Source organism: Nyctereutes procyonoides, unplaced genomic scaffold (genome assembly GCF_905146905.1).
Source record: "Nyctereutes procyonoides isolate TBG_1078 unplaced genomic scaffold, NYPRO_anot_genome, whole genome shotgun sequence".
Classification (NCBI taxonomy): Eukaryota; Metazoa; Chordata; class Mammalia; order Carnivora; family Canidae; genus Nyctereutes; species Nyctereutes procyonoides.
The window spans coordinates 39,491,112-39,621,789 of NW_026575126.1; the positions used below are offsets into that span (position 1 = coordinate 39,491,112).

General features: G+C 57.4%; 12 protein-coding genes and 2 long non-coding RNA genes across 47 annotated transcripts; 8 read left to right on the plus strand and 6 right to left on the minus strand.

Moving 5' to 3' along the window:
- The first annotated feature begins 6,881 nt into the window (after positions 1–6,881).
- FLYWCH2 (FLYWCH family member 2) lies at positions 6,882–17,016 on the plus strand. 3 transcript variants are annotated; one of them, XM_055340438.1, is made up of 3 exons: positions 6,882–7,086; positions 13,824–14,276; positions 15,775–17,016. In XM_055340438.1, exons 2-3 carry the CDS (start codon positions 13,955–13,957, stop codon positions 15,870–15,872), a joined length of 420 nt encoding a protein of 139 aa, XP_055196413.1. In that variant the 5' UTR covers positions 6,882–7,086; positions 13,824–13,954; the 3' UTR covers positions 15,873–17,016. The 3 variants fall into 3 exon arrangements, with proteins under 3 accessions (XP_055196413.1, XP_055196415.1, XP_055196414.1); XM_055340440.1 differs by lacking the exon at positions 6,882–7,086 and adding an exon at positions 12,728–13,020; XM_055340439.1 differs by lacking the exon at positions 6,882–7,086 and adding an exon at positions 13,463–13,589.
- Positions 17,017–24,770: 7,754 nt separating this feature from the next.
- Positions 24,771–51,959, plus strand: FLYWCH1 (FLYWCH-type zinc finger 1). Of its 12 annotated transcripts, XM_055340541.1 has the most exons (15): positions 24,771–24,979; positions 26,821–26,938; positions 34,217–34,332; positions 35,831–36,005; positions 37,223–37,324; positions 38,360–38,503; positions 38,630–38,806; positions 39,062–39,526; positions 40,556–41,005; positions 41,114–41,377; positions 44,303–44,566; positions 45,426–45,698; positions 47,290–47,362; positions 49,214–49,348; positions 49,476–51,959. In XM_055340541.1, the coding sequence occupies exons 6-14, from the start codon at positions 38,473–38,475 to the stop codon at positions 49,338–49,340; spliced, it is 2,124 nt and encodes a 707-aa protein (XP_055196516.1). In that variant the 5' UTR covers positions 24,771–24,979; positions 26,821–26,938; positions 34,217–34,332; positions 35,831–36,005; positions 37,223–37,324; positions 38,360–38,472; the 3' UTR covers positions 49,341–49,348; positions 49,476–51,959. The 12 variants fall into 12 exon arrangements, with proteins under 12 accessions (XP_055196516.1, XP_055196504.1, XP_055196508.1 ...); XM_055340529.1 differs by having other exon boundaries at positions 38,360–38,806; XM_055340533.1 differs by having other exon boundaries at positions 38,360–38,806; positions 39,065–39,526.
- Positions 51,960–56,373: 4,414 nt separating this feature from the next.
- KREMEN2 (kringle containing transmembrane protein 2) lies at positions 56,374–60,712 on the plus strand. The gene is made up of 9 exons (XM_055340465.1): positions 56,374–57,331; positions 57,561–57,735; positions 58,475–58,566; positions 58,666–58,790; positions 58,995–59,148; positions 59,227–59,559; positions 59,639–59,761; positions 59,844–59,928; positions 60,136–60,712. The coding sequence occupies exons 1-9, from the start codon at positions 57,238–57,240 to the stop codon at positions 60,344–60,346; spliced, it is 1,392 nt and encodes a 463-aa protein (XP_055196440.1). The 5' UTR covers positions 56,374–57,237; the 3' UTR covers positions 60,347–60,712.
- LOC129519688 (uncharacterized) lies at positions 58,561–59,414 on the minus strand. The gene is made up of 3 exons (XR_008666431.1): positions 59,363–59,414; positions 58,978–59,140; positions 58,561–58,624 (listed from the first exon to the last, which is right to left on the minus strand). It is a non-coding gene; the product is annotated as an uncharacterized LOC129519688 (long non-coding RNA).
- Positions 60,713–61,893: 1,181 nt separating the features above from the next.
- On the plus strand, positions 61,894–65,084 carry PAQR4 (progestin and adipoQ receptor family member 4). The gene is made up of 3 exons (XM_055340480.1): positions 61,894–62,147; positions 63,449–63,670; positions 63,811–65,084. Exons 1-3 carry the CDS (start codon positions 61,982–61,984, stop codon positions 64,242–64,244), a joined length of 822 nt encoding a protein of 273 aa, XP_055196455.1. The 5' UTR covers positions 61,894–61,981; the 3' UTR covers positions 64,245–65,084.
- A 14-nt stretch (positions 65,085–65,098) lies between these two features.
- PKMYT1 (protein kinase, membrane associated tyrosine/threonine 1) lies at positions 65,099–77,392 on the minus strand. Of its 13 annotated transcripts, none has more exons than XM_055340468.1 (11): positions 74,990–75,157; positions 74,570–74,676; positions 72,895–72,936; positions 69,964–70,028; positions 68,814–69,318; positions 67,513–68,006; positions 66,805–66,911; positions 66,503–66,672; positions 66,260–66,417; positions 65,428–65,526; positions 65,099–65,344 (listed from the first exon to the last, which is right to left on the minus strand). In XM_055340468.1, exons 5-11 carry the CDS (start codon positions 69,162–69,164, stop codon positions 65,233–65,235), a joined length of 1,491 nt encoding a protein of 496 aa, XP_055196443.1. In that variant the 5' UTR covers positions 69,165–69,318; positions 69,964–70,028; positions 72,895–72,936; positions 74,570–74,676; positions 74,990–75,157; the 3' UTR covers positions 65,099–65,232. The 13 variants fall into 13 exon arrangements, with proteins under 13 accessions (XP_055196443.1, XP_055196445.1, XP_055196449.1 ...); XM_055340470.1 differs by lacking the exon at positions 69,964–70,028 and adding an exon at positions 73,615–73,769 and having other exon boundaries at positions 68,814–69,321; XM_055340474.1 differs by lacking the exons at positions 74,570–74,676; positions 74,990–75,157 and adding an exon at positions 77,027–77,392.
- A 2,701-nt stretch (positions 77,393–80,093) lies between these two features.
- Positions 80,094–91,984, plus strand: GREP1 (glycine rich extracellular protein 1). 3 transcript variants are annotated; one of them, XM_055341382.1, is made up of 36 exons: positions 80,094–80,362; positions 80,567–80,599; positions 81,159–81,188; positions 81,302–81,331; positions 81,907–81,942; positions 82,258–82,290; positions 82,388–82,447; positions 82,720–82,752; positions 82,856–82,909; positions 83,445–83,477; positions 83,564–83,596; positions 83,680–83,721; positions 84,575–84,607; positions 84,698–84,757; positions 85,502–85,531; positions 85,606–85,638; positions 85,717–85,752; positions 85,963–85,992; positions 86,075–86,107; positions 86,717–86,752; positions 87,177–87,206; positions 87,299–87,328; positions 88,292–88,345; positions 88,480–88,512; positions 88,602–88,637; positions 88,734–88,766; positions 88,873–88,908; positions 89,176–89,307; positions 89,577–89,621; positions 89,922–89,963; positions 90,059–90,091; positions 90,584–90,613; positions 90,700–90,997; positions 91,255–91,299; positions 91,398–91,448; positions 91,667–91,984. In XM_055341382.1, exons 1-36 carry the CDS (start codon positions 80,110–80,112, stop codon positions 91,890–91,892), a joined length of 2,115 nt encoding a protein of 704 aa, XP_055197357.1. In that variant the 5' UTR covers positions 80,094–80,109; the 3' UTR covers positions 91,893–91,984. The 3 variants fall into 3 exon arrangements, with proteins under 3 accessions (XP_055197357.1, XP_055197356.1, XP_055197358.1); XM_055341381.1 differs by lacking the exons at positions 80,094–80,362; positions 80,567–80,599; positions 81,159–81,188; positions 81,302–81,331; positions 87,299–87,328 and having other exon boundaries at positions 81,349–81,942; XM_055341383.1 differs by lacking the exons at positions 80,094–80,362; positions 80,567–80,599; positions 81,159–81,188; ... (5 more) ...; positions 91,398–91,448; positions 91,667–91,984 and having other exon boundaries at positions 81,349–81,942; positions 89,922–89,951; positions 90,059–90,569.
- A 9,099-nt stretch (positions 91,985–101,083) lies between these two features.
- CLDN9 (claudin 9) lies at positions 101,084–101,737 on the plus strand. Its single transcript, XM_055341172.1, has one exon. The coding sequence runs from the start codon at positions 101,084–101,086 to the stop codon at positions 101,735–101,737; it is 654 nt and encodes a 217-aa protein (XP_055197147.1).
- A 1,147-nt stretch (positions 101,738–102,884) lies between these two features.
- On the minus strand, positions 102,885–105,405 carry CLDN6 (claudin 6). Its single transcript, XM_055340995.1, has 2 exons — positions 105,340–105,405; positions 102,885–103,684 (listed from the first exon to the last, which is right to left on the minus strand). Exon 2 carries the CDS (start codon positions 103,659–103,661, stop codon positions 102,996–102,998), a length of 666 nt encoding a protein of 221 aa, XP_055196970.1. The 5' UTR covers positions 103,662–103,684; positions 105,340–105,405; the 3' UTR covers positions 102,885–102,995.
- A 692-nt stretch (positions 105,406–106,097) lies between these two features.
- On the plus strand, positions 106,098–108,061 carry TNFRSF12A (TNF receptor superfamily member 12A). The gene is made up of 4 exons (XM_055340586.1): positions 106,098–106,243; positions 106,941–107,045; positions 107,260–107,394; positions 107,476–108,061. Exons 1-4 carry the CDS (start codon positions 106,150–106,152, stop codon positions 107,529–107,531), a joined length of 390 nt encoding a protein of 129 aa, XP_055196561.1. The 5' UTR covers positions 106,098–106,149; the 3' UTR covers positions 107,532–108,061.
- A 241-nt stretch (positions 108,062–108,302) lies between these two features.
- Positions 108,303–110,682, minus strand: HCFC1R1 (host cell factor C1 regulator 1). 2 transcript variants are annotated; one of them, XM_055340584.1, is made up of 5 exons: positions 109,867–110,682; positions 109,524–109,632; positions 109,168–109,224; positions 108,922–109,050; positions 108,303–108,684 (listed from the first exon to the last, which is right to left on the minus strand). In XM_055340584.1, exons 1-5 carry the CDS (start codon positions 110,111–110,113, stop codon positions 108,549–108,551), a joined length of 678 nt encoding a protein of 225 aa, XP_055196559.1. In that variant the 5' UTR covers positions 110,114–110,682; the 3' UTR covers positions 108,303–108,548. The 2 variants fall into 2 exon arrangements, with proteins under 2 accessions (XP_055196559.1, XP_055196560.1); XM_055340585.1 differs by lacking the exon at positions 109,168–109,224 and having other exon boundaries at positions 109,867–110,680.
- THOC6 (THO complex subunit 6) lies at positions 109,929–112,732 on the plus strand. Of its 2 annotated transcripts, XM_055340583.1 has the most exons (13): positions 109,929–110,067; positions 110,632–110,747; positions 110,856–110,920; positions 111,011–111,114; positions 111,197–111,234; positions 111,325–111,373; positions 111,483–111,554; positions 111,648–111,750; positions 111,838–111,887; positions 111,981–112,043; positions 112,141–112,251; positions 112,328–112,462; positions 112,552–112,732. In XM_055340583.1, exons 1-13 carry the CDS (start codon positions 110,029–110,031, stop codon positions 112,630–112,632), a joined length of 1,026 nt encoding a protein of 341 aa, XP_055196558.1. In that variant the 5' UTR covers positions 109,929–110,028; the 3' UTR covers positions 112,633–112,732. The 2 variants fall into 2 exon arrangements, with proteins under 2 accessions (XP_055196558.1, XP_055196557.1); XM_055340582.1 differs by having other exon boundaries at positions 111,483–111,750.
- Positions 112,733–112,758: 26 nt separating this feature from the next.
- Positions 112,759–119,959, minus strand: BICDL2 (BICD family like cargo adaptor 2). Of its 3 annotated transcripts, XM_055340579.1 has the most exons (10): positions 119,869–119,959; positions 118,451–118,746; positions 115,861–116,076; positions 115,612–115,728; positions 115,389–115,535; positions 114,366–114,557; positions 114,116–114,265; positions 113,602–113,732; positions 113,340–113,460; positions 112,759–113,222 (listed from the first exon to the last, which is right to left on the minus strand). In XM_055340579.1, exons 2-10 carry the CDS (start codon positions 118,730–118,732, stop codon positions 113,061–113,063), a joined length of 1,518 nt encoding a protein of 505 aa, XP_055196554.1. In that variant the 5' UTR covers positions 118,733–118,746; positions 119,869–119,959; the 3' UTR covers positions 112,759–113,060. The 3 variants fall into 3 exon arrangements, with proteins under 3 accessions (XP_055196554.1, XP_055196556.1, XP_055196555.1); XM_055340581.1 differs by lacking the exon at positions 115,861–116,076; XM_055340580.1 differs by lacking the exons at positions 118,451–118,746; positions 119,869–119,959 and adding an exon at positions 116,298–118,349.
- Positions 119,960–120,211: 252 nt separating this feature from the next.
- On the minus strand, positions 120,212–127,954 carry LOC129520039 (uncharacterized). 3 transcript variants are annotated; one of them, XR_008666467.1, is made up of 4 exons: positions 127,744–127,954; positions 121,401–121,481; positions 121,049–121,175; positions 120,212–120,460 (listed from the first exon to the last, which is right to left on the minus strand). It is a non-coding gene; the product is annotated as an uncharacterized LOC129520039 (long non-coding RNA). The 3 variants fall into 3 exon arrangements; XR_008666468.1 differs by having other exon boundaries at positions 121,366–121,481; XR_008666469.1 differs by having other exon boundaries at positions 121,348–121,481.
- Between the last annotated feature and the right edge of the window lie 2,724 nt (positions 127,955–130,678).

Genomic DNA, 130,678 nt, shown 5'->3' on the forward strand with positions numbered 1-130,678 from the left:
CACCCAGGCGTCCCAGTGTACACTCGTTTAAAAAAGATTTTTATTTATTTGAGAGAGAGACAGAGACAGAGACAGAGATGGTGAAAGAGAGCACGAGCAGGGAGGAGAGGAAGCAAGGAGCCCAGGGTGAGGCTGGATCCCAGGAGCCCGAGATCATGACCTGAGCAGAAGGCACACACTCAACTGGCTGAGCCCCCCAGGCAGCCGGTACACCTTTTTACACACAAGGGACATCAAACTATAAATATACATATTTCATATATATATTTCGGGATACATCTATGATAACATGGGGAAAAGTGGTACGTGGGGGGCTCAGTCTGTGAAACCTCTGCCTTCAGCTCCTGGGATCTGCCTCCATATGGGCTCCTGCCCAGCGGGGTCTTGCTTCTCCCTCTGCTTCTGCTGCTTGCCCCTGCTTGTGAGCACTCTTTCATAAATAAATATTTGAATAAATAAATAATAAATAAATAAATAAATAAATAAAATCTTTAAAAAAATAAAGTGTGGATAAGAAATATCTTCCTACCAGAAAGTAGAACTTTTCATTTTTTATTTTTTTATTTTTATTTTTTTTAAGATTTTATCTATTTATGAGAGACTCAGAGGCAGAAACACAGGCAGAGGGAGAAACTGGCTCCATGCAGGGAGTCCGACGTGGGACTCCATCCCGGGTCTCCAGGATCATGCCCTGGGCCGAAGGCAGGCGCCAAACCGCTGAGCCACCCAGGGATCCCCAAAGTAGAACTTTTTAAACTTTTTATTTATTTTATTTTAAAAAATATTTTATTTATTTATTCATGAGAAACACAGAGAGAGGCAGAGACACAGGCAGAGGGAGAAGCAGGCTCCATGCAGGGAGCCCGATGTGGGACTCCAGGATCAGGCCCTAAGCCAAAGGCAGGCACTCAACCACTGAGCCACCCAGGCATCCCTAAACTTTATTTTTAAATAATTTTAGGCTTACAGGAAAGTTCCAAAAAAAGACTTCACATATATCCTTTACCTAGTTTTTCCTAATATTACCAATATAGGTAATATAGTCTAACATAGTCAATATAATTAACCATAGGAATGAACATTGATATAATCTCCTTAACTAAACTTTTTTCAGATGTTATTTATTTGTTCTTGTTTTTCTTTTAAAGATTTTATTTATTTATTCATGAGAGACATAGAGAGAGAGGCAGAGACACAGACAGAGGGAGTAGCAGGCTCCCTGAGGGGAGCCCAATGTGGGACTCGGTCTCAGGACCCTGGGATCATGCCCTGAGTTGAAGGCAGATGCTCAATCACTGAGCCACCCAGGCATTACAGATGTTATTTATTCAAAGAGAGGATGTATGTGAGCAGGGGAGGGGCAGAGGGAGAGGGAGAGGTAGTCTCCCGGCTGAGCAGGGATTCCCAACACGGGGCTCGATGCCAGGACCCCAAGATCATGACCTGAGCTGAAGTCAGCTGCTTAATTAACTGAGTGACCCAGGTTCTCCCCCTTTAACTAAACTTCTAAACTCTCAAAAAGTAGTCAAATTAAAAAATAAAAAATAATAAACTTCTAAACTCTCAAACTTACTGAAATTTGGCCAGATTTTCCACTAATGTCCTTCTCTGGACCAGGATCTAACCCATCTTCCCAAGGCATTTATTTGTCCTGTCTCTTTAGCCTCCACTAATGAATGACAACAACTATATGTTTACACATATTAGCAATTTAAATCATATGTGTATTAAATCGCATGACCCAAATTTTCATCAGCCCTACTTTATTTGAAAAATATGAACCGGGAAATTAAATGATGGGTGGCATCACCTGTTGGCTTGCACACCAATAATAGCTTGGCTTAAATTTCAAACTATTAAAAAAAAAAAGACTCAAACTATATTTATCTCCAGATTGAAACGGAATACTTTAGGAATGAGAACCATCTCATGTGGATATGTATGCCTGAGCCTAAGGCACATTTGTAATTTGATTCAGGCAGCACACCGGCTGGAGTACACGTCCCTTCTTGGCCTATGTAAAGACGATGACTTTTTCAACACAAGTAAGTGACATCTGATTGAAAACTGTACACACAGTGGAGCCAGTACCCCATGAATCCGATGAGGTCAGGATCAATACAATCCGTACAAAAGAGATCAGTGATCTTTGCAAGTATTGTTTAAACAATCATTGATTTTAGGGGGGTGGGGGTGAATGGGTGACGGGCACGGAGGGGGACACTTGACGGGATGAGCACTGGGTGTTATTCTGTATGTTGGTAAATTGAACACCAATAAAAATTAATTTATAAAAAAAAAATCATTGATTTTAGTGTCAAACAGGGAATGAAAATAAGCAGAAAATCCATGTCTAAAATCAAGGAACAAAAGATATTTTAGTTTCACTGTTGAGTATTTAAAATGTAATTATGGGGCAGCCCCAGTGGCGCAGTGGTTTAGTGCCGCCTGCAGCCCAGGGCGTGATCCTGGAGACCCTGGATCGAGTCCCACGTCGGGCTCTCTGCATGGAGCCTGCTTCTCCCTCTGCCTGTGACTTTGTCTCTCTGTCTCTGTCTCTCTCTGTGTCTCTACGAATAAATAAAATCTTTAAAAAAAAATAAATAAAATGTAATTATGTAAAATAAATGTGAAGTTCGGGATCCCTGGGTGGCGCAGCGGTTTGGCGCCTGCCTTTGGCCCAGGGCGCGATCCTGGAGATCCGGGATCGAATCCCAGGTCCGGCTCCCGGTGCATGGGTGCATGGAGCCTGCTTCTCCCTCTGCCTGCGTCTCTGCCTCTCTCTCTCTCTCTCTGTGTGTGACTATCATAAATAAATAAAAAAAAATTAAGAAAATAAAAATAAAAAATAAATAAATGTGAAGTTCTTGGCTGGCTCGGTCTATAGGGCATGCAACTCTTGATCTCGGGGTTCTGGGTTCGAGCCCCACATTGGGGATGCAGATAACTTAAAAATAAAGTCTTTTTAAAAATCTTTAAAGGGACACCTGGGTGGCTCAGCAGTTGAGCATCTGCTTCAGCTCAGGTCGTGATCCCAGGTCTGGGATCGAGTCATGAGTTGGGCTTCCTGTGAGGAACCTGTCTGTGTCTCTGCCTCTCTGTGTCTCTCATGAATAAATCTTTAAAAGATCTTAAAATATAAAATTATGGATATAGAAAATATTTTTTAGCTAGATAAATCTAGTTTTGTTTCTCTAGGTTTATTTCTTGACTCGGCCTATCATAAGCTCTCTTACCATGATCAGCTTAATTCAAAGTCTCTTAGACTCCATCTGCTCACACATAAAATGGGCTGATAATAGCAAACTCATAGGATACTCACAGGATTAAAATGAGATGTATTTACATAAAGCATATTAGAGGGGATCCCTGGGTGGCGCAGCGGTTTGGCGCCTGCCTTTGGCCCAGGGCGCAATCCTGGAGATCCGGGATCGAATCCCACGTCGGGCTCCCGATGCATGGAGCCTGCTTCTCCCTCTGCCTGTGTCTCTGCCTCTCTCTCTCTCTCTCTCTCTCTCTCTCTGTGACTATCATAAATAAAAAATAAAGATCTTATTGAATTCTCATGACATCTCTTCTAAGGAAAAAGGAATTCTAATTTCTTTTAAAGAAATTAAGGCTCATAAAGATTAGTTGTTTGCCCAAGGCCCTGTGACTACTAAGTGTTGTGTTTGGCTTCCCAAGCCCATCTTATTTACCCTACATCCTGTTGTTTGTTTTTTTATTAAAATATAATTAACACACAATGTTATATTAGTTTAGGTGTCTACCATACTGGTTCAACGATTCCATCCATTAATGCTCACCTTGGTATCTGTGCTCCATGTCACCAAGCAACGTTCTTATATATATATTTTTTTAAGATTTTATTTATTTATTCATGAGAGACACAGAGAGAGAGGTAGGCAGATACATGGGCAGAGGGAGAAGCAGGCTCCATGCAGCGAGGCTGATGTGGGACGTGATCCCGGGTCTCTAGGATCACGGCCTGGGCTGAAGGCAGGCGCTCAACCGCTGAGCCACTCAGGGATCCCCGCAATGTTCTTATATTATCAACTACATTCCCTATACTGTACTTCTCATCCTCAACATTTATAACCGCGTTTGTACCTCTGAATCTTTTTTTTTTTAAGATTATGTATCTATGAAAGAGAGAGAAAGAGAAAACAAGTGAACAAGTGGTGGGAAGGGGCAGAGGGAGGAGTGGGAGAGAAGCAGACTCCCCCTGAGCAGAAGACCTGATGTGGGGCTAGATGATTCTAGAACTTGGAGATCATGACCTGAGCTGGCAGATGCTTAACCAACTGAGCCACCCGGGACCCCTAAATCTCCTTTATTTCTTTCACCTGTTGTCCCATCCACGTCCCCAGTACAAACCATTTTTGAGGGAGCAATTTTAATGAAGCTGCCACTTTGATTGTTCGTTCCTTCTGTTTGAGATTTAACCTCAAAATGTTGAAAATAGAGCTACCTCACGACCCAGCAATTGCATAACTAGGTACTTACAGCAAAGATACAGATGTAGTGATCCAAAGTGGTACCTTCATCCCAATATTTATAGCAGCAATGTCCACAATAGCCAAACTATGGAAAGAGCCCTGGTGTCCATCAACAGATGGATAAAGAAGATGTGGTTTATATATAAACAGTGTGATACTACTCAGCCATGAAAAAGGAAATCTTGCCATTTGCAATGATGTAGATGGAGCCAGAGGATATTATGCTGAGCGAAATAGGTCAGAGAAAGATAAATACCATGATTTCACTCATATGTGGAATTTAAGAAACAAAACAGGATCATAGGGGAAGAGAGGGAAAAAGAGAAAATGAAATCAGAGGAGACAAACCATAAGAGACTCTTAATTCTGCTGGAGAAGAGAGGGGTGGGGGGTTGGGGTAACTGGGTGATGGGCATTAAGGAGAGGGTACATGATAGGATGAGCCCTGGGTGTTATATGCAACTGATGAATCACTGAACTCTACCTCTGAAACTAATAACTAATTTATTGAATCTAAATTTTAAAATGGAGATTTAAATCACATGCCATACAATTCACCATTTTAGAGTGTACAATTCAGTGTTTTTTTTTTTTTTCCTAAGTAATCTCTACCCCCAACCCGTGGCTTGAACTCACCACCCAGAGGTGGAGTCACAGCTTCCTCTACTTAGCCAACCAGGTGCCCCCAATTCAGTAGTTTACCATCACTTAATTCCAGAACATTTTTATCACACCAGAACGAACATCCGCACCCATGAATAGTCCAAGTTTCCCTTCAAACCTCTCCCAGCCCGGGGGGAACCACCAGTCTCTCTGTCTAGATGGGTTTCGGCACTGTGGGCATTTTACGGCAAGGGAATCAGGCAGGATTTGTCCTTGGGCTGAAAGACCCTGCAGGGGGAGCACAGACAACATCTGTTTATCCATCCGTCACTTGATGAACACTCGAGGCACTTCACATTTGAAGTAAATAATTCAAAAAGCCATGTGGCTACATCCGACACCTCGAGGTGGGCCAAGGAGCGACTGCGATGAAACAACTAGGTCCGACGCCTAAACAGGAGGTCTTCTAATTATTCAGAAAGGGGGTGGGGGTGACCACCCGCCAAACGGAACAGCCCCGCGCCCTGCGCCCCCGACCTCTGTGGCCCGGGCGAGAGGCCGGAACCACCTGCTGCGCGCCCACGCCCCGTCCCATTTCCCCACCGCGCGCACCACCTGTAACACCCCACAACTCATTGTTCGTACCCACCGCTTCTCGCCCGCTCCCCCCGACAGAAGCCCCAGCACACCCGAGCAGGGGTCCTCGGGCACTGGGGTCCCTGAGACGTCCCCGCGGATTTGGGCTGGTGGGGAACAGAGAGGGGGCGGGCAGAGAGACGCCGGGAGTCGGAGGACCCGCTGGGCCCACGGGACCCGCACCTGCACCTGCACCTGCCCGGAGCCCGGGGAGGGGGTAGGGTGGGGGGCACTTCCAGCAGCAGCTTTAGGGAGACGGGAGCGAGGCGCAGGGGCGGGGGGGCGGGGCAGCGTGGAGGTTTCTGGAAAGGAGCAGCGTCTTCACTCTGCAAAGGCCGAGGACGCGCGGCCGGAAGACCGGGGGCTCCGGCCTGGCGAAGGGGAGCGGGCGGCTCGAGGGGTCCCCGCGGGGCTGGGGAGGGTCGCGGTGAGAGGAGGCCCGGGGCGCCGTGCGGAGTGGAGGCGGGGGCGTCCCTGCGCCTGGGGCCGGGGGGGAGGCTCGCGGGCGGCAGCCGGGCTGATGCCGGGGCGCCTCCGGCCGCCCCCCGCCCAGTGTCGGGGCCCGAAGCGCCCAAGCCCGCAGGTCCCCGCTGTGTCGGGGTCCCCACTGCACCGGGTGGTCGGAGAGCGATCGTGCAGCGGCGTGGGCTGTGGGGGGGGGGCGAAGCGCAAGGGGGACACCGGTGGGCGAGGGAGGAGGGACGGATGGGCGGAGGGGAAGGGACCAGCGGCAGAGGGAAGGGGGGCCTGTGGGCGAGAGAGGAGGGGCGGATGGGCGGGAGGAGGGGCCGTGGACGAGGGCGGGGCGGGCGCTGAGGATGCTGAGGGGTCAAGGATGCTGGGTTGAGCCGAGCCAGTGGTTTCAATGAGCAGAGAGAACGGCGCTGGCAGGCGCGATCGAGGCCTTTAACCGACAGCCCTGGTTCCTCAGCCGCCAGTGGGCGTCACGTCCCAGGCAGGTCCCGCGGTCCCCTTTAAGCCCACCCGCCCGCTCCGGGAGAGCCCCGCCCAAACTCTATTCCGGGCCGTGGGGTCGCCGCCGTCCCGCCCCCCGCGCCGCCGCCCAATCCCGGGCTGGTCCCGCCCCCTCGGCGAGCCGTGGCCCCGACCCCGCACGCGGATTGGTCAGGCCGCCAGCTCGGCTCCGCGGGGCGAAGACCCGGAGCAGCGAAATTCGCCCAAGGAATGCCCCCGCCCGGCCCTGCTGCGCATGCTCGCTCCGTGACCCCAGCTTGAGGTGACCGCCCCGACCGAGGCGGGGGCCCCAGGCAAGAGGCTGCAGGACCTGCCGCGGCCCGGTGTCCGGAGAGGAAGGGCTCCGCTGCCGCCGACGCCCGGCCCGTGCCCGGTGAGGACGGGCCCCAGGGAGCCGGGGAGGGCCGCGGTCCCACGCCGTGGTCCGGCCCTCCCGGGGGTCCCAAGGGCTGCTGATGCTGGGAGGGGGGTCACCAGCTCGGCGTCCGGGCGCTCAGGCCTCCTCTTTCCTCCTGGCTCCTCCCCCCATCCCATTGGATCCTGGCCTGAATCCTGACGCCCCCCCCCCCCCGTCGAGGGTCCCCGCGTCGGTGCCCTCTCCTTGACCACACCCAGAACTGCCCCCTCCCTGCGCCCTCGTCAGCCTCGTCCCACTGTGCAGTTGGAGTTGTGAGATCTTGCGGGGAGACACCCCGGAGGCTTGCTGGCGACCTGGTGGTACTAACTGGAGAGGAGGGGAGCCGGGACGGGGGGCCGTCGGGGTGCCCCACACACAGATGTGATGGCCGATTACAGTGTATGAGGAGGAGCCCCGGTTCCCAGGAGCCCGCGATTAGGGGCAGGAGGTGTCACCGGGCAACATTCCCACGTGGGCAGGCTCTTCCCTGCCTACTACAGGGTAGCAATCCTTGACCTTTTTCGGATCACTGCTGCCTTGAGAAATCTCCGTGTAAGGATGTGCACCTGCACGCCTGAGGGGGCCTGTCATCCCACCGGACAGCCCAGTGACAGTGGTCCATGAACCGCGAGGGACAGTGATTATCCGGCACAGCTGCTGGTACCACCAGGACTTTTGAGAACAGCTTACCCTCACCTACCTGCTATGAAGGACCTCTGTCAGATTCACCACTATTCCCATTACACAGGTGGGACCAGCCCGGAGAGGGTAAGGGACATGTCCTAGTGGCTGAGGACACAGGTGCTTGGTGGCCCTTTTCTCCCATACATGCGGAGGTAATTTTCTTGAGCCCTCATCAGTGTCCAGGCAAGGGTCCTATCTTTCAGAGCTTCAGGAACAAGGGATCGGACCTTGAATTAGTCACTCACTGCCGTAACAAATTACCACAAATTTGGTGGCTTTACACAACACAGCTTTGTAACAGTCGTATAGCTCTGGAGGTCAGAAGTCCGGCGTGGGTCTCCCTGGGTTCAAACAAGGTGCAGGCCGAGCTGTGTCCCTTCCTGGAGCCTCCAGGAGAAACAATCTGTTTCTTTGTCTTTTCCAGCTCACAGCCCAGGCAGCACCAGCGCCGTCACATCTCTCTGACCCTGCTTTCCCCTCCTCTCTTCTGCCTCCCTCTTGTAGTTTTTAGGACTCTTGTGATCAGACCCACCTGGATAATCCAGGCTACTCTCCTACCTCAGTAACTTCCATGCTATCTGCAGACTTTGGCCTGGAGGTTCCAGGGATCAGGACCATTAGGCCATGATTCTGCTTCCCAGAGCGTCTGAGACTCTCCTGCCAGTTCCTAACATTGTATGATTTGGGGTTTACACTGAGCCATCTTTACACCTCTGGGTCTGCTTCGGGCCGACCGATGTCCTGTCGGTGAGTTAGGATGAGTGGGCGACTGGAGGCGATATAAAATCACCAGATTGCAGAGTTAGAGGGAGGCTGTCAAGTGAGGGAAGTGAACTATTGAGCCCTTTGCTCTTTTTAATTCATTTCTGCTTCACTGTTAAAAATTCTATTCATTCAGGGTGCCTGAGTGGCTCAGTGGGTTAGGTGTCAGACTCTCGATCTTAGTTCAGATCTTGATCTCAGGGTGGTGAGCTTTGTGTTCTATTTTTATTTTGTTATTAAAAAATAAAATGAGGGATCCCTGGGTGGCGCAGGGGTTTAGCGCCTGCCTTTGGCCCAGGGCGCGATCCTGGAGACCCGGGATTGAATCCCATATCGGGCTCCCGGTGTATGGAGCCTGCTTCTCCCTCTGCCTGTGTCTCTGCCTCTCTCTTTCTCTCTGTGTGACTATCATAAATAAATAAAAAAAAAAAGAGAGAGAGAGAGACAGAGACATAGGCAGAGGGAGAAGCAGGCTCCATACACCGGGAGCCCGACGTGGGATTCGATCCCGGGTCTCCAGGATCGCGCCCTGGGCCAAAGGCAGGCGCTAAACCCCTGCGCCACCCAGGGATCCCCTATATATTAGGCTTAAAATAGCTGCCTCTCAAGTCTTCCCCCCACACCTAGAAAATAAACTGCTAAAAGGTTAAGGATGACTCCAGAATAGAGGCTGATCCAACCTGAACGACATGACAACTCCTGTTCATGGAGAGCTTGATAAACAATTCATTTTTTTAAAGATTTAATTTATTAATTAGAGACATTGAGAGTGCGAGTGAGGGGAGGAGAAGATCGAGAGGGACAGGCTGACTTCCCGTTGAGCCTGGAGCCCGGCTCCATGCATGGTCCCAGGACTCTCCTGGAGTCATGACCTGAGCCAAAGGCAGACACTTAACCTGCTGAGCCCCACCCAGCCACCCCTGACAAACAGTTCAACCTCTGAAGTAGAAGTTACAGACCTCTGAAGTGACAGGCGCATTGCATCACCCGTGTCTCCCAAAGTATCAGAATCAGATGGATGGAAGTACTGGCAACAAAATGTAGATTCTCAGGCCCCGCTCCAGACCCTATGAGTGGAGGTGGGGGTGGAGTTGTCCAGGACTGTGTATTTGTCACAAGAACACTGGCGATTCTTGGATGTATTGAAGTTGGGGGGCCACTGGTTGTAGACTTCATTTCCCTTTTTCTTCATATATAACAGTTTTAGGGAGCTCATTCACATACTGTGCACCTCACCCACAATGTGTTCATAAAGTTGCACAACCATCGCCATGGTCAGTTTTAGAGCCCTGCCATCACCCTAGAAGCCATCCCCATTAGCAGCCACTCCTCATTCTCCCGCTCCCTGTCCCTCCCACCCCTAGGCCGCCACACAGCTACCGTCTCCAAGGATAGATTTTTCTGCTCTACAGATTGTCTAGTGTCTAAGGCCAATTTTATTATGTGGTCTTTCATAACTGGCTTCTTTCGTGTAGCATAATCTCTTAATGGTTCATCCAAGTTGTAGCATAATTTTTTTTAAAGCTTTTATTTATTTGATCATGAGAGACACACAGAGAGAGGCAGAGACACAGGCAGAGGGAGAAACAGGCTCCATGCAAGGAGCTTGATGCAGGACTCAATCTCAGATCCCGGGATCAGGACCTGAGCCGAAGGCAGACACTCAACCACTGAGCCACCCAGGCACCCCAGCATAATTTTTTTTTAATTGCAAAACAATATTCGATTGTATGGATATGTGATCTTTATCCATTCATCCGTTGATGGGTATTTGGATGGGTTCCACTTTTTGATGACCGTGAATGTTGTGAACATTCATGTACACATTTTTTTCAGATTTTATTTATTTCAGAGAGAGACTGAGAGTGCGGGGGGGTGGGGAGAGGCAGAGGAGAGGGAGAGAGAATCCTAAGCAGACTTGCGCTGAGCACGGAGCCCAATGTGGGGCTCGATCTCACACCCTGAGATCATGACCCCAGCTGAAACCAGACGCTTAACTGACTGCCCCCCAGGCACCCCTCAGCTACGAGTGGTTATCTAGACATTTGTTTCCAGTTCTCTCGGGCATGTACTTGGAGGGGAATTGCTGGGTCATATGATAACTCTGAGTTTTACCTTTGAGGAGCCACCAGACTGCCACCATGGCTGCACTGTGGACATCCCCACCCGCAGTGGAAGAGGCTTCGAGTTTTTCCTCATCCAAACCAACACTTGTTCTGTTTCTTGGTGTGTTCCTTTTATTATATCCACCCTGATGGTGTGAAGTAGTATCTCATGGTGGTTTTGTTGTGTTTCTCTTAGGACTCATGATGTTGAGCATCGCATATGCTCACTGGCCATCTGCATATCTTCTTTGGAGAAAGGCTTATTCAGAGCCTTTGCCTGTTTTTAAATTGCGTTGTTGGTCTTTTTGTTACTGAGTTGTAAGAGTTCTTTATAAATTCCAGATATAATTCCCTCATCAGAGATATGATTTGCAAAAACTCTTTCCCATTCTGCTGGCTGTCTTTTAAACTTTCTGGATGGTGTCCTCTGATGCACAAAAGTTTTATTTTATTTTATTTTTCTTTTTTTTTTTTTTTAAATTTTTATTTATTTATGATAGTCACACACAGAGAGAGAGCGAGAGAGGCAGAGACACAGGCAGAGGGAGAAGCAGGCTCCATGCACCGGGAGCCCGACGTGGGATTCGATCCCAGGTCTCCAGGATCGCGCCCTGGGCCAAAGGCAGGCGCCAAACCACTGCGCCACCCAGGGATCCCTATTTTATTTTATTTTTCACAAAAGTTTTAAATTTTGATGGTGTCCCCTCTATTTTTCTTTGGTTGCCTGTACTTATCGTGCCTTATTGAAGAACGCTCTCCTTGGTTTAAGGTCATGAAGAGTTCTTGGGTTTTTTTTTTTGTTTTGTTTTGTTTTTGTTTTAAGATTTTATTTATTCATGAGAGACACACAGAGAGAGGCAGAGACAGAGGCAGAGGGAGAAGCAGGCTCCTCGCAGGGAACCCGAAGTGGGACTCGACCCCTGGACCCAGTATCACACCCTGAGCCAAAGGCAGACGCTCAACCGCTAAGCCACCTAGGTGTCCCCTTAAAGAGCATTTTATTTTATTTTTTCCCCTTATTACTTTTATTCTAAATGATTACTTCTATTTTATTATTCATATTCCAATAATTCTTTCTTCTTTTTTATTTTTTTAAAGATTTTATTTATTTATTTATAGACACAGAGAGAGGCAGAGGGAGAAGCAGGCTCCATGCAGGGAGCCTGATGTGGGACTCGATCCCCAGTCTCCAGGATCGCACCCCAGGCTGCAGGCGGCGCCAAACCCCTGCGCCACCGGGACTGCCCTCTTTCTTCTTATTATTATTTCATTCTTAATTTTTCTCATTAAATTTTATTTTATATATATATTATACAAATTCATTTTTCCTCTTTTCATTTGTTTTCTAAGTGGTATTTATTTTGTGACCTATATCTAAAGAGCATTTTAAAATTAACTTTTATATAAGGTGTGAGGAAGAGGATCACTCTGGGATTTCAGCCCCAGACCAGGGAGACTCTGTGAGCAGGAAAGGGGGGCCGGCTAAGAGGGACGTGGGCTGAAGCCAGTCCACTGGTGGTGGGGCTCCCACCCTAACCTTTGTCTGCCCAGAGCGGCTCTACCAGGGGATGCTTCGGCAATGTCCTTTCTAAAGCTGGTCCGTATGTTCCTCCAGGGCTACTGTGTCACCCTGTGGGACAGGATGGGCAGGGCAGGGAAGGACTGCACTGGGGGAGCAGAGGTTGGCTTGTCCCAGGGTTTGACTGGGGGGACCAGGGGCAGGAGGGTTACGGAGACACCGATCCCGGGGTGCCTTGTTATTAGGCAGATTTCCTTGAGGGCTCAACCCTGGAGGTGAGGGCTCCATATCTGTCACAGTCCAGGAGGTCTCTGCTTTTATGTCTAATAGCCAAGAGACTGGGGAGGAGGACTTGCAGGGGACAAGGCATCCCAAACCCTCCTTGGCGTTGCACCTGACTCCTCTCATGGATGGGGTCTTGGAAAACTTTGGAGATCTGGGCATGGCCTCTTCAAGCCGTATGTATTGGGAGGGATCCCAGGAAACAGAACTGAAAACGGGGTTGGATAAATAGGGCCGGGGCGGGGGGGCAGGTGGGTGTCTGTGACCCCTGCCATTGCCTGGGTCCTGAGATGCATAGGGGAGACGTCTGCTAAGGATGAGGTCATGTTTCTGGGCTAACACTGTATGCTGAGAAAGACCCTGCCATCCGCCCACCACACAATCACCCCCAACAGGCAAAAAGGCCACTCTACGCTGCACTGCTGGTAGCCTCTGTGATTAGTCCTTTCTTCTCAGGCCAGAAGCCAGGGAGCCCTGAGTGACTGTGGAGTCTCTGGACACCTCTGCGGCCCTGTCCCCTCCCAGCTGAGGCAGCGCTAGCACCGGCTCACACACAAGGTCACTACCCTCCCGGGACCCCGGCACCTCCCGAGTGCTGGGTGGTCCAGGGCCTCTGGCCCGGGATGGGGGACAGGTCTCGTTGTGAGGCCAGAGAGTGCCGCCTCCTGGAGCCACGCTTCTCCTTCGTGGTGTGCAGCGTGCCAGCAGGCGCCCGGCTCAGTGTCCCTGTGACACTGTCAGGACAAAGGCCACCGGGCCTTCTGGGGGGGTCCGTGGCTGAGCTAATGTCTGGTGCTCTTGTCTGGTGCTTGGTGCCCGGGAAGGTCAGCTACTGTCATCCTGGACAAGGCATACCAGGTACCGTGCGGGGACGGGCTCTGGATCCCCCTTGGCCAGCTGCCCATCTCTGCACTTCACAGTGTTGGCTGTCCTGGTGTGCCTCGGTGTCCTCATCCGTAAATTGGGTCACCAGGAATGATCGGCTTTCGTAACACGGGGCCAGGTTAAATGGGAAAACCCGTGAAGACACATCCCACCATGCACAGCTCCAGCACCCCCAGGCCTCTCTTTGTAGAAGCTCAGGGTTCCCCCTGCCTCCGTCCTGCAACCCCTGGAGAGCCCTGCAGGTGACACAGCTTACAGACAGGAAGGTGCAGGGTGGGCAGGGAGGTGACGGAGCCAGGGCTGCGGGAGGTGGGGGCAGCCCCACAGAAGCCCCGATCCCCCGGGGTGCTCCTGCTCTGTGCTGTCAGCCCCGGGCCCTAAGGCAGCCACATCTGCCTCGACCTCCACCCACATCCATTTTCCTGAGCACCAGGCCCGAAGGTGCCTCCACTAATGGCTTTTGCTTCCCTCCTTAGGACAGAGCTCCTGGACTGCCAGGTTCCCCACCAGGGAGGAGGAGGAGGAGGAGGAAGAAGAAGAGGAGGAAGAAGAGAAATCCCTCTGCTGGGGCCTGAGCGTGGCCTGTGGGACAGGCCATCGTCCCAGAATGCCCCTGCCAGAGCCCAGCGAGCAGGAGGGTGAGAGTGTGAAGGCTGGCCAGGAGCCGTCCCCTGAGCCAGGCACAGATGTTGTCCCCGCAGCCCCCAGGAAGCCAAGGAAGTTCTCCAAACTGGTCCTGCTGACAGCCTCTAAAGACAGTGCCAAGGTGGCAGGAGCTAAGCGCAAAGGAGTGCACTGCATCATGTCCCTGGGGGTACCCGGCCCCGCCACCCTCGCCAAAGCCCTCCTCAAGATCCATCCTGAGGCTCAGAGGGCCATTGAGGTGCCACCCCAGGAGCCTGAGCAGAAACGCAGTAAGCTGGACCAAGGTGAGGCCCTGGTCGAAGCGAGCACAGTGTGAGCAAGACCCTCCTTGGGCCCGAAGCCCCCTGACCCCCGGGGATTTCAGAGACTGGGCCAGCTCTGGATTGTGTGCATGCGCTGTGCACACACCACCACAGTGTATGCCTCCACGCACATGTATCTGGGTGTGGATTTGCCTGGGAGGGCACCTTCGTGTGTCCCTCCGGGTATATTCGTGTGGGCCCTTGCGTGTGTGTCTAAGGCCCCTGGCAGGCCCCCACCCCGACTCAGCTTGGTGTAGGTGACACTGCACTACATTCTTGGAACGTGGAATCCTGAGGGCTGCCCAGGGGAAGGGGTACCCGGTGTCTGGGAGGAGATGGAGCTGGGCTTCTTCCCAACTGGAAGTGTGTGTGGTGTGCGGTGCCCTGAGGCATGGAGACAAGGAAAGCCACAAGGATTGGCCTCCACTTGTAGCCTATGAACAGGTGGCCCCCTTGGAGCCATCAGGGCACTGGGCCTGTCAGCCAGTCCTGGGAAAGGTGGGGGGCCCTCGTTTTCCTCCAGTTAGCTGGGCCGTGCCCTGATGGAAATGCAGAGGAATGCTCTGAAGTCCTAGGGGAGGGAACTCCGCTGCTTCCCCTGGAGCTGAGACACTGCAGCACTGAGATGGGGGCGTCTCCAGGCACAGGCCTGGAGTTTCAGGGGACCCAAGGGAACCCTCAGCATCCCTCAACTGCTGGACAGGAGCTGCACTTAAGGAGTTGGGGCGCCCTATCACCCAGAGCCCGGAAGCCCCTCTGCAGCATGTCCAGCTCACCCTTGAGTGTCCCAGCCAGTCCTCCCCCGAGTGCGTCCTCATGTCTACCTCCTGCCACCCACCAGTCCAAAGGTCGAGGGTGCCATCCCCATGACCTGTGAAGAGGGATGACCTCTAAGCCCACCGGCTGGGCACTGCAGAGGGTGGAGCGGAAGTATCCGGTCAGAGCCTGTTCTTCTCACCGAGCTGGACTGGACGGGCCATCTCCTGGTCCCTTCCACCCGGTCTGAGACCTCCGCGCACTTCTCAGATCTGCCTGGGCCCCGGCACCATGTAGGCCCCACCCCACGGCCCCTTGGTGAGAATGAAAACAAAGCCACCCTTCCTCTGATAGAGGGCTGGAGGGCAGAGCAAGGGGATTCAGCCCCACAGACTCCCCTAAGCAGTGCTCTTGCACAGTGAACAACACCCTCAACCCGCTGCCCCATGTGTACCTCTATACCTGGCCCATAGACTCTCCCACCTCTTCTCTCCTCCCAGGCCAGGTGCTGGGGAGAGCAGTGCTTAGCCCAGGTTTGGCCCAGAGTTCCCTGGGAATGACTGTCGCAGCCTCTGTGTCCTGGGCTGGTGGCCTTGAGGGGCATGTTGTGTAGTCAGCCACCGGCACCCCGGAGCAGCCCCTGGCTGGGCTGGGAGCCTCAGGCCCCGGGTGCCCCCCTCCCTTTTCCTTTAACGCCAGCCTGACCCACTGCCTTCTCTTCCAGACAGAAAAGAAGAAGGAAGCTTGGCAGGGCAGCCCGCCCCCAGTGCCCCAGCGGAGGGGGAGCCCGCTGCAGATGCTGTCAGGCCCGCACTCCTGTAGCTCCTGTAGCTCTTGCCCGCGTGTCTGCCCTTACGCCCCGTGAACTTGCCTGTGACTGCTCGACCCAGAGACCCAGCCGCCAACTGACTTTCATTCTCAAACACTGTATAATTTTTTCCAAATCCAGCACAAATTACTTTTATAAATAGAAAAAAAAACTACTGAAAAACCTCAAAAAGAATAAAAGAAGCCGTATGCTAGGTCCCATGATGGACAGGTTTTAAAACCTTCCATGGTTCCGGGTCCTTTGAGACCCAGCTGCAACCCCTCCAGCCCTCACTGGGCCCACTCCCGGGGCTGCCGGGCCGGGCCGTCTCTCAGACCCCTGGCCCTCGGCCTGGAGACCACTGCTGGCCCCAGAGACCAGTGGGGTCTCTGAGCTTTCTCCTTCCTGCTGCTCTTGGCCTCAAAGTGGGGCTGAGGCCCCAGCCCCTGGGAAGCCTATCCCACCCCACCCTGGCCGTCCCTCCAGGGCCTATTTCCCAGCAGGCCTCAGTCTGTCCTGCTGGACCATCAGGAGGCTTGTCTCCTCTAGGCAGCTCACCAGTTGGCAGCTTCCCCCCACCCTGCATAGGGGCCCATGTTTGCGGCTGCCCAGGGTTCTGCTGGGGAAGGGGTGGGCCTGCAGTACGGCAGGGGGACCCCGACAGTAGTATATGATGCCCCTTTCATGTTCCTTCTGGGTGTTTTGGGGGCTGAGATTCCTGGGCACCTGAGCCCCTCCCCAGGCACCTTGGGTGCTGCCCCTGCTGGAGGAGGACGCAGACCAAGCACAGTTACCCCCCTGCAAGCGGAAGTCAGGGTTCCCTGGAGGCCTCCGACAGGAAAGGCTTCGGCCTCCAGTTGCTTCACCTTGCCTGGTCCTCATTTTGTGAAAACTGCCATTGGGCAAAGGAAACAAATGGATTATTTCTAAAAAGTTGAGACTAGAGACCTTATGTTTTTGAACATCATTTTCCCAAGTTTAACCTGTACCTAGGGACCCCTCCTAGGAAAAGTGAGTTCCTCACACCCCTCCCGGCCCAGTCCACCTCACTGTTTTCCTCCAGCCTGGTTGTTTATAACATTTATGTTCTGTAACCATCATTTGAGATGTTCCTTTGTCTTAATTCTATATTTAAATAGATTCCTGCTCCTCACCACATTTCTCCTTTCCTGCCGCTCTGTGTCATCCATCGTCATCTGCGTGGTGGGCCAGATTGGTCAGATGACAGGAAGGCACAAGGAGTTGGTGGCGGGGTGCCCCCTCCCCCGAACAGAGGGAAAAAGGGGTGTGAGGAGGACAGAGGGCAGGCATGGTGCGACTTGGCATGGCGGGGCCTGGCCAGTGGCTGTGGTGGCCAGGTCTCAGGGCCTGTGGGCCTGCAGGCCACAGGGAGGATTCCAGGCTCACCACGGGGAGGGGGAGGCCAGGGAAGGATTTATGCAGAGGACGCACGCGGTCAGCGTTGTTTTACAAAGCCCACAGGGACCATGAAAGCATCCAAAGTGTGCACTGAAAGGTGCTGAGGAGGCCACCACTGCCTCCAGGGAGAGGAGACAGAGGGACGGTGAGGGGCGCTGACAAGACCTGAGACTTGCTCAGTAACAGGTTATCCATCTGGGAGGGACAGTGCCACCCTACAGGAGGAAAAACGGTGAGTTCCTGTGAAGAGTGTTTCCCTCCTGGATGAGAGCAGAAAATCCTCAGAGGTCACAGACCAATGCCAGCGCTGGGTCTTCGCACTCTGGGCAAGGGTGGGCAGGGGCCTTCTTTACAGAATGAAGGGAGGTCTTTGTCAAGAGTCACAGGCGCCTGGCTCAGTCACAGGCTCAGTAGGTTGAACATGGGACTCTTGATTTCAGCTCAGACTGTGACCTCAGGCCAGTGAGATCCAGCCCCATGATGGGCTCCACGCTGAGCCTGGAGCTTGCTTGGGATTCTCTCTCTCCCTCTGCCCCTCCCTGTCCCCCCCAAGAAGTGTAAACAGGATGACTAGACTCTTCCTTCAAAAACATAACTTACTGGTCTTCAAGCTAAAAAAAAAATGTTCATGGTCATTGAAATAAATACATACGGGTAACAAGACAATATTACAAATATCTGCAGTTATTCTATCATCTAGAGATAAAGCTGTAACATTTTTCATATTCAGAAAGTTGGGAGGATACAGCTCATTTTCTCTTAATACATTACGAACGTCTTTCCGACCCCGTAAGGACTGCAGCGTGCCACTCGGCGAGCGATCCCGCCTCCAGGCCTGACCCCCCCCCCCGCCCCGCACCCCGCGTTTCCAGCTGGTCAACAATCACGCAAGTACCCCTGGGTTTTCCTAGGACAAAGCCCTAGGAGGGGGACTGCTGCCTACGGGGAGGACCAGCAACCCCATGCTCCCCACGGCCCTGAGGACCTGTTCTCAGGGTCTGTGCCACCTGCACCGGCGCTGTCACCGAGGAGATGGTGATCTTAAGAGCGACAGTCCCCGCTGCCTCCGACCCTGCGACCTCCAGGGGCTCCCACCGCCCACACGCGGGCCGAGGCGGCCAGTGGCCGGCAGGGGGCGCGCGCGGCTCGGCGGTCCCGGCCACCGCGCGGGGTCCAGTGAGACACCCCCCCTCGCGTGTCCCTCCGGAACCACCTGCTGCGCGCCCACGCCCCGTCCCATTTCCCCACCGCGCGCACCACCTGTAACACCCCACAACTCATTGTTCGTACCCACCGCTTCTCGCCCGCTCCCCCCGACAGAAGCCCCAGCACACCCGAGCAGGGGTCCTCGGGCACTGGGGGTCCCTGAGACGTCCCCGCGGATTTGGGCTGGTGGGGAACAGAGAGGGGGCGGGCAGAGAGACGCCGGGAGTCGGAGGACCCGCTGGGCCCACGGGACCCGCACCTGCACCTGCACCTGCCCGGAGCCCGGGGAGGGGGTAGGGTGGGGGGCACTTCCAGCAGCAGCTTTAGGGAGACGGGAGCGAGGCGCAGGGGCGGGGGGGCGGGGCAGCGTGGAGGTTTCTGGAAAGGAGCAGCGTCTTCACTCTGCAAAGGCCGAGGACGCGCGGCCGGAAGACCGGGGGCTCCGGCCTGGCGAAGGGGAGCGGGCGGCTCGAGGGGTCCCCGCGGGGCTGGGGAGGGTCGCGGTGAGAGGAGGCCCGGGGCGCCGTGCGGAGTGGAGGCGGGGGCGTCCCTGCGCCTGGGGCCGGGGGGGAGGCTCGCGGGCGGCAGCCGGGCTGATGCCGGGGCGCCTCCGGCCGCCCCCCGCCCAGTGTCGGGGCCCGAAGCGCCCAAGCCCGCAGGTCCCCGCTGTGTCGGGGTCCCCACTGCACCGGGTGGTCGGAGAGCGATCGTGCAGCGGCGTGGGCTGTGGGGGGGGGGCGAAGTGCAAGGGGGACACCGACCGGTGGGCGAGGGAAGAGGGGCCGGTGCGGGAGGGAGGAGGGGCCGATAGGTGGGGGCGAGGGACTGATGGGCGGAGAGGGGAGGGGCCAGGTCTCAAAGGACCCTGAAATCACCACCCAAGCCAAAAACAAGAGTGAGTCCCTAACCACTGGGCTACCCAGGGGTGTGTCTCTCATGAATACATAAACTCTTTAAAAAAATTTTTCACACTTACTGAAAAGTTGCAAGAAGTATATAAGTATTCCTATATGCTCTTCACCCGGATTTCCCAAATGTTAGGAATGAAGCCAGCCGTGCAGCAGTATTTATAATAGCAGGATTTAGAAATGCAATGTCCACCAAGAAAACAACCAAATTGTGTAGCTAATCATATGTAAAATAAGCCTGTAACATAGGGGATGTTTACAATATAGAGTTCAGTGAAAAGGCAGAGACAAAAAAAGAAAAGGCAGAGACACACGCAAATAATTGCTATGCATTGTTTTCTCAACAATGTAAATTTTTTTTTAAGATTTTATTTATTTATTCATGAGAGACACAGAGAGAGAAGCAGAGATACAGGCAGAGGGAGAAACAGGTTCTCTGCAGGGAGCTCAACATGGGACTTGATCCCAGGACCCCCGGGTCACGACCTGAGCCCAAGGCAGGCGCCTAACCCCTAAGCCACCCAGGTGTCCCACAATGATGTACAATTTAAAACAGATTTGTTGTCAAAAGGATTGAAAAGAGGGGTGCCTGGGTGGTGGTTAAATCTTGGACTCTTTTTTTTTAAATATTTTATTTATTTATTCATGAGACACACACACACAGAGGCAGAGACACAGGCAGAGGGAGAAGCAGGCTCCCTGTGGGGAGCCCAATGTGGGACTCGATCCCAGGAACCCAGGATCACAATGAGCAAAAGGCAGATGCTCAACCACTGAGCCACCCAGGTGCCTTAAACTTTGAATTCTTGATTTCTACTCAGGTCATGATCTCAGGATCCTGAGATCCAGCCCCAAGTCGGGTCCCGGACTCAGCACAGTCCTGTCCCTCTGCCCCTCCCCACACTTTCTAAATGAATGAATGAATGAATAAATGAATGAATGAATAAATAAATAAATAAATAAAATACTTTTAAAAATTAATTGTAAAGAAGATGACACATGAGAATAGAAGGGACCCAGAACAGCCAAAATCATACTAAAAAAGAAGAAAGTTGGAGAACTCACACTTTGATGTCAAAACTGACTACAAAGGAGCAGGAATGATGGTGTGGCACTGGTGTAAGGAGAGCCATAGATCAATGAAATAAAATGGATAGTCCAGAAATAAACCCTGGTGTTTATGGTCCACTGATTCTCATCGAGGGTGCCAAAACCACTAAACTGGGGAAACAATAGTGGTGGCAGGACCACTAGGATTTCCACATGCAAAAGAATCAAGTTGGAGCCCTATCTCACCCCATATACAAAAAATAACTAAACGTGGGCCTATAACTCAAATATAAGAGTTAAAGGACAACAATCTTAAAATACATACAGGTAAATCATTGTGAACTTGGATTAGGTAGGAATTTCTTAGATGTGACACGAAAAGCCCAAGCAACAACAACAACAACAAAAATGAGTTCCATTCTTTTTGCTGTTCAGTTTGGGTGCTGGGGGATTCAAAATGCAATGCTTTCAGAATGTGCTGGCTAAATCGCAGAGGTGGAAAGTGCAGCCTGGGGAATACAGTGATACTGTAATAACGTTGTGTGGTGACAGGTCTGACCACGCCTATTGTGGTGCGCGTTGTCTAGTATATAGAATTGTCAAGTCACTCCGTTGTATACCTGACATTGATATAACACTGTTCGTCAACTAGACCTCACTAAGAAAAGCAAAATGTAGAACAAGCAATTAACAGTAAATATGCAAAAGGTATATGAGGCAAAACCACACAAAAAAGAAATACACAGATAAATTGGACACCGTCAAAATTAGGAACCTTTATGCTTCAAAGGATGCCATCTCAACTGTGGGCAGTGAAGTGTAGACAACCCACAAAACACGAGAAAGTTAGCAAATCATATATCTGATAGGGAACTTATATGTCTACAATGTATAAACAACTCCTTTTTATGTAAAGATTTTATTGAGCAGCCCGGATGGCTCAGCGGTTTGACACCACCTTCAGCTCAGGGCGTGATCCTGGGGTCCCAGGATTGAGTCCCACGTTGGGCTCCCTGCATGGAGCCTGCTTCTCCCTCTGCCTGTGTTTCTCCCTCTTTGTGTCTCTCATGAATAAATAAATAAAATCTTTTTAAAAAATATTTTAATGATTCGAGAGAGAAAGCGCAAGAGAAGGTACTGGTGTGGGGGAGGGGCAGAGGGAGAAGTCGACTCCCCGTTGAGCAGGGAGCCTGACGTGGGACTCCATCCAGGACCCTGGGTTCGTGACCTGAGCCAAAGGCAGATGCTTAACCAACTGACCCACCCACGTGCTACTATATAAAATGACACTTACGCTCAAAATCAAATGACAACCCAATTTTAAAATTGACAAAGAATCAGGGCACCTGGGTGCTTAAGCATCAGACTCTTGATTTCATCTAAGGTCATGATCTCAGGGCCATGAGATTGAGCCCCCTGATGGGTTCCACACTCAGCCAAGAATCTGCTTGAAATTCTTTCTCTACCTCTCTCTTTGCCCCTCTCCCTTCTTGAGCACGCACACTCTCTCTCTAAAAATAAATAGAATCTAAAAAAATAAAATAAATTGGCAAAGGATCTGAATAGACATTTCTCCAAAGAAGATATACAAATGACAAAGAAGCACATGAGAAAAGGGTCAACATCTTAATATCAGAAAAAAATGCAAATCAAAACCACAATGAGATACCATTTCATATCTACCAGCTTGGCTACACTCAGATGATAACAAGTGTTGACAAGATGTGGAGAAATTGAAACCCTCATATGCTGCTGGTGGAAATGCGAAATGGTGAACACCCTGTAGAAAACGGTCTAGCGGGCAGCCCTGGTGGCGCAGCCATTTAGCGCCGCCTGCAGCCCCGGGCGTGATCCTGGGGGCCCTGGATCAAGTCCCATGTCAGGCTCTCTGTATGATGCCTGCTTCTCCCTCTGCCTGTGTCTCTGCCTCTGTCTGTGTGTGTCTCTATGAATAAATAAATAAAATCTTAAAAAAAAAAAAGAAAACGGTCTAGCAATTCCTCAAATGGTTAAACATAGGGTTACCATATGACCCAGCAATTCTACTCCTAAGTGCACATCCCAAAGAATTGAAAACACAGGGGCACCTGGGTGACTCGGTCGGTTGGGCATCTGCCTTCGGCTCAGGTCATGATCCTAGCATCATGGGGCTGAGCCCTACATTGGGCTCCCTGTTCACGGGGAGCGTGCTTCTCCCTCTCCCTGCTCTTGCACGCTCTCTTTCTCTCTCTCAAATAAATAAATAAAATATCTAAGAAAAAAGAATTGAAAACATGTACACACAGAAATCTGGACATAAGTGCTCATAGCAGCATGAGTCATAGTAGCCCAAAACTGGAAACAACCCAAATGCCCAACGACAGATTAATGGGCACACAAACCATAGTCTATATAAGTCTATATATACCATGCAATGTTATTTGCCATAAAAAAAAAATGATGTCTTGCTACAGGCTGCAGCATGGATGAACTTTGAAAACATGAGGCTAGGTGAAATAAGCCAGACATAAAACACCACATATTGTATGACTCCATTTATATGAATGTCTAAAATAGGCACATCTATACAGAGAGCAGATGAACCATTGCCTAGGATTGGGGGATGAGGGATTTCACAGCAATGGCCACAGTTTCTTTCTGGAGTAAAGAAAATGCTCTAAAACGGATTGTGGTGATGTTTGCGCACCTTTATGAAAATACTAAAAAACACTGAATTGTACACTTTGTTTTTTTAAAATTTTTTAATTTTATTTACGATAGTCATACAGAGAGAGAGAGAGGCAGAGACACAGGCAGAGGGAGAAGCAGGCTCCATGCACCGGGAGCCCGACGTGGGATTCGATCTGGGGTCTCCAGGATCGCGCCCTGGGCCAAAGGCAGGCGCCAAACCGCTGCGCCACCCAGGGATCCCCCTGAATTGTACACTTTGAACCGGTGAATTACATAGTCCGTGAATTATATCTCAATGAAGCTGTTCTCAAAAGTGAATAATAAACCCTTTATGAGTTAACATAATAACATATTTTTATGAGAAATCGCTATATTTTTCAAAACAAAGAAATTAGGTGAGAAGAGCAGGAACTGTTTTACATTTTTGCAAATCTTAATGGAAGCCTACAGAAATACTAGAGGTTCTCATGGGTGCTTTGGCCATCAGCCTGTTACAACAGCATGTCACATCGCCTTTGCAATATTCCATAGGGACCTCCAGGAACCCCAGACTACACTTTGAGAACCATTCTTCTACTGTAAAATTCACACTCGCCCCTTCTTTGGGGACTCCTGGGTGGCTCAGTGGTTGAGCCTCTGATTTCAGCTCAGGGTGAGATCCTGGGGTCCCGGGATCGAGTCCCACATCAGCCTCCCTGCATGGAGCCTGCTTCTCCCTCTGCCTGTGTCTCTGCCTCTCTGTGTGTCTCTCATGAATAAATAAATAAATAAATATTTTTTGAAGAGTATCCTTGGGATTATGTAAATACCATTTCCTTACTAAGCTTTCACCCTCCAGTTTTAGTGGCCATCGATGATTTTTGCCCACATAGGCTATTAAGCAGGATGGTTGACAAATGCTGATTTTCTGCATCATCCCTTCTGCGCTTCTTAGTTGGCCTTCTTTGGTGAGAAACAGCTTTCCCTTCTCCCCACTTTTTTTTTAAGAAAAAGAGAGTACTTAAACGGGGTGGGGGTGCAGGAAGGGCAGAGGGAGAGGGAGAATCTCAGGAAGACTCTAACCCCAGCAAAGACCCCCATTAGGGGCTGAATCCCAGCACCCCAAAGTCATGACCTCATCCAAAACCAAGAATCAAATACCTAACCCACTGAGCCACCCAGGCGCTCCTGCTTATTTAGATCAGTATCAGCTGGTGGGTTCTTATTTTACTCGAAGTTATAATCCGCTATGATTATTCCCTGTGTTTTGAACCTCAAATTGGCCCGGCTCTGGGGTGGGGTCATCTGAAGGTTTTAAGAAGGTGTATAGGAAATGTCCTCCTGCTGGCTAAGGAACACGCCGGGTCTCAAGCGCTATTTCAACACGCGTCCCGCCCCGCGGGCACCGAGCCGAGCCCCGGGCGAGGCCTGCTGGGCGGGGGCGGCCTCAGTTAAGCCCCCGACTCACTAGTCTCGGGGGCCCGCCCCCGCCCGCCGCCGCCCAATCCCGCGCTCGCCCCGCCCCCTTCGCCCGCCCCTGCCCTCTCCCTCCCACGCCGATTGGCCAGGCCGCCTGCTCGACGCCGCTCCCGGAAGAGCCGGAGAAACGGAGTTCGCCCGAGGAACGGGGGCCGCCCCGCGGTCCTGCTGCGCATGCTCGCTGCGAGCCGCTCCGGCGTTCCGAGAGGCGGGCTCCGCAGCTGGGTGGCGCGCTCCCGGCCGGCCGGAGGGCAGTGGGGGCGGGGAGCGGGCGCTAGGCTTGCGGCGGCCGCAGGGGCCTGGCCGCGAGGTGCACACTGTGGCCGCGGCGGCCGAGGCCCGAGGACCCGCCGCGGCTCGGTCTCCGGAGAGGGAGGGCTCCGCTGCCGCCGCCGCCCGGCCGGTGCCCGGTGAGCACGGGCCCCAGCGGGCGGGGGGGTCCCGGGTCCCACGGCGTGGCCGCGGCCCCGAGAACTGCTGAGGCCGGAGGGGGGTGTCACCCGGGTCAGCGTCCCGGCGCTCCGGCCGCCTCCTCGTCCTCCACCGCAGGCGCGCTTCCTTCGCCGCAACCCGGCAACCCCCGCAGCGGGAGCCCCAGGGTCGCCGCCCCCTCCCCGCCCCCTCCCGGCCCGCTCCCCGCCGCCCCCGCCCCCGGCGCCGCCCCGCGCCGCGCCCACCCAGCTCCGTCCCATCCGTGCGGTTCTGTAGGTCCCAGTGACCTTGCACTTTGGCCTATTAGACCCGTCCTCCCGCTTCTGGTTACGCAGATCGCCTGTTGTGACTTTCAAACTTTTTTGCCTCAACCTACACTAACAATATGCCCTACGTGCATAACTTGTGCCTGCATGTGTAGATCCTGAAAGATAAGTTCCCAGGGAGACATGACCCCAGCCTCTCACGATGCAGCCGGATCCGCTCTACCTTTGTTCTAATCCCATTCTGTTCTTTGCTTCCCAAATGACTCTTGCTAACGACGAAATTGATTTCAGGACCTATTGGTTCTGACCACACTTTGAAACCCTTGCTTTTAACAAGCATCACACTTTCTCTGCCTTTGGGGGATACTGAGTTCCAATAATCAGATAATCACGGGTGTCCTCCAATTCCAAAGAAAAGGTATATTATTAAGATTTTAACGTTTCTGCTTCTCAGGGCCAGAATCACTTTGAGGACTTGATTTGAATTTTCTAATTTGATGCCATCGGGTTTATCTTGCTCTTCTTCCAAAAGCTAGTCGGACTTGGAGAAGAGAAGAGTGTGTGAGGTTGGGGCTGGATTGTGGAGTGTTGATAATGGAGAAGGAGACGATTTTTGCTGGAGAGAGAAATAATTAAAGTTCAGCTTTAGAAAGATTAAGCGGTGTCCACTGCGAAGGGAGAATTGGCTGGGCTGGATGGATGCTGGATGGGAAGACCTTTGAATGGGTGGGGATCGAAGCCCTGAAGTGATGTTCAGTGAGAATGCAATGGAAGGTGGTATGACCAGGTGTACAGAGAACGAGATTTGAGGACACACGAGGCCTGGTAAGGAAGGAGTAAAAATATAGCGAAGATTCTGGGGCGCTGGCTGGCCCACTGGGTAAAGCATGTGACTCTTGATGCCCAGATTGTGAGTTCCAGCCCCACGTTGGGCATAGAGATTACTTGAGAAAAAAAAAAAAAAGTTAAGTTTCTGATCTGGTGATTGAAAGATTTGGGACTAGGAGGACCTGGAGCTAGAATCTTCCTTCTTGTGCTGTGTGCATCTCTCAGGAGCGGTAGTTCCCAGGGGACGTATAGCAATGTCGATCGTTGGGCTGAGGCGTGCTACTGGGATGCAGCAGGCAGAGGCCAGGGATATGCTGAACATCCTTCATTGTCCAGGAGAGCCCCCCGCCCCCAATAAAGAAGTAGCCAGCGCAAAAGGCCAATGGTGCTGGGGTTAAGAAGCCCTGCTTTAGAACAGAGATTCATGATGGCTGGTGGGAGAGTGGGTCACACCCTCAGCACCTCCCAGGAGTGCTACCTGTGTGCACACACAGAGAGCATGCATAGTTCATAGGAGAGCTTATGAGTCAGTCAATGCACACCTCTGACCCCTCATAGTTCATTAGTGTGTGGGGGAGGGGGGCAGCAATTGGGGTCAGCCAGGAGCTTCTTCAAACATCAGGACCCCTGGGTCGGACAAAGAACTCTGTTCTTGTGTGATGATTTACAGTTTACAGAAGCATTTCCCGTACAGTGTCTCATTTGCCACTTTTCCTGTTTCACAGGTAAAATCAATCCAGAGAATCGATGGAATTTGCCCCAGGTGTGGCACCCAGCAAGCCAGCAGTGAGGACCTGGGTACTGGCAGATGGGGATGGTGGTTCTCCCTCTCTGTTTGTGAAGGTAATTCTGTTGATCCACCATCAGCTGCTGACTGAGGCTCGGCCTTTCAGGGTCCTTGCTGTTTAGGGCTTGCCTGAGAGGCACCTAGCAGTTTGTATTACTGTGTGTCTCTTGGGTGTTAGGTTTACAGTGACCCCTTTGTGACCACCAGCATGACAGCAATATCAGAGCAGGCAGCTTGAGAATTGCACTCAAATTCCTTTGTGCCTCAATTCTGGGGGAGGGGAGAGAAGATAAGAGAGTGACAAAGCATAAACTGTGAGGTTTTCAAACTCTCCATTTACATCTGCCCGATTTAAAAACACTCCAGTCAATAAATCTTTAGTGAGTAAAAATTGAATATTAACAAAACAAATGCAAGGACCCAAGTGTTGACCTCAAAGCAATGACCATCCAAAGTAAAAAATGCATTTAAATTTACCTAGGATAAATAGATATATGTATAACAAATGAAAGTTTCATAGCATAATACCCATTTTTACTGCATGCAATGCAGATTGGTATTTCATGTGTAATTTTAAAAATTTCTGAAAAAAAAATAAAAAATTCTGACGGGAACCAGAGATTATAGGACCAATGACGCAAGCAATTAGAAAAGTATAACCTTAGATGAAAACAATGGAAATAAAGGTGTTTCATACAGATGTAAAATGAACGCATATGGAAGCTTTCACTTAACTCACTAACCAAAGAACCACAAAGATCAAACAAGAGAAGCCAAAGAAGATTCTAGAAGACTATAGATATTGAAATAAATGTGCACAGGGAGGCAAAACTGGCTTCTTCTGAAGTGGGAAGAATTATTTACATGTACTTACTTACATGGAGAGAGAGTTTATTGCCTACAGACTAGAATAATTTTGCATCATTCTCAGTCATCTGCACTGTGCAGAGTTGAACAAATAGCTCGAAGGCTAGAACCCTGTAACCTGGAAGGATGTGTTCTAGACAATGCATCATTTTCATTGAGGCATAAAGTTTCTTTACAGTCTCATAACCTCAATGAAAGCTACCGCTAAAAAAAGAAAGAAAGAAAGAAAGAAAGAAAGAAAGAAAGAAAGAAAGAAAGAAAGAAAGAAAGAAAGAAAGCTACCGCTGATCATAAACTAAGACTGGTCTCATTAGATTCGGCCTGGTTGTTTACATAGGTACGGGCATGTTAATTCACCATAAAGGCCTTCTTGAGTTTGCTTTGCTGGAAGCCTTCATAAGGAATCTCAGATGGGATTTTTAGAAGTCTGGTATTTGCTCTTCCAAGGTACGGAAGCCATGCTCGAAAAGGTCTCTCCACCAGATTTCACGTATACCACTTACGAATGTGAGCAAATTCTTGTCTGTATTCTTGAGGTCCCCGGAATAAGCCTGAAGTATGTGACACTTGTTAAATTGTCACAGAATCATTTCAGAAAAGATGAAATCATTGCTCTCCTACTGATATCAAATAAACAGATGTTAATGATTTTATTTAACACAATAATGAGGGAGCATATACAATGTGGCAGATTAAATGAGACAATGTATATAAAGTACTTAGTGTGGGGCCGGGCATACAGGCAAAAAACCCTTCAAATCCTTCTTGGGCTCGTCACAATAGCAGCAAACTACCTATTTCTCTAGGGCTTCTATTCAAGTGTTTCTCAAAGCACAGTCCATGGTGCCAGAGCCTCATGGGGTACTTGTTAAAAATCCAGATTCTTGAATCCCTCTCCAGATCCGCTGTCAGAATTTTAATTTTTTTTTTTTTTATGATAGTCACAGAGAGAGAGAGAGAGAGAGAGAGACACAGGCAGAGGGAGAAGCAGGCTCCATGCACCGGGAGCCCGACGTGGGATTCGATCTGGGGTCTCCAGGATCGCACCCTGGGCCAAAGGCAGGCGCCAAACCGCTGCGCCACCCAGGGATCCCTGCTGTCAGAATTTTAGATGGAAATCCAAGCATTTGCATTCTTATCAAGGGCCCAGGGGAATTCTTATGAAGACCAGAATTACACACACAACTAATTATTATTTTTTTTAAGATTTATTTATTTATTCATGATAGAGAGAGAGAGAGAGAGGGAGAGGCAGAGACACAGGCAGAGGGAGAAGCAGGCTCCATGCCAGGAGCCCGACGTGGGACTCGATCCCGGAACTCCAGGATCGCGCCCTAGGCCAAAGGCAGGTGCTAAACCGCTGAGCCACCCAGGGATCCCCACACACAACTAATTATAATAAAGCTTGCATGGAAACTTTACCTAACCTAATTATATGGATTCACCCTTTCTATTCTCTTTCATTTTTTAAAATTCTGTCTGATTTTTATTTTTTTTTAAGATTTTATTTATTTATTCATGAGAGACAGAGAGAGGCAGAGACACAGGCAGAGGGAGAAGCTGACTCCTTGCAGGGAGCCCTATGCGGGACTCGATCCTGGTACCGGGTATCATGTCCTGAGCTGAAGGCAGACATTCAACCTTTGAGCCACCCACGTGTCCCTCCGTCTTATTTTTTAAACACTGATTTTAAGTAGGGCATTTTAGACCGGATGCTTCTTTATGGAGTATAGGAGAAGCTGTCCTGGGCACTGTCGGTTGTTGAGCAGCATCCTTGGCCCCTACCCAAGTAGCATGCCCTGCCTCCTAGGTGTAACAACCAAAAATGTCTCTGGACATCGCCAAATGTTGCCTGGGAACCAAATCACCCCGACTGACAACCACCAATCTTAACCCACTTCATTGATACCTGTGGTCAGAATCCTCAATTTGAAAAGAACATTTTAACTTATTTTAAGAGGTTAGGCTCTGAAGGCAGACACCGGAATCTTCAACGCTGACTCCGTCTTTCTTGGCCTGCTCTTGGTCACAGGAACCTAAGATTAAGCCATAGTTCTCCTCTATGATGTGAAAGAACAGTGGACTCTAATGGACAAGGTGATTTGGAAGATAAAATGGGTTAGTGCATGCAAAGCCCTTTGGGTCGTGCCAGGCACATTGCTGTATTTGGTAAATATCAAATATTGTAATCACAGTCCTTTAGACTCTAGAAGGACGTGTCAGTCAGGATCCAGCTGGGAAAACAGAAACTACTGTTAAGATCTCACCTGGGAATTTCCTTGCAGTCCCTGGTGCTGGAGGAGCTGAGAGGCCAAACAGGAACTGGTGAGTGACCCAGAGTAGTAGTGGCTGGATGCCACACCCACAGCCGGTGGAGCTTCCAGGGCAGCAGGTGGGGGGGACCCTGCAAAGTTGGAGCCCACAGCAGTGGTGGAGCCATGCCAAGCAGATAGTTTTAGGAACGGCATCCTGGCATCCTCGCTCCACCCTCCAGGGTCCCACTGCGCTGCCCATTGGCCAGATCAGCTGGAAGTCACTATGAGAAACCATAAAATAGCTGGTTTGTAGGGACGCATCAGTGCAGCTGATGACTTACTCTGAAGGCCTGACTGCAGCTCTGAGCACCAGCTTCCTCTGCAACTGGCCTTCTTACCTCGAGCCTAAGCTGCCCAGGGCACAGTGAGGCACCCCTTCAGCTCTGCACCAGCTGGGCCTGGGTTTGAGTCTGGCTTGCACTGGCTGTGCCATCCTGGGCCACTCACTTAAGGCCTCAGATGTTGAGTAGGGATGAAGGTGACACTTGGCAAGGAGGTTGTTGGGTTACTGGACTGGAGATGTGGGCTGATGCTGGAGGAATTTTGTTCTTGGGTGAGGTTCCAGGTCCCAGGACTGATGCTGAGGCTCGGACAGGAGAGCATTCCCCTGTCCCTCTCTCTCCCTCACCCTGCCACTCAGGAGGTCTCCGTCACTTACTTTCTCTGTCAACTCCCATTGTGTCTATAAGTTTGAAACCTGGGTTTTCAAGAAATTTTTGAGTTAATTTTAGACTTTTAAAAAATGGCAGAGATAGTGCGAAGAATTCCCATCACCCGGTCTCCCCGATTGTCAGCATCTCACGTGATGCTGCATGGCCATCGAAGCCAGGAAATCAACACGGGTGCAGTTGCATTCACCCAAATTGTTGACCTGACTCTGGTGTCTTCAGCTTGTCTCCAGTGTCCTTTTTCTGTCCCACATCCCACGTGGCATTTAGCTGTTGTGTCTCCTCAGTCCCCCGTGTCCCCCCCCCCGCCCCCAAACTGGCCCAGTCTGTGACAGGTCCTCAGCCTGCCCTTGGCCTCAATGACCTCAGCAGTTTTGAAGTGTCCTGGTTACTTGTTTTGTACCCATCCCACCACATGGCTTGTCTGACGAAAGTGGGGGTGTGCGCTTGGGGCAGGATCATCATGGACAGTGTGGTGGCCTTCTAGATGCATCGTATCAAGGACATCAAGGACATCAAGGACGTCATGGTGTCGATGTGTCTTATGACTAGTAGGTGGTCGACCTTGGTCCTAGTGGCGTGTCCGCATGATTTCCCCACCGTCGAGTTACTGCCTTTCCCCTGCTAGTTAGTAAGTATCTTGGAGGGAAGGTCTGAGGCTATGCAGGTCCCACAACGGGGAGTTTTAATATCCTCGATTTTTGTTCATTTCTCTGTTCTGTTGCTTATATTACCCTTTAATTTCTCATGGGACGTGTCACAGGAGAGTTACAGAATTAAAGGAATAATGACCAAGCGAGGAGAGCAGCTTGTCTTTCCAGCTTGTCTCCCGATTCTCCACGTACAGGGAAGGGAGTTCATGCACATTGTCCACAATTTTAAGAACAAAAGATGGGGAGCCCGGTGGCGCAGTGGTTTAGCGCCGCCTTCAGTCCAGGGCGTGATCCTGGAGACCCTGGATCCAGTCCCACGTCAGGCTCCCTGCATGGAGCCTGCTTCTCCCTCTGCCTGTGTCTCTGCCTCTCTGTGTCTCTCATGAATAAAGAAATAAAATCTTAAAAAAAAAAAAAAAAAAAAGAAAACGTAAGGAGCAAAAAAAAAAAGCAGGCGGGAACTGGAGGCCTTGACCAGAGCCTGGGGTGGGGGGCAGAGGGCGGTCTGAGCCCGACTGGGGTTTGTGTCTTGGGAAAACCTTAGCTTCGAAAAGATAGCATTTGTAGACCTTGTTAATCGCGTCTGCCTTCTAACTGGTAAGTCCTGTAAATGCAAGCATTTTTGGAAACCTTTAGTTATTTCTGCCGCGTGGGAGAGCTCCCGAATTCTTGATTCGGAAGCGTCTGTGTCGGGCAGGTCATTTTCCCCCACGATCAGCGTGAGGAGCGACATCGCCACCTCGTGTCCTCCTGGAGCGCTGCTTCTTTTTTTTTTTTTCTTTTTTTTTTTTTAAGATTTTATTTATTTATTAGAGAGAGAGAGAGGCAGAGACACAGAGGGAGAAGCAGGCTCCATGCAGGGAGCCCGACGTGGGACTTGATCCCGGGTCTCCAGGATCAGGCCCTGGGCTGAAGGCGGCGCTAAACCGCTGAGCCACCTGGGCTGCCCTGGAGCGCTGCTTCTGCGGTCGTCGGGCGCGCCCGCTCTGGGCCTGCGTCACCTGGGGGTGCGATCCCTCCCGGGCGCCCCCGTCTGCTCGGTGAAGTGGGGGTGAAGTAGCAGACACCGCGGTGAGCGCAGGGTGCGCCGCAGAAAACACGAAGTACGCGGACGGCTCTAACCCAAGAGTGGAAAGAGCTGTGCCTCTGAGCGGCAGGATCAGGGGCAAGTTGCTAGTAATAGGTTAACATTTAAAATATATTTTTAGGGGGATCCCTGGGTGGCGCAGCGGTTTGGCGCCTGCCTTTGGCCCAGGGCGCGATCCTGGAGACCCGGGATCGAATCCCACGTCGGGCTCCCGGTGCATGGAGCCTGCTTCTCCCTCTGCCTAACTCTGCCTCTCTCTCTCTATCTGTGTGACTGTCATAAATAAAGACATGTGCATTAAAAAAAATAATAAATACTTTATTTATTTATGATAGTCACAGAGAGAGAGAGAGAGAGAGGCAGAGACATAGGCAGAGGGAGAAGCAGGCTCCATGCACCGGGAGCCCGACGTGGGATTCGATCCCGGGTCTCCAGGATCGCGCCCTGGGCCAAAGGCAGGCGCCAAACCGCTGCGCCACCCAGGGATCCCCTAAATAAACTATTTAAAAAATAAAATATATTTTTATAGGGACGCCTGGGGGTCTCAGTGGTTAAGCGTCTGCCTTCGCTTCAGGGCGTGACCCCGGGTCTGGGGAAGAGTCCCACATCAGGCTCCCTGGAGGGAGCCTGCTTCTCCCTCTGCCTCTCTCTCTCTCTCTCTCTCATGAATAAATATTTTAAAAATATTTTTATGTAGTTTTTACAATATAATAACAACTTACACAATATCCTCATATGTAATCATGCCACTCCTATGATGCGGAAGCCAAGGGCAGTAGCAAAAGGCTTGCTTGCAGTGTAGAAAACTGGTTTTTGGTGGAGGGTGCAATTCTTGATCTCAGGGTTGTAAGTTTGAGCCCCACACTGGGTGTAGAGATTACTTTATTTATTTTTTAAGATTTTATTCATGAGAGACAAAGAAAGAGAGGCAGAGACATAGGCAGAGGGAGAAGCAGGCTCCCTGCAAGGAGCCTGATGTGGGACTCGACCCCAGGATCATGCCCGGAGACTGGAGATGAAGGCAGACGCTCAACTGCTGAGCCACCCAGGCATCCCAGAGATTACTTTAAAAGCATTTAAAATCTTAAAACAAACAAAACAAAACAAAACTATTTTTCATCCAAGTGACCCTGCGGACCTGAGTCCCCATGAGGATTTTTTTCCCTAAGTTATATTGAGATATGATTTACATACCATCCAACTCCCCTATCAAGTGTAGACTTCAGTGCTTCCAGTGTATTCACAGTCCTACAACTACGACCATTACCACAAACAGTTTTACATTTTCATTACCCCAAAAGAAGCCCCACACCCCTTAGCATCAACACTTCCTAATCTTCCTTTCCCCAGTCCTATGCAACCTCTCATCTACTTTCCATCTCCATGGGTTTGCATGTTTTGAACATGTCATATAAATGGAGTCATATAGTATGGTATCTTTTGTGTCTGGCTTTTTTTTTTTTTTTTTAATTCATTTGAGAAAGAAAGAAAGAGCAGAAGCAGGGGAGGAGCAGAGAGAGAGGGAGAAGCAGACTTCCTGCTGAGCCAGGAGCCCAAAATGGGGCTGGATCCCAGGTCCCAGGGATTAGCTGAGCAGAAGGCAAACACTTAACCATCTGAGCCACTCAGGCACTCCTGTGCCGGGCTTCTTTCGCTGAGCATGATGTTCTCAAGGTTCATCCACATTGTAGCACATGCCAGAACTTGATTTCTTGCTATGGCTGAATAATATTCCGTTGCACAGGTAGACCACGCACAGGCCAGAGCAGATGGTTCAGAGGGGTGATGTATGGACTGATGATTGTGGCTGAAGAAGAGAGTGGTGTCCGCAGAGCTGGCGGGCAGCCCCGGACAGCCAGGGTAAGAAGGAAGGGGTATGGGCTGTTCTTGTAAAGTCAAACTGTTGAGGGAAGGAGGGGCTTTTGTTAGGTGTTTGAGGACACAGGAGACTGAAGAAACTTGGTGGTCCCAATGCAAAGAACTACAGGAGGCAGAGAGGTTTGGTGACCAGAGACAGCAGGATACAGATGGTGGTGAAAGGGCCCCAAGGCGGGGGTGGAGGCTGTGTCAAGGGATCTGGGTGGAGATCCTTTTATTTCCAAATCAGGATAAAATATGTATGCGCTTCATCCAGATAGTGAAGAGTGGTAACAGCTTATGAAGAGATCCACCCTCAAGGAGTAAACTGTGAAACAGATAAAATTGTTACAGTCTGAATCATGGAGATGTAACTTTAGTTTGAAATCTGCCTTTTTTGAAGAACCTCATTCACCCATGGTGTTTGGTAAATGGAACATTACTACATGTAGTTTGTTACAGGTGTGTGTGTGTGTGTGTGTGTGTTAAAATACATATCGCAGAAATTTACAACTTGAATCATTCTAAGTGCACAGCTCGCTGGCATGAGGTACGCCACACGGGTGTGCCACCATCACCACCATCCTCTGCCAGAACCTCATCATCATCCCAAACTGAAACTCCACACCCACTGAACAGCTCCCGCCCCACCCCCACCCTGCAACCACCACCTGACTCTGCCTCTGTGAATTTAACAAGCGTAGTGACATCACATAAGTGGAATCATAGAGCATTTATTTTTGTGTGTGTGTGTGTGTTTGTGACTGGCTTATTTTACATTTTGCATTACACTTTTTAAATACATAATTCTCATTGCTATCCTTTGTGCTTACTATTTTTATTCTCACTGAATTATCAGCCCTTTAAACATGATCAACTGAGGGATTTAACATTTGTGTAGCATGGCACATGAAGTTCATGTGAAGGCACTTTTGTGTGTGTTTCACAGTCTTTAGTATTCCATCCATCAAAAAGCCAAAACCCACCAAGTTCAGCCAAGAATATCAGTTACTGCTGCGTAATAAATGACCCTGGTATCACTGGCTTAAAATAACAGTCTGTCACTGATCAGTGTTCTCGAAGATGGGTAGGCCATTCCTCTGGCCACCACGCAGGATCGGCGCCGGCCGGCTTGGTTTCTTCTGGCCCCTTCATGCAGCTACCCTCAGCTGGGGGGCCTGCAGGACTGGACGGTGCAGGATGATTTTCCTCGGTGCCTGGCAGTGCCTCCGTCCCTACGTATGGCCTCTCCCACAGCTTCCTAGCTGGGCAGTCTCAGGGCCGGGTGCCTGAGGGGGAGGACTCCCAAACCCCCACAGCCTGCTTCTGCCACACTCAGCAAGTCACCCGGAGTGACCCATCTGGGCTGGAGCCAGTCCAGATTCAAGACCACATTGCAAAGGGGCCTGCGTACTTTATGGGAGGATTTGTGGTCACGGGACAATCTGCATCCCAGGGCCCTTTATTTTATTTTTTTTTAATTTTTATTTATTTATGACAGTCACAGAGAGAGAGAGAGAGAGAGAGGCAGAGACACAGGCAGAGGGAGAAGCAGGCTCCATGCACCGGGAGCCCGACGTGGGATTCGATCCCGGGTCTCCAGGATCGCGCCCCGGGCCAAAGACAGGCGCCAAACCACTGCGCCACCCAGGGATCCCCCCAGGGCCCTTTAATAGGTGAGAATGGTAACGGTCAGTCCAATCCACGTTCTAGGTCACCGCTGGACACACGCTTTTTTGCAGGTGGGGGTTGGCCATAGCTCGTTTGTCGCGCTGGAACTCCTTCCATTCTTTGAGGTGCGTGGATCCTAGAAGCCTTTTAAGCACGGCTTGTAGTTGAGACTCCACGGTCTCCTGACTCGAGGTACCCATGATTCAGGCCCGGTTCCCTGGGAGTGTGGGGGCTCTTGGTCCCGCCAACGCCCTCCGCGCCGAGGAGGCCGAAGCCGATGGCGTGTCTGAGTCCCCGCAGCGTCCCCCACCCCCCGGCGCCCCGCGGGGTGGGCCCAGGCCTGGAGGAGTGCGCGCTGTGTGGACAGCAGCGCCTCGGCCTCGCTCCGGCCGGCCCGACGTGTCCGAGGCCTCCTGCGGGAGGGAGGCAGGTCCCCGCCCGGCCGGAGGCCGCGGGGACCCCAGAGGGCGTCTGCAGGACTGGACAGTGCGGGGGACCTGGAAGTGGGGCCCCGGGCGCGCGAGCAAGGGGCGGGCTCCCGGCGGAGCGACGAGCGCCGCGGCCAATCCGCGGGGGCGGGCCGGGCCGGGGGCGGGGCCTCCCGCCCAAGCGGCTCTGCGGCTCCGCCCAGGCGGGCACGGCCTCTGGCTGGGGGGCAGATGCGCAGGGCTCGCGGGGGCAGAGGGGCTTGGCTCGTACAGGGCTTGATGCGGGAGGGCAGGCCAGCCGGGACTCCCCATCAGCTGTCCCGTTACGGGAAGATTTCCTGGAGTCTCTGCACCCCAACCCCGCCCCGACCCCCGGGGATGGGCCTCCCTGCGCCCTGGGATGGGCAGGCATGGACTGCTGGGGGGGGGGGCGGTGATGAGGCACCCCTCGGCGTGGCTGTGTCTTGACAGGGACGCTGCAGCCCTGCCCTTAGGCTGACCAGACCTTGGGGAGCTGAATGTGGGCTCCAACCAGGGAACTTCGGAGCAGGAGTAGGGGATTAGAGGGCATTGGAGTAGCAAAACTTGGAAATGAGGGTGACCCCTCACAAAGGGAGAGCTGAAATGTGAGGGAGGGCCCAGTCTTCCTCTGGGCTCTTGAGGAGAGCTGGGAAAGACCCAGCCACTCACCCACCACCCAGTTCCGCAAGAAAGCAAAAAAGTTCACCCCACACCCCAGGGCCCGTCTCCAGGCTAGCTCTACCCGCATAATAACGTCCCGCTTGCTTCTCCAGGCCAGAAGCCACGGAGCCCTGAGTGACTGTGGAGTCTCTGGACACCTCTGCGGCCCTATCGCCTCCCAGCTGAGGCAGCGCCAGCACTGGCTCATGCACAAGGTCACTGCCCTCCTGGGGCCCCGGCACCTCCCGAGTGCTGGGTGGTCCAGGGCCTCTGGCCCAGGATGGGGGACAGGTCTCGTTGTGAGGCCAGAGAGTGCCGCCTCCTGGAGCCACGCTTCCCCTTCGTGGTGTGCAACATGCCAGCAGGCGCCCGCCTCAGTGTCCCTGTGACACTGTCAGGACGAAGGCCACTGGGCCTTCTGGGGGGGTCCGTGGCTGAGCCCATGTCCCGAGTGCTCTTGTCTGGTTCTTGGTGGCCGGGAAGGTCAGTTACTGTCCTCCTGGATGAGGCACACCAGGTACCGTGCGGGGACGGGCTCTGGATCCCCCTCGGGCAGCCGCCCAGCTCTGCACTTCAGGGCTGTTGGCCGTCCTGGCGTGCCTCGGTGTCCTCATCCATAAATTGGGTCACCAGGAATGATCGGCTTTTGTAACACGGGGCCAGGTTAAATGGGAAAACCTGTGAAGACACATCCCACCATGCACAGCTCCAGCACTCCCGGGCCTCTCTCTTTTTTTTTTTTTTTTAATTAAGTTATATAAGTTCTTTTTTAAAGATTTTTAATTTATTTATTCATGAGAGACAGAGAGAGAGAGGCAGAGGCACAGGCATAGGGAGAAGCAGGCTCCATGCAGGGAGCCCAATGTGGGACTCAATCCTGGGTCTCCAGGATCATGCCCTGGGCAGAAGGCCCTTCGCTAAACCGCTGAGCTACCAGGGCTGCCCCTGGGGCCTCTCTCTCTAGAAGCTCAGGGTTCCCCCTGCCTCTGTCCTGCAGCCCCTGGAGAGCCCTGCAGGCAGCACATCTTACAGACAGGAAGGTGCAGGGTGGGCGGGGAGGTGACCTAGCCAGGTCTGCGAGAGGTAGGGGCAGCCCCACAGAAGCCCCGACCCCCCGGGGTGCTCCCACTCTGTTCTGTCAGCCCCGGGCCCTGAGGCAGCCGCATCTGCCTCAACCTCCACCTACATCCATTTTCCTGAGCACCAGGCCCGAAGTTGCCTCCACTGATGGATTTTGCTTCCCCCCTTAGGACGGAGCCCCCGGACCGCCAAGTTCCCCACCAGGGAGGAGGAGGAGGAGGAGGAAGAGAAATCCCTCTGCCAGGGCCTGAGCGTGGCCTGCGGGACAGGCCATCGTCCCAGAATGCCCCTGCCAGAGCCCAGCGAGCAGAAGGGTGAGAGTGTGAAGGCTGGGCAGGAGCCGTCCCCGGAGTCCCCTGAGCCGGGCACAGATGTCGTTCCCACAGCCCCCACGAAGCCTGAAGAGTTCTCTAAACTGGTCCTGCTGACCGTCTCCACAGAGAACGTGGATGGGGTGGACTCCCAGCCTGAAGGAGGACACTGTGTTGTGTCCCTGGAGATGTCTGGCCCTGACACCCTGGCCAGGATGCCCCAGATCCTGACAGTGGAGGAGCAAGTGGGGGCAGTCCAGCCAACCCTCCAGGCCCCTGAGCAGTATCGCAGCAAGCCAGACACAGGTGAGTTCCAGGCTGCTGCTCCTGGCCCAGTCCTCTTTGTGGCTTCACATGCTCAGACAGAGGTTCTGTGCGCCCCCTTTCTAGGGGGACGGCCTTGGGGTCCCATCCCTGACCTGAGCTAACCACAGGACGCCGTCTTAGGCTGGTGTGATGATCTCAGGATATCACCCCTGGGCATCTGCCCTCACTCCCATCCGTGCCCTGGACCTGAAGCCTTGCTCCATCCCAGCTCACCCCACCCTCTCTTGCCCTCAGCAGCCCCCAAGCCCCTGGAGTTCCTGAGGACCCCTTTCGGGGGCCGCCTCCTGGTGCTCGAGTGCTTCCTATACAAGCAGGAGAAGGCCGTGGGGGACAAGGTGTACTGGAAGTGCCGTGAGCACTGTGAGCTGGGCTGCCGGGGCCGGGCCATCACCCGAGGCCCCTGGGCCACAGTGATGCGGGGTCATTGCCACCCACCTGATGAGGAAGGCCTGGAGGCCCGGCGCCAGAGACAGAAGCCGCCTAGCCCAGCCCTGCCTGAAGGCTTGGGGGACCCAGAGGGTCCCGGAGGAGGCCGAGTGGAGGAGCCGCTAGAAGGGGTGGGCCCGTGGCGGTGCCCTGAGGAGCCAGAGCCTGCCCCCACATTGGTGCTAAGCAAGCCTGCTGCAGAGGAGGATGAAGGGCTACGAGCCCTGTCGCTGCTGAGCTTGCCCCCCAAGAAACGCCCGACACTGGGGATTGGTAAGTGCCCCACACGTGGGCTCCACTCTGGGGCCAATGAGTACCCATGGGCCTTTTCCTGTGCCCAGGTGGAAATGTGGGATCCCACATGGTTTTCTAACGTGCTCAAAGTCAAGATATCATATTTAAAAGATATAAATATGTCTTAAGCCCATGGGATAGAACCAGGGGTCCCAAGTCCTTTTGGAACTTTCTGATTTAGCACGGTCTGGTGTGAGGTCCAGAAACCTGAGTTTTAACAGGCCCAGGTAGTCCTAGTAACCCATGAGGTTCTGGAAGGTCAGCCTAGGGGAGAGCTTTGGGCCAGGGCCAAGTCACAGCCCAGCCCCACCTGGTGTCAGAACATGTGCTGAACCTCTGGTGTGTCGGGAGCTTTGTCAGGGATGGCTCAGATGCCAGAGAGATTAGATGTGTGATGCGCGGGAAGTGCTCAGCGCCAGTCCCGTGATCGTGGCGCTGAGTGCCTGGAAGCTGCAGGCTTCTTTGAGGCTTTTATTACCAGCAAGTGGGAGGTGGGCTCGGTCCCAAGCGCTGGCTCCCTCCTGACCCAGATTCGAGGGTTTAAGGACTTAGGGCAGCTGCTGTGCTGGGTACTGGATGGAGAGGGGGAGGGAAACACTTGTTTTTCACTGCGTGTCTCTTGCCACCATTTGTATTTTATGGCGTGTCCATGTGTTATTCAAAAATAGATAAAAGTTTCAAACAAACCCTAAAAAAAGAATGACCAGGAGTGACTGAACACATAGGCTGTGAAGTCAAAGCCAGCTTGTCCTTCCCGGGTGCATGAGCTTGGATGTGATGTTTACCCACCAAGAGCTGTGGCCTCCCCACTGACCTCCAGGAGAGGAACTGCACCTCCTGCCTGGGTCAGTGGGTGGGGGTCAGTGGGAATGCACAGGGGCCCACGAACGTCCCACTTGGGGGAAGCTACAGGAAATGTCCCCATAGAGGGGCACGCGCTGCCCACCCACTGCCTCCTCGGCCTCCTATCGGCCTGCCTCCTGTGACTGCCCTAGATTCCTCCTCCAGGAGAACTCCGGCCCCCCCTGGAATTCCTGAGGACGTGCTATGGGGGCAGCTTCCTGGTGCACCAGTCCTTCCTCTACAAGCGGGAGAAGGCCGTGGGGGACAAGGTGTACTGGACCTGCCGGGACCATGCGCTACACAGCTGCCGCAGCCGGGCCATCACCCAGGGCCAGCGGGTAACCGTGATGCGGGGCCACTGCCACCCGCCTGACATGGAGGGCCTAGAGGCCCGGCGGCAGCAGGAGAAGGCCATGGAGACGCTGCAGGCCAGGCCTGGTAGGCCTGGGGACCAGGCGGACCAGCTGCCTCAAGGCGTGGACAGCCTGCTCTGCCGCAGGGGGCCCGGGACCCTGACTCTCAGCAGAGCCCGGCCTAGAAAACGCCCAAAAGTCCTCCCGGCCCAGCCCCCAGCCCTGCCAGGATCCCCTGCTGAGGACCAGGACGAGGACCTGGGTGAGTCCTTCACCTGCCGACCCAGAGCCGGCCCAGGGAGGTAGGAGGGGGCCCCAAGACCCGGAATTCCCACTTCCCTCCCCACCCACCTCTCCTTTTTCTCCCCAGGAGGCCCTGAGTTCTTGAGGACCCCCCTGGGGGGCAGCTTCCTGGTGTACGAGTCCTTCCTGTACAGGCGGGAGAAGGCGGTGGGGGAGAAGGTGTACTGGACGTGCCGGGACCAGGCCCGCATGGGCTGCCGCAGCCGGGCCATCACCCAGGGCCAGCGGGTGATGGTGATGCGGGGCCACTGCCACCCGCCCGACCTGGGGGGGCTGGAGGCCCTGAGGCAGCAGGAGAAGCGCCCGGGGGGAGCTCAGCGGGGGAGCCCAGGTAGGACCTCGGGTGGGCCTCGGAGCCAGCAGGGAACCTGGGCGGCCAGCCTCACCCTCTGACCCCCCGCGGCCCCCAGCAAGCATCCTCCGTCCTCACGGGGGCACTGTGGTTGCCACCCTCCGCGTGCTCTGCCCCCCTGCCCCTGGCCCCCCTCCGCGGCAGGGTTTCCGGAGGAAGCTCATCAGAGGCTGCCCGCATGCCCCGTGTGAATGGGTGACACAGGGCCCGCAACCGGCACATCCTGCAGGAGGGGACATTCCCTCCCTCCTCCAGCCCTGCTCCCTCAATGGCATTGTCTGTAAGGGACCCATGACAACAGTCGGAGCCCTGCTCTCTTCATCTTTGTCCACCTGGCGTTTTGTCTCTCTGGTCAATATTCCTGTGTTCATCTTGCCAAGAAGAGTGCTTTGGAGTGTTCCCTGCCCGCCCAGCAGGCCTGCCCTGGATGCCACTTGTGGAAAGACTGTGTCGTCCACCTGGCGCTCGCCCCTGGGCTCTGATGTCCTCACTGGCTTCCCACCCAGGTTGCTTTGCCAAGTTGCCCACCTGCCCCCCCGCCACAACTCTGCCCATCCTTTGGGGGCCCCTGTCCCTTAGGTTCCCAAGTCAGCGGAGTCACCTTTACAGTCTTGGCCACAAAGTTCTTTCAAACTCCAGCACTCTGGTCTTAATCCCTCTGATTCTCTTTTTTAAATTCCATTTCCGTGTGACTGCGTCCGCGGGGTGCAGGCTCCAAGGCTTGTGGCAGCGCCGGCCCGTCCTCACCCCGACTCCCACCCCAGGTACCATCTGCTCACAGGGCGTCCGCTGCCCTGATTCCAAACTGCCTCTGTCAGCTGGCCTGTTGACCTGGGGGCGGGGGGTCCCTGTGGAACTTTGTTCAGGGTGGCACACAGGCCCGCACGGCTCCAGTCCTTCTCATGAGGCTGTTGCTCAGCCGTCCAGCATCCAGTAGCTGCTTAGTCTGTGGGCCTCACGCACGGGGCGGCCAGGCCGGGGGCAGCTCCAGCTTTGGCTCCAGTCCTCCCGGGACCCCCTTGGCTGTGCCCCGCCGCCAGGCCCCTCTTTCTCTTGCCCGGTTTACTCCCTTGTCCTGCGGAGGCCCTGGGGCCACCCTAGGGGACCACACACATCCGAGGATGCCTGATGGAGAGTGGCTGTCGTGAGTCCTTTTCTGGGGTTGTCTGGTCTCCACATTGAACCGACCATAGCTTTCAGAGGACGGGTCCTAGGCCTATGCTGCTGCTTTGTTGAAGTTTTGGGGTCATGTCTCCATCGCTGGGACACCTGGCTGGGCTGAGGGCCTTTGAGGCAGGAATCGCAAGTCGTGCTCTCTTTCTCCCGTTCCCGGGCACTTTCTGCTCCTTGCTCGCTTCTCTCCGTTGCTCCTGTTGGCCAGATGTCCATCCTCCCGGCGTGCCTGCCCGGGACAGCTCCTCCATTTTGCCTTCCGATCTTTCCATGTAACATCTAAGTTTCTGCTGTCGTATTTGGACATCTTTGCACTCACTCTGTCACCTGTCCGGCCTGTGGCGGTGGCTGTGTCACCCCCTCACTCTCTGTGCCGTGGCTTGGTGCATTTGCTTTGGCCTTTGCCCTCGGGGTGGAGCTTCTCTTGTGTCTGGTGACCCTTTCTGGCTGCTCCTGTTCAAGCCAGGCTCACAAGCTCTGTACGGGGTGCTGAGCAGGGGCCTGCAGTCAGGTGCCTGCGAGTGCGAGTGGTGACTGTGGCCTGAGACCCCTGACTTTGGCTCTGTGGGTCTGCGGGTGGGCCAGTACCCAGCCTCCCGCTGGGCATCTCACCCAATGCCAGCCTTCTGGGAGCCGGCAGGGGCGGTGGGCGGGAAGTGCCAGCCTTGGGGACACAGGCACCTGCTGCCCCTTCCCCTGGGCGCGGCCCCCTGGGCTCTTTGCTCTCCACACAAATAGCCCCATCCTGTGCCCATGGGTGGAGGCCTGCCCTGGATGCCACTTGTGGAAAGACTGTGTCCTCCACCTGGCGCTCGCCCCTGGGCTCTGATGGCTTCCCACCCAGGCTGCTTTGCCAAGTTGCCCCCCCCCCCAACTCTGACATTCTGGGGGCTTCTCCGTTCCAAGTCCCCGGCCTGGAGTGCTGTGCTCTTGTCACTCTTCACTGCCTGTTGTCATGGGCTGCAGAGGGAGCGAAGACAAGCCCTGCGGTCACATACTCAGTTCCTCCGCCTGCGTCTCCACGACGTACTCGTCCCCAGTGGCTTCTGCAGCCCCGATAGACTCCCCAGTCTGTCACCCGCTCCTCTGTGGTCCCGGTGCCTGGGAGGACGTTTTCAGGGTGGAAGGCACAGCCGCCTTCTGGGTCCTCACCCTCCACTGGCCCTGCCACTCCTTGCCTCCTCCCAGCGTCTTGGGTCACATCCCCGCTCAGCTTGGGGACCTCATGCTGCCGTAGCCTCTTGCTGCAATGCACACCTTCACCCCAGCCCCCATCTCTCTCCTGGACCCAGAGGGCCCATGCATATTCCTCCAACTATGCCAGGACCGAACAGCCCTGCATGAGCACCCCCACCCATCTCAGGAACCTAGGAGAAGTCAGCGGTCACAGCAAGGCCACCACCTCCCTGCAGGCCCCACAAGGAGGGAGACAGATTCCCACCTTCAGGGGCCTTCGCCTCACCAGGCTTCCGCCTCCCTTCACTCCTAGGCTTGAGAAGAGAGCCCCTGGGACCTGAGGCTAGGCTGGGTTTGGGAAGTGGGGGCCCTGCACCCTGGAGTCCAGAGCCATGTCCTCTCCCTGGGAGGACGACCTGGGATGGGGCGGCGGGCCTCACCCCAGGGGCCATGCTGTTCCTGCTTTGACACAGGGGCCCGCATCACCTCACTGCCCAACTCCAAGACCTAGCTCCCAGCTCTCCTTCCCCACCCACCTCTCCTGTTTCTCCCCAGGAGGCCCTGAGTTCCTGAGGACCCCCCTGGGGGGCAGCTTCCTGGTATATGAGTCCTTCCTGTACAGGCGGGAGAAGGCAGCGGGGGAGAAGGTGTACTGGACGTGCCGGGACCAGGCCCGCATGGGCTGCCGCAGCCGGGCCATCACCCAGGGCCAGCGGGTGATGGTGATGCGCAGGCACTGCCACCCGCCCGACCTGGGGGGGCTGGAGGCCCTGAGGCAGCGGGAGCAGATCCCCAGCCCGGCCCAGAGGGAAGGCTCAGGTGCGAGTGAGAGGGTGTGGAGGGAGGCAGGTGCTGCGGTCTCCCCACTGGGACATTCTGTCCTCAGCCCATGCCTGGTGGCCACGGGCACCCATGCACATTGTTCTATCTGCCCCCCGTGTGAGCTCCCTAAGGGCAGGGCTGCATTGGGCTCCACAGTCATGCCCGCTGCTGGTGTGGGATTGGCCGTCAGCAGAGAAGAACCCACTCAGACAGCTGGAGGGCAGGGGGTGGCAGGGCATCACCTCCAGGAAGTGCTCAGCATCGTTTATGGGTCGATGCCCCTAGACTTCAGGGACCCTCTGTCTCCCCTCTCCAGGTATCTCATGTCTATTTTCCTGCCTCCCCTGCCCCAGTTCTCTCTGGCCACCCAAACCCCAACATCACATGACCTTTCAATTCAGAGTGTTAAAAGCCTCAAGAGAGAGTTGATTGGTTGCCAGCTAGACAAGGGGAGGGTGGAGATGGAGCCAGGAGGCCCAGGTGCATGGGGCCCCAACCATGGGCCCGGCTGAATGTTCCAGCCTAGCCTCTGACCTGGAGGGCTGGCCCGGGTGTAGAATCCACTCCAGCTCAGGGGAGGCCTGCAGGAAAGCTCAGGTTTTGGGCAGTTATGGGGCCAGCCTCCCCTGCAGCACCAAAGCCCTGAAAAACACACAGCCAGTCTGTGCTGGAGGGTGTCAGGGCCCTGGGCCCTGCAGCACGGGCTGGTGGAGAGGCGGCCAACAGAGTGGGTCCTGCGGGGGGATTGCAGTTCCTGGGGCGGGCTGGGGCACAAAGGAAACAGTCTCTGAGCCTGGAGCCCAGGCTCTTATCCTGCTTCTGAGATGCCCCTTTCATGCTGCCACATTCCTTCCAGGAGCCCTCCAGCCTCTGGAGTTCCTGAGGACGTCCCTTGGGGGCAGGTTCCTGGTGTACAAGTCCTTCCTCTACAGGAAGGAGAAGGCGGTGGGGGAGAAGGTGTACTGGATGTGCCGGGACCAGGCCCGGCTGGGCTGCCGCAGCCGGGCCATCACCCAGGGCCAGCTGGTGACGGTGATGCGTAGCCACTGCCACCTGCCCGACCTGGCAGGCCTGGAGGCCCTGAGGCAGCGGGAGCAGCTCCCCAGCGTGGCCCCGCAGGAGGACCCAGGTACAGCCCGGGACAGGGGTCAGATCTGGGAGTACAAAAGAGCCGTGGGCCTCTCGTCTCTGCCAGCCCAAGGCTCAGACCACTCGGGATAGGCACCATCTGAGGAGCTTTGTGCCCTAGCCTTTAGACCCCAGACTCTCCTACCTCTTGTCCACTGACGCCTTCTCTGGAACCTGAAAACCAATCCTTCCCTAGATCCTTCCCATCCTCAAGACGACTTCCCTTCTAATTCGGTTCCTCTCCTGTCATTTATTCTAAGAGGTCTTGACTAGTTACAGATCAGTCTCTCTTGAAAATCAGATGAAGAAACGGAGACTGCTCCAAAAAGAGCAAGCTAATATTTGTGTGTACACACATGCACACACACATGTACACATGCACGCTCACAAGATTTTGCCAAGAATTAATTTTATTGAGCTGAAAATGAGTTTCCTTCATATAAACAGAATACAAAACTAGTCTTTAGGAACCATTTTTTTTTAAAGATTTAATTGACTTATTTGAGATAGAGCACATGAGCGGGAGGAGCGGCAGAGGGAGAGGGAGAATCAGGCTGCCCCCTGAGCAGGGAGCCCAGCCGCATGCGAGCTTGATCCCAGGTCATGACCCAAGCCAAAGGCAGACGCTTAACCAACTGAGCCACCCAGGTGCCGTGCATTTTTTTTTCAAGATTATATTTATTCCTGAGAGACACAGAGAGAGGCAGAGACGCAGGCAGAAGGAGAAGCAGGCTCCCTGTGGGGAGCACGATGTGGGATGTGATCCAGGATCCCGGGATCAGGCCCTAAGCCAAAGGCAGATGCTCAACCACTGGGCACCCAGACACCCCGGTGCCCTGCATTTTTGTGTTTCATATGAATTCATGTGAATAATAAGGGCCATATCTTATAAAATATAAAAACGAATCCAAGTTCTATAAAACAACTGAAAGAAATTTGATTTCTGCTAAAAAAAATAACTAAAAATTTTTAAAAAGGAGGTTTCTGGGAGAAAGCCACTGTCTGACGACAATAAGAAAGAGAAGTTGTGGGACACCTGTGGCGCAGTCGAGGGCACTTGTTCAGTCCTCCTCTGATGAATGACAGGCTGAATGCTGACCCTCAGAGTCCCAAATAGCTTCTTTCACCAGGCACGAGTAGTTTGGGGCTTCAGAAAACCAGAATTCCCAGTGACTACCCAAATCAGAGTCACTCTACCCAGTTTTCTTTATCCTCAAGGTGAGGTCATTGTTACAAAATATGTACTTTTGGCTCTAGCAGCTTCAATATGAAAAGAATTAATGGGACGTCCAGCTGACTCAGTCAGTGAAACACGTGACTCTTCATATCCAGGTTGTGAGTTCAAGTCCCACACTGAGTGTAGAGAAGACTTAAGAAAGGAAAGGGGGGGTGGTGCCTGGGCGGCTCTGTGTGTTAAGTGTCTGACTCCTGATCTCGGCTCAGGTCTTGATATCAGGGTCGTGAATTCAGGCCCTGTGTTGGGCTCCGTGCTGGGTGTAGAGCCTACATAAAAAAATAATAATAATAATAAAAAGAAAATCATAAACACAAAACAGAATTACTAATCCATGTTTTCAATTTTGTTTCCTCAGAAAAGGTGAAACTTCCACCGGAAGTGCAGCTGTGCGTCCAGCCTGGTTCTCCGGAAAGCCAGCAGTTGTGTGGGTAATTGTGAGTTGTCTCGGGCACCACAAGTCCCCCCAACACGTAGTGGCTTATGTTGGCAAACATTTACTGTCTCTCTCAGAGTCTGTGGGCAGGAGCAGTTGGGCTGGCGGTTTTGGCATGGGGTCTCTCATGAGGTTGGAGGAAGGACGGCGGCCGGAGCTGTGTCTCTGAAGGCCTGAGTGGGCCAGGAGCGGGTCCCGCAGTGCCTCACCGCGCACACGCCTGTGGGCTGTGTGCCCCGCTCCTCCACCATGACAGCTCTCTCCCCCCAAGACAGTGATCTGCGGGTGAGCAGAGCAAGGAGGAGGCCACCAGCAAGTGCGGTTGGTGGTCCCCCCAAGAGCATCTGGAGTACTCACTGGGAGACAGAACCTAGGCTGTGAAACAGGCCTCGTCCAACAGCAAGGACTGGAATCACACAAAGCTCATTATCTGTTCAGAGTGGAATGAAGCCAGAAATCAGCAACACAGACAAAGCTGGAAACTTATAGACATGGGACAATCAACATCCAGAATAACTGAGACTCTGAGAAGAAATCCCGAGGCGGATGGAGACCCAGCACAGCAAGACGCACGGGGGACAGCAGAGCAGAGCTTAAAGTATAGCTGGAAAGACTTACATGAAAAAAGAAGAAAGATCCCAAGTCCGTAACTTATGCTTATGTTAGTTAGACACTAGGATAGAGAAACAGAGCAATGCTAAAGCAGGAGGGAAAAAAGAACAGAAATGAATGAGGGGCGCCTGAGTGGCTCATGGTTGGGCGTCTGCCTTCAGCTCAGGTCATGATCCCGGGGTCCTGGGATCCAGCCCCGTGTCAGCCTCCCTGCTCTGTGGGGAGTCAGCTTCTCCCTCTGCCTCTGCCGCTCCCCATGCTTGTGCGCACTCGCTCTCTCTCTCTTTCTCCCTCTCTCTCTTTCTCTCTGCCAAATAAATGAATAAGATCTTAAAAAAAAAAAAAAGAACAGAAATTAATGAAAGAGAGAAAAGGAACAGGACCAGAAGTTGGTTCTTGGGAAGGATCAACAAAATTGCCGAACCTTTAGCTCCATCATCCCCAAAACTGGTTTTTACTTTCCTATTATTTTTATTTTTTCCCCCAAAATTGGTCTGTAAAGATAGAGAAGACTCAGGGGCACCCGGCGGGCTCAGTCAGAGGGGCATGTGACTCTTGACCTCAGGGTCATGAGTTCGAGCCTCAGGTTAGGTGTAGAGGTGACTAAAAAAAAACTATTTGAGTAAAATAAAATAAGATCGGGAAGAATCAAGTTATTAAAATCAAGAGTGAAAGCGGGGCATGACTGCCTACTCCACAGGAAGAGCCGCACACACAGAGGGTCGTCAGGGAACGGCATGAGCAGTGGCAGAACAGCTGCCAAGGCCAACCCAGGAAGAAATAAGAAAATGTGAGCAGACCTGTACCAGGTAGAGACTGATGGAGTTGTTTGACAACTTCCCACCCAGAAAAGCCTGGCCGGACGGTGGCGACCATGGTGCCCTCTACAAAACGCTTGGCCAAGGATCAACACTGGCCCTTCATAAGCTCCCCCCACAGTAGGAAAGGAGGGGGGAGCACTTTCGGGGAGAGAGGGAACATCCTCCGAGCGGTTGTGGGGGTGGGCGCCTGGTTCCACAGCCACCTGGGTAGGTGATGTGGCAGGAGGATGACCGCTCAGTGTAGCCAAGTGAGCCCAGGAGGGAGTCCCGGTGACTTGGGGCCGCGGCCTGCCTGCCTGCCCTGTTCCCTGGGAGCCAGGCAGCTCCTTCCCCTGCAATGGCGGGTGTCAGAGAATTTGCCACGTTTTCCAAAGCCATCACGGCAATAGAGAACTTTTTGTTTCTTGGCAAAGAATCTCAGAGGCCCGGGCACGTCCCAGGACTCCCCGAGTGGGAGATACGACTTCTCAGGAGTGTCAGTTCCCCCCAGGACAGGCTTGCAGAGAGAGCCGGGAACCCTGGAGCAGCCTCCCCTCTTAAAGGAAATGGTAGGACGTGTGTCCTGAGCGTGTGTGAGCACCAGCTGGTTATCTCCGGGCGGGAGGAGACTTCCTCTACTGCCCACCTCTGCCGCCTTTGGATTTTTATAATGAACGTGTGTTTCTTTGTGACCAGGCAGGTGAACGGTACGAAGCTGGACAGCGGGCCCAGTGAGGCCAGCCTCCTTCCCGACTCGAGCGGCTGAGCCTCCACGCTGCCGACGTCAGGGATGGTCTGAGCGTACCCAGGCCCCTGGCGTTACCCTCCCAGTTAGATTCTGCTTCACAAAGACTTTCTTCCACTCGTCCGAAGCACTGGCCTTCATGTTTCTCCAAGGGCCTCATACCTGGACGGCGTCTCCGGGCGGGCAGGCAGGAGCGCCAGGAGCTGGCGGCTGCAGGTGTGCGTGACCGGGGACGGGCCCGGCCCATGAAGGTCCGAAGAAGCCTCTTGACACGGAGACGCCTCCTCCCCACTGTGCTGCCCTGAGCTGCAAACGCCCGCCTGTTTCCAGAGCCTGGGACTTTGCCCAGGACTTTCCCGTTTCCCAGGGTCCTGCCTTGGCCAGGGCGCACTGAGAGCCTCCTGCTGCTTCCAGCCGAGCGCCCCGTGAAGCTGTCGCCTCCCCAGGTGTTTCTGGACGGGTGCCAGGGCGGCGTCCGCACACCCCTCACAGTAGCAGGGCAGGCCAGAGCAGAGGCCTTGCCACACCCTCTCAGCACCTCTTTCCTTTGCTCTCTTCCGACTGAAATTAAAGCCAGGGTCCGCGATTGCCGTAGCATGTGGCGTTCCCCGCAGCGGGAGCCAGTCCCGGACAGACGCTACTGGCCAGCAACGTCTGGGTTGCCCACATTTGTGTGATGCAGGACGACAGGCAGGCCCAGGGGGCGGCGAGGCCCACCCGCCTCTCCCATCTGGCAGCGTAACAGAGAGCTGGCCTCGCAGGCCCGAGGAGAAGCAGGCTGGTGTGGCCCAGAGCTCCAGAGGCCGCTGCTGGCTGACTGGGCTGCGGCCTCCCCACGGGGTTCCTCACCGCCAGCTGTAGGTACAGAGAGCGCATAGCTGGCTGTGGAGCCTGCTGTCTGGCACTGGAGCAGCGACGGCTTGGGACCCCACTGTCCCTCCACGCGTAGATTTGCTGCCAATAAACCCTCTTTTATATCTCACCGTGTAGAACTGGTATGTACGCCCACGTCCCCTTTGCAAGGACAGTTGGCCGCTGTGAAGCCACACGCACTGTGTCTCCGTGCAAGGTTGGGAGTGATGGAGTTTGGCCAGGCACCCCCAGAAGAGACCCCCACACAGGAGGCAGTGCCAGGTACCTGGCCCAGATGTCAGCTGGAGCAGGAGCAGGTGGGGGTGCTCTGGAGCAGTGGCCAAGGGGTCCGCTCCAAGCACACAGGGCTGCGGCCCCAGCTGGCCATTGCCTTTGTGTCGCTGAAACACCTCGATTCTCTGCTGCTGCCCCTCACCCTGAGCCCCACCGCACTCTCAGAAACTGGGGCAAGCTGGAAATGGAATGACTACCCCAAGGACAGGGCACTTAGACCCCCAATCAGACCCTGGCTCCCCTCCCAGGCAAATAAGTGCCCCATCAGTTGACCCAGTTGCAGCCCCATGGGGCCCTAGCCTCGCAGCCTTGGCAGCGGTCGAGAGGACGGTGCAGGGACGTAGCAGGTAGGAGGCAGGTGTCTGCCAGAGGACCCCTGTGCTGACGGCCCTCAGCAGTGGACGCCCCACGCAGGGGCCGTTTCAAGCAATGCTCTTGGCCACACAGCATGCTGCCCTGAGACAATGAGCTGCCCACGGCCGATGCCAGACACAGCCCTGTGGGAACAGATAGGACACCCAATCCCAGATCCATCTTTGTGTCACACATACGCATGCCCTCGGGCAGTGGCCACACCTGGAGGAGAGTCTGTGCCTCTACCAGTTGAGTCTGCTCAGCTCCACTGTGGAAGGGGAGCCCCCCACAGGCGTGAGGTGCTCCAGCAAGAAGTGCTGAGTCCCCACAGCTGCTGCAACCTGCAAAGCCACCTGCAGGGACACTGAGTTCCTCATTCTCAAGTCCCATGGCCCTCAGCTTGGCTGCGCTCTGGGATGCAGCACAAGGAGAGTCACAGAGGGACCTAGGCTTCTCTTCACTCCTGGACACTCATGCTGACGGGGGCCTGCGTGCTCCTCTCTGCTCCTGCTTGGACCTCAGAGGACACACGGATGCTCTGTGGCACTTGAACTGACTCCCAGATGGACAGGAATTTTGACACCGCCATCCCCTTGGGTGCCCCATGGCTGCTCCGAGCTCCGCATGCTTCCTCCCATAGGTCTGCTTCCTCCAGAGTCCAGAGCCCCTCCCGTCACAGAGCAGAGTGCACAAGGGCAGGTGGCCAGGAAGCTGGCGCCTCAGTGGATGGATGGAGACTGATCGGCAGGGCAATGCCCGCTCCCTCCCTGCTCCTGCTCTGCTGCTACTTTCCCCCAGTAAGCCCCATTGTAGGATGTCTCCACCACCGGAGCAGGTCATTTGTGTGCCCGCCCCCTCTGCGTGATGGTGAGCAACAATTATGAAATTATGTTTCAATTATGGCATTAAAAAAACTTCACTAGGAATAACAGAAATATCAACAAGGAACTCAACTCTTATTTTTTTTTTATTTATGATAGTCACACACACACACAGAGAGAGAGAGAGAGAGAGAGAGGCAGAGACACAGGCAGAGGGATAAGCAGGCTCCATGCACCGGGAGCCCGACCTGGGATTCGATCCCGGGTCTCCAGGATTGCGCCCTGGGCCAAAGGCAGGCGCCAAACCACTGAGCCACCCAGGGATCCCCGGAACTCAACTCTTAAAACTGGGGGGCAGTGGCCAGCTGTAGGAGCCCCGGCCCCCAGTCCCTGCCCCCAGGGGTGTTAGGTGAGCATCGCAGAAAGGCTACTCGCGGCTCCAGCCCCTTGGTCCTTCCCGCAGGACCCTGGCACACAGGAACTCCTGTGCCGACAGTCAGCGGGTGCTTCTCAGAGCTCCCTGCCTGCCCCTCCCGCCCCCTCCCAAGGTCACGCCTCGGTCCTGGGCCTCCCTTCCTGCACTGGCCCAGGCCTCCCTGGAGGGCTCCCCTGCCCCCACCCGCCCCTAAAGCTGGGTGGTTGGTGTGGCGGGGACTGGCCCTCTGCCCTCTCCTGCCCAGCTCCTGCCCAGCTCCTGCCCAGCTCCTGCCCAGCAGTTTTGAGGCCTCCCAGTCTGTCCGTCTGCGGCATCGGCCTGGCCCTGTCTTCCGGAACTGGACCCGTGTGTCCAGCCGCCTCCACGGCCTCAGCCCTGGTGACCCGTGGGCACGGGGTACAACAGCAGAGGGGGACAGCCACCTGTTGTCCTCCTCGTGGTGGTTCCACCGCACGAGGAGAAACCCAGAGCTGTGCTGCGTGCTGCCCTGTCCTTAATCCACGCGCCACTCAGTCTGTGACTCAGTGGCTCTTAGTATATTCACCAGTGCTGCGTCCATCACCACCATCTAATTCCAGAATATTCATCACCCCAAAAAGAAGCCCCAGACCCACTGGGCTCACTCACTCTGCCCACTTTCCCCACGTGGTGAAGCAGAAGGGGTTTCTTTCCCTGGCACTGAGAGGCTTTGGGGGATTCGGGTGTCAGTCCATCCAGGGCGTCTTAACAAATGCCACAGATGGAGGGACGCTTCCACAACCAACGTGCATGCCTCAGGGCTCTGAGGCTGGAGGCCTGGGATGAGGGGGCATGCCCGAGTAAGTTCTGACGAGAGCCTCCTTGCTCCGTCCTCGTCGGGGCAGGTGACTAGCTCACTCTCCAGCCGCTCATGATCCATCCTGAAGCTCCACGCTGACCTAAACACCTCCCAGGGGCTTCACGTCCTGATAGCATCACATTTGATTTGAGTTTCAACATACGAATTTCGGAGGGGTACAGTCACTCCAGGGCACCAGCTAAGGCGCATACATAGTGAAGACAACCGTGTCGCTGGTCCTTGCCTGAGTAAACACCCCCAGTCCCGGCCCCAGAATCACTAGAGCCCCAAACACTGGCCTGCATGGCTACAGCAGTGTCTCCACTGCCCCCTTTCTGCAATCCATCCCCATGATCGCCAGGAGCTTTCTAAAATGCAGTCTTCGTTTTTTTTTTCTTTTTTTTTTTTTAAGATTTTATTTATTTGTTCACGAGAGACACACAGAGAGGCAGAGACACAGGCAGAGGAGAAGCAGGCTCCATGCAGGGAGCCCCATGCGGGACTCGATCCCGGAACCCCGGGATCACACCCTGAGCCGAAGGTAGACGCTCAACTGCTGAGCCCCCCAGGCGCCCCTAAAATGCAGTCCTATCACACCGCACCTGGCCCAGGTGTCCTCTGTCTGGTTTCTACATCAAGTATGATGAACTGGTCCAAGGACCAAAAGCCAGAGGTACTAGGGCAGGAGGTCCCTGGCCTTAGGCCATATCCTCACCACGGGCCTGCAGAGCCCAGACCCTTCTGGCCGCCTATCTCACTGTTCCCCTGAGGGTTTGGAAGGCTCTAGAAGGGCCCCTTGGCTTTGGAAATAAGGCCCTGACTTGGGCCTTAGGCTCTGGCCTCTCACCCCCAATGCTTTAGAGAAAGGAAGAGTATTTGCCCAGCACCTACAGGGGCTCATACAATCTCTGTTAAATGTGATTGAGGAGGTGAAGACGGGGGGCAGTGGGGACCCAGTCAGGGTCCTGCTCAGGTCCTTGTCCCAAGTCTGTTGGACGCTGGCTGGTGGAAGTGACCCACATGTCCACTGACATATGAAGGGATAAAGAAAATGTGGTCTAGCCACACTGTGGACTACTATGCAAAAAAGAGAGAGATCTGGGATGCCTGGGGGCGTCTGGCAGTACAGGGCACCCGGGGGGCTCAGGTCATGATCCGGGGTCCTGGGATGGCATCTGCCTCTCCTCTCTGCTCGTGCTCTGTCTCTCAAATGAATAAATAAAATCTTTTAAAACGGGGTGGGGTGGGGGGAGATTTGGACACAGACTCACGCAGGGAGAATGCCGTGTGAAGATGAAGCCAGACTGTGGTGATGCTTCCACAGGCCAAGGCACACCAGTGATAACCCAGTGGCCTCCCGAAGCTAGTGGAGGGGTGTCAAACGAGCCCGCACTCAGCTTCCAGAAAGAAGCCACCCTGCTGCCCAGGCTGTGGGACTTTGTTAGGACGCCAGGGAAAGCAACACGGGCGACTAGAACTAGACGGGGCAGGGCTGTGTCGGCAGAGCTGCTGTAACAAGCAAACCTCCAGCCCCAGCAGCTAGGCAACACGGACTTCTTTCTCACGCATCCCTACTCTCCTGGCTGGTGGCCACCTTCCACAAGGTCACCCGGGAATCCAGCTCCTTCCCCCCTCCAGGCCCTGGGCATCTTCCGCATCCAGTTGGCAGGGGCCTACGTGTGCGCTTTGCCAACCTGGAGGTCCTGATGAAGGAGGTCGGGGGTGGAGCCTGGGACTGCATTTCTAACAAGCTCCTCAGGGATGCCGCTGCTGGTGGGCGGCCCCCCTACTTTGAGTACTGAGGCATCACTCCTGCACATGTCCCGTTGGCCCGAACTCACCCCCATAGTCAGATGCAAGGGAGGCAGGAAAATGAAGTTCAGCTGTTTGCACAGGAGCCGGAGGAACCGGGGTCAGTAAACACAGGTAGAGGGCCGGAGCAGGTAGGAGGGACCCAGCTGTCCCCCCACGGCAGTCTGGGGGGACCAAGTGGAAGTCCTGGCTGAGACTGTGAGGCCCTTGAGCTTTCCTGAACTCCCTCTAAGTGGCAGGGTGAGGGCCAAGGGCCTCTTTAGTTTGAGGTTCCGGGAGTCATCTGGCACTGGAGCCTGCAAGGAGCACACTACACTGCCCCTCATGTGGGTGCCCCAGTTCTGGAACAGAGCACCCTCCCCCAGTCCTCCAGCCTCCCCTTTGCAGGAGACGGAGGCCTCAGGAAGTACATTAGACTGCGCGACAGCCTGGCCCGTTCCTGCCAGGCAGGGGCAGTCCCCACTCTACTCTCCCTACTGACCCCTGTCCCTATCCCCCACCCAGCCCTTTCCTGGGTATTCGGTGACCCTGGAGGTGAGGCTCCGCACACAACTCCGCCACAGAGCCGAGGCCTGCAGACCCCAGCTCCCTGCTGGCCAGAAACTTGGGAGGGCACCTACGAGCCCAGGCAGCAACTGCCTCTTTCCCACCTGCAGCGAAGGCTGGCCGCCGGCTGTCCCCTGGTCCTGGGGGGGGGCATTAGACAGGTGCTCTGCGCTGGGCTGGCCTGCGCAGGTGAGCCTCCAAGTCCAGTGCTCAGCAAGGCCAGGAGCCCGGGAGCTGAGCCCTGGGCAGCCTGGCGGCCGAGGGGTACTCCCCAGGAGGCCACCCGCCTGGGCACCGACTTTCAGCAAGCCCGGCTCCTCGGAACGCTCACCAGGGCACCAACTGCGAGGTGTCCAACCCGCCGGCGCCGCCCACATCTTGGCCCTTCTAGAATCCTTCCTGCTCCCCCTCCCATCCTAATGGCCCCGACAGCTCTGTCAGGGCTGGACAGCTTGGCGAGGGCCTGGGCAGGGGGTGAGGCTGGACTGAGCGGCCAGCGCTGCGCGCGGGGCGGGGTCGCTGGGGGGGGTGCTGCCGCCCGTCCCCGCCCCGGCGCCCGCCCCCGCCCTCCCACACACCTGCGCTGGCCTCCCCCCAAGCCCTGGGGGCAGCCGGCGGGCGGCGCTGGGAGATCAGAGGATTCGGAGGAGTCGGCGGGGGGGGGGGGGGGGGGGCGGGGGGGGGCGGGGAATTTCCCCCCACGCCTGCCCGGGCCTGCTCCCCTCCCCCTCCCCCGCCAGGGTGGGGGTGGGGGGGCTCCGCTGGGGGAATTCCACGGCGCTGCGAGGGCCCCGGCGAGCCTGGGCCGGGGGTCCTACGGAAAGAAGGGGGAAGAGAGGAGGGGGCGGGCCGGGACCAGGGGCGCAGCTGCCTCCGTCCCCAGACACCAGCTGGCCCTGCCTGTCCGGGACTGAGCGTCCACCGTTCCCGCCTGTCTCGCGGGGCGCGGGGCAGGGAGTGGCACTTCCTTCGTCAAACCAGAGGCATTCGGTACTTGGGGAAAGGGGCGCGGGAATCCGAAGAGGGTGTGCTTTGGAGCTTGTGGCGCTGGGTGGGTGACCCGGAGTGCCAGCGAGGGCCGGATTCACGGGCGCCTCTGCGGTGTCCCGGCAGCGGGCGGCCTCGGGACAGGGTCTTGTATCAGCCCCATTAGGGCCCTTCTGTCCACCGACTGGCCTGGCCTGCTCCACGCAGCCCTAGAGCCCGCGGGGACCCTGGGAGTGAGCGGGGGTGGGGGGGAGCCGCGGGCCGGGACACTGGGGTCCCCGGGCAGGGTGTTGGGGAGGGGGGTGTTGGCGTGGGAGGCGTCTGGACCTGCTGCCTCTGCTCCAGTCTCGGGCGGGGCTTCCCGGCCTCGGGGGGATGGGGTGGGGAGGGAGGGATTCCAGGGGGAGGGACCCACAGAGGGACGCGAGGGGGGCAGGAGCCAGTGCGTTAGAGACCTGAGTGAGGGCGACTCAGAGAGCAAGGCGCCTCCCGAGGGGGTGGGCGTGGAAGCCGAGGCTAGACCTGGAGCCCCCAGAGGCAGTGACAGAGGGCGCTGCTGGCCAGAGGACCCAGGGGATACAGCCAAGGGGAACCTGGGGCAGAGAGGCGCCTTCAGGGGCGGAACCGGGGAGGCAGATCCCCGCGGGAGATTCACCGGCCCAGACCGAGAGTGCGGCCCCAGAGCAGACTGTCAGAGGACAACAGCCCCCAGGTGGCCTGGAAGACCCCTGAGCGACCCTGGGGGCGGCCTGGACCCTGCGCCGGCCCAGGCAACCTCTCTCTGGTTGGGGACGATGGAAACGGGGCCCCTGCAGGGCCTCCTCCTCCTCCTCTTCCTCCCGCTGCTGCTGTCCCGCGGGGCCTCAGCGGGGAGCCTGCACAGCCCAGGTGAGTCTCGGCCCAATGACAGCCGCGGTCACCTCTCTTGGCCCTTGCCTGCCCGGGGCAGAGGCAGAGGAGGGGGCGGAGCTGGTGGCTGGAGCAGCTGAGCAGCCCCAGGGCCCCGTAGGGGGGGTGGGGTGGGGTGGGGGGTGCTGGCTGGCAGGGTGGCAGTTGGGGTCGAAGTGGTGCAGATGCAGGAAGGTCCGACCTCCGGCCCCCCGCGTTTGTCCTGCAGGCCTGTCCGAGTGCTTCCAGGTGAATGGCGCCGACTACCGCGGCCACCAGAACCGCACAGGGCCCCGCGGGGCCGGCCGCCCGTGCCTCTTCTGGGACCAGACGCAGCAGCACAGCTACAGCAGCGCCAGCGACCCCCAGGGCCGCTGGGGGCTGGGCCCGCACAACTTCTGCCGGTGAGGGGAGGGCCGGGGCCGACTGGGCTGCGTGGAGGTCTTGGCCCGTGGGACACAAAGTCCACCTGGAGGGGCTGGGCGCACAGCTGCGAGAGGGACCCAGCCTAGCCCCTCCTAGGGGCCAGGCGGGTCATGCTGAATATTTTCCAGCAGGGGACTGGCCTTCGGTGCCCAAACTCTGCAGACTGTCAGGTCAGGCCTGGGCATCCCAGAAGCCGGTGCCAGCGGAACCCAGGCAGGGGCGAGCCCTGGAGCAAGGGGCCAGGCCCTTGCCATACAACTTACTTGAGAGGCTCTACTTGTGATGGAGAGATTGGGGGCTCAGAGCCCCCCCTGCTGTCTGGAGTGGAGTGGGAGGACACACAAAGCTCAGAGATCCCCACTTTTGCCTTAAAGTAGGGTTCCAAGGCAAGAGAATGGCTGAGGCCCAAGGCAGCATTGGGGAGACCCCTGGTGGCCTCAAAGTCCTCGTGTATAAGGTCATGTCCTAGCAACAGCTGCAGCCCAAAATATGTCCTCAGGGCCCCTTTAAGGACATCTCCCCTTTACCCCCCACCCAGTCAGAAGTTGACATCCAGAAGCACGTGGGACAAACCTGAACTTGTGGGACAACAGAGAGGAATGCACAAATAAGTTCTAACACACGTGGTGGCCATTTTAAGAACAGGTTGTGGGATGGGGCCTGGGATTTGCAGCCTTTGGGGTGGGGGGATCTGGACCACTTCTCCCCCAATGGCAGGAACCCAGACGGCGACGTGCAGCCATGGTGCTATGTAGCCGAGACAGAGGAGGGCATCTACTGGCGCTATTGCGACATCCCCACGTGTCACAGTGAGTGGGCCTGGCTGGGCAAGGCTGGGAACGGCCAGCTGCCTGGGTAGAGTTGGCTCTTGGAGGGAAGGGACCAAGCCTGACTCTGCTGCTCCTCAGTGCCCGGGTACCTGGGCTGCTTCGTCGATTCGGGGGCCCCCCCGGCTCTCAGCGGCCCCAGCGGCACCTCGACAAAGCTCACGGTTCAGGTGTGCCTCCGCTTCTGCCGCATGAAGGGCTACCAGGTACTGACCCCTACCTCCGGCCCAGAACGGTGACCCCTGAACTTGACCTCAGGACCCAAATCAACTCCCACCTCTGACGTCAAACCCTGACGTTGATTTTGGAAGCGCCAGGCCGGCTCCCACCTACGGCCCAGGCCCCAGCCTCTCGCTCCCCCGCCCCTGCCCCCGCCCCTGCCTCGGGGGTCACCCAGTCTGTGCTCCCAGCTGGCGGGCGTGGAGGCCGGCTACGCCTGCTTCTGTGGCTCCGAAAGCGACCTGGACCGGGGACGCCTGGCCCCAGCTACCGACTGCGACCAGATTTGCTTCGGCCACCCGGGCCAGCTGTGCGGCGGCGATGGGCGCCTGGGCATCTACGAAGGTGAGGAGTGAGAGGGCAGGGGGGCCTGGGGCGGGCGGGGAGCCCGGCCGGGGGTTCTGACGCCGGCTCCGCCCACAGTGTCCGTGGGCTCCTGCCAGGGCAACTGGACCGCGCCTCAGGGCGTCGTGTACTCCCCGGACTTCCCCGACGAGTACGGGCCGGACCGCAACTGCAGTTGGCTGCTGCGGCCGCCGGGCGCCGCGCTGGAGCTCACCTTCCGCCTCTTCGAGCTGGCCGACCCGCGCGACCGGCTGGAGCTGCGCGACGCCGCCTCGGGCAGCCTGCTCCGCGCCTTCGACGGCTCCCGCCGGCCGCCGCCCGGGCCGCTGCGCCTGCGGGTCTCCGCGCTGCTGCTCACCTTCCGCAGCGACGCGCGCGGCCACGCGCAGGGCTTCGCGCTCACGTTCCATGGTGAGAGCCCGGCCCGCGCCCCCGCCCCGCCCCCGGCCCCCGGCCCGCCCCCCGCCCCGCCTCACCCCTCTCCCCGCAGGGCTGCAGGACGCCGCTGACGACCCGGCACCTGAGGGCTCGGCCCAGACCCCCGCAGCGCCCCTCGACGGGGCCAACGCGAGCTGCAGCCCCCGGCCCGGGGCTCCGGAGGCCGCGATGGGGGGTGAGGCGGGCGTGCCAGGCGGGAGGGAGTTTGGGGAGCCGCCCCGCCCAGACCCGCTCCTCACAGCACCGTGTGCCCGCAGCCCGGGTCTTCCCGACGGTCGCGGCCGTCTCCGTGCTGCTGCTGCTGCTGCTGCTGCTGTCGCTGCTGCGCCTGCTGCGCCGACGGTGCGCCCCCCGGGGCAGGGCCTGAGGGCAGACGCCTCGCTGCGCGGGAGGGGTGCTGGGAAGCTGGGAGCTCCAGGGGGCCCGGGCTGGGTTCTCCGGGGGCCGAGGCCTTGCGTCCACACAGGGAGTCGCGCGTGCGACCGCAGGCGAAGCAGGACGCTGGAGGCAAGATTGGTTGGGTTCGGCTGACGTCTGCTCCTTCTCTAGGAGCTGTCTGCTGACTCCGGGAAAAGGGCCCCCGGCGTTGGGGCCTTCGCGGGGCCCCGGGAGAAGCTGGGCTGTGTGGTACCGCCGGCCTCGAGGGGTGGCCCTGCCCTGCCCCCCGGGGGACCCTCAGGCTGAGGGTCTAGCGGCGAGTTACCGGCCCCTGAGCGCCTCCAGCCAGAGTTCCCTGCGCTCGCTCATCTCTGCTCTCTGACTCGGGACCCGCTGCAAGCGGGATGGACACCCGAGACTTCATGCCGCACTCAGCGCTGACCTTCCGCCCCGTTAAGGGCAGCTGGGTCTCTGGTCATCCCGTGGAGGTCAGACGTTGGACCGGAAGCATCTGGTGCTGTTGAGAACTTGGTCTGACCCTCAGGGCCAGATGGCAGAGGCCTAAAGGCAAGAGGATCCCAGCTCCCCTTCCTCATGAACTTTCATAGAGGGGTCTCTGATTTCAGTTGGCTTCGAGAGCTTCTTGGTGTGGTCCTGGACTGCTGCCCTAAGTAAAATGTGAGAGGTCAAGGAAAGCAGTCAAAAGACCAACCATAGACTTTGAATAAAGGACCTATTTTGATACAGGGCTCTGCAAGTTGCTGCGTGATGAAAGGGGTTATGTTAATGAGGGTATTGGAGCAATGTTGGATGTGTCCATGAAAATTAAGGTTGGTAGGAGCTTGGAGTGATTCGGAGCCGCCAGGAAGGCGGAGGACTGAGAAAGGCGGAGGCAGAAGGGTGGGTGGGGTCCGGGAGAAGGGGAGGAGGGGGAAGCCGGGGGTGGGCGGGGTTAAACCGGAGGAGGATGCATTCCTGGACCCGCTTTAGGATGAACCCGGGCAGGGACCGACTTTTCTCCCTTGGCCTCCTGCCTACTCTCTTCCCCTCCGATTCCTGTCTTTTCCGGGTGGAACTGAAGGTGCCCTCCATGGGCAATAACAGGGAGCGAGTCTGACCGCGCCCAGGTTCTCAGAAGACTGGTCCGAAGGGCAGGGCATCGCCCGAGGGTGCGGGGCGCGTCAGACACACCTGTAGAGGCCTGAGCATCTGAGCGTGGCCCGCTGCGCTCGGGCTGAGTCGACTGGAGAGATCACCCCTGGAGTGGGGGCGCGCCGGGTCTAGACCTTCCTGGGCCGAAGGGCCGGGGCCGGCAGCACCTTGGACAGAGCCCGGGTGAGGGGTGGGGATGGGCGGCGGGGAGGCTGAGTGCCCCAGGGTGCGTCGACCTGGGGGGGTCGCGCGGAAAGCCGGGGCGCGCGAGGCAGACAAGGCGGCGGGGTCACTCCAGCAGAGCCACCGGGACCCAGAACCTCGGAGCCCTCGCCCACAGCTACCCCATGCAAATAAGGCTGGGACCGCGTATATTATGCTAATTAAGCCAAAGTCTGGGCGTGGGCGGGGCCTCCCCGCCAGCCGCGCCCATTGGCCCTCGCAGGGTCGACGTCACGGGCACCCCGCGCGAAACGCTGGCGGGATGGCGGGGGCGAGCCGCTGGGGCGGAGTCTGGCGTCCCCACCCGCGTCCGGCCGCACCCGTCCTCCCGGCCGCGGAGAGACAGCCGGCCGTCGTTGCCTACGCCGCGGCCGCCAGGCGCTGTCCCCGCGGCGCGCCCGCCCCTGCCAGGCCGGCCGCACTGCGCTCCGGCGCCCCGCGCTGCCACAGCCTCCGCCCCGGCGTCGGGGCGCCCGGCCGCGCGTGCGCAGCGCGGGAGGGGGCGCGGGCCGGGACCCCCGGCGGCGCGTGCGCGGACGGAGCGCCGGGCGGCGGGCGGGCGCCGGGATGAGCCTCCGCGCGCCGCGGCAGCCCTGAGCAGCAGGCCGGGCCAGAGGAGCGCGGCGCCCGCCCGCCGCGGGCCATGGCGTTCCTGGCCGGGCCGCGCCTGCTGGACTGGGCCAGCTCCCCGCCGCACCTGCAGTTCAACAAGTTCGTACTCACGGGCTACCGGCCGGCCAGCAGCGGCTCGGGCTGTCTGCGCAGCCTCTTCTACCTGCACAACGAGCTGGGCAACATCTACACGCACGGTGAGCCGCGCCCCGCATCCACACCCGCGGCAGCCTTGCCTGAGCCGGCCCGGGGGTCCGGGAGCCGGCGGGCGCCCAGTGTTCAGGTCCCGGGCTGCCTGGGCCCTGGCACGGCCGGGCGCCCTGGTGACAAAGCTGCCATTGTCCCGGACGGAACTGTCCTTCCGCTCCCGGGCGGGGCCCCCGGGGCAGACGGGGGACGCAGAGTGGGGGACCGAGTCCGCTTAATCCCTCTGAGCCCCGGGGAGGAGCCTGGTGCCCGCCCCCTTCATAATCCCAGCGTCCGGGGCACCCTCCCCCGCCTGCGCTCGTCCAGGACATGGGTATTAACTTCGGCCTCGGGACCCAGGAAAGAAGCCAGGCCCCAGCCCCTCCCGGGGCTGCGGTCTTGCCACCCTCCTCCGCCCGGCCGCGGGGCTCCGCCTAGCGGCGGCCCCTCCTCCCCACCTCCGCGGCCCTTATCTGCTGACACAGCCCTACCACTCTTTGGGCTGTACCGGCCAGGAGAGGGGCCTGAGCCCGCTGGGCCTAACCTTGGTACCTGGCTCGCCGGCCGACTGGGGCCTGGCCAGACCTTGCCCATGTGCAGCCAGCAGCCTAGTCGGCTGTGCCTGTCTTTGACCCCTGGGAGGGCAGTGCCGGAGCGCCCAGGGGTGGGAAGGGCCTGGCTGGGGCTGAGAGGAATGGAGGGCAGGAAAAGCTCCCTGGGGAAGTAGGAAACGAGCTCCTGCAGCCAGTCTCCCCTGCCTGAGTCTGCCCTTTCTGGAAGACAGAAAGACCCAAAGCCTCCCTGCGTCTGGTCACTTACAGAGAGGACACAGGGGTTGAGAGAAGCAAGCTAAGTGACCCGCAGATCTAGTATCATTGCCCACATATCCTATATAAAATTCAGCATGAGATCATGCCTCCTTCTGGCTTCTGCTGACACACCAAGTTTGGGGGATTGGGGCCCCCCTGTGTTCTGGGGAGGTAATGTGCTGCAGGGAGGAGATAAGACTGCCGGGTTCTATTCTGCTTTCATTGCTGGGGTCACCTGGGGCACTGGCTTGGGTTCTTCAACTGAATGTGTGGACAACGGTCTCTACCTCCAGAAACTCTTGGGAGCTCTGCTAAGTCACTGAAGTTACTGAAGGCACAGGGCCTGCCCCTGCTGGGGGCCCAGCCACGAGCGTGCTAAGAGCATCGTCAAGACCCACCTTGCCTCCTCCCTTCTGTATCATCTCTAGACTGTGGGCTCCCTGAGGACATGGCTTGTCCTCAGCGCTCAAGCCGCGTGATGGATAATTGTCTCCCTCCCCCAGGGCTGGCCTTGCTAGGCTTCCTGGTGCTGCTGCCCATGACCATGCCGTGGGGCCAGCTGGGCCAGGACGGCTGGCTGGGCGGGACACACTGTGTGGCCTGCCTGGCCCCTCCTGCGGGCTCTGTGCTGTACCATCTCTTCATGTGCCACCAAGGGGGCAGCGCCGTGTATACCCGCCTCCTCGCCCTGGACATGTGTGGCGTCTGCCTTGTCAACACCCTTGGTGAGCCACGTGACGGGGCGGCCTGAAGGATGGGAGGTGGGTGGCCGCCAGGGAGGTGGAGGGAGGGTCACTCAAACGAGCCCCCGAAGTAGAGGGCAGGCAGTTCCCGGGTGACGTGCCTCCCGCCTCTCTCCATACAGGGGCGCTGCCCATCATCCACTGCACCCTGGCCTGTAGGCCCTGGCTGCGTCCGGCTGCCCTGGTGGGCTACACCGTGCTGTCTGGCGTGGCTGGCTGGCGGGCCCTCACTGCCCCCTCCACCAGTGCCCGGCTCCGTGCCTTTGGTTGGCAGGCTGCTGCCCGCCTCCTGGTGTTCGGGGCCCGGGGAGTGGGGCTGGGCTCCGGCGCCCCGGGCTCCCTGCGCTGCTACCTGCGCATGGATGCGCTGGCACTCCTTGGGGGACTGGTGAATGTGGCCCGCCTGCCAGAGCGCTGGGGACCTGGCCGCTTCGACTACTGGGGCAACTCCCACCAGATCATGCACCTGCTCAGCGTGGGCTCCATCCTCCAGCTGCACGCCGGCGTCGTGCCAGACCTGCTCTGGGCCGCCCACCACACCTGCCCCCCAGACTGAGCCACCTCCTGCCTGCCACGTCGGCCTCTCTGCAGTTACCTGGGACCGACGATCGCGCTTCACTCCTGCTGGTCTGCGAGGGGCTGACTCCCTGGATGCTTCCAGCAAATTGGACTTCCCAGCTGGCAGCCGTTACCCGTTCATCTGATTTTCCCTGTGGACTAGCCTCTTCTACGCACGTCTCGGAGCTCTGGCTTCCCTCCCTGCCTTCTTTCCGGGTACTGTCTGTGTGGGCTAGACGGAAACCTTCCTTCCTAGGCCTCCGTTTATCCTCCTCTGTGACCTGTGAGGGTGTGGCCAGAGGGACTCTGGGGTCACGTCTGGCTCTGACAGTTGGGATGCTATCAGCCCAGAGCCGTGAGCCCAACACCCTGCCCCACATGTAAAGTACCTCATGGCTGCCTTGCCCAGCCTTCAGCCCATATTTCCTGACCTTTCTGGTCTGAGTGCCAGCCCTCCCTGCAGCCTGAGGCTCACCCACCCCTTCTCCCTTCGTCCAGAGACTGTGGAGTGAGGGGTTTGGGCAACAGGACTAGTCTCTTATCCCAGGACCAAGGGGTAGGAGGGCGGCTGCAGCTGCTTTTTCCAGGCAGCAAGAACAGAGACATGAAGCACTGAGTGGCCACTGGGCTGAGGGCCCTCCCTCCACCTTGAGTGCCATGCTCTGATGGCTTGACCTACACAGTGGGGACGTGCCTGCTCAGGAAATCTCTGCTCCACACAGCGCCTGGATCCTACCTCCAGTCAGCTGGCCTGGGGCCCTGTATCAGGGCTCAGCCTCGGGGCCACAAACCCCCGGCAACATCAATAAAGGGTAGGAAGTGCTGTGTTGCCACACAAGCAAGCTTGGGTGCTCCAAGATTCAAATACATTTTATTAGACATGGGTAGGCAGGAGGCACCAGTGGAGTTCCCAGAGGGAACCCCACCTCCAGGAGGATTGGGGGGGGTGGCTAAAAGGTTAAAAGCGCCAAGGCTGGCTTGTGGACTCAGCCTGGGCCCAGTGAGTCCTCAAACAGGCTGAGAAGGTTCCGAGGTTCGAAGGAGGGGAAGGAGCCCCGAGGGGGCTCGGAGTCAATGTCACTCAGGTCCAGGGCATCCCTGGGTGGGAGGGAAGAGAGACAGATGACACTCAGAGACTGAGAGCCACCACCTCCCACCCCCTGGACTCAGGGCCTGCTCACCTCAGTGTGTACCTGTTCCGGGGGGCGGGGGAGCCACTGCGGGGGGTGGAGGTGTTCCCAGTAGCCCTGGCCAGGACAGCCTCTGCAGAGAGTGAGAGCCTGCACCGGGTAGCCAGACAAGTAAAGTGTCGAGGGGTGGGGAGTGCACCCGGAGGCCGCCACAGCTGGGCAGGGCAGGGAGCCAGCGCCAGGCTTCTCCTGCCATGGACAGGGGCAGGGCCACTGTCAGGAACCAGCGGAAACGAGGTGCCCCTTGAGAAAAGCACTTTCACAACTTTGAAAGGCCACCTCTGTTCCGTTTCGGAACACATGGGTTTGGACAGCTGGCTTTGAAGTGACCTTGTGGCAAATGAAGCTTAGCTGGTACTTCATGTCGATATAAAGTGTCCCCATGGCAAAGGGGTGACATTTCCTTAAAGAAGGGGTTAATGGTATGGTTCCTCCTGAGGCTGGTGCCCAAGCCTGTGATTTTCTTTTGTAACAGTTCCTTAATGACAGCCTCTCCTCTGGCCACCAGGTACCTAGAACTGAGGAGTTTCCCAGGGCGCAGCTCCCCAGGCTGTGAGAGGACAGTACCTCATCTGTGGGCACCGGCAGCCCCTGCTGTCATGGGAGCTATGGCCCCCACCCTGCTCCCTGCTCTGGGCTTGAAAAGGACAGCTGCATTCAAACAGGGCAGGCTGCACCCCCACTGGCCTCGATTCCCTTCCCAGGGCATGATGGGGGCCAGGTTTATGGGAGGGGTCTCTCCCTGCTAATCCTCCTGGGTCTGGGACCTGGCGCTGTTGACCACCCCTATCCCCCGCCCCCAGCACCCTCAGCTCTCACCCACCCTATGCTGTCATCATCCCAGCTGCTGGAGAGGCTGCTGTCCAGGAGGAGGCTGCAGGGTGGGGAGCCAGGCGGGGTGGCTGGTGGGCTCGGCGGCTGCAGCCAGCTGGTGGGGTGAGCCAATCCGTGCCAGAGCCAGCACAGCAAGGAAAGCAGGGCCTGTGGGGACAGGGATGGTGGAGGCAGGTCAGACCCTGGCACTGGGGAGCAGGGTGGGGCATCCTGCCACCATCGCCTGACTTACCTGCCACAGGGCCCACCCTCGGCTGAGGGCATCGGCAGCCACGTACCACAGAATGCTCCATGGCTGAGGCCTGAGCATGGGCAGAGCCAGCAGGGCCTCAGCGGTGGCCCGCAGCTTGGGGTCAGGTTCCAGCATCATGGTGAGGACAGAACGCAGCTCGGAAGATAGGCCTGTCCACAGGGCAGGGCTGTGTCAGGGGTGACTGGGCCTGGAGCCCAGTGGTCCCCACCACCAGCCATGCCATCCCCCACGACCCCCCTGTGGGGGCAGCACATTCCTGTCCATCCCCACCCTCCACTTACCAGCAGTGAACTCAGGGGGCAGATAGCCCTGGCGAAGCTGCTGCCACCCCTCCCCACCGTGGGGCAGCTCCATGTTGCATGCCACTTCCAGGACGGTGAGACCCAGACTGGGAAGGACGGGAGCAGGGACAGAAGAGGCAAGGTTGGCCTTGGGACCCGGACTCCAGAAGGGCTGCTGTCTTCCACCACGAGCCAGGGAAGTGGGGAGGGAGCGGTGAGGGGTCCTGAGAAGGCCCCAGGAGGTCCAATGGTGGGACCACGGTGTGGGGCATGGAGCCCACACACAGCACAGGCTGCCCACCAGCCAGTGAGCCATCCTGCACCGCTCACTGGACAGGCACTGGGGCTGCTCATGTTCCTGTCCCCATTCTGTTGTTAAAGCTGGATATGGCTGCTAAAGGCCGAACAGCGTTACTGGCAGGGACAAGGGAGCCCAGTACCAGGTCCAGTCCCTGTAAATGCAGTAATCATCCCTCCTGTGGAGGTGCAGTGAGGAAGTGGGTAGATCCATGTAAAGTGGCTCCAGAGGGTTTGCTGCTTAGACAGCCTGACTGCAGAACCCCCTCAGCCTCAGGGCAGGCCTCCACCCCTTTGGGGCAGGATGTTCAGCCTGAGGCCAGGGTTCCTGACTTTGGGCTAGGGTGGCGCTTCCCTCCCTTGGGCAACTGCAGCCACCACCCTCGGCACCACCCCCCTCCCAGCCCTCACCTGAACACGTCAGCTGCTGTCCCGTAGGAGCCCTGCAGCAGCTCCGGGGCCATGTAACGGGGGTCTCCCTCCTGGGCCTCACCAGCTCCAGACGTACCCAGCTCAACCAGCAGCCCAAAGTCACCCAGCTTGCAACGGCCCCGGGGCCCCAGGAAGATGTTGGCAGGCTTGACGTCAAGGTGGACCAGACCTTGGCCATGGAGGTGAGCCAGGGCCAGCAGGGTATCTCGCAGGTAGCCCCAGACCTGGGCCTCTGGCAGGCCAGTGCCCCAGGCCTCACAGTGCTGCTGCAGGCTGGGCCCGCACAGCTCGGTCTGCAGGTACAGGATGCCGCCCTCCTCCCAGGCTTGCTCCAGCCGCACACAGCGCGGGTGCTGCCCCACCTTCTCGTGGCCGCCGACCTCGGCCAGCTTGCGGGCCCGGTCCTTGGGGCCCCGGAACGGTGACATCGAGCGCTTTATTGCATAGAGCCGGCCATCTTCCTTGGAGCGCACCTGGAAGGGAGGCGGCGCCCACAGGTGGGATGGGAGGTGGCATGACCACTTAGAATGACTATCTGGCAGGTTCTATTAAGAATTTACAAGTGTGGAAGTTGCAGCATGGCATCTACCTTAGAGAGACCCACGCGCACACAATTGCATAAGTGGATAAACCACTATGAGCTCTAAGCATTGGCCTAGAAGCGTGTCCGTGGCACGCAGTTATATGAAGAAAGCTGGCTACAGAACCATGTGGGCAGTATGATCCGCTGTGTTGAAGATGAGTTTGTCTCTATATGGTCAACTCTGGAGATGTACAGAGAAGGGTCTGGAAGGAGGGACACCCACCTGAGAAGCACAGTAGTTTCCTCTGGGAAGAACTGGTCTACAGACCTATGTTGTTTGTACTTTTTAACCACAAAACTATCTCCATGTAGTACTTGTGTAAGCAGAATCACCATTTTAAATATAAATGACTAGAAATATATTTTAAGAAAAAAAAAAAGTGGCATGGAGGGGGTAGCCTGAGTGCCTGCCGGCCTAAGGGGTGGGGAAGCGTGTGCCCTACAGACAGGGCTGGCTCCAGGGCAGGAGAGAAAGCAGCCAGGAGTCTGTAAGGCGTGCCAGGCTGTGGACAAGGGGTGAGTGTGTATTGAGAGGCCTGTGGGAGGGGAAGGCGAAAGCAGTCGAATCACGCACTGAGGAACGGAGCATGTCAACCCGTGAGAAGCAGGCTGCCCAGGACAGTCCCATCCAGGCAGGGGCGGGAGGCGGGGCAGGGGGCATCCCCCAGCAAGCCCAAGGAGTCGTCACCCCACTCACCTTGAAAACCTCTCCATAAGAGCCATGGCCCAGGCGGCCAAGCCTCTGGAAGCTCTGTTGGAAAAAGGACTCTGGCCGGCTTGGGTCATATGAGGGGCTCTGTAGGGTCTCAGAGGCTTTGCCTCGAAATGACACCCTCCGGGGCTGGGGCTGGTGCCAGCCTGGGGTCCGGGGAGGAAAGAGGCGGCTGATGGGGATGCTTCCTTTGGCAGGGGGCCGGGGCGGGAGGCTCCGACTGAGCCCCCCAGGCCTCTTGAGGGAGAAGCCAGGTTCTGCGTGACGGAAGTAGGCTGGCACTGGGACAGGGGTACCACTCAGGGGTGGAGGGGTGCCCTCTGTGGGCACAGGCATGACCAGCGCAGGAGGTCCTGAGGTGCACAGCACGGAGCAGTGTGTCCACTCAAACAGTGCCTGGTTCTGTGGCCCCAAAGAGGCCTCGGAAGACAGCCACGTCCACTCTGCTCACACGTTCTGCTTTACACATGGAGGCCACAGGGACGAGCACCTGCTGGGAGAAGGCAGGGGACAGATATACATAGGCCTGGACAGAGTCGTCTGTACCCTGGAGGTCGTAGAAGCATGAACTGAAAAACCCACGGCCATGTCCTAGAGACTTCCACAGTCCAGCAGAGGTTAAGCTGAGGCAGGTTCTGGAGCTGGACTGCCTGAATGTGTATCCCTGCCACATCACAACCAGCTGTTTGGCCTTAAAATATGCACCTTCTTCCAAAAATGGAAAGTGGAAATATTAACACAGGCCCACCAGCCCTTATCTCTAATTCAAAAGTAAAAACAAAGGTCTGAAACCAAGTTTCTTTTCTGACTTTCTTCTCCCTGCTGCAGGGCTAAAACTCCTTTAGTGGGGCTCCACTTCCAGCTCCGTGTTACAGATGCTAAGGTCCAGGCAGGTGCAGCAGAGAGGCTGGGGGCTCCCTCTTCCATCAGTCCCCGCCACAGGGCAAAAGCTCCAGCTAGAGCCAGAGGGCAGGGAACACTGAGGCCTGATCGCTCCAGCCCAGGCTCATTCACAGAAAGGAAATTCCCCCATGGGAAGGGCAAGCAGAGAAGGCCAGAAGCTACCGTCCCCACCCTAATGCAGCAGTGTCACCCAGAGAGATGGGCACCATTGTCCCTGCCCTCAGCTCCAGACCTGTGGCCCAGAGATTCTGCCTACGGAGAAGCAGGCAATGGAGAAAGAAAGTTCTGAAGCTCTCCCTGAAAAAAAAAAAAAAAAAAAAACTTGATTTCAAACAATGTGTAGGAAGTTCAAGCCTAAAGGCACTCTCAAAGTCAGTGCAGGTTTCGGTGGTAAGCAAATAGGAGGAAGCTGGTATCTCATTAGTGCAACAAGGCACCCTATAGGCCAGCTGGTTTAGCAGAGAGAACTGGGGAAAGAGATAGCTAACAAGAGCTTTGTTGGGGTCAGGACAAACCTCAGACACTGAATTCAAAAGCTACCTTGTCTAAGGAGCCCCAAATTACTTAGCTCAGTCTATGGAGCAACTGATGCCCTAGGCATTGTCAAAAGCAATAGAACAATCAGCCCACAATTGGTGGAGCCTAACAGTTAAGTGTGGAAAAGGATAAAGAGAGCCCCTGTAAAACCACTGGCATTCCAAGGTGACCTCACACATGACCAAGCCTGGGCCCTCTGAGGAGTAGCAGCAGAGGCTTCACACTGCAGGTAAAAGAGATCACTCCAATGGCCCAGCCTGTCCATCCGAAGCACATAAACAAGCAAACAACAGTCACAATCCCCAGAGGGGGGTGAGAAACCAGGAGCCACAGTTGCTATAACATTGTCTGAAATGCCCAGTTTTCGACAACAAAAAATTACTAGATATACAAAGACATAGGAAAGTGTGACCCACACACAGGAACAAAGCAGATGACAAAAAACTACCTGTAAGAGGGACCAGATGCCAGGTTTCACAGATAAAGGCGTCAAAGTAGCTGCTATAAATATTTTCAAAGAACTAAAGGAAACCATGCTTACCAAAGAGAATCAGGATGATAACATCTCACCAAATAAAGAATATTAATAATGAGATAGAAATTATAAAAAGAACCAAGTGGATGGGATGCCTGGGTGGCTCAGCAGTTGAGCACCTGCCTTTGGCTTAAGGTGTGATCCCTGGGTCCTGGGATCGAGTCCCACATTGGGCCCCCTACAGGGAGCTGCTTCTCCCCTTGCCTATGCCTCTGCCTCTGTCTCTCATGAATAAATAAATAAAATATATAAAAAAAAGAACCAAACGGAAATTATGAAAATGAAAGGTATAATGCTGAAATAAAAATACTCACTGGAGGGGCTCAACAGTAGATTTGAACTGCCAGGACGACTGGCAAACTTGAAGATAGATCAACAGAGATTATGCAGTCTGAAGAACAGAGGGAACAAAGAATGAAGAGAGGGAACAGATGCTTGGAGGATTGTAGGATACCAGTACATACACCAGCATGTACAGAATGGCACACTGAAGGAAAGAAGAGAAGCAGCAGGAAAAATATGCTAAGAAATAATAGAGGAAAGCTTCCCAAGTGTGATTCCCAGAAAAACCTCCCTGCCCCAAGAAAAATGAATTAACTTAGCCAATAAGCTCAGTAAACTTCAGGTAGGATAAGTGAAGAGATCCACACGCAGATACATCATATTAAAAATGCTCAAAAGAGGGGCCCCTCGGGGGCTCAGTCAGTTAAGCATCTGCATTCAGCTCAGGTCATGATGCCAGGGTCCTGGGATCTAGCCCTGTGTTGGGCTCTCTGCTCAGTGGGGAGCCTGCTTCTCTCTCTCCCTCTGCAGTTCCCCCTGCTTGTGCTGTCTCTCTCTCTCTGTCAAATAAATATTTTTTTAAAATGCTGAAAACCAAAAACAAGGACATAATCTTGAGAGTGTTAAGAGGAAAAGCACTGGGAGTCCTGGGTGGCTCAGCAGTTTAGCACCTGCCTTCCGCCCAGGGCACGATCCTGGAGTCCTGGGATCAAGTCCTGCGTTGGGCTCCCTGCATGCACCCTGCTTCTCCCTCTGCCTCCCTCTATCTCTCATGAATAAATAAATAAAAATCTTTAAAAAAAAAAAAAAAAGGAAAAGCACTAATCACTCACAAGCCTCCCCCACCCCAGGAGATTAACTGCTGACTTCTCACCAGAAACAGTGAAGGCCAGAAGGCAGTCGGGTTGCATATTCAAAGTGTTGGAGGGTGACCTTTGTCAACCAAGAATCCTATATCCAACAAAACTATCTTTCAAAAACCATAGGTAAAATAAAGACGTTCCCGGGTAAAAACAAAAAGTTCATTGCTAATAGGCTCTAGTTTTTTACAAGAAAAAGTAAAAGGTAATTCTCCAGGCAAAAAGCAAGTGATCCCAAACAGTAATTGGTAAAAATACTTATGTGATACAAAAGACAATGTAAATACATATTTCTTCCTTTAGCTGATTTATTTATTTTTTTAAAAAGATTTTTACCTATTTATTCATGACAGACATAGAGAGGGAGAAAGAGAGGCAGAGACACAGGCAGAGGGAGAAGCAGGCTCCATGCCAGGATTCCAACGTGGGACTTGATCCCGGGACTCCAGGATCACGCCCTGGGCCAAAGGCAGGTGCTGAACCGCTGAGCCACCCAGGGATTCCCCCCCCCCCCCCCCGCAGCTGATTTAAAAAGCAATTGGACTGGGCAGCCCGGGTGGCTCAGCGGTTTAGGGCCTGCCTTCAGCCCAGGGTGTAATCCTGGAGACCTGGGATCGAGTCCCACGTCGGGCTCCCTGCATGGAGACTGCTTCTCCCTCTGTGTCTCTGCCTCTCTGTCTCTCATGAATAAATACATAAAATCTTAAAAAAAAAAAAAAGCAATTGGACAAAACAATACAATGTAATTATACACTGGCCATAAAAGGTATAGAAATGTAACATACTTACAAATACCAGCCCAAAAGAGGTGGGGGGGGGGGCGGAACAGAACTATACTGGACTAGAAGATAACACCAGAAGGTAACTTTAATCCACAGAAACAAATGAAGAGAACCAGAGCAATAAATAAGAAAAGTCAATATGAGAAACATTATACATATATACTTACTTTCCATTCTTCCCTCAGCTTCTCAAAGAAATTAAAGACGACCTAAATAAATGGAAAGATGTGACATGTTCATAGACCCAAAGACTTAATATTGATCAAATGGCAATACTCTCCAAATTGATCTACAGATTCAGTAAAATCCAAATCAGAATCCCAGCTGGTTTCTTTACAGAAACTGAGAAACTGATCCTAAAATTCATATGGAAATTCACAGGACCCAGAATAGTCAAAATAAAGTTGGAAGACTTGTACTTCCTGATTTCAAAGCTACAGGAATCAGGGTCGCCTGGGTGGCTCAGTGGCTGAGCATCTGCCTTTGGCTCAGGTTGTGATCTAGGGGTCCTAGGATGGAGTCCCACATTAGGCTCCCCTCAGGGAGTCTACTTCTGCCTGTGTCTCTGCCTCTGTATCTCTCATGAATAAATAAATAAAATCTTAAAAACAAAGCTACAGGAAATCAGAACAGTGTGGTATTCACATAAGGACAGTCATATAGATCAACAGAATACAGCTGAGAGTTTAGAAATAAACCCTCACATTTATAGACAATTGACTTTGACAAGAGTGCCAAAACAATTCAGTTGGTAAGTCTCTATAAATGGTGCTGGAACAACTGGATTTCTACATCCAAAAATCAATTAGCAGAAAAATCTGACTTATTTTTCCATCTAAGTGTCAATATTCATATATTTCTTGACAGAAATATTAATGTGGGGGCACCTGGGTGGCTCAGTCAGTGAAGCGCCTGTCTTGTGCTCAGGTCATGATCCCAGGGTCCTGGGATCCAGCTCCAGCATCAGGCTCTCTGCTCAGTGGGGAGCCTCTTTCTCCCTCTCTCGGCCCTCTGCTCTCTCTCTCAAACTGATAAATAAAATCTTAAAAAAAAAAGAAAAAATATTTATGTGCCTGATTATGGGATGATGTCCTAGGCCCACAGGTGGTGTTACATAGAAATGATATGTGTACCCTATTAACTTTCTAAAATCAGAGACATTTTGAATTGGGACAGGCATACACATCCTCCAATAAATGCTGTTACATAATAAGTAACATATAATAAACACTGTTCTGAGCAGTAATGAAAGAACAAAGTGCAGTGGTCCCAAGGGTGTTTGCTGGGAGAGAAAGGGCTGGTGTGTTGCTAAAATGTTATAAGAGAAACAAAAACAAGAAAACCAAAGAGGAGGAGGGAGGGGTCCTCCAATTTTGAAAGGAAGCCACAGTGTATCAAAAGATGCCATACACAGCCGGGAGTGAACCAGTAACAGAAGCCTAGGGAGCAGTCGTCTGAAGTGTGCCCTCCCGTCGCTGGGACAGGGAGGGGCTGCGGGAGGGACCCCCATGGGGGCCGGCCTGTAAGACATCCTACATCCCGTGGGGACCCTTCCCCTGCCGGTATTGTCAAGATTCCCATCTCAGGGCGTCTTAAACTGCACAGCCAGGGTGTGGGAACCCCCTAGGGCGCCGCAGAAGCACAGCCTGCAGGCCCAGTCCTAGCATATTTGACACACCGGGAACCTGCATCTTGAACCAGCTCTGGGACCAGCCCAGTGTCACCTGCATTCGAGTACCGCTGGCCCGGCCAACCAGCTCCTTCAGGGGACAGAGGAGGGCGGAGGAACAGGGGGTGCCCCGAGCAGGCCTGCGGGAGCTCTGGAGCTCTCAGGGGCCTCACCCTCTCGCTGCGCCGGACACATTGCTGACCACAGTCTACCGCGCTAGACTGTGAGCTCCTCCCGGGCAGGGCCACAGATGGTTCAGCTCCGTGGACGCGGGGAAACCCTGGCGAACCATTGGAGAGGCCGGCTGTCACGGGGAGGGGCGGGGGGAGGGGGCGCAAGGGGAGAGGCGGGCGGGGCTCCGGGCGGGAGGGGCCGCGGGGGGCCGCCGCCGGGGAGGGGCGCTCCCGGCGGGGACTGGAGGCCCGGGAAGGACCGAGGCCCGGGTCGGCCCCGGAGCCGCGGATGGGCGGTGGGCGGGGACCCCGCGGGACCCGGAGGGCTTGAGGCTGACCCGGGACCGGGCTGTCAGGGGACAGAGGGCGGCCGGGAGGGACGTCCCGGCCCAGGACCCTCAGGCCCCGGCCAGGGCTCACCTGGACGGGTGGGCGGGGCGCGGCTCGGCCGGGGCCCCGACTCCGGGCGGGCGGAGGCCGCGGAAGCCGCCGGGGCGGTCAGGCGGGCGGGGGTCTGCAGCCGACGGCTCCTGACGCCCGGCGGGAGGACTCTCGGAGGGGGAACGGCCCGTGAACGCGCGCAGAACCCGCTCGCGCCAAAAATTCCAAACCGGCCTCGAGACCCCGCCCAGGAACGCCTCTGGCCCCGCCCTCTCTCCGAAGCAGCCTATCAGAGGCGCCCAGAGCACCGCGGCCCCGCACCCGCGTCCCTGCGTGCGCGTCGCCGCCGGCTCCTCAGGCCGTACCCTGTCACTGCGCAGGCGCGACGTCCCCTCTGCGCCGCGCGGGCGGGGGTGGCTACGCGGTGCGGAGTCCCCCGCGAAGGCGTGGCGCGGGCGAGGCTGGCGGCTGCGCCTCTCCCGCTCGGTTCCCGGGATACGGACAGACCTGTATCCAGACCCAGACTCCGCGCCCCGGCCCTCGTCCCGCAGCCGTAGTCCCCGAGACTATAAAGGGGCGTTCCGTGCGGGGGCCCCGAGGTGCCTGGGGGACGTGCCCGGGACCGGACGGGAAGTCCCCGCGGGGTGCAGGGTGGAGCGCCTCGGGCCCGCGGGCTCGGTCCTGCCGGCCGCGCACCGCCCCGGGACGCCACCTCCTCCCCGCCCCCGCGAGGTCCTCGGGAGAGCCCGCAGCCACCTCCGAGGCAGCCCCGGCCATTCTTTGCATTTGAGATTTGAGCTCATCTCAGCCCTGCCTAGGCCCCTTCCTGGGGCACGACCTTGGGAACGCTCTGGGCCTTGCTGAGCTTCGGATTAGTCGCTTCTGCAAAAACCGAGCTGCTGCAGCTTCCCACACGGAGCTGGAGGTTCAAACTGGATGATCCCCTTCGAGTTCTTAGCGGGGAGCCGGGGCGGAGCGAGCGCCGCTTTCTAACAATTGCGCGGCTGCAGCTTTTATCCATTTGACCCGGTGGACGGGAGTCGGGCTTCCAGGCCGCCACCGTCGCTAGAACACCGCCCATCTCACTGCATCTCGTTTCCTCCGCCTTATCTTCATATTACATTTATCTCCATCTGAAACTCTATTCTCTTTCTACGGGACTATGTGTTGACCACCAGTCCCCCAAGTTACTGACCGGTTAGGGTTCCCAGCCCCCTGTGGTGCCTGCGCCTTGTGCGAACATTCCAGTACATGGGCCAGCACGGAAGGGCCTGGCACACCAGGTTAGGCCCACAGCCTAGACTAGAGCTTCTCTGGGGGCTGCATTCCCCCCCCTCCCACCTCCGTGCACCCTTTCTTTGGATTTCCATCTCTGGCAGCCACAGCCCCTATGACTCAGGCTGGATCCTTGTGAAAGCCCCCAAGCTTGTCCCCAGGAGGCCTGGGGAAGCAGGCGGGCTCCTCTCCAGCTGCCAGCCCCATCTCCAGGAGTCCTGGACCCAGGGCCTCTTCCAGCTGCCCAGTCTTGAAGGCCTAATTTGCAATGACTTAAATATGTTTTACATTCGAAAATATACTTCCAATGGATGTTTCACTGTGGGGAAGGACTGTAATGTGAAGTTAAGTACAGATAGTAGGTAAGAGCATGGGCTGTAGAGTTAGGAAAATTAGGGCTCTTCGCTGCTTTGCCGCACGCAGAAACTGTGCTAATTACAAGCAAGTTGCTTTATCTCTCTGGACCCATTTCCATGTTTGTAAAGTAGAAAGAATAGTTCCGGGATGCCTGGGTGGCTCAGTGGTTGGGTGTCTGCCTTCTGCTTGGGGCGTGATCCTGGGATCTGGGATAGAGTCCCATATTGGGCTCCTCGCAGGGAGCCTGCTTCTCCCTTTGCTGTCTCTCTGTGTGTCTCCCATGAATAAATAAATAAAATCTTTAAAAAAAAAAAAGAAATAATAGTTCCTACCTCCCCGTAGGGTAGAACTAAATAAGAAAAATGAATGGGAAGTGCTTAGCTCAAGGCTGAGCAGGCGCACAGTAAGAGTTTACTCACTGTTAAATAATAACAGTAACATTACCTCGTTTACGTAGTGTTTTGCAGTTTTCAAAGCAGGTGCCTGGACCAAAAGGAAGTTCCTGGAGGAGAGGAACCGAGACCCCACACCGCCCCGGGACCACAGGGGCAGAGGCACTGGTCCGCCGGTCCGAGACCAAAGAACTGGCCTGGAGCTCTGTCTGGGAGGAAGGCCCCCCAACGCCCCGCCCAGACGCTGGGGTTCCGGGTCCTGCCTGCACTCAGGTGAGAGCCGGCCTGAGCCCCGGGCGCCCCCTTGTGTCCCGTGGCCGCAGCAGCACGGTGGCAGCACCCAGACTCTCCCAAGGAAGACAGTCGCCGCTCACCTGGGAAGCCCTTGGGATACGGCCACAAAACAGGACTGATGTGACTTAAAAAAAGAAGGAAATGAGGGCCCCAAGCACACACATGGCCGCCCTAACGGAGGAGGAGATTGTGATGGGTGCTTCTGGGGAGCTGGATATGTTCTATGTCCTGTTCCTCGATCTTGGTGCCAGCTGCTGTAGGTGTTCATTTTATGGGTATTTGTTCAATTGTACACTTCTGTCTTGTGCACGCTTCTGTACGTGCTCTACTTCACGTTGGGGTAGGTTTTAACCAACTGGTAGGTGAGTGGAGAGAGGGAGTTAAGAGAGGTCAGCTTTGCACCGTGCAAGTGCCTGGGGGTGCTGACAAAGGTGTCCCAGTGCAGGAATGGGGCAAAAGAGCTGTCAGATAGAGGGCCAGGAGGGTGACCTGAGGGGACTTCAATGCACTTGCAGGTCCCAAAGGCTCCTGCCCTTCAGCTGTCCTCCCTCAATTCCCACCCTGGCAGGTGCTGCTCCGAGCAGCTGGGTGGGGGTCTATTGATGGCTCTGGGCTCTGCCCTTGAGGCGACATACTTCCTGGGCCGCTGCCTTGCACTTTCAACACCCAGCTGTCGCCTTGCCCTGGGCTCTGTCCTCTCAAAGTTGCTCCTCTACTTGGAAGCTGGGCCACCATGTCCCCTCACCCCTAGGGGGAAGGGTACCCCAGGCCAGGGCTCCATCAGGGACTCTCCCAGCCCCCAAATGGTTCATATGCTTTTAGGCCAGCTTGGTCTGGGTACAGCTAGGGATGACCTGAAGGGATTGGATGTGCTGGGGTGGGGGTGGCGCCATTGCTTGGGCCTGGGGTGCCCAACTGGGCTTGGCCCTGAGCCCCTGAGCAGCATCAAGCTGGCGCAAGTCCCCAGGCTGGCAGGCATTTCCACAGGCCCTGCCAGCACCCAGGCAGCCTGGCAGTGGCGGTGGGCATCAGCATTCATTTTGGCAGTAGCCTAGCAGGCACTCAGCCTGTACCTCCTGCATGGCCCCTCGTAGTCTGTGCCCACCTCCTGGGCCAAGCTTCCTGGCACCCTGTGGGGCAAGCCTTGCGTCTGGGTCTGTATAGGGGGCCATGGGCTCTCCCAAGTCTGAAGCAGACATCTCGGGCCCAGACTGACATAGGGCAGGCAGAGAGCAATGCAGTGTCTGGGGTGACTGGGCCTGCAGACCGCCTGGCTTCAAGTGCCAGGCCCACTGCTTAGGAGTTGTATCCTCTGAAGCATGTTCCTTCTCTCTGCCTGTTGCCCATCTGTGAAGTGGTGTGAGCAGCAGCTCCCCCAATAGTCCTGACACAGTAAAACTGTTAGTGTCATCATTTTACAGGAAAGAGAACAGGTTCAGGGAGATTGGGTTCCTGCTCCAGCATCCCAGACAGACAGAGAGGGTGTTTGAACCCAATCTGAATCTGAATCCAGCACCTAGCCTCGTAACCACAGGACCACTCTGAAGACCTCAATGAGGCCAGGGAGTGGGTGCTTGCAGTCATACGGTGGAGCAGGTGGCCCGGCAGGAAAGCCCTTCCCAGGGAATCTGAATAGATTATTCCAGATGTTCTGGGCTCTCGTGGAGTGGCCCCTGGCCCCTCCCAGCAGCCAGTCAAAGGTCCAGTCCTCAGCACTCAGTCACGGCTCTATACCAGGCAGGGAAAGCGGTGGGCTTATGGGGGGCTGCACTGGGGCACTGGGCCAAGGGGACCCAGTGGGAACAGGGAACAGGGGACCTTGTGTGTGTGTGCTGGGGGGAGGGAGAGGATGATGGTGGACACCATGGGCATGGCCGGGTGTGTACACATGAGTGTGGTTCTTGTGTGTGCAAACAGACTCCTGTGTTGCCCACTCCCCACTGTAGCGCTACCCTGTCAGCCAGCCTGACCTGGCAGGCTGCCCACCTTCGCCAGAGGTGCCAGGAGGGGCCTGCTGGGCAGGGGCCAGACCATCAACAGACAGGGTGTGGAGCCTTCTGGACTAGCGCCTGGGGGGCCTGAGTCACTGCTGTCCCCAGCCAGCTCGGTGGGGTTCGCTCCTGGCACTTCTAGGCCTGCCTCTTCTGTCTTCCCGTACTTGGCTCCTGGCCCGGGCTGCAGGCTCATCTGCCACCACCTAGAAACAAAGTGCTCACTGTCCCCATCACACCTAAGCAGTGCCCCCGCCATGTCCCCCAGAGTTAGAGTCACTGTGGCTGCAGCGGAGCAGGAGCTGGAGGTGACACGCGAGGGCCCTGCAGCAGGAGGGCCCCAGCGAGCCTTCAAGCAATGGCAGGGCTCCCTGGACAGGCTCCCTGTGAATCACCACCTCTCAGGGGAGGGAGGCTGGGGCCCACGCTTCTACTCAGAGCCTCAGCTGGAAGCCCAGGGTACCTCCTGGTGTGGTCCTGGAGTCTCCAGGGTTAGATTCGCCAATAGCCTGGCTCTTCTTGGACAGCTGACCTGTCAGACCTCGTCTCCTTCACTCTTGCTTCTCTACATGCCTCTGGAACTCAGTGACCTCTGCCCCCGGCTCTCTGTGTAACACAGTAAGTCATTCTGAGTCTCCCCTGTCAGCCACCCCCACATTTCTGGGCCTGGCTTTCCCTCCTGTCTCCAGTTGTATGTGGGCTGGGCCTGGGGTGCCTGCCTGCCCCTTGCCAGCTGCTGGGAGGGAATCTGAGCCCCCAAGGCCTGGCGCCAGGGCCCCAATCCTGACAGGGGTAGAGGAGCCTCAGGGGCCAGGTGGGGGCCTGTCCCGGCTGTCAGCACTCATGATAGATGAGGGGTGGGGCAGGAGAAGGCCAGGGTCTGGAGTCCTGCCACAGAGGGAGGTGGGGGGCCAGCCCCCTGGGTCTGCCAACAGAGCCTCTCCACTCACAGCTGGGGGGCCTGGGTGAGAGCCTCCACCCAGCAGGGGTGTTTAAAGGCCCAAAGGGTGTGTGCCCTCCCACTGCACTCGGCATCATGGGCACCTGGGCCTTCCCCACGGCCTTTTTCCTGCTCTGCTTGACTTCTGAGAGCCTACAAGGCGGTGAGGGCGGGAGGCGGGCAGCTGAGGTGGGGGCTGGGAGGTCGAGGTATAGCATTGGGCCAGTGCCAGGGCTCTGGAGAGGGGGTCGGGTGTGTGAGGTCTGGCCTGGGCAGGGTGTTGGGAGCTTAGGGATAGATGCCTAGGTTCTTCTCCCTCTCCATCTCTGGGGTCCCCACCCTGAGTCTGCACCTCCTTGCTCCCCAGGGCTACCTCTGTTGTCTCTGGGCCTAGGGAAAGGTAAGTGGTCCCTCCTGGCACTGAGGTCAAGGAAGAGGCCCTCATCTGTCCCCAAGGGTCTGGGAGATCTCTGAGGGAGGGCCCCAGATGTTCGCTAGCTGGTTCTGGGATCCAGATGTAGGGCCCAGGAGGGGTCAGGGTCCCTCGCTGACTTCATGGCAGACAGTCTTGTCCGTAGTCAGCTCAGGTGTGGGGAGTCTTTGGAACCAGGGTGAGATGCGCAGAACCCCAACTCCGGGCGGGAGAACACCCCAGAGGAGAGGCTTGGAAGCGGGTCTTCAAGGGGGCCAAGCTGTGACAGGGAGGGTAAGGACCCCCTGGCAGTGAGGAGGGGCAAAGGCCTGGAGGTGCAGCAGGAGGGAAGAAGACGGGCCAAGGGCTGGGGCTGGTGGGTGCAGAGTGGCACAGAAGGGTCTTCACGCTGGGATCTGTGGGGTCCAAGGGGCTCCCTCCCAAGACTTGATGCACCTGAGCGGCAGGAAAGAAAGATCAGGGGGTGAGGCACCTGGAGGGTGAGATTTCCGGGAAGGAAGTTAACCCCCTTCTCCACAACCCACAGGCTTAGGGAGCCCCAATGGCTACAGATCAGGTAAAGCTGAGGGTGGGCAGGCGGGAGCAGCTGTGTCCTCCGAACAGGGGAAGGCACCCCAGCTCTTGGTCCTTAGGGCTCAACTTCTTATCTCTTCCCCCCATCCCCGCCAGGCTATGGCCCCCTCGGTGGCCTGGGAGCAGGTGAGAGATGGGCAAATGGGATCTTGGGGTTAGGAGAAGCAGCCACCTCAACAATATGTGGGGGACGCTGCTGACTCCGCCCCACCCTCCTCAGAGCAGCGAACTGGTGCCCCCTTCGGCATCTCCTTTCCCTCCTGTGCACACTGCCCTCCACCTAGGACACCAAGACTGTTCTGGCGCCATCGCACCCGTGTGCCGCACCCCGGACACCCCCAACCCCTCCCTGTCCCCGCTTGTTCTCTGTGCCACCCCGTGGGGCCCCGTGCCGAGGTGGGGGGGGCACGAGTCTGCTCGCTGCGCGCCCTCTGGGCCAGCTGGGAGTGGGCTCCAGGGCCCCTGCCTGGCACCAGCGGGGCCCTCCACCCTCTGGGGTGGACCTACCAGAGCCAGAATGGCTGTGGGGGAGGTGTCCTGGGAGATCCTGCAGGAGGGAATCCGGGGACCCTCACCTACTCCCTGGGTCCCCCCTGGCTGCAGAGGGGCTATTAAACCTCAGAAGCCAGGTGGGCATGCCCCAGCTCTGCTCTGGCTCCCCACCTTTCTCTCACACCCCTTATCTCCATCTGTCCACCCAGGATTTGAGAACGGGAATGGACTGGGAACCCAGCCAGGTGAGATCGGTAGACTCTGGGGGTTGGTTCTCTCTGCCTCCCTCCCTGGCCTGAGGGGGGGATGATCAGGATTTTTTAATGATTGAGGGGCAGGTAGGGAGTTTTTCAGTTTGCTGTTTCTGGCTGGGTCCAAGGGTCCTGTACCCCCACTCCAGCTAGGACTCCAAATCACCCCATTCATCCCTCCCTCTCCCCGTGGGTCCTCCACCCACAGGAAGAGGTGGGCTCGGGGTGACTGGGAGCTGGGGTCAGGATGCCAGAGGTATTTGTGAAATGGGAGCTGAGACCCCCACTTGATCCCCATGTCCCTCTCAGGCATCGGAGCGGGTATAAGAGCCCAGAAGCCAGGTGAGCCTCCCGCCCTGTCACCCCCCATCTCTGCTCTGCTGCCCTCCCACATTATTCTCTTATTCCAGCCTGACAGCTTCCCGCCCTGTCTCCCCAGGGTTTGGGAACAGAAATGGGCTGGCAGCAGGGGCCTTCCCGGGTGCTGTCACCCAGCCAGGTGAGACGGGGGAAGGGGGGGCTGCTGAGGAGGCTGGGTCAGCATTGGGAGGTCTCCCAGGCTCCCCTAGGGCAGACCTGGGGACTTTTTGGAAATGGAAGAGAAAGGCCATAAAAGTTTTGGGGAGGGGGAGAAGGGCACCCCTGTTTCACCCCCCATTTCAGCTGGGACCCCAGAAGCCCTCTGCCCTCCTCCTCAGCCCAGCATGGCTACAGAGCCGGAAAGAGGCTGGGTCCCTGGGACCCCCTCACCTACCACATCTCTGTCCCCAGGTTTTGGAGGTGGTGTGCAACCCCAGAAGCCAGGTGAGATGACCGCTGCATGCCCCCCACCCCAGCCTGCCTTCTGTCAGGCTCCCTCTGACGCCCATTTCCCTCTTCTTTATTCCCTCTGGCTTTGTCTCCCCAGTATACGGAAATGGACTGGGAATGGGTGCCTTCCCAAGGCTGGGAGCCCAGCCAGGTGAGGACACCAGGAGCCTGAGCCCGGGCGGGGGCGGGGGGGGGGGGGGGGGAGGGGTTGGAAGGAGGGAAGAATGGCCGCCTGGGTGGCTCAGCGGTTGAGTATCTGCTTTTGGCTCAGGGCGTGACCCCGGGATCCAGGATTGAGTCCTACTGGGGCTCCCCACAGGGAGCCTGCTTCTCCCTCTGCCTGTGTCTCTGTCTCCCTCATGAATAAATAAATAAACTCTTAAAAAAAAAAGGAAGGAGGGAATGAATGGGGGAGAAAGTTGGGGGGCAGGGCAGGGGGTGGGGGAAGCCTCTGCCTCTCCCCAGGCCTCCTCAAGCTAGGTGAGGGGAGAGGGCCCTCCAGGCCCTGGCTTGGGCAGGGATGCCCCTGTCACTCTTGCGGGGGAGCCATCTGGGGCAGGGTCTTCCCGACTTCCCCGAGCAGCTAAGGGACACGGGGTCCTATGAAGGCAGCACAGGAAAGGATGAGGGCTCCCCAAAGCAGCCATGTTTGTGCCGCTCCAGCCCTGCTCCCCTCATTTCCCCAGGCCCCATGGCTCAGAATGGCGGCCAGGGACCAGGTAGGGCGGGGGCCGGGGCATGTGCATGGGTGTGGGGGTTCAGGGGAGCTCCAGGCCCCCTCAGCTGGTCCCTGACCCTTTCTCAGGAGTTGGAGGGGGCGTGAAGCCTCAAAAGCCAGGTGAGCCGCGCCCCTCTGTCCCTCCCTGCCGTCTTCCTCCCGGCCTCCGGCCTCCCCCTCACTCCCTCTTGCTGTCTTCCCAGCATTTGGCAATGGGAACGGAATGGGAGTCGGAGCCCAGCCAGGTGAGGGCACCTGGGCCAAGCTGGGGTCTGGGGAGGAGCTAGGGAGGGCAGGGAGTGGAGGGCAGAAGATTGATTTCTGGGGGGAGGGGAGATGTCTGGGGCATAGGATGGGATGACGCTCACATGTGGCTTGTCCCTGGGACTCTGTCCTCCATCCAAGCCTCTCCTCTCCAGGCCATGGAGCTGGCCATGCAGGGAGCCCACTGCTGGGGCAGCTGGGGCGGGCAGGGGTGGGGGGGTGTCACGTGGATGGAGAGGTCAGGATCCCCGGCCTTGATTCCCAGCAGAGGGGCTCTTAGGGGCCCACTCATTCCCCTAGCGCCCCAGTGGCTGCCCTTGGCCACGCCCCGTCCTGGGGAATCCAATCCCAGACTTGGAAAGGGAGAGTGGAGCCTGCGGCCTGAAGCTGGGGGGCTCTGACCTTGCAGTGGGCACACCCTTGGGGTTTTAAGCCAGGGTGAACCTCCCTGGGCTCCAGGAAGCTGGACTTGGCCTCACAGTGGCAGGGAGACCAGGGGTTAGGCGGGGGCCAGGCGGATGGAGGGCAGCTGTGGGGACAGGTCTGGAGGGTGGGTCCTTCGCTGCCTCACCTCCTCAGCCCCTCTCCTGTCACAGGCCCCACAGCCCCCTGCCAGGCTGAGAGGAGGGATGTGTGAGGGGAGGGCTGGGATCCTGACGGCAGGGTGGAGGAGAGTGGGGGCCTGTTTCAGCGGCACCCAGCTTTTCTGTGTCACCCCCCAGTCCCCTGGCCACTAAATCGTGCAGCTTTGGGAGTGGGGGGTAGTGAGGGGGCCGGTTGAAGCTGGAAGCCAGGGCTGAGCTTCTGGGTCCCTCACCTGCTCCTCTCCCCCAGGCCTGGGAGCGGGTGTAAGTCCACAGAAGCCAGGTGAGCCCCCTAGTTGTCTCCCTGTCAGCTGTCTTCATCTGTGCTCCTGAGCCCCACACCCCCTTACTCCCTCTGGCTCTGTCTCCCCAGGATTCAGGAATGGGAATGGGCTAGGAGGCGGTGCCTTCCCAGGAGCAGGAGCCCAACCAGGTGAGGCTCTGGGGCTCCAGGAGCGTGGGAGTCACTGAGGCGGCCCAGGCCTAGTTATGATTCGGGGCCTGCCCCCAGTTCCAAGGGAGGAAGAGGGGCCAGGTGGACACACAGCCGGCCTCCTGGCCCTCCCCATGCCTGGGAGAACTAAAGCCACAGAAGCCACGTGACACCCCCTTGCCACTGCCTCCTCTCCCACCTGCTGTGAGCCGCCCTAGCGCACGGACAGCCAGGGGCTAGCCGGGTGGGAGACCGCGCTGCAGGACCTGGGGTGCACTGAGATGGGGGACGGGAAAGGAGCTTGAGGAAGGGGGCCGTGGTGCCCCCTGGGGGGAGCCAGGAGCATTTGGGGAGAGGAGGCCGGGGAAGACCGCTGGCTGGGGCCCACTGAAAAATCTGGGGGTCCTTGAGCTGGGGCCTCCAACAGAGGACAGAGGGCGCAGGCACTGGAACAGCTCAGAGGCCAGGTGGCAGGAGCTCGCACTAACCCTGTGCTCCATGAGGCAAAGTCGTGGCACAGAGCCTGTCTCCCTGGCTGGCTGATGCCCGTGGTGGCCGTGACACCCCACCAGATGGGACCCAGGCAGCGGGGGTGGCATTCAGGCTCCCCAGGGAGCTGGGCTCCAGGAGGAGGTCAGGGACTCAACTGGGTGGGGGTGGCAGTGGATTTAGAGCCACAGGGTCCAGGTTCCAGGGGGAGCCTCAGAGAGACACTGGCCCAGATCCCCTCTTACCTCCCATTAGGTCCTGTGACTCAAAATGGCTACGGACCAGGTAGGAGTATCCCAGGGCTCTGGGGACACCCAGAGATGGGGACTGGGCCCTCATCTGCTCCCTGTCTCCACCAGGCTTTGGAGGGGGTATGAAGCCCCAGAAGCCAGGTGAGCCTCGCCCCTGCCTATCTCCACCCCCAAACCTAAGCTCCACCCCATTCACACAGCCCCCCAACTGCCCCCCAGGATTCGGGAACGGCAATGGGCTGGGAGCCCAGCCAGGTGAGAGACTGGGGGGCCTGGGGAGCCGCCTCTGGGCTCCTCTCCCGCCTCCCTCCAGGCCTTGTTGGGGTAGGATTGGTAAATAATTGAGGGAGTGCTGAGAGTAGGCCTCTGGGATTCCAGCTTTCTGGCTTGGCTCTGAAGGGGGCCCCTTCACATCTACCTCAGCTGGACCCCAAATACCCCAACTCACCCTTCCTCTTCCCACAGGCCTAGCAACCCAGAATGGATATGGAGCAGGTAGGAACAAAGTGGGGAGGCCCTTGGGGAGGCCTTGGGATGGGACTCCCAGGTGCCTCACCTGCTCCTGTGTCTTCTCCAGGCTTTGGGGTGGGCACGAAGCCTCAGAAGCCAGGTGAGTCCTGCCCCGGACTCGTTTATATCCATGAACCCCCTGAAGCCAGAGCACCCCCTCCTCAGCCTCCCTGTCACTCCCTAGGGTCCGGGAACCGCTGCAGGGCATGGCCTTCCCAGGGCTGGGGCCCAGGCTTCTCCCGAGGCCAGAGGAAGGCAGAGGGCTGGCCTCCACGTGGTGGGGGGGCAGAGCCTGGCCTGTGGCCGGGAGGGGCGGGAAACCCCTGAAGCCCGGGGCGGGAAACCCCTGAAGCCCGGGGAGGGAGGAGGCAGCCTTGCACCCACTGCCTCCTCCTGAACCCCTCAAACACTGTCCGTTCCTCCTCCCTGGATGTGGTAACGAAAATGGACCAGGAGCCCAGCCATGTGAGGATAGCTGGGTTTGGGTCCCAGGGGTTGGAAGAAAAACAGGAACAGGGTGTGGGGGGTGCATAGGGGACCCTGAGGAGAGGTCAGGGCCGGGGCAACATCAGCCTCCACCTCCCCCGGCCAAGGCCAAGGTGGGGCAGTAAACCCCAAAGCCAGGTCAGCCTCACCCCTGCCTTTCTGCACCTCCCCCAAACCTGAGCTCCCCTGGCCCCACTACATCCCCTGTCCATCTGCCCCCCAGGATTCGGGAACGGCAACGGGCTGGGAGCCCAGCCAGGTGAGAGACTGGAGGGGCCTGGGGGGTACAAGTCTGGGCATCCTCACACCCCTCCCTCCAGGCCTTGTAGAGGCAGGGCTGGTGAAGGCTAAGGAGCAGCTGACAGGGCCTCCAGGACCCCTGATTCTGCTAAACTCTGAGGGGGGACCACAGGTGATTCCCCCACCCTAGCCCCCTGCTCATCCCCCACCCTACCCCCCATTCATCCCTCCTCCCCCAGGGCCCCCCCTGCTCCCCACAGCCCCAGGGCAGGTGCTGAGGGGAGAGGAGCGCTGGTCCTCACCCGGCCCCATCGGGCGTCCAGCCCGACCAGGAAAGGGCAAGGGCGGGGCTGGCGACTGAGCAGAGGTGGCAGGAGGCTCAGGAGGCCCAGGTTCCTTGTCTGAGCCCTGGCCTTCCTACCAGGCCTCTCCTGTCCCCACAGGCCCTGTGGTCCCCATGGGCTACAGACCAGGTAGGGAGGTGGCAGACACCAGGAGTTCTGAGGAGGGGCCGAGATGGGGGCGTGCGCTCACCTGTGGGGGCTCACCTGCTGCATCTCTCCAGGCATCCGTGAGGGCGGGAAGCTGAAGCCAGGTGAAGTCTCTCCCTGTGATACCGTGACTTCTAGTAGGAAGTAACTGTGGGGTCTCTAGTTGCCGCGCAGAGCTCCTCAGTCTTGGACTCTCCTCAGTGAGGGGTGCAGGTGTCTTTTGTGGCTAATGAAGTGACTTGCAGAGCCACTAAGTCACCTAAGGGGGGAGCTAGTTGCCAGGGGAACCCACCTTGTGATTCGGGTTCACCCTTTGACTTCCAGGGAGGGGGCGGGCTGGAGATTGAAAGAGTCACCAGAGGGCCAGTGCAAGGAAGCCTCCCCAAACCCTGAGAAGGGCTGGGTTGGGAGAGCCACTGGGACGGTTGCCCCCTGGAGGTGCCCCCCGTGGAGGTGCCCCCCCGTGGAGCTGTCCTCCCATGGAGGTGCCTACCCCCGTGGAGCTGCCCCTGGAGGTGTCCCCCCTGGAGTTGCCCCCATGGAGCTGTCCCCACATGGAGGTGTCCCCCGCCCCGTGGAGCTGCTCCTGGAGGTGCCCCCCCCCCGGAGCTGCCCCTGGAGGTGCAGAGAGGCAGGGGGCCCAAGGGCAGGGACGAGGCCCCTCAGTCCTTCCCCCAAGCCTGCCCTCTGCATGCCTCTCATCTGCTGGTCCTGAGCTCTCGGCCCTGTAAGAGGCCTGTGTTCTAGTAGGTAACCTGTTTCCCTGAGTTCTGTGAGCTGCTGTAGCAAATCACTCACCCCCAGGGAGTGTGGTTCATAGCCAGCGGGTCAGAAGTGCCGGTGGCCACGGGGCTGTGATGGGGAGTCGGAGGCCATCTGCAGGTGGCTGGTGCCAGGACTGAGTGACATAGTCAGACATCCAGCTGGTGTCGGGAGAATTGCTTGGTGCTGTGGGAAAACTTGGGAATTGGGGTCGGTGTCAGGATGGGGCCCCTACTCTTCTCTACCACTGGAAACTCTTCACCCACCCTTCCTTTCCCCCTCACAACCCACACCCTGTCTCCCAGTCTACAGGAATGGGCTGGGAGCAGGAGCCTTCCCAGGCGAGGGGGCCCAGCCAGGTGAGAGAGGCAGGGGGCGCCCTGGGGTGCTGGGGTGAGGGGGCGGGGGAGGAGGGGGCACAGGGCCTCCTGGGGCAGAGTTGGGTCCTGGGGAAGGCCCACTTGTCACTCAGCCTGTTTCTGTATCTCCGCAGGCCTGGGAAGGGGCCTGAGCCCTCCAAAGCCAGGTGAGCCCCCCCACCCCATGCCCCTCCTCTGCCCTGCCCTACAGCTGCTGCCGCCCAGCCTCTGCCCTCATGCCTGCTCTTCCCCCCAGGATACTTGCCAGGGCCCGGGCTGCAGCTCCCAGCAGGTGAGTGCAGTGGGGGCTGGGGAGGACGGGGAGACTGGGGGGCGGGGCTCTGCTGGGGCTTGAGGTCTGAAGTCTGAAGCTGCCTGTCTCCTGCAGCTCTGGGAGGGGGTGTGAAACTTCAAAAGCCAGGCAAGTGAGAGCCCTCCCATTGTGGTCCTGCACCTCCTCCTGCCTCCCTCCAGGACCCTCCCCTCCCCGTATTGCTCCCCCTCACGTCCCTGCTTTTTCTCTGCAGGATATGGCAACGGAAATGGGTTGGGGGCCCAGTCAGGTGAGGCTCCCGGGCAGGGCTGGGGGTGAAGGGAGGCACATCAGGAGAGGCCGGAGGGTGTTGCTGGAAGGCAGAGGAGCCGTGCTAGATGGCGGGGTCACCTTGTCCCCAAGCACCACGGGACTGGGGCTTAGCCAGTGGCCCCCCTGGAAGCTGTCTGCCCTGGAGGTCGCTGCAGGCTGCTGGCTTGGCCAGGCTCAGGCCAGGAGAGCACCCAGGGAAGGCGCCGCCTGGGTTCACTGCCCTCCCGCTTCCTCCCCGATCTAGGTCCCTGCAATGGGAGGGTCCCTCCACTGCTTCTCCCCAAGTTTCCCACTTCGGGGACCCCTTCTGATAAAGGGGGCGACTGGGGTCCCAAATCTCAGCCCTCTCCCCCAGTGCAGAACAGCAAGTTCCCAGGTCAGTGTGGGGGGTTGGGGGCACCAAGAGGGGCACCAGGGATGCCTGGTCCCAGGAGGGGCTGGGTCTAGCTGGGCTGCTCAGAAGCCCCCACATCCACTCTAGCGGGACTGAGGCTTGTCACAGCGAGCTGAGGGGAAGCCTGACTCTGGCCCTGAGACCCTGGGCGACCCCCGTTGGCAGCGCCCCCGCCCCGGCCCCCAGGGCAGGCTGCAGCACAGCCTCCTCCTGGCCCTCGGCTCACTCCTGTCCCTTGGCCTTCCTCCTAGCACCGACTCCGGCCATCTCCTGGGGACTGAAGCCTCAGAAAGCAGGTGTGACTCTGCTCTCTGTCCCCACGTCCTAGGACACTGGGTCACTCCTGGGGTCACTCCTCCACTGTCCTTGGGCCCCTGTCGGCTTAGCTGCTCAGGCTCCTCAAGGCCAGGAAGTCCCTCCCCAAGTCTACCCGCAGGCTCTCTCGCTGAATGGGAAGCCTGTTTCTTCCTGTTCTATTCCCTGTTGGTAGGGGGTGTCCCTCTGTCCCCCACCCCCAGCCCCTCAGGTTCCTACTTGCTCCCTGGTGAGTTAGGGAAAGTCTGGGTGCTCTCAGCTGATTCCCATTCCCCTCACAGGGTCCCAGCTCCCGAATGGCTATGGAGCAGGTACAGAACTGGGTGAGGAGGCCCTTCCCCTGCCCCCTTCCCGGGCCCTCGCTCAGGCCCTCGCTCAGCTCTCTCCGACCCCGTCTCTGCCATTTCCTCCCCCTCAGGCTTTGGTGGTGGCCTCAAGCCTCAGAAAGTCGGTGAGTCCCCTGGGCCCCTGGGCGCAAGCTGCTGTCTTCCCCGCGGCCAGCCCTCCTGTGCTTGGCTCAGCCGCTGGGCCAGCAGGCCAGACAGGGACAGGTGTGGCGTCTGGGGAGGGACAGGGGCAGACTGATGTACAGCCCGGGGCGAGAGGGAGACTGCCCCCAGGGAGCCCGGGAGAGGCTTCCAGAAGGTAGGCTTTGCACAGGGTCAGCTGGCTGAGCGGGACAGTGTGTGAGGCCCTCTCCGGGTTGCCTCTGAGCCAGTCTGTCTGTCTGCCTGCCACCTCCTATCTCTCCAGGAACTGGTCACCCTGAGCCCCCACCCCCGCCACCCACCCAGCCCTCCTCTCCTTCTGTCTTGCAGGTTTTGTTTATGGGAATGGTCTGGGAGCTGGGGTCTTCCTGCAGCCCGGTGCCTGGGGGTGCTGGGGTGGGTTGGGGTGGGGGCACAGGGGCTACTCCTGTCTGACTTCCTCTTCCCTCCTCCAGAGTTCCCTGGGGCCAATGGCTTTAGGAACGGTGAGTGGGGGGCAGAGGGCAGAGGGCAGGGGATGAGGGCGAGGGATGTCCAGGGGCCAGGCCAGAATCTCTTGGATCTTTTACAGGCTACGGGGAGGAAGCACCTGCCTACCCCAAAGCAGCAGTTCCAGGCCCCGAAGGAAATGGTAGGAACGAGTGTTTAGGTGATGAACCGTGCTGCCTGGGACCTCTGAGGCCCCGGGAAGGTTGCGGCATCCTGGACGTCCAGCTCCGGAGGGCCGGGGTGCTCACAGCAGCCCTCCTCTGCAGGTCAGGCCGGGGCCCTCCGCGGCTCTTCCTGGCCCTCCGTCCAGCCCTGGGGCCTCGCCCCGAAGCCTGGATATGGGGCTGGAGGCGCGTATCCAGGGGTCGGGAGCCAGCCAGGTAATGGGGTGCATGGAGGAGCATCATGGGCTTGTAGGGGTGCCTGTCGGGAGCAGGGGCTTGGGCTAGGCCCACCCAGAGCAGGAGTAGAACAGGGACAGGAGGAATTAGGTGGGAACGGATGGGGTTTGAGGAGAGACAGGTGGAGCAGGGGACCCTGAGCAGGAGCCTGGACACGAGATCAGGATGAGGAGGTGAAGACCTTGGGTGAGGGCCACCGGGGACTCTGTGCTCCCACCTTTTGTCCCTCCCCCCAGCGACCTATGGACAGCTGAGGCCAGAGCTGGGCCCTGGCCCCTTTGGTAAGTGGTGGTCTCCCAGGGCCTGGGGTGAAGCCGGGAAGGGCAGAAGGACTCTGACGTCCCTGATGATCCGGTGCCCCGGCTTGTCTGTGCCTTAGGCAGCCCGGATGCGAAGAGAGGCAGCAGCGGCCTGGGAAATGGCTATGGAGGTGAGACGGTCATGGTGGCCCTGCCCGCCCCCCTCGCCCTCTGCTACCACTGTTGCCCCTCCAGGCTGGCTCCCCAGCCCTTGGAGGGACAGCGGGCTCTCAGGTGGCCTGTGGATATCTGTTGAGTGACTAGAGACCAGAGGAGGAAGAGGGACAGCTTGGGGGCCCTGGGAGGCGAGGAGGGGTCCAGACCTCACCAGGGCCCTGCCTCTCCCCAGGCCCCTGACCTCTTGGGAGGCGCTGAGCCCTGAGGCCCTGCTGCTGACCCCTCCTGAGCACCCTGGACGCAGCCTGGGGTGTTGGGCAAGGGCGCCCAGACCCGGGGGCATGCTTCTGGCCTGGGGTCTCCTGCAGGCTGAAAGTATTAATAAAGGCGACGTGCTTCACTGTTTGGCTGTGTGCTATGTGCTGCTGCAGGCCCTCACCTCATTCACCTGTTCCTAACGGGGCAGCGCTTTGTCACCATCCAGAGGGGGAGCCACATCCCAGTTAGGGGACCTGTGCATTATTGATGTCCATGTTTATAACCAACCTATTAAAGCAAAAAATCTTTTTCTCTTAAGCCTTCCATGTGCTTCCCAGTGTTATTGTACTGATTAATTTTATAATTAGGATATAAAACTCACTTTCACATTCTCTGATTAATGCTCAGATTATGAGTTTGAAAAAAAAAAGATTATGAGTTTAACAGATCTGACTTCCCCCTGAACATTCAGTGCACCTTACAAACCTGATTAACCCAATTTCCTTATATGCTTCAGTTACACACGGAATCTCCTTGATCTACAAATCCAACCAGTTACTTCTTCCTAAGCACTTAAGGGGCTTTTGGAAATGAATAAATCAGTCATTTAATAGGTCAGATTACTGAATGCTTTCAAAGGTCTCAAAAAGCCAGTGACTAATCCAGTATCCATATTAGTGCTACTAGATGTCTGCTTTTTCTTATCCTGCTTTCCCAGAAATGCGGAAGCAAAATCCTCCCCACCCTCCTCCAGAAAGGGGGGTGGGGAGCTCAGGGGTGGGGGTAGTTGCACAACTGGGGACTGACCTGCTATTCTGAACTACTCAGAGCCAGGCCAGGCCCAGAACCATCCCTCTTGGCCTCTGTTCTCTCCCTGTGCCCTCCCAAGCCCATACCTCTTGCCACTTGACAGAAGTACTTATCTGGACATATCCAGTTTGATAGGATTGGGTAACTTATGAGGAACCCTCATTTTTTTATGGCCTGATTTACAAAGATGGGATTTAGGTGTAGACTAAAACCTCAGTGCAATAGGCACAAGGCTTAAGGTTGTCAGCTTGTAGGAGATTCTGTGCACATTGGAATTCCAGCCTGATTTTTCTTAGCCAACCTCATTTGATTTGCTCTGTTTGAGAATCCTGGATTTTTCCTTTTTCACAGAAGTACTAATTGTTCTAAAATCTCTAAATAGTCAGGGTTGCCTGGGTGGCTCAGTGGGTAAAGCGTCTGTCTTTGGCTCAGGTCAGACCTCAGGGTCCTAGGATGGAGCCCTGCGTGGGGCTCCCTGATCTGTGGGGAGTCTGCTGCTCTGTCTCCCTCTGCCATTCCTCTCACTTGTTCTGGCTGGCTCTCTCTAGCTCTCGTCAAATAAATAAGATCTTAAAAATTTTTTTAAAAGTCCAAATAGTCTCACCTTTCTCTGTCCCAAGATAATAGAATAAATTATGTCTTTTTACAGGTGTTAGAAAACAACAGGCCAAAAATGGAGCCACTTAGGCCAAGTCCCCAAATGAAAGGCTTAACACCCAAGTTAATCACAGTTTCCACCTCCCCCAGAAAGTCTTAAGGGGTCAGTCAAGAATTTTCAGGTCAGCACCAAATGAGTTGATGTCACATGGGCCTTCACTATCTGCCCTCCCCCAAGGAAGATGAGGTAATCCACCTAAGACCACCTAAGACGCCCCACACACACCTCCTAAAGACAAGGTGACCTTGCCTGGAACAATCTTTTCTTTTGCTAATCACGTCCTTATACCCTCCTCCTCCTTCCTATAAAAACCTTCCATGCTGGGATCCCTGGGTGGCGCAGCGGTTTGGTGCCTGCCTTTGGCCCAGGGCGCGATCCTGGAGACCTGGGATCGAGTCCCACGTCGTGCTCCCGGTGCATGGAGCCTGCTTCTCCCTCTGCCTGTGTCTCTGCCTCTCTCTCTCTGTGTGTGACTATCATAAATAAATAAATAAAATTAATAAAAGAAAAACCTTCCATGCTGCACAACTTGCAGTTCTTTTTACTTGGTGGATCGGGTGCTGCCCCATTCATGAATCCTTAAAGCCGATTAAACCTGCAAATTTACTCAGTTGAATTTTTGTTCTTTAACCCTGGAAAAGAGGATTAGAAATCAACCTCTGGGGACGCCTGAGTGGCTCAGTGATTGAGCGTCTGCCTTCAGCTCAGGGCGTGATCCCGGGGTCCTGGGATGGAGTTCTGTGTCAACCAGCACCATGCACATCAGGGAGCCTGCTTCTCCCTCTCCCTCTGCCCCTCCCCTTGCTGTGCTCTCTCTCTCTCTCTCCCTCTCTCCCCCACCCATCAGGTAAATAAATAAAATCTTAAAAGAAAAAAACCCAACCTCTGGACATAAGGGCCACCCAGCAGACTGTCTCAGTGAGGGCGATGGGTGATATCCTTCTTAACCCACCTAAAAATGTTCTAATATTATTCTTTTTCAATCGAGTTTATTTATTTATTCATGAGAGACAGACACAGAGACAGAGGCAGGGACACAGGCAGAGGGAGAAGGAGGCTCCCTGTGGGTCATCTCAGGCCCCTGAGGCTAAGGCAGACGCTCAACCACTGAGCCACCCAGGTGCCCCTTATATTCCGATTATAAAGAGATGGACCATTCTCTCCTTTTTTCTAATTGTCACCCATCTATCGTTTATATCCTCCGTTAACAATAGCGTAAATGCTACATGTCATCAAATTCTGGTTCCGAATTATTTTTTCTTTGAGATAACTGAACGAGAACCTGCACAAGTCTTGACCCAGGCCAGGCGCCTCATCCCAGAGTCACTAAGGTTAACTGTGGTTGGCCGCGGGGCCGCGGCTCAGCGGGCCCTGCCGCCAGGTGGGGGCGCCAACGGCGCGTGTGCAGCGCCTGGTCCCCGGGCTGGCGGGGGCGGGGCCTGAGCTCCAAGGGACGCCGTGATTGGTTGGGGCCGCGGGAGGGCGGGAGGAAGAGCTTGACAGAAGCGCTGCCGCCTCTGATTGGCCGCCAGAAGTAGCTCGTGCCGCCTGTCGGGACAGACGCGAAGGCGGCGGGCGCGTCGGCCCGTGATTGGCTGGGCCGGTCCCCGCGCCGCGCGTGGCCGCCGGGGGGAGGGACCGGGTCGCGGCTGGAGGCGGGCGCTGCGCCCCCGGGTGGCAGCGGCGGCCAAGCTGGCGTCGCGGCTTCCCCGCTCCCGCTCGAGCCCGCGCCTCGCCCGCGCCCGCGCCCGCGCCCACTCGCGGCTGGACCAGGCCCGCGCGTCCCTGTCGCTGACCCCGCTGCCCGCCCCGTCGCTGCCGCACCCGCCGCTGCCCGGCCTCCCGCCCGGCCTGCCCCCAGCGCCGCCGCCGCCGCCCTCGGCGCTCGCCTTGGCGGAGCTGCCGCCTCTGCCGGCGCTGCCGCTGCGGCCCGAGCCGCTGGCGCCCTGGGGCCCCGGCGCCCACCTGGCGCTGCCCGAGCTGCCGCCCGAGGCCTGCGTGCCCGCGCCGCCCGCCGCCGCGCTCGCCCTGCAGGACCTGCCGCGCCTGCCCGCGCCCGCGCCGCCGCCCGCGCACCTGCCGCTGCCGCCGCTGCCCGCAACCGCCGTCGCCGCCACGCCCGGGCCCGTGGGCGCGCGCGGCCGCCCGCCCCTGCTGGCCGAGCCGCCCCCGCAGCCGCTGCCGCCGCTGCCCGCGCGGCCCTCGCCCTCCGGCCTGCTGGCTCCGCCCGCGCCCCGCGCGCCCTGGTTGCTGCCCGCCTTCCCGCCGCCGCCGCCGCCGCCGCACCTCTTCCTGTCGCCGCCCTGCTGACCGCCCGGCCCTTCCGAGGTCTGGACCCCGGCGGGCTGCGGGCGGCTGAGTAAGCAGCGCCGCCTGGGGCGCGGGGCCGGGCGCCCTCACCGCCTTCCCCGCCGGCCGATGGGCAAAGCGAGGGTCGGAGCCCGGGCTGGGATGGCGGGAGCGGTGTCAGGGGAGCCGGCCAGCTTTGGTGGGGGGAAGGAGCAAGTCTAAAAATAAGTTCATTTTAAGAATAGGGTCTTTATTCCACTTTGCTGCCCTACAGCAAGCCTCTTGCCTGGTTATTTGAGAATGTAACTCATCCCCTGTGCTGATAAGTGGGCGGCTTATCAGAGCCGCCGGGGCGGGCGGGGGGCACCGCACTTGGCTCCAGGAAATTAGAACAAGCGTTTAAAATGCTCTGTCTGGGCAGCCCCGGTGGCGCAGCGGTTTAGCGCCAGCCTTAGGCCCAGGGCGTGATCCTGGAGACCGAGTCCCACGTCGGGCTCCCTGCGTGGAGCCTGCTTCTGCCTCTCCTCTCTCTGTGTGTGTCTCTATGAATAAGTAAATAAGTAAAAATTCTAAAAAATAAGATAAAATGCTCTGTCTGCGTTCGCAAAATGTCGCATTTTCCACTATAAAACGAAGAGTCTTAGTGCATGACTAAGGCCCTGACCCACTATGTGTGGATGGCTTCTGCGAGACCCATACGCTGCCTTCCAAGTCTTGAGTCACACTGAACTGAAATAGAGCCCAGGGTTCTGCAGGCCTGGGTGCCCCGGAAAAGCCGCAGTCTGATGGACGACGGATACTGGGCCCTGGAGCCGCAGCATCACAGGCAAGGGCTAGGTCATCCCCCGCCGCCGGGAAAGCACCCAAGGAAGCCCTTTGCTCTCCCCACCTTTGCTGGCCTCTCCTCCACCCCTACATTGCCAGATTCTCCCCAGCCTGTGCAAGTCAGAATAAACATTTCCTTTGTTATTCAGGTGGTTCCGGCTCAGGTAACCAGGCACAAGTCCTATCTCAGTGTGCTCTTCTGCAGCAGCTCAGGAGTGGTATCAGGAAGCCAGCATGACCTTGGGGGAACCTCTGAGAGCTGAGAACCCATCAGCAAGAAAGGCAGTATATGAATTTCCTGTGACTGCTGTAGCAAATCGCCACAAATTGGGCAGCTTAAAGTAAAAAGGAATTTATCATCTCAGAAGTCCCAAATCAAGGCGCTGCAGGGCTGTGCTGCCCCATGGCTCTAGGGGAGGATCCCTCCTGGCCTCTCGGAGCTTCTGGTGGCCCCTGGCATCCAGCCTTGGCCTCTGTCTTCACCAGCCTTTACCCTGTGTCTCCAATCTTCCTATTTTCCTCTCAGACACCTGTCATTGGATGTGGAGTCCACCCTAAATCCAGAAGGATCTCATCTTGAGGTTTTAAATTTATCTTAATGTAATTACAACTGCAAAGACCCTGTTTTCAAATAAGGCCACACTCACAGATTCCAGGGTTTAAGCCCAGGCATACTGTTGGGGGCCACCATGCGATCCATACAGGCAGTGTCCTCTCCCCTGGGGCGCTGGCCCACCTCCAGACCAGTCTTCCCAGTGTCTCTTCCTACTGTGTCTGAAACCCTGTCTCTCACTGACCTGGAGCCTGAGATGACTGCAATTGTCACTTGCCCAGCAAGGTCTGGCCCAGAGTCTCTTAGGCTGCCCAGAGCAGGTGGTGAGCAATGACGGTGCAGTCTGTGGGTCTGTGCCCGGGACACTGGGTGAAGGTGCAGCAGGTGGGGGGTGGCTCCTGGTGAAAGCAGATCCAGATGCAGTCCTGTGCAGGGTGCCTGGTGTGGGATGGAGGGATCGCCGGCTGGGGAGGAATGGGGCAGGATTGGGGGGGGGGGCGGTGGCTACTGGGCTGCCTTTGGGGAAAGAGGCACCAGGAGGCCCAGCTCACCCTGTAGCTCGGGCTCCTCTGGGCCTTGAAGTCAGGGTCTGGGGCTCCTTCAGGCTTGTCCTATTTCTCACAAGTACCTGTGGCCAAGTTCCCATAGCTCTCTGAGCTTGTTTCCCTGTCTGTAAAATGTAAAATGGGTAGTAACCCAGTAAGAACTGTCAAGGGACCTTGAGGATTCATCTGCACCTTTTGGTTCAGGGACCCAGGGATCTGGCTTTTCTACCCACAAAGTCTGGGGCCTTGGGCACCTCTGCAAAGCAGAGGCTGGTTGTCCCCCAGTACACCCCCGTACTCCTTGGCACCATGGTGGCTCTCCGGCTCTCCGGACCTTCAGTTCCCCTCCTTTGTCTTTGGGCCACACTTTTCTCTAAAAGCATGGTAGAGGGGCGCCTGGGCAGCTCAGTCTGTTGAATGTCTGCCTTCGGCTCAGACCCTGATCTCCGTGTCCTGGGATCCAGCCCCACATCGGGCTCCCACTGAGCAGGGAGCCTGCTTCTCCCTCCCCCTCTGCCGGTCCCCCTGCTTGTGCTCTCTGGCGTGCTCTCTCTAATAAATAAAATTTTAAAAAAATTTTTTTTAAATAAAAACGTGGTGGACGTGAGGACTAGAGCTAACCCACAACTGCCCTTCCCCCATCTAAGCCCCATCCGGGTTTCCTCTGCCCCCATGGGTGCCCCCCCACCGGGAGAACGAAAGTCACATCCAGTTCGCCCCAACCAGAAGCAGCGAACAGGGCGCGGCCCTTCCCCCGTGCCTCAGTTTCCCTCCACAGCAGTGCAGCGGGACAGGTTCCCCTCCCCCACCTCTTTCCGGGCTGAGGTGTGGGGGTGGGGATTCCTGCGGACGGACCGGTTGAAGTGCCTTTGAGGCGGCGACCGCGCAGAGGGAGTCCCCACCTCTCCATATCAATGGCATTCCAGCCCCATTTACAGGTCCTGCCTGGCCCCAACTTTAACCCTTTGGCTCCCAGATCCAGCGGCGTCCAGGTGACCGGGACCCGGGAGGGCCGAGCACGGCTGAGGGCGGGATGCGCGTCCTGCCCGCTGCCCGCGCCTCTTCCTCCGCGGCTGCCCCCTCCTGCCGACCGTCCCTCCTTGTCCCCAACGGCCTGTCCCACTTTCACCGGCCCTGGGGGCCTGGGGCAGCGGTGCCTCGTCTTACAAACACGGAAAAGAATAGACTTAGGTGGGAAGCTGCAGCGGCCCCCAGACGACCGGCAGGGACGGGCGGGTGACAGGCCGGGTGACAGCCGCTTGTGGGTCCCCGAGCAGTGGCTCCAGGGGCGGCCACGTCGCGGAGCGCAGGCCTCTCTGCGGAGGGCCCACGTGCGGAGCCCAAGACAACTGGGATCTCCAACCTCGACGGTCCCGGTGCCGCCCCGGGCAGGACACTTCCTCCGGGCGGGGCACTAGAGGTTTACACCTGCCTGTGCGACTGGGGGCCCGGCCTCCGCTGCAGGCTGAGCGGCCGCCGACACCTCGCGGCGCCCGGGGCAGACCCGGCTGGAGGCCCCGTGGGCGGCTTGCTGGGACCCTCGCCCGCTGTGGCGCCGCTGCCTCCTGACACCTGCTGGAACCTGTGTGTCTGGATTTCTCCAGGCCCCAGGCTTGCCTCTATTTGCCCTTCCTCTCAGCCGCTCCTCCCCTCCGAGAGATCTAGGTTCGGCCCCTTGCCAGTGGCGCCCCCACTCCCCGCCCTGGAGAGGTAGTGTGTGCAGGAAGAGCCCGGGCCACCAGAGTTCACCTTGCAGTCCTACTCCGTGGTGCTGGCCTCCATCTCCATTTTAGGGGGAGCGGCTCTCCGCTTCCTCTGGTCACTGACCCTTTTGCAAATCTGATGAGAGTAGAAGCCTCTCTTCCAAAAAGTGCTAAAACCCATTCCCAAAAGCAGGCAAGCACTGGAAGTGAAAAACTCTTATAGGCTAAGCCCCACCGAGCAGGTGAAGAGGCACCCAGTGTGCATGGCCCCCAGGGCCCTAGAGCAGTGCAGTGAATGAGGTGTGCCTGGGGAACCCCCGGGGCCATCAGGGGCTGTCTCCTCATAGGGCAGACGGGCTGTGGGCCCTCCTGGGGGAGGCGTAGAGGCCAGAGGCTCTTCCAGATTAAGGGCCCAGCTCCTTAAAGAGTCTGTTAGCCACCCAGGAAAGTATATGAATGGAAGGAATTGTCATGAGTGTCCCCTACCCCCCATTCCTTTTCCTTCGGCTCCTAGCACCTAGGAAAGGGCTTGAGGGGGTTCATGACCCCCCAAATGAGGAGCCCATGTTTGTGGGTCCCATCAGGTTTCTCACAGAGGGTCTTTGACCTAAGGAGGTTAAGGACCTTGACCTTCCATAATCTGTCCCTTGTTGGAGGCAGGATTTGAACTGTAGTCTATGAGTCTCAGGTTGCTCCCCACAAAGGGAGTCACAGGCTCCGAGGGGGTCTTTCCTGAGGACTGTGAGGCAGGGTTCACCTGGGCTTCTCCCCCTTGCCCTCCTCTGTGGGGTCTCTTCCAGAGCGATCACTTACTCCCCGTGGAAAAGACTTGGGTCCTGGGGCTTTACCCCCATCTGGGGCTCCTGTCTCCGCCACTCCTCCCTTCACCACAGACCCCTGCACGCCCCTCCCCTACTTCCACAGACGACTCTTTATGCCTCGGCCCCTGGAGACCTTCAGCGGCTCAGCCCTCAGTTTCAGTATCTGGGGGTAGGAAGGGCACACCTGGGCTGCGGTAGAAGTTGGGGGGGGTTTCTAGGCCGTTGCCTGGGCAATGCTACCTGAGCTGGGCGCCAGGCACCTGTTGCCAGGGGAACAGTGCGGGCGGGGCCGTCCCCTGAGAGCAGCTGGGGCCACTGGGCTGAGACTGGAGACAGATCGGGTTCCTGGGGTGGGCAGAGGGACGGGAACTGGGCTGGGGGTGTGGATACTGGGGGAGCTGGGTGTGTTTGCAACACAAAATGAAAAGCCCATAGGGAGGAGTTGCTGGGGGCGGAGGTGGGGGCTCAGGAGGCAGCTGAACCTCCACTTCCCTTCTCTTCTCAGCGCCGACTGGAGCCCCGCCCTCACCCTTGCCTACTCCCCAGCTGGTCCTCAGCCTCTCCTTTCTTTTGTCCCTGCATCCCCACAAGCACGGATGTCCTTTCGTCTGGTTCCCGGTGGCGGCACCCCTTCCCAGGCTCCCCATCCCACCCCCAGCCCCTCCTTCTCTCAGTAGCTCAGCCTCCGCCAGTCTCGGCTCCGCCGCCCCTCCCTCTGCCTCCACCTCAAAACCCCGCCTGCACCTGGGAGCCGGCTGAGTCCCCAGGTGACACCCACAGAGGGTGCGCTGCTCAATGTCAAGCTGAACCTGCCGGCGGGACCTCAGCCTAAAGGTGGGTCTGGAGGGTCTTTGCAAGCTGGGCCAGGCGGGCGGCAGCCAGGACGTGACAGCAGGGTGGCAGGAGCAGCAGCCACTGGGCATTGGATAGGCAACGGGCCCCTGGAGGGGACACTGCAACTTGGCTGGAGCAGGACTGTGAGATTGACCTGTGCGTGTTGGGGTGAGAGAGACACCCGTGAGGGGCTCGGAGAGACGTGCTTTGCAAGAGGCCCACAGATGTGAGGACTGTCCTGCCAAGGACGCGGACTTCTCCTTGCACTGGGCGCCAAGACGCCCACCCTGCAGGATCCGACCCACCCCTGAGTCAGCCAGGTTGTTCAAGGTTCAGAAGACCTGAGGGGACAGATGGCTTCAACAGCCCTTGAACTCCTGGGCATGACCCTGGCCGTGCTGGGCTGGCTGGGCACCCTGGTGTCCTGTGCCCTGCCCCTGTGGAAGGTGACCGCCTTCATCGGCAACAGCATCGTGGTGGCCCAGGTGGTGTGGGAGGGGCTGTGGATGTCCTGCGTGGTGCAGAGCACAGGCCAGATGCAGTGCAAGGTGTACGACTCCCTGCTGGCGCTGCCCCAGGACCTGCAGGCTGCCCGCGCCCTCTGCGTCGTCGCTCTCCTCTTGGCCCTGCTCGGGCTGCTCGTGGCCATCACAGGGGCCCAGTGCACCACCTGCGTGGAGGATGAAGGCGCCAAGGCCCGAATCGTGCTCACCGCAGGGGTCCTCCTGCTGCTCTCGGGCCTCCTGGTGCTCATCCCGGTCTGCTGGACCGCACACGCCATCATCCAGGACTTCTACAACCCCCTGGTGGCCGAGGCCCTCAAGCGGGAGCTGGGGGCCTCCCTCTACCTGGGCTGGGCTGCTGCCGCCCTGCTCATGCTGGGCGGGGGCCTCCTCTGCTGCACGTGCCCTCCACCCCAGATGGACCGGCCCCGAGGCCCCAGGCTGGGTTACTCCATCCCCTCCCGTTCGGGGGCGTCTGGGCTGGACAAGAGGGACTATGTGTGAGGTGGTGTCCCTGGAAGCCCGCGGCTCCAGCCTGACCTCATGAGCCCTGGCCTCGTGCTGGATGCCCTGCTGTCACCCTGGCTCCGTTCTGCCAACCCATTCCCCCGCAGGCGAAACCCATTTCCCTGAAGCTCCAGTCAGGCCAGACTACAGAGCTGAACCCTGACCCTCTCCAATGGGGTCCCCACAAGTCCTTCTCCTGCCTCCACCCAGGCAGAGCCAGAGCTGATGGGGTACACTGGTCTGCCCCTGCCCCCACCCCCAGACAGATTGCTTTCTTTTGTGGTCCACACTTGGGCTGGCCCTCCTTTTCCTCTGAGGTCACCTGGGCTTCACCCCAAGGGCAGCAGGTCTCTGGCTCCAAACCAAGGAGGGGATCCCTGCCCTGGGGTGGGTCCTCTCCAGCCTGGCCACCACCTGCATCCAGAGATCCAGGCCAGGAGTCCCAGCTAGTCACCTGCCCCACCTTCTCTGCTCACCTGCTAGTTGGAAATAAACAGAATTTTGTACCTTGGCTCTTTTGATTTGTCAAAAGACAGGCTCTTTTGATCTGGGCTGTCAGTCCAAGGCCCGCTCCAGGACCTGTCCAGTGGGTGCCCTCCCTCCCTGGCCACGGGGGGTCCAAAGATAAGGAGGGTGAGCCATTTGTGCTTCCCTCTTCCCCCTGCCAGGCTGGCACTCAGCAGCCCCCCAGCAACACCCAAGGCAAGCAACAAAATAAGACAAGCTTTATTTAGCAAAAACTGGTGCGTGTGTGTGGCGGGGGAAGCACGGCAGAAGTGTGCAGGGGCTAAAGGTGAGAGGGTCAGGGGTCTACAGCACAGCTGGGACAGGGCTCAAGATAGTGGAGTCAGAGGTCAGAAGACTTGAAGGCGGGCAGTTCTCTGGTGACTTATCATCTGCTCTTCTGAATGCTCAAGAGCCAGAGGCCTAACCAGTAAGGGACAGGCTGAAAGCATCTGAACAACAGGCAGCCTTTATGTTGGCCCACAGCTCCAGGCTGGCCTCCACGATGGGGATGTCCAGGGCGGAGAAATATCCAGAAACTCTGAAGCATCACCTCCTTGGTTCCCTCATCCAAAGGTGAGAAATACCAACAGCAGAGCCCATGAGAGACTTGGGTTTCTTGGTTATCAAATGAATTTAAAAAAAAAAGAAAAGAAAACCCTCTCCCAAAAAGCAAAAAAGACAAAAAACAAGCCCAAAGCTGTCTAAATCACCATCACGATTTCTCCAGCTCAGGGAGTTAGACTGAGAATTAGACATAATTCTTAGTGGGGTACTCGGGGGCACACGGAGAGGTGGCATGTGCGGCAGATGCTGAGTATCGGGCCATATAATGACTTGAGCTCCGGGACCCCCCAGAGGGGCAGGTGCAGCACAGCAGCCCCCCACCCAACAACAAAAGGCCAGAGGCTGCCCAGCCCAAGTAGAGGGAGGCTCCCAGCTCCCGCTTTTGGGCGTCTGACACGAGGGGGTTGTAGAAATCCCGGATGATGGCGTGGGCCGTCCAGCAGACAGGGATCAGGGTCAGGATCCCTGAGATGACAAAGATGATCCCAGAGACTAGCACCAGACGGGCCTTGGAGTCCTTGTCTTCCACGCAGGTGGTGCACTTGGCTCCCGCGAGGTAGACTAGCAGCCCGAGCAGGGCCAAGAGGAGGGCGACGACGCAGAGGGCGCGGGCAGCCTGCAGGTCCTGGGGCAGCGCCAGCAGGGAGTCGTACACCTTGCACTGCATCTGGCCTGTGCTCTGCACCACGCAGGACATCCACAGCCCCTCCCACACCACCTGGGCCACCACGATGCTGTTGCCGATGAAGGCGGTCACCTTCCACAGGGGCAGGGCACAGGACACCAGGGCATTCACCCAGCCAAGCAGCGTCAGGATGATCCCCAGGATTTGCAGGCCAGCAGAAGCCATGGCAAAGTGGAGGGGGACAGGAGCTGCATTGAGAGACGAAGGAAGCAGACTCATGAGAGAGAGGACAGGCTGGTCCAGACCCTTTGTTCCCAGTGAGTGCTAACTCTCATGCCACATGCGTGGCCACCGCACAGGGCACCGAGAGAGTACAAACCCAGGGAGTAAGGACACCATGGGCAAGGCACACTTCTCGAGCCTCATTTTCTCACGGGCAAAACGAACACTTAATGTTTTGTAATTTTTACCTTGGTTATGCGATTGTCACCCAGTCCTGGCCGTTTTGAGGGCAAATGAGACACAAAGCCTTTACCCATGTTAGTCCATGGCCCCAGCCACTTTGCACTTTGCGTGCGTTTATCAGACAGCAAAGTAGCAAGAAAAGGATGAAACAACAGAGGGCAATTTCCAGATGGCCTCCTTGGGATTCAGACGGTGGGTTGGCTCTGGCCATGACTGTCAGGCTCCAAACCTGTCAGTTTCAACATCAAGATCAGAGATCCAGGCTTCCTTCCACTACCCAATAGCAGTGTCCAAACCCCTCACTGGTTCTGTATCCCCAGGCGGGTAGTGACATTTGTGTCTCAGGTGACCCCGCCTCCCTGGCCTTGCTACAGTCAAATTCTAGAGAAGCAGGAGAAATAAAACAAAGCACCCCAAAGGGAAAAAACACCCCCCAAATCACTCCTTCTCCAAGGCTGTGTGCCCCCCCCCCAACCCCAGGGTCACAATGAGCATACCCTCCAAAGTTGGGAACATTTTCTTGTGCCTTCTTGCCCCAAATGCCATCGTCTCAGGACTCAATTCCGCTAAAAGGACCTAAACCCTTGGAGTGTGTCCAGTGAACCGGTCCCTCTGGGGCAGCCCCGGGCCCCCTCACATCCCACTTAGTGCTGTGGCTGGCTTCGGGGCGGTTCTGTTCAGGGTCCGGCTGTGGCTCTCCATTACACAAAGTTCCCGCGCACGATTTGGACTTAACCTCGCGCGGGTCCCAGCAGCGTGGCCAGAGGCCAGAGCGGGCTCCCCTCCTGTGCATCCCGCCCAAACCCGCGGTAATGACCTCGGGGGAGATCGGACGGCAAGACCCCGCTCATCCCGACCCCGGGGTCGGCCCTCCACGCCTCCAGCCGGGTTAGGCCCGCCCAGGCGCCCCGCACGCGCCCCGCACCTGCCCCGCACCTCCAAGACCCTACCCCTTCCCTCGACCTCTTCTCTTTCCGCACACCGCCGGGTCGGCTTGCGCCGACGGCGCCCCCTCCTGCTCTCGAGCCCTATTTCCTTTGCGAGTCCGACCAGAGGAAGGGTCCGCGGGCCCCAAGCCCCGGAGCCGCGCTGCGGGACGGGCTTAATGGCCGCGTGATCAGCAGGGTCCGCTCCCGAAGGGGAGGGGGAGGGGGAGAGGGAGGGGGAGGGGAGCCCCGCCCCGGAGGGCAGCGCAGGTGGGGGAGGGGCGCCCGGGTTTCGGTGCCTTTGTCCGGGGGGGAGGGGCGTTTAACCCTTCCGTGGCTGCAGAAGGACTTGAGGAGCTCCGCGGCTCCAGGCAGACCCCGCCCGGGGGCTGTGCCCGGTGTCCGCCACCAGGTTAGTCTAGGTTCTCTGCACGCACCCCCACCCACGCCGCCACGCCCCCTGCACCCCACTCCTCGCGGAATCCGCCTCTTCCCCTCACCCCCAGGCTCACCTGCGAAGAGGCCCACCGGGATTCGTAGGAGCCGCCGAGTGTGTGGCCGGGGCGGAGGCGGGGGTCTTAAAGAGGTAGTGACGTCAGTGGACCACCGCCCCGGGGAGGGGCAGAGACCCCATTCCGGACCGCGGGCGCGCGAATCCCAACCTCTTCTGCTGGGGTCGCTGGAGCCCGGGGCCGCCCCGCCTGCCTGTGGCCCGGGCTCGGGGACCTCAGCCGGCTGAGGCCGGGCCCGCAGGAACTCAGGGCCCAGGGCCCGGGGCTTGGAGCCAGACGGAGCTGGCTCCGGACTCTGCTACTTCCTAGTGGGGGACCCCGGGAACTCACCTAACCCGCCCAAGCTTCAGCTTCATACTCGGCAAAATTGGAGACAGCAAGCCCACATTTTACTGTGTAGCTATGTCCTAAGGTAGAAATTAAAGACATTATTATTATTATTGGTTATGTTGTTATCATAATACCCCGGGGCCGCTAAGAAAGCTGCAGTTATCGTTGAGGCGGGTGCTTCGTGTCTGACCCCCCCCCCCCGCCCCCAACTTCCCGGACTTCAGCATCCACAGGGCAGGGCCGGGCCTGCGGACCTGCCGGGGTCCCAGACGCTGGCGCACCGCGCTAGCGTTTGTTGAGCGAATGCCTGAACGCAGCGGGCCGGCCGGGCGGGGCGGGGCGGGGCGTCCAGGAGCCGGGCGCCGGGCGGGCCGAGGGAGGGCGCCGCCCCGGAAGGCGGGGGCGGAGGCGGGGCGGCCGCTGTCCCTCCCGGCCCGCGCGCGGCGGGTTCAGACGGCCGCGGCCGCCCGGACGCGCACCATGGTTTTGGGCCCGCTGCGTCCGCTACCGCGGCTCCTGGTGCTGGGGCTCGGGCTGGCCCTGCTGGGCGCGGCGGCCGGGGAGCGAGTGCCAGGTACGCGGGCCGCGGGGCCCGGGCGGGGCGGGAGGCCGCGGGGCCGGGGAGCCGGAGAACGGGACTGAACTGGGGCGAACTGGGCGGACATGCGGATCCGGGCTTGGGCGGTCTTCAGACACCGCCTCCCTGGCCAGGAGAGGCTCATCCCGCTCCGGACTTCATCCGCAGTCCTGGCCTCAGTTTCCCCCCTGTTCAGAGGTGGGTGGGGGCGGCTTCTGTCCTAAGTCCAGACTCCGAAGTAGCGGGAGAAAGTTTGAGGGCGGCACGCACGTGAGGGTGAGAGAGCACGCCCCTAGCCTGTTCAGTGCCTGGTCTGTGTAGCCCCAGGGGTCGAAGAGCACGGGGGTCTGTACCCCCTATACCATGTGGGGTGCCCCCTTCCATCCGGTGACCTCAGTGCCCAGCTATGCGGGGGGAGGGACCGGGGTCGGGCCCGGTGCCCAGGAGTGAGTCATCCGCCGGCTGCGGGGGGTGTGTGTGTGTGGGGGGGACCTGACCGCCCCCCCCCACAGCGTCTCGCGCTGGGCCCCCCTCTCCCCTGCGCTGCCGAGTCCCGGTCGGGCCGTGCGGTCACCTGTGAGGAATGCGCGGGGAGAGCGCCGGTGACTCACGTTATTCGAGCCGGCCGACCCTGACCTCAGCCCCCAGAATAGCCGTGCCCCGCCCCAGCTCTGACCCGTGGCCCCCTCCCCAGGCACCACCCCCTGCTCTCGCGGCAGCTCCTGGAGCGCGGACCTCGACAAGTGCATGGACTGCGCGTCGTGCCCGGCGCGACCGCACAGCGACTTCTGCCTGGGCTGTGAGTGGGGGCGGGGCCGGGGCAGGCGGGCCGCAGATGGGAGCGGAGGGTGGACGGGGAGCAGTGGGCTTCAGATCTGGGGGGTTAATCGGGAAGGGGGGTGGGAGGCGGGGTGAGGAGCGAATCGGGGCGGGAGCCGCAGCGGGGAAAGGCTCAAGGGGGGGCGGGGCCGGTACCGAGAGGGGCGAGATCTAACTCGGAGCCCCGCCCCCAGGCGCTGCGGCCCCTCCAGCCTCCTTCCCTCTGCTGTGGCCCATCTTGGGGGGTGCTCTGAGCCTCGCCCTCGTGCTGGGACTGCTTTCTGGCTTCTTGGTCTGGAGACGGTGCCGCAGGAGAGAGAAGTTTACCAGTAAGTGTGCCAGCCCACCCCACCCCCCATCATTCCTGAACACCGCCCCTGCTCTTGACCACCCCTCTTCTTATCTTGCAGCCCCCATCGAGGAGACCGGCGGTGAGGGCTGTCCTGGCGTCGCACTGATCCAGTGACAGTGAGAGCCCTTGCCAGCACCAGGCCCCACCCACTCATCATTCATTGATTCATTGATTCATTCATTCTGGAGCCAGCCCCCTCACCCCAGTAACAGAGCCAGACTCTTCCAACCACAGGGGTGTGGAGATGGAGGACTGGTGAATCACCTCTCTGAGGCCTCGGCCCAGGCTTCAGAGGAGGCTTCCAAGGTGTCTGACTGCCCTGTCTCTGGCTCTAGGACAGGAAAGGAGACCACCTGGCTCACCAGACAGCTGACACTAAGGAACTGCAGCATTTGCACAAAGGGTCCCTCCCTCCACCCCCATGGCCTCAGGGCCAGGCTGACTCAGATGTGCTGAAATTCCACCCTGGGGTCTCTGTCTGGGGGGTTAGGGACCTGTTGCTAACACTAGGGGGCTGGCCCTCTAGGGGGGCTGGCCCTAAGACACTGTCCCCCCCAACCCCCAAAGGGGGGGAAATATTTATTTTGGGGAGAGAGTTTGGAGGGGAGAGAGAATTTATTAATAAAAGAATCTTTAACTTTAAATGGTTCGGAGTGTGGCATGATCCCCAGCCCGACTTCCCAGAGCTGGAGGGAGGAGTGAGTCAGCCGCGGGGGCGGGGGTGAGGCTCTGACTCACACATTCTCAATGCCTGAGCCCAGCCTGCCAGGCCTTGGCCAGGCCCTGACCGTTTTTTCCAGGGAAGATTTTGAGAAACCCCAACCATCCAGCACTCCAGCCTTCCCACCTTCCTTCCCAAAGGCCCCAGGGTTCCAGACTGAAGCCTTTATTTGCTCAGCAATCTTTATTCAGTTTCTAGGGGGGGAAGTGCCCCCCTTCTCATGCTCCTGTCCCTTCTGCCCCTCCCACCCCAGGGCTCTGTGGGATTCAGTGTCCTCCTCTGTTGAGGGTAGGTCCTGGGGCCCAGAGGCCTGGTCTGGAGAATACACGGAACAGCTGATCCCTTAGTGGGAATGCTGGTCTTCTCTGTTGTGGGGAGGGAGGGTGGGCAGTATTTCTGCCCACCAGCACTCAGAGCTCCGTCATCTCCCCAGTTTGGGTTGCAGGGTAGTGAGGGGTAGGGGAGTCCCCTAGCCTCAGCAGCCGGAGGGCCTCAGGGATCAGGTTCCCAGGGTAGCGCCAGAGAAGCAGCTCAGAGCAAGGGCTCCTGTTAAAGGAAATAACAGCATGGGGCTGAGGCTGGCCTGGAAGAGCCACCTCCCACCAGGTCCAGGTCCCTAAGAGCTCTTGGGCTGCCAGCACCTTCCAAGGAGCCAAGAGGGGAAACAACAGAGGTTGGCTAGAAGCTAAAAATAGCAGGATGAGGCAGGGCCTAGACATTGGCTCCAAAGATCGGGTGTGATCCTCCAGAAGGCCCAGCCGGTGGTCAGTGGATGGTGCCTACCTGAGTGGGGGCAGAGATGGGGGGAATGCCAGGGGGGAGCTGCAGTAAGGGTGGTCATTGTGCAGGCTGAGTCGAGAGAAGTGGGTGGCCATGTTCTCTTCAGAAAGAAACTGTTTGCGCAAGGGCTCCCTGGGGAGAGACAGGAAGGAAGACAGGCAGGCTGGGATATTCACATGAGTGACAGTCTGATGGGGACCTAAGGTGACAGAGGTCTTGTTGGGAGTCCCTCCCTGCCCCCAAACTCACTGCTCCTCCTCCAGGCGCCGCTTGGTGCTCATGGGCACAGCTCCTCGGAGAGGGGAGCTGGGAAGAAAAGAAATCCAGGTGCACCCCACCCTCTTGGCCCCATCCCCAGGATCTGCTCTCCAGTGCCTGCAGTTCTAAGCCGAGAAGCCCCCAGGCCATTCATCTCAGTTGACACCTAGTCACCTCCCTCTCCCAGGCCTGCCAGCAGCCTGCCTTGGAACTCTCAGCCCAGTCTCGGCTTATGCCCAAGCCTTGCCGACTTGCTCCACCGCCTGTCATCTTGCAGACCAGCCCTGAGCCCCCTGCCAAAGCTCCTGGGTCCCTGAGCCAGGCCCACCCGGTGCCCCTACACACACCTCACGTCCTGGGCTCGGGGCGTCCCCGACGCGGCCCGTGGGTCGCGCTGGGCCCGGCCTGGGGGGCCTCGTTCCAGGGGTTGCTGTAGAATCATTTGGGTTCGGGGTCCTGCGAACAGAGGGTGGGATCCGGGGGACAGGGCGGAGTCTCAGAGGGCGTGGTCCAGCGCGCGGGGCGTGGGTTTTGGCGCGCGCAACGGCGAGCTTCCGCGCAGGCGCGGAAGACGAGCGACGCGCGGCTGGAAGGCGGGTCGGGTCGGGTTGGTGGGTGGGGGAGGGGAATCTGGCGTAGCGGGGCTGCGGTGGGGCGCTACTTAGTGTTGGGAATTTTCGCGGCAGTCACCTGGGCTCCTGAGGCTCTGGGGAGTACTCGGCGGTTGCCTTCGCGCCGGACAGGCTGGCGGTGTTGGGGCCGTGCGGCGCCGAGAAGGGGAACCGCTCGCGGGCACGTTCGGACTCGTGAAGCTGCGTCGCGCTGAGCACTCTGGGATTTGTAGTTCTCGAGATGGAGCGCGCTGTGCCACACGCGGTACCTCTGGGTCAGGTGAGGCGGGCGTGGTGAGCGGCGCCTTCTGGGGTTTGTAGTTCATGCCCGGCTCGGAAGGGGCAGGCAGGGAGTTGTGCCCTGAGCCCTGTTTTGCGCGGGACTCGGACTCTGACCCGGGAGCGGGAGGGTAACCTAGTAGGATCTTAGGGACCTAATATGAAAGTGGGAGGGTAGGGATTAGAAGTCAGTATGTTTCTCTGTTCTGGGGAAACGGAGCCATGTGTTAAGCGCTTTGTAGGAGACAGTTGTCTGCGAAGCTTTAGGTGCAGTAGCTCGGACACTTGTGACCAAGTCCCCTGGGAGCTCCATATGACCTTGAGGAACCTTGGGGGCCAGCCTGGGTGCTTGCCAGGGTCCTGGTAGAAGTCTTGCCTCACCTGCCCACTTCCTCACCCTGTTCTTGGACCAACCCCTGGGCTATACGGGCAGGCACCCACTTGGTGGGGCGCCTCAAAGGCCGGCTGCGAGATCTGGGCTGTGGGAGAGCCCAGCAGGCAGGAGGGAGTCGGAATCTCGAGTCCTAGATGTCCCAGGTGGCTCTCATCCAGTCTCTCCCCACAGATGGAAGTGTTTCAGGCTCTGCAGCGGCTCCACATGACCATTTTTTCCCAGAGTGTCTCCCCCTGCGGGAAGTTCCTGGCAGCTGGCAACAATTACGGGCAGATAGCCATCTTCAGGTACCCTCACTCCTGCTTCACCACCCAGTAGTAGTTCTAGCACTTGTACTCTCTGGGACTGGTGCCCTCGGCTTCTGACTCTCAGGCTCCCCTCCTCTATTCCTTCAGCTTGTCTGCTGCTCTGAGTTCTGAGGCCAAAGAAGAAAGTAAGAAGCCAGTGGTGACATTCCAAGGTGGGTGCTGCCATTGTGTCTGGCTTAGAGAACCCCCAGGTAGGGGAGGGCAGCAGGACAGGGTCACTCAGGGTCTTCATTTCCATCTAGCCCATGATGGGCCGGTCTATAGCATGGTCTCCACGGATCGACATCTGCTCAGTGCTGGGGATGGGGAAGTGAAGGCCTGGCTTTGGGCAGAGATCCTCAAGAAGGTAAGGAGTGTGGAATTGGGGGACGGGCTGGGGTGCCTGGTCCCAGAGAGCCTCTGACCTCGTAGCATTTCCCTCCACCAAGGGTTGTAAGGAGCTGTGGCGGCGTCAGCCCCCATACAGGTGAGTGAGGGCCATGTGGGTAATGGGTAGAAGGTACTTGGGGGTGAAGGGACTGCCTCACCAGAGCTCACCTCGCTTTCTCTCTCCCAGGACCAGCCTAGAAGTGCCTGAGATCAATGCTTTGCTTCTCGTCCCCAAGGTCTGAGCCCTTTGTACCGGGGCTCTGCCCTGCCCAAACTTAAAGCCTTTTCCCTCTCCCTGTCCTGATTTGATGCTGACTTGCGATTCCACCCTTCCCTCTTCTGCAGGAGAATTCTCTCATCCTGGCAGGGGGAGACTGTCAGTTGCATACGATGGACCTTGAGACCGGGACCTTCACAGTGAGAAGGCCATGGAACTGGGGTGGTCAGGGCTGGATGGTCGTAGGGGCATTCTTCCTGGATCTCCTCCTGACACTGGGCTTCCTCTCGCAGCGGGCCCTCCGGGGCCACACAGACTATGTCCACTGCCTGGCGCTGCGGGAGCGGAGTCCCGAGGTGCTGTCAGGTGGAGAGGATGGAGCTGTGCGACTTTGGGGTAGGTTAGCGAAGTGTCCGGTTGGAGGGAAACATGGCAAGGGAGACTGGGGCGAGCAGGATGCTTCTCATGGTTCTTCCCGCACAGACCTCCGCACAGCCAAGGAAGTCCAGACCATTGAGGTATATAAGCATGAGGTAAGGGCACGTACCAGGCCCCGTCCTCCCTTTCACCGTCCTGGGCATCCCCTGTGTCTTCATCTCCTTCTCTCTTCTCCTCCTCACCCCTAGGAGTGCTCGAGGCCACACAATGGGCGTTGGATCGGCTGTTTGGCAACTGACTCAGACTGGATGGTAAGCGGGGCAAGGTGCAGAATGGGTGACCACTCCGGGCCCTGCCAACTGAGGGCCTATGCTCACAGTGGTTGGGGCCCCCCACCTTTCTGCCCAGGTCTGCGGAGGAGGCCCAGCGCTCACCCTCTGGCACCTCCGATCCTCTACACCCACGACTATTTTCCCCATACGGGTGCCACAGAAACATGTCACCTTCTACCAGGACCTGGTGAGGCCCTCTGTCTTGCTTCTGCCACCTTTGCCCAGTACCCCTCTCCAGTCCTGACTCCCTCCCTGCCCTCCAGATTCTGTCAGCTGGCCAGGGCCGCTGTGTCAACCAGTGGCAGCTGAGTGGGGAGCTCAAGGCGCAGGTGCCTGGCTCCTCTTCAGGGCTGCTTAGCCTCAGTCTCAACCAGCAGCCAGCAGCACCCGAGTGCAAGGTGGGTCCTGCAAGGGGCTGTGGGGGTCCAAGGGGGGGGGGTTGGGCACGTGTGTGTGGACATGCCAACCACTGCCTTCCTGCTTCCAGGTCCTGACAGCCGCAGGTAACAGCTGCCGAGTGGATGTCTTCACCAATCTCGGCTACCGCGCCTTCTCCCTGTCCTTCTGACCTCTGGCAACACCCCTTTCATCCATCCCAGGGATTTAGATTGCTTTTTTTTTTCCTTATTTTATTAAATAAGTAAATTTTTAGGCTATTGTTCCATGAATGTTCTTCTCAAGAATGGAGGCTAAGTTGGTGTCATGATTTTTATATATTACTGTTTGATCTTGATACATAAATACCCACCCTTATCCCTGCCCTGCAGCGCACCAGGCCCTTAGAAAATATAGACCTATAGAGATTCAAAACTCAGCTCTGCCTCACCTGCCCCGCCACCCACCTGGGGCCCTTGGCCCCCAGAGCTGGTCCCTGCTCCCAACGAGCCTTTGCCCAGCTTCCCGGGGTGGGGAGGGCACCAGCCCCCTCTGGAAGACACTCAGGGCCATTAGAGGAAAGGAAGCCAGAAGGCACTGGCGGCCCCCATGGCCCGGCCTTCAGGTCCTTCGGAAGAGGTTGCTTAGGAAGCCGCCGGCGGGCCCAGGACCCAGGCGCAGCGAGAAGCGCGGGGTGGCGCGGCGCGGGGCTGCTCCCGCCGCACTTAGCTCCTTCTGTCGTTGGGAGCGCAGCTGCTGGCCGATCACCACCTGCATGTCGTCCTGCGGGCGGGGCCGGGGGCCGGGGGCCGGGCGGCTCAGTCGGTCTGCTTGGCCGCGTGGCCGCGTGGCCGCCCCTCCCAGGCGCCGGCCCCGCCCCCGCCAGGCCCCGCCCCTCACCTGCCAGGCCTCCAGCTCTTGCGTCAGCGCCACCTTCTGGCGGATAGTGCGAAGCAGCTCCCGGGAGAGCGAGTCCCGCTCCAGAGAGACGCGGCCGAGCTCCAGGGACAGTTCCAGCGCCCTGCGGGCAAGAGGGGCAGAGAGTGGGCCCGGGGGTGGCGGGAGCTGCCGGACCCGGACGGGAGCGGTGCGGCTAACACCGAAAACGGTCGGAGGGCCGCTGGTGGGTGCGGAGGCTGGGGTGGACGGTGGAGAGGCTCACTTGTTCACAGCTTCGTCCCGGTCCGAGAGGGCTCCGCTGAGGGCCTCGTCGGGGTCGCCATGCGTCCGCAGCTCCTTCTGCCTTTGCAGCTCCTCCCGCAGAGACTGTAGCTCTGCCCGCTGCAGCGCGACCTGTGGGCAGGGAAAGGTGAGGAGGGGCAGCCAGGCCCTCCGCCAGCCCCACAGACCCTCCCCGCAGCCGCAGCCTGTGCTGGAGACCAAGCTGAGCCCCCCCGGCTGGCGCAGGGTGAGGTGGGGCAGGGTCGGTTGGGTGGTGTAAGTCTGCAGAAAGGATGCTGGGGGAAGCACTAGGAGGTGGGACCAAGGAGGGGAATGCGGTCCAGGAAGTCTTCCTGGAAGAGGTGGTGTATGGCCAGGTCTTGAAGCATGACTACAGGTTTGTTGGGATGAAGATAGATCCAGGTAGAGGGGCGCAGGCTCAGAGGTGTAGATGGGCAAGAGAAACTGGCATTGGGACGGGCTCCGCGTCCAGCGCTATGCTCCCACTCCCACACCTCATCCTGCAGCCGGGCCACTTCGGCCTCCTTCTCCTCTAGTATCTCCCCTGGCCTCAGGGATGCTCGCTTCTTGGGAGGCTCCAGGCTCTCCTCTTGGGGCGAAGGCTGGTGGCTGAACGCCTCTTGGATCTCGGGGGACGGAGTGTTCTGTTGACCAAAGGGATGGGTCAGCGAGGTGTCGGACCTCCTGCGCGAAGCGGGCGCGGCGGAGTCTACAGGGCACCGGGGCCGGGGGCCGCCAGCTCACCGGGGCAGCTCCGCGGGCGTCAGCCTTCGGGTCCTGGCCGCTGTCGAGGCTGTGAGCCAGCTCCGACTGCAGTGAGGCTCCCGACACGTCGGCGTCCCGAAGGCGCGACTCCTCCTCCAGCTCCGAGACGCGCCTCTGCAGCCCCCGCAGCGCTCTCAACGCCTCCCCCGCCTCGCAGCGCGCGCGCTCCAGCTGCGGAGGGACAGACAGGCGGACAGGAGCATGCGCAGTCCGCCCCGTGCGCCCGGCGGCCTCATCCCGCCTCGACCTGCTGGGGGCGCCGGCGCGCCATCGAGAGCCGGGCAGCCCGCGCGCCGTTGCGCCCCAGCAGCTGGCTCCTCTCCAGACCGCCGGCCCGCGGCCTTGGGCGCGCAGTTGCCCCCGGCGGATACCAATTTCCTCATCTATAAAGCAGGGTGCGGACAGGTGCCCTCGCTTTAAATTTTCCCATCACCCTCCCTCCAGCCCCGCCTCATCAGGTCACCTGGCCGAGTCCCTCCCCTTCCCCCAACCGGTTGGCCCAACTCGTTAATGGGTCATCCAGCGCCCTACTCGTGTCTCACCCTCACTGCCGCTCTCTACCATTCCCATCCCATCTCGCAGACAAGGAAACTGAGGCTGGGCGTCCCACAATAGTAAGACGGGGTGTTGGATGACGGGGTGTTGGGATAAGAGCCCATAATATTTGACCACAAAGACCTCAAACATTGGGCCATGCTGCCTCTTGTCATTTCCTTTTGCTCATCTCCACTGCCCCAGACCTAGTCCAAGTCCTGGTCATCTCTGGCCCCAGCCTCCGCCCTGGCCTCCCAAGTGCCAGGTTCTGATGCCCTCTAAAAGCATACCACCCCTGCTGAATACCCTTCTGAGGCTCCCACTTGCCCTTTGGCTAATGCCCAGGCTCTCCTGGCCCAGCTTCTGGGGCTCCCAGTGATCCAGCTTGGCCTCATCTCCCAGGAAGCCCTGAGGCAGTGGCCAATGCCCTGGTCAGATGCACCCACCCCGCCCAGCCCCACTGGTCACCTCCAGGCTATGCTCTCGCTTCTTGCGCCTCAGCAGCAGCAGCTCTTCATGGGTTGCCTGTAGCCTGCCCTGGCCCTTCTCCACCTCCTCACGCAGGCCCCGGATCTGGGCCTCCAGGTCCTGCCGGCGGCTCTGCAGCATCTGGTTCTGGGGAAAGACCTCAGGGCTGGAGGGGAAGTGCTGGGCCAGCCCCAGATGGCCCCCAGCCCCAGCTGGGACTCACCTCCCCTTGCAGACTCTCCAGCCGCGTCCTCAGCTCTGCTCCTGCCAGGACCTGAGCCTGGCACTGTCCCCGAAGGCCATCCAGTTCCCTCTGAAGCTCCTGCTCAGTCTGGGAGGCCTGTAGAGGGGAAGGCGGGGGAGGCCTCGCTGGTCCAAGCCTTACCACCAAGCCCAGTGCACCCACCCCCACACGGGGACACAGTCATCTGCCCTGGTCCTGCCTGGGGACGTGGGGTCAGCGTGCTCCCACCTGGGCCAGCTGCTGGCTGAGCCGGAGGTTCTGCTCGCTGAGTTCAGTGAGGGCCCGTGCCCGCTCACGCCCGCTGTCCTGCTGCTCTGAGCGCTGCTCCCCGAGCTGGGCCCTTAGGGCCTCCACGTCCCCCTCCAGCTCCACCGCTCTGGCCTCCCACTCGGCTCCCCGGGCTGCCAGGCCCTGGCGGAGCTCATGGTTCTCCTGCTGCAGCCGCTGTGGGGCCGCGACACAGAGTCAGGGACAGGGAGGTGAGGCAGTAAGCACGCAGACCCAGAGGGCGTCCGAGCGGCCCAGACAGGCAGACACGCCAAGCAGGGAAGCCAGCGGGAGGAGCAGGCAGGGAGCCTAAGGCAGAGTCTCGGGGAGGAGGGTTTCCCGGTCAGGAGGAGCTGACCAGGACTGGAGAGGAGCGGGGCTCCCCGATGCCCACTCACCTCTGGCTGCTGCCTGGGCTTCTGGAGCCGAGATCGCAGGCGCCGTTTTTGGCGTCTGAGTCTGGCAGAATGGAAGCCCCGGCCCATGGCCTCGCACACCGATGCTCCAGGGGCTCTGGAGGTTCAGCCTCTGCTCAGCCCCTCACCCCCAGCGCCTCTTGGCCAGCTCCCTCTAATTAACCCTGGCCAGCCCCGCCTGGGCTCCGTGCCTCTGCGTGCCCTCCCCAAAACCTGTCCAACCAGCAGGGGGACGCTCTTGGCACACCCAGGTCCCCCGCTTGGGGAGGCGGCAAGTGGGGGGGGGGCAGCTTCGCCCCCCCCCCCATAAACTCTCAAAGCAGGAAGGTGGTACTGACCGTATCGCTGCTGCAATTATTAGCAGGCGCTCCTGCCAGGCCTATTGCTACTGTTTTCCTGGTATCATTTCATTTAATCAACCACAGTTAGAATCGTTAATGTGCTTATTTATATATGAAAAGCCTGAGGCTCAGAGAGGTTGAAGGCCCTGCCCAAGGACACACAGTAAATTAGTGAGGCAGGGATTCCAACCCAGGTGGCCAAACTCTTAAGCAAATATCGGGGAGCAACACAGTTCTAGGATTGGACTCCCCAGGGTCAGGATCCAACTGTCCTGGATGGTGCCCCGCTCTGCTGCTGCTTTGTGGTTAGACAACTCCCTTAATGTCTCCAGGTTCCAGCCATGTAGCCACCCGCCCAGTGTTTCCTGAGCTCCTCCTGTTGTGGGATCTGGCTATCTGCAGTCAGTGAGACCGCCAAGCTCCCTGCCTCCAGCAGCTGAGTCTAGAGAGTCACAGGCAAACGGACAGGGGTAGGTTGGGGTCCTTTAAAGAGAAGCAATGTTCGAATTCACACCTAAAGCACAGGAAAGAAGAGGACTACACCGAGGAATGGCAAGTGCAAAGGTCCTGAGAACACACACAGGTTACTCAAGGCCCTGCAAAGAGGTCCTGTGGGAGGACAGTGGCGCAGCAGCCGAGGCCGCACTTGGGGACTGTCAGGCCTTGATGAAGAGTCTCAGTGTCATTGTAAATGTGATGGGGAGCTGCCGGGAGATTTTAGGCAAGGACCGAAGTGATCATATTTGCAATTTTTGGAGATCCCTCTGGCTGCCTTAGAATGGAGCACGGAGAATGGGCTCCAGGGGGCAGAGAGTGGAAGGGGGGACAATTGTGGAGGCGGGTGCGGGGCTGGGTCAATGTTGGCTGCGGCTAGCTTGGTAGCTGGAGAGACCATGAGAAGTGGGAGGATTAAGAATCTAGTTTAGGGGCAGCCCGGGTGTCTCAGGGGTTTAGTGCTGCCTTCAGCTCAGGGCATGATCCTGGAGACCCGGGATCGAGTCGCACATCGGGCTCCCTGTGTAGAGTCTGCTTCTCCCTGTGTCTCTGCCTCCCACCCCGTGTCTCTCGTGAATAAATAAATTAAAAAAAAATAATCTAGTTTAGAGGCAAGATCCACAGCGCTTGCACACGGGGGAGAAGCGAGGTCATGAGCTGCTCAGGCTCTGGTCCTGAGGTGGGAAGCCGGGATGAGGACCACACGTGATGGGGGCAGAGAATCAAGATTGCAGCTTATGTTGAGATGCCCATTAGGTGGCCTGGGGAGGGGGTGTGGGGCATAAGCTCCCCAGGCCCATCTCAGGGCAGTGGTTGGGGCTACCTGGATGCTGGAATCAGTGGTGCCCAGGGTGTTTAGGGGGCCAGATGTGACCCCCCAGAATAACTTTGTGGCTGAGGACAGCCTGGGCAGAGGGGGGATTTCTTCCTACATCACAGGATTAGGTGAGAGTCGGTGGAGGTAATGCATGGAAAGGGCTTCAGGCAGGGCGGGTGTTCAGTAACTGCTGGCTGGGGTTCTGCCATCCTGCTGAGGAGCCAGACCCAGGATTCACAGAAGGCCAGTGGCTTACCCAGGGTCACACAGCCAGGCAGAGTCTGAACCCACATCTGGACTTGACCTCAGAGCCTATGTCCTACACCATGGAGAATACTCCCAGGAAGACAGCCCAGTCCTGAACGCGGTTGCAGGCATCCCCTGCCTGGCCGTCCTCCCCCTGCCCACTGGCCTGGAGCCTCCTCCCTGTCCACTGCCCGCTCCCCACCCCCCGCCTGGCCCTGCCCCTGCAGCCAGCTCACTTCCTCACGCTCAGCGTGCTGGGTGCTCAGTGTCTCCAGCTGCCGCTGTAGCTCCTCATTGCGCTCCAGAAGCATCTTGCCAAGCTCCGCGGCCAACAGCACATCCTTCTCCTTCTGCTGCAGCTGTAGGGCCAGGTCCTCAGGCTCCTCTGGCCCTGGGCCCCCTCCCAGGAAGGAGTCCCTCCTTTCCAGCACAAAGGGGAAGAAGCCCTCATTGCCACTGGGGGAGGCACCTCCTGAGAGCAGCCCTGACAGGAAGCTTGGTCCTTGGGGGGAGCTCATGGCACCTGCAACATCTGTGGGCACAGGTGGGTCAGTGGGGACAGGTAGCTACAGCACACTCTACTCTGCAGCCAGGGGGACCTGCCCCCTGCTGGTCAAGACCTGGCCCTCTCCGTCCTGCAGCCAGGGCTTCCCTGGGCCACGAAGGGTTAATGATCTGTATTTTGGCCACCCAGCTCCGTTAATGTCCCTAGGGTAAACTGAGGCAGGGAGCACAAGGAAACAGCTGCCTTTGGCAGACATCCTCTGCCCCCAGGTAACTGTGCCCCGGTGCCCCAGGACCTCAGGTGCTGAGAGTGCCCCCCCAATTCCCACACCTCAGCTGTTCTGGCTCCCAGCTCCTCAGCAGCAGGGAAACTCTTCCTAGAAACCAAGTTCTCAGAGACTCAGGACTCGGATGAGCGCAGCCCCTTCCCCTCCCAAGAATACCGGCCTTGGGAACGCAGGTGCGCAGACCCGGTCCTGCCATTCTGGAGTGTTGGCCCCAGTTTTCCGGGGCCCAGGTGGCAGGCCCAGGGCAGGGCCAGGTAACAGGTTGTGCCAGCAGAGTGCTGCCTGGCCACTCCAGGTTTCTGTTTACTTCCCGGCCCGCCCTGGGGGACGGCAGCCTGGTGGCACTCTCCGGGGGCTGCTCAGGGCCCAACGGTCCAGGGTCTCAGGGGGAGACCACACAGCAGACTTCCAGGGCAGGGCCCCCCTCCAGCCCTCTGGAAGCCTCCCACTCCCTACACACACGCACACACCTGTCCCTCCTCCTCTCGCCTCTCCAGGTGACCGAGCCCAGCCCTACCCGCGGGACCCGTGGTCCAGGTAGTCCCAGCCCAGCGGGGACCCCGAGTCTCCCTGACGCGGCCCCTGTGGACCCCACCCGCTCCGGAGTCCCGCGGGCGACCCCTGTCCCCCGCCTCCGGCACCGAGCTCCCGGTGGGCACCCCGACCCAGGCATCTGGGCCCCTAGCTCCTCGACCCCCCAGCCCCCAGCCCCCAGCCCCCAGCCCCCCGTGCCTGAAGCGCAGCGACCACCGCCTTCCCGCCGCCGCCCCCGCTGGCGGGGTCCAGCAGTCAGGCCAGGCCTCCCCGTGCCCCGGCGCCCGCGCCCCGACCCTGCCAGCCCGGGGCGCCCCCCAGGCTCTCACCCGCTGCCGCCGCCGGGCTCCTTCCAAGGTCCCCGCGGTCCCCGATCCCCTCTTCCGGAGGCGGTGCCAGGTGCCGGGCTGGCGCAGGTGAGGGGGCGGTGCCGCGGGCGGGACTGGGGCGCCCCCTGGCGGCCCGAATGGCCGGGCTGCGGCCTGCGGCCTCCCGCGGGCTTCCCCGCACCCACCGACCTGCTGCGGTCGGAAGCCACGCCCCGTGGACTGAGCGCCTGCAGGGTGCGGACCCCGCGCCGGGCACAGACTTCGCCCCCTCCCCCCCAACTGCCCTGCGGAATCGGACAGCATGAGAACGACAGGGACGAATAGAACATATTAAGCACCCTGCTAAGGAAGCTCTTTTATGGACACAACTACTTTACTTTTACAACATACTAATGAAGCAGGAACTGTGATCCGCATTTTACAGGTGCGGAAGCCGAGGCTAGGGGTGCCCTAACTTGCTGGGGCTCACTGGCAGAACTTGAATGGGAACCACAGCAGTGTGACTTTGGGGTGCACGCTCTTATGCAGATTCCCTCGCTGAGGCCTTGGCCTGTGTGGTTCCGAACTGGACTCGAGGCTGGACTCCATGCTCCTGTTCAAGGACAGAGGACTGGGCTGGAGACCAGGAGGATTCAGGGCCTGCAGCCGGGACATGTGGGGGGCTGCCCCGGCCATGGCCTTGTGGCTGGTGGGGAATCTCTAGACTCCCAGGGCTCCCTGGGGGTGGTACGGGGCCTCCTGGCCTGGTGGGCGGGGGCACACGGAAGGCTGGAACAGTGGTGTGCTGGTTTTTAATAGCAGGCTTTCAGGGGAAAAAGAAAGCCCCGATTGTTGACTTGGCAATATCGATGTATAGGACTCCCTGCATGGCTGACTTCAAGCTACGGACATGACCTTATGGAACATGAAGTTGGACAGAGATGTGTACTATGGCTTTTGTCAGCTAGTACTGGCTGGCTCCCATACACCCCTGGCTGGCACCAGGACTCCCGAGTCTGGGGGGCCTGGGGGCCTTGCTGCCTGATTCTAGAGAAATAAGAAAGATGGGAGTTGGAACTCCCGACCTGGGGAAAAACGGTGCAAGGACTCATTGGACGTGTGGTTTAGGGGCTAGGACTTCTGGGTCCTGGGAGGGCTGGGACAAGGTTTCCTGCCAACATAGAGTAGGGGTGCCAGTTACCTTTGCAAACAGGTCTGAGGGTTGCAGGGCCGAGGGAGGCCACCATGTTTTCCCACAGCACCTGCGATGACAGCTGGGTGGACTTTGGGGATGCCTCCATCTCCCCTTGGTGCCACCACCTGACCCCCTGAAATGCAAGGATCACCATGAGTCCCACCCACACCCATTCTTAGCACACATTCCCTGACCCCCCCTTCTGCCAGGTAGGAATGAAGTGGTCAGGGCCTTACTCCCAGGTTCGAAAGCCACCCAGGAGCTGGGGTGGGGGTGGGGCATAGATCTATAAACCAGAAACAGACCGATAAAGCAGTACACACAGCAAAGGAGCTTGGCTCGTGCACACTGGCATCACCTGGCTTCGGGCTGAATCTCAGTCTGGTCGCACACCTGTGTTGGTTAGCTGATTAACCTCCGCAGTCCTCACTTTACCAGTCTGCAAAATGGGGGTGATAATAATTGTTAGCTTATAGGGTTGTGGGGCTAAAGGAAGGGTCGAGTCCTGGTGGTGGCCCTCAGCAGGGCCAGAGCAGGCCCATGGAGGTGACTCACCACGCGTGCTCTGGTGTAGCTCCTCCTCACAGCCACCCTGTGAGGTCCGATGGTTCACAGAGCAGACACCAGCTCATGGAGACCCAGAGATCTACCTGTGTCCACACCGGAAGCCCCAGCCCCGCTTGGCAGCCCCAGTCACTCTTTGGTTGTTTGGATCAGTGCCCTGCCTCCTCTGGACCCAGCTGCCCAGACTGGACCTGAGGCCTGGCCTCCCTGCCGGCTCCCTACCCCCCTTCCCCCAGCCTCCCTGCTCATTCCAGGAAGGAAATGGATAGAAGGGCCAGAGTGGCCCCAGGGAGGCCCTAGGGGGGCTGGGACACGTCTAGTGAGGGCAGGGGAGATAACCCAGCCTTACAGGTCTCCAGGCCTGTGCTCGGGCATCCAGCTTCCTGCAGCCTCTGGGCCCATGCCCACCCTAGCACCCTTCCCCCCAGCTGCTGGGCCACTGCCATGCCAAGCCTTGGCTCCGGCGCCTCCAGCCTCGGGAGGCCCTCACAGACCTCGCAGAGCTGGGGCAGCCAAGGCTGGCATCCAGGCCGGCAGAAGGACCCCGCCACGCAGGCAAGCCCATGGGAATGGCCCAGGTCCAGACCCAGGTGCCTTCAGGCTTCTACACAGAGACAAGGTCCACCAACAATTAGTCGTATTGTTTGGAGTGTTTTAAACCTCTATATAAAATGTTTCACACTGGATGCGTTGTTCCTCAGCTTACTTTTTCCACTTAACCTGATGTTTCCAAGTTTCTTCCCATCCAAAAAAAAATCACGAAAAACGCACAAAAAAAATTCAGCTTCATTCAAGTAGGTATTTGTTTCCTAAGGCTGCTGTGACAAAGTACTACAGACCAAGTGGCTGAAACAACAGCAATTTATTGTCTCAGCTCTGGAGGCCAAAAGTCCAAAATCAAAGTGGGGGCAGGGTTGGTTCCTTCTAGAGGCTCTGAGGATGAAATCTGTCCCATGCCTCTCCTAGCTTCCGGTGGCTGCCAGGGGTCCTTGGTGTTCCTTGGTCAGGAAGAGCAGTGCTCCAATCTCTGCCTGCCTCCTCACATGGCCTGGCCTCCCCCTCCAGGTCGTCTCTGTGTATCAGATCTCTCTACTTTCTCTTATAAGGACACTACCCCTTGATGTAAAGCCCACGATTGTCTCATCTTGAGTTTTTGGGTTTTTTTTTTTTAAGATTTTATTTTGGGGATCCCTGGGTGGCGCAGTGGTTTAGCGCCTGCCTTTGGCCCAGGACGAGATCCTGGAGACCCGGGCTCGAATCCCACGTCGGGCTCCCGGTGCATGGAGCCTGCTTCTCCCTCTGCCTATGTCTCTCTCTCTCTGTGTGTGTGTGTGTGTGTGACTATCATAAATAAATAGAAATTTAAAAAAAAAGATTTTGTTTTGTTATTCATGAGAGATACACAGAGAGAGGCAGAGACACAGACAGAGAGAGAAGCAGGCTCCTCATGGAGCAGGGAGCCCGATGTGGAACTCGATCCCAGGACTCCAGGATCACCCCTGAGCCAAAGGCAGACACCCAACTGCTGAGCCACCCAGGGATCCCTCATCTTGAGATCTTTAACTTTCAACTGCAAAACCTCTATTTCCAAACAACGGCACATTCTTGGGGAGTGGAAATTAGGACTAGGACATCTGTTGTTTGGAAACACAATTCAACCCACTACAAGGAATAATTTTTTTTTTTTTCAAGAGAACACAAACGTAAGTCCAGGAAGGAGGAACAGCAGGAGAGGGAGAGAAAATCTCAAACAGATTCCCTGCTGGGCAAGGAGCCCAACACAAGCTCAATCTCAGGACCCTAGGATCATGAATGACCTGAGCTGAAACCAAGAGTCAGACACTCAACCAGCTGAGCCACCCAGGCGGCCCAGGAGTAATTTTTATAGAATAAAATTCACCAAGTTTAGTATCCTCATTTGATGAGTTAACAAATGTCTGTGATGGTATAACTCCTTCCACAATCATAGTAGGGAGCACTTTCTTGATCCCAGAGAGCCCCATGACCCTTTGCAGGCAACCTCTCTCCCATACGTAGCAACCGGCGACCACTGGTTGGCTTACTGTCCCTACCATTTTGTCTTTTCCAGAATGCTCTCTAAATGGAATCATGTATAGTACATGGTCTTTTTGCACCTGGCTTCTTTGACTTAGCAGAACTCTTGGTTTCTGAGATTCATCCATGTTGTATGTATTAATGAAATCAATAGTTTTGAAAAATTTCGAATCTAAAGAAAAATTGTGGGAATTATATAAAGAATACCTCCACGTAGGCTCACAATTGTGAACATTTTGCCACATATGCTTTATCTCTCTCTCTTACACGGCACATACCTGCACACATTTTGCTAAACCATTGGCTACTTCAACTGTCATCTCCTGAGGGCACAGATATTCTATGTAATCATGTACCATTATCACACGTGACAAACTGAACGGTGATAAAATACATACAATAATCTACCTAATATACAGCCCATGGTTTTTTTTAAATTTTTTTTTAAGATTTTTATTTATTCATAGAAACACAGAGAGAGAATGAGAGGCAGAGACAGGCAGAGGGAGAAGCAGGCTCCATGCAGAGAGCCTGACATGGGACTTGATCCCGGGTCTCCAGAATCATGCCCTGGGCTGCAGGCGGCGCTAAACCGCTGCTCCACCGGGGCTGCCCACAGCCCGTGTTCTAATGTTCCCAGTAATGCCCTTTTTATTTTTTTTTTAATGCCTTTTTTAGATGATGTTTTCATTGATCCAGGATGAAATCGAAGACCACATACTATATTTAGCTGCCATTTCTCTTCAGTCTTCTTTACTGTGAAATAGTCCATTGGGTGCCTGGGTTGCTCTATCAGTTAAGCGCCTGACTCTTGATTTCAGCTCAGGTCACAATCTCAGGATCATGAGATAGAGCTCCCGCCCCCCCCTCCCCAACTGCAATCAGACTCCACACTCAGGGGGGAGTCTGCTTCTCTCTCTCCTGCCCGTCACTGTGCTTGCATTCTTGTTCTCTCTCCCTCTCTCTCTCTCAATAAATAGATAAACTTTTTAAAAACGATTTTATTCATTTATTCATGAGAGACACAGAGAAAGAAGCAGAGACACAGGCAGAGGGAGAAGCAGGCTCCCTGTGGGGAACCCGTTGCTGTACTCAATCCCAGGACCCTGGGATCATGACCTGAGCCAAAGGCAGACCCTCAATCACTGAGACACCCAGGTGTCCCATAAATACATAAACTTAAAAAAAAAATAGTCCACTTGTTGGGACGCCTGGCTTGCTCAGTTTATAGAGTGTGCAACTCTTGGTCTTATAGTCATGGGTTTGAGCCCCATGTTGGGTGTAAAGCCTCCTTAAAAAACAAAAGTAAAAAGAGTCTACTTGACCTTTTTTTTTTCTAAGCTTTTATTTATTTATTCATGAGAGACACACAGAGAGAGAGGCAGATACACAGGCAGAGGGAGAAGCAGGGTCCATGCAGGGAGCCCGATGTGGAACTCGATCCTGGGACTCCAGGATCAGGCCCTGGGTCAAAGGCAGGCGCTAAACCGCTGAGCCACCCAGGTGTCTCTCTACTTACTTTGTTATGTGTCTTTCAGGACATTGATTTTTCTTCTTCTTTTCTTTTTTGTTTTTAAGATTTTATTTATTTATTTGACAGAAAGAGAGCACAAGCAAGTGGAGTAGAAGGCAGAGGCAGAAGCAGAGGGAGAGCCTTATGTGGGGCTCAGTCTCAGGACGCTGGGATTACAACCTGAGCAGAAGGCAGATGTTTAACCGACTGAGCCACCCAGGCACCCCAAAATGATAGGATTGTTTTAAATAAGAAATTTCCCCAAAATAAAAATGCCCTGGGGGTCCCTGGGTGGCTCAGCAGTTTAGCACCTGCCTTTGGCCCAGGGCATGAGTCCCACATCGGGCTCCCTGCCTGAGTGGAGCCTGCTTCTCTCTCTACCTGTGTCTCCCTCTGTGTGTGTGTGTGTGTGTGTGTGTGTGTGTCTGATGAATAAATAAATAAAATCTTTTTTAAAATGCCCTGATTTTTCTTTTTTTTAAAGACTCCACGGGGCACCTGGCTGGCTCAGTCAATGGACTGTGTGACTCTTGATCTTGGGGTTGTGAGTCAAGTTGAGCCCCATGTTGGGTGTAGAGATTACTTAAGAATAAAAGCATCTTAAAATAAAAAAAGACTCCAGGCAGCTGTTTTCCAGAATGTTTCTAAGATTTATCCCCAAAGATGCATTTGGATGTAGTTTGTTACTAACTGTATGGTTTTTTCATCCAATGTTTATGCCCCGATTTATTTCTCTACTCTTCTATCAGTGAAGGACTTAGTATTTTGGCACTTTTTCAATGTTTAAACAATGTTCTAATGCACATTGTTGTACACAGACTTCCATGGAAACATGGATGGGAGTCTTATGCTCTTACCCAACCAGAAGCGGAATCAGTAGAGGGGAGGTGTTCCATTGTTCCCCTGCTGTGTAACAACCATCCCATAACTTAGAAGGCTTAAAACAATTATTTGATTTTCTGTTTCACAGGTTTTAGGTCGGTCAGGGTTCTGCTGGGGATTCTTTCTGCTGGGCTCCTATGCAACTGTATGTAAATAGTGGCTGGGGCCAGGATAATCAGAAGTCTTCTTGGCTCCCACATCTGGCACCTGGGCTGGATGGTTGGGTCACTGGATCAACTGGGGCCAGTCAGCATTTCCCTCACCACATGGCCCCTGCCTGTGGCCTGCATGGATGTGCTCACAGTATGGCTATCCCAGACTTCTACATGGTAGCTGCTTCCCCAGCATAAGGATCCAAGGGGCCTGGGAAAACGCTGCAATGCTTCTTAAGACTCGGCCTTGGAGGTTAAGAACCTCAACCTCAAGGAGAATCACTTCTGTGGCATTCTATTGATCAAGTCACTGGGGCCAATCCAGGCTGCAGGGGAGAGGGTTTGATTCCACCTCTCAATGGGAGGAGTAACAAAGAATTTGCAGCCGTCTTTTATCTACCACAGAGGTTATGCTCTTTAGCTTTATGAAATATGGCCAAACTGGTTTGCAAAGTGTAGGTATTAATTTACACTCTGTAATAAAGAATCTGACTCCATGCTTGATGTTTGGTGGTTGACAGCCTTAAAGCCACATGCCTCCCTCTTGCCTTGTGCTCCACATCTGGACAAGCTGATAACAAGGCCCTGGTGCACACTCTCTCTTTCTGGCACTAGAGGGAAATTTAAATCAGGGGACCCCTGGCCAGTGTGGAGGGGCCCTCAGCCCAGCCTCACTCCTTTACCATAATGAAACCCCTCCTTACTCTCTCAAGCCACTTCTGACCTGCTTGGGGGTCTGGCCCCACTCCCCATAGAAATCCTCATTATGTGAGTAATCAATCTTGTCATAGTCTCTTGGTGTGGGCAGCCTCATCAGTCTTCACATCTGAATCAAATTTTAAGTGAAGATTTGACCCCATAGTGGGGCAACCACAAAACACACTCCTGACAGCAGCACACGAATTGCACCTGGCTCACACCTGGCTAAAACTTGGCATTATCAGACTTTAAACCTTCTGCCAGTCTTATGGCAAACATGCTGTGAAATAAAAACTATGTATACCTATATATCTATTACTGCCCCCTGGTTGTTGGCACAAAGCTCCTAAAACCCTTGTAAATAGGGTCTATAGGGGTGCCAGGGACATGTGGTTCTCCTTACAGTTGGTGTCAGGGAAATAGGATTTGCTAGAATGGACTTCACTGACAGAAACATGGTTTGGGAAGAGAAAGGGGGAAAAGGTGGGTGATGAGGAGCCTCTGAGTCCTAGTGGGCATGTGGTCCCCCATGTGGTAGGGAGCAGCAGCTTTTCTGCATCCAGTGACTCAAGGTAAAAGTTACCAAAGGAATGTAGAGATCCATCCAGCTCCCTGAGAGCTGGTTCACTGGATGCATAAGGAAATGCAAACTAGTAAGAAAAAGACAAAATATTCAATCCCTTGGTTATTCGTAATGGTTAAATACAATTAAAAGAGAAGGCTGGGACAACCCTTGGTGCTAGACAAGCTCAGAGACTTTGGTGAGTCTAAGCTTTGGCCCATTGCCTAAAAGCCACGCCCACAGGGAGAAGTTACCCAACGACAACAGAAAGTACCTCTGAGACCTCTGCTTGCTGAGGAGGTAGTCGATGTAGGGGAGGGCAGAACCGAGGAGCCACTGAAACCGGGGGCCAGCGCGAAGGGGTTGTTTCCTTTCATAGATCACTATCATCGGCTGGCTGAGGAGCCCTTACTGACACAACTGTGAGAGTGATTCATGTGGGGGCCGTGCCTTTGGCTGTGGATGCTGCAGAGTGAAAGAGCACACTGGGGTGAGTCAGGACCTACAGCTCTCTATTAAACAATCACAGATGGCTGCACATGATCCAGACACGTGGGAGGGAAGAGCCAGCCTGGCAGGTGGGATAAAAGCCACTGTAAGGTCCATTTGCCCCAAGGAGGGCTGTTCGCTTCCCCCTACAAATGCCAAGTGGAGCACCCCAGATGATGCAGCGGATGAGCTCTGTACATAAGCCACTCGGGACCGGCCTTAGCAGGGACAGTCACCCACTGAATATGCTTCTTACCCAGACACGGTAAATGCTATGTTTAAGGGATGCCCTTCACTTGATGGGATGAGCACTGGGTGTCTTACTATATTTTGGCAAATTGAATTTAAATTTAAAAAATGTAAAAAAAAAAATAAGGGATGCCCTTTTGGATAGGGCAGTTTGGGAAATCTTATTACATTTGCTGTCTCTACTTCCTCTCATGGGTAAAAGTAAAAATGTGGAGCCCAGCTGGCTCAGTCAGTAGGGCATGAGACTGTTGATCTTGGGGTTGTGAGTTTAAGCCCCATATATAAGAGATTGCATGAAATTTAAATTTTTTTTAAAGATTTCATTTATTTATTCATGAGAAACACACAGAGAGAGGCAGAGACACAGGCAGAGGGAGGAGCAGGAAGCCCGATGCAGGACTTGATCCCCAAACCAGGATCACACCCTGAGCCAAAGACAGCGGCTCAACCACTGAGCCACCCAGGTGTCCCCATTATCTGGCTACTTATGTTGGTTTTCCACATCGGTCTTTTTTTATCATTGAGGTGAAATACACACGCATGAGCCCTGCCATCTCGATCATTCTTCTGTGGTACTGATGCCATTCACATCTTGCTGCAGCCATCAGCCCCATCACCCCTGGATACCTCCTCAGCTTCCCACATGGAGACTGTCCCCATTAAAGACCGACTCGCCCCTCTCATCCCTTGGCCCCTGGTACCCACCATCTACTCCCTGTCCCTGTGGTTTTCATGACACTAAATACCTCATTAAAGTAGAATCTTACAGTATTTGTCTGCCATTAGGTCTTTTCAGGTATAGTTTCTGTTGGTTTATTTTTTCTCCCTTTGAGTGGGCCACATTTTCCTGTTTCCTTGTATGCCTTTTTTGGGTAAAGATTTGTTTCTTTTAGGTAGGGGAAGGGCAGAGGAAGAAGGAGTGTAGACTCCCTGCTGAGCATGGAGCCCAACGCTGGGCTGGGTCTCATGACCCTGAGAGGGTGACCTGAGCCAAGTCAAGAGTGGATGCTTAACCGAGCCACCCTGGCGCCCCTGCTTTTTTGTTTGTTTAAGATTTCATTTATTTGAGACACAGAGAGAGAGAGAGAGAGAGAGAGAGAGAGCATGAGGACAAGTGTGGGAGGAGGGGCAGAGGGAGAAGCAGATGCCGCACCAAGCAGGGAGCCCAACCTGGGGCTCGATCCCAAGACCCTGGGCTCATGACCTGAGCGGAATCAGATTCTCAACCGACTGAGCCACCCAGGTGCCACCTCCACCCTTTTTATTTTTTATTTTTCTCTCCACCTTTTTTTCCCCTCCACCCTTTTTTTTTCACACCCACCGCGGGGCTTGAAGTCATAACCCGAAGATCAAGACTCACCTGCTGGGGTGCCTAATCTCAGGGTTGTGAGATCAAACCCCACCTGGAACTCGGCACACAGTCTGCTTGAGATTCTCTCTCCCTTTCCCTCTGCCACTCCCCACTGCGTGCTCTAAAAACAAACAAATAAATACAATCTTAAAAAAAAAAGTCACCTGCTCCACCTACTGAGCCAGCCAGCCGGCATTGTGATTGTTTGGTGGCATACTAGACAGCTGAGTCTAATAATGCCATAGATCGGGATCCCTGGGTGGCGCAGCAGTTTGGCGCCTGCCTTTGGCCCAGGGCACGATCCTGGAGACCTGGGATCAATTCCCACATCAGGCTCCTGGTGCATGGAGCCTGCTTCTCCCTCTGCCTGTGTCTCTGCCTCTCTCTCTCTCTCTCTCTCTCTCTGTGACTATCATAAATAAATTAAAAAAAAAAGAAAACATTAAAAAAAAATAATGCCATAGATCTGGACACCAGAGTCTCCCTCCCCCTTTGTTATTGTGCTTGTTGAGTGGTTTTGTTTTTTGCAGGTGTTGCGGGCAGTCTCTGTGCCTGGGAGCAGCCTGCGGGGCACGCTTGGGTCTTGTCTGAGCCCTTCCTTGGACAGGTGCAGTTGCTTTCTCACCAGCACCCCCCCCAACACACACACACACAATTGTTTTGTGTCAGTGTGGTTTTTGGGGGGCGGGGTGGGGGGCGGGGTGTTTTTTTAGCTGACCTGTGTAAGTTGAAAGTGTGCAACGTGTGGATCTGACACATTAATACACAGCGACGGGGCTACTGCTGTGGCGCTAGCAGACACCTGCAACACGCCACATCATGATCATTTCTTTCAGGTGGTGAGAACACGTCAGATCTCGTCACCTGGCAGCTTTGCAGTTTGTAAGGCCGGACTGTTGACGCCTGTGCCTGTACTGGACATTACCTCCCAGGACTTACTAATCCACTAGTTGCAAGTTCGTGCCCTTACACAGCATCTCCCAGCCCCACTCCCCCACCCCCCCCACCCCTGGTTACGGCCATGCTACTCTAGTCTCTGTCTCTATTATATGCAGTTGTTTTGAATGTTCTAGTTTTTAATATCTGGCTCCTGAAAGCAGGAAAGTGAACAATGAAGGGG

Coding starts and splice junctions, on each gene's coding strand:
- PAQR4 (XM_055340480.1), top strand. CDS start 61,982: ATGGCGTTCCTGGCCGGGCCGCGCCTGCTGGACTGGGCCAGCTCCCCG. Junction 62,148..63,448: donor GGGCAACATCTACACGCACG/GTGAGCCGCGCC, acceptor TCCCTCCCCCAG/GGCTGGCCTTGCTAGGCTTC. Junction 63,671..63,810: donor CTGCCTTGTCAACACCCTTG/GTGAGCCACGTG, acceptor CTCTCCATACAG/GGGCGCTGCCCATCATCCAC.
- FLYWCH2 (XM_055340438.1), top strand. CDS start 13,955: ATGCCCCTGCCAGAGCCCAGCGAGCAGGAGGGTGAGAGTGTGAAGGCT. Junction 14,277..15,774: donor ACGCAGTAAGCTGGACCAAG/GTGAGGCCCTGG, acceptor CTTCTCTTCCAG/ACAGAAAAGAAGAAGGAAGC.
- GREP1 (XM_055341381.1), top strand. CDS start 81,387: ATGTGGGGGACGCTGCTGACTCCGCCCCACCCTCCTCAGAGCAGCGAA. Junction 82,291..82,387: donor TATAAGAGCCCAGAAGCCAG/GTGAGCCTCCCG, acceptor CTGTCTCCCCAG/GGTTTGGGAACAGAAATGGG. Junction 84,758..85,501: donor AGGAGCAGGAGCCCAACCAG/GTGAGGCTCTGG, acceptor ACCTCCCATTAG/GTCCTGTGACTCAAAATGGC.
- THOC6 (XM_055340582.1), top strand. CDS start 110,029: ATGGAGCGCGCTGTGCCACACGCGGTACCTCTGGGTCAG. Junction 110,748..110,855: donor GGGCAGATAGCCATCTTCAG/GTACCCTCACTC, acceptor CTATTCCTTCAG/CTTGTCTGCTGCTCTGAGTT. Junction 110,921..111,010: donor GCCAGTGGTGACATTCCAAG/GTGGGTGCTGCC, acceptor ATTTCCATCTAG/CCCATGATGGGCCGGTCTAT.
- CLDN9 (XM_055341172.1), top strand. CDS start 101,084: ATGGCTTCAACAGCCCTTGAACTCCTGGGCATGACCCTGGCCGTGCTG.
- FLYWCH1 (XM_055340529.1), top strand. CDS start 38,473: ATGCCCCTGCCAGAGCCCAGCGAGCAGAAGGGTGAGAGTGTGAAGGCT. Junction 38,807..39,061: donor TCGCAGCAAGCCAGACACAG/GTGAGTTCCAGG, acceptor TCTTGCCCTCAG/CAGCCCCCAAGCCCCTGGAG. Junction 47,363..49,213: donor GAAAGCCAGCAGTTGTGTGG/GTAATTGTGAGT, acceptor TTCTTGGCAAAG/AATCTCAGAGGCCCGGGCAC.
- PKMYT1 (XM_055340475.1), bottom strand. CDS start 69,164: ATGCCTGTGCCCACAGAGGGCACCCCTCCACCCCTGAGTGGTACCCCT. Junction 66,673..66,804: donor GCCCCCTGAGTTCACTGCTG/GTAAGTGGAGGG, acceptor CCCTGTGGACAG/GCCTATCTTCCGAGCTGCGT. Junction 65,527..66,259: donor TGGGATGATGACAGCATAGG/GTGGGTGAGAGC, acceptor TACCCGGTGCAG/GCTCTCACTCTCTGCAGAGG.
- BICDL2 (XM_055340579.1), bottom strand. CDS start 118,732: ATGAGCTCCCCCCAAGGACCAAGCTTCCTGTCAGGGCTGCTCTCAGGA. Junction 115,536..115,611: donor TGGAGAGTCTGCAAGGGGAG/GTGAGTCCCAGC, acceptor GTCTTTCCCCAG/AACCAGATGCTGCAGAGCCG. Junction 113,733..114,115: donor TGGCCCGGCTGCAGGATGAG/GTGTGGGAGTGG, acceptor CCCTGCCCACAG/GTCGCGCTGCAGCGGGCAGA.
- KREMEN2 (XM_055340465.1), top strand. CDS start 57,238: ATGGAAACGGGGCCCCTGCAGGGCCTCCTCCTCCTCCTCTTCCTCCCG. Junction 57,736..58,474: donor GGCCCGCACAACTTCTGCCG/GTGAGGGGAGGG, acceptor CCCCAATGGCAG/GAACCCAGACGGCGACGTGC. Junction 59,929..60,135: donor CTGCGCCTGCTGCGCCGACG/GTGCGCCCCCCG, acceptor CTCCTTCTCTAG/GAGCTGTCTGCTGACTCCGG.
- CLDN6 (XM_055340995.1), bottom strand. CDS start 103,661: ATGGCTTCTGCTGGCCTGCAAATCCTGGGGATCATCCTGACGCTGCTT.
- TNFRSF12A (XM_055340586.1), top strand. CDS start 106,150: ATGGTTTTGGGCCCGCTGCGTCCGCTACCGCGGCTCCTGGTGCTGGGG. Junction 106,244..106,940: donor GGCCGGGGAGCGAGTGCCAG/GTACGCGGGCCG, acceptor CCCCCTCCCCAG/GCACCACCCCCTGCTCTCGC. Junction 107,395..107,475: donor CAGGAGAGAGAAGTTTACCA/GTAAGTGTGCCA, acceptor CTTATCTTGCAG/CCCCCATCGAGGAGACCGGC.
- HCFC1R1 (XM_055340584.1), bottom strand. CDS start 110,113: ATGAACTACAAACCCCAGAAGGCGCCGCTCACCACGCCCGCCTCACCT. Junction 109,051..109,167: donor CGGCGCCTGGAGGAGGAGCA/GTGAGTTTGGGG, acceptor GTCTCTCCCCAG/GGAGCCCTTGCGCAAACAGT. Junction 108,685..108,921: donor CCATCTCTGCCCCCACTCAG/GTAGGCACCATC, acceptor TTCCTTTAACAG/GAGCCCTTGCTCTGAGCTGC.